Source organism: Calliphora vicina, chromosome 1 (assembly GCF_958450345.1).
Source record: "Calliphora vicina chromosome 1, idCalVici1.1, whole genome shotgun sequence".
Classification (NCBI taxonomy): Eukaryota; Metazoa; Arthropoda; class Insecta; order Diptera; family Calliphoridae; genus Calliphora; species Calliphora vicina.
This window is the reverse complement of record NC_088780.1, coordinates 8030628-8174806: the sequence shown is the minus strand read 5'-3', so window position 1 is coordinate 8174806 and position 144179 is coordinate 8030628. Positions and strand designations below refer to the sequence as shown.

At 31.0% G+C, this 144179-nt stretch overlaps 7 protein-coding genes across 12 annotated transcripts; 2 read left to right on the top strand and 5 right to left on the bottom strand.

Moving 5' to 3' along the window:
- The first annotated feature begins 2846 nt into the window (after positions 1-2846).
- E(spl)mbeta-HLH (Enhancer of split mbeta, helix-loop-helix) lies at positions 2847-3837 on the top strand. Its single transcript, XM_065515740.1, has one exon. The coding sequence runs from the start codon at positions 2943-2945 to the stop codon at positions 3558-3560; it is 618 nt and encodes a 205-aa protein (XP_065371812.1). The 5' UTR covers positions 2847-2942; the 3' UTR covers positions 3561-3837.
- A 26194-nt stretch (positions 3838-30031) lies between these two features.
- Positions 30032-30964, bottom strand: E(spl)mgamma-HLH (Enhancer of split mgamma, helix-loop-helix). Its single transcript, XM_065515738.1, has one exon. The coding sequence runs from the start codon at positions 30944-30946 to the stop codon at positions 30299-30301; it is 648 nt and encodes a 215-aa protein (XP_065371810.1). The 5' UTR covers positions 30947-30964; the 3' UTR covers positions 30032-30298.
- Positions 30965-37831: 6867 nt separating this feature from the next.
- On the bottom strand, positions 37832-38765 carry E(spl)mdelta-HLH (Enhancer of split mdelta, helix-loop-helix). The gene has a single exon (XM_065516035.1). The coding sequence runs from the start codon at positions 38763-38765 to the stop codon at positions 38232-38234; it is 534 nt and encodes a 177-aa protein (XP_065372107.1). The 3' UTR covers positions 37832-38231.
- Positions 38766-48547: 9782 nt separating this feature from the next.
- Positions 48548-80798, bottom strand: Nf1 (neurofibromin 1). Of its 5 annotated transcripts, XM_065498888.1 has the most exons (23): positions 80641-80798; positions 78454-78600; positions 77865-78391; positions 77690-77795; positions 76915-77381; positions 75975-76849; positions 75611-75758; positions 75053-75553; positions 74442-74993; positions 74242-74376; positions 72789-73457; positions 72501-72727; positions 72022-72436; positions 71721-71912; positions 71398-71659; positions 69519-71342; positions 69186-69452; positions 68863-69120; positions 68682-68780; positions 67857-67946; positions 63311-63513; positions 62886-63241; positions 62344-62527 (listed from the first exon to the last, which is right to left on the bottom strand). In XM_065498888.1, the coding sequence occupies exons 1-23, from the start codon at positions 80698-80700 to the stop codon at positions 62406-62408; spliced, it is 8502 nt and encodes a 2833-aa protein (XP_065354960.1). In that variant the 5' UTR covers positions 80701-80798; the 3' UTR covers positions 62344-62405. The 5 variants fall into 5 exon arrangements, with proteins under 5 accessions (XP_065354958.1, XP_065354960.1, XP_065354956.1 ...); XM_065498886.1 differs by lacking the exons at positions 62344-62527; positions 67857-67946 and adding an exon at positions 48548-55743 and having other exon boundaries at positions 72501-72739; XM_065498884.1 differs by lacking the exon at positions 67857-67946 and having other exon boundaries at positions 72501-72739.
- Positions 80799-85573: 4775 nt separating this feature from the next.
- Spn88Ea (Serpin 88Ea) lies at positions 85574-99062 on the top strand. The gene is made up of 3 exons (XM_065498883.1): positions 85574-85884; positions 95978-96954; positions 98420-99062. The coding sequence occupies exons 2-3, from the start codon at positions 95980-95982 to the stop codon at positions 98711-98713; spliced, it is 1269 nt and encodes a 422-aa protein (XP_065354955.1). The 5' UTR covers positions 85574-85884; positions 95978-95979; the 3' UTR covers positions 98714-99062.
- Positions 99063-105195: 6133 nt separating this feature from the next.
- On the bottom strand, positions 105196-114503 carry LOC135949352 (putative divalent cation/proton antiporter TMEM165). Of its 2 annotated transcripts, XM_065498881.1 has the most exons (5): positions 114148-114503; positions 112794-113231; positions 110001-110696; positions 105759-105941; positions 105196-105680 (listed from the first exon to the last, which is right to left on the bottom strand). In XM_065498881.1, exons 1-5 carry the CDS (start codon positions 114325-114327, stop codon positions 105501-105503), a joined length of 1677 nt encoding a protein of 558 aa, XP_065354953.1. In that variant the 5' UTR covers positions 114328-114503; the 3' UTR covers positions 105196-105500. The 2 variants fall into 2 exon arrangements, with proteins under 2 accessions (XP_065354953.1, XP_065354954.1); XM_065498882.1 differs by lacking the exon at positions 110001-110696.
- Positions 114504-126479: 11976 nt separating this feature from the next.
- Sdr (Secreted decoy of InR) lies at positions 126480-132234 on the bottom strand. The gene is made up of 9 exons (XM_065515732.1): positions 131385-132234; positions 128756-129022; positions 128467-128701; positions 128171-128318; positions 127906-128108; positions 127442-127845; positions 127305-127377; positions 127061-127214; positions 126480-127004 (listed from the first exon to the last, which is right to left on the bottom strand). Exons 1-9 carry the CDS (start codon positions 131907-131909, stop codon positions 126572-126574), a joined length of 2442 nt encoding a protein of 813 aa, XP_065371804.1. The 5' UTR covers positions 131910-132234; the 3' UTR covers positions 126480-126571.
- Positions 132235-144179: the final 11945 nt, after the last annotated feature.

Sequence of the window (144179 nt, the reverse complement as noted above, 5' to 3'; positions counted from 1 at the left end):
TACGAAAACAGGCCTTGGATCGAATTAGTTTCTGATGAACTTGGCATCTTGGTTTCTCTTAGATTGAACTGTACTGTTTTCCAGGCAGAAATTTACGCCACCTATAAGTCATTAGAAGAATCCGATAATTAATAATTGAGACATTCAACTCCAACGTAATAAGGTCGAATAGTCTTCTAAATAAGATATATCTTATGTCCCAGCTTAGAGTTAGTATGATTACCAGAACATGAGGGCATCCGAGCAAATTAAATTGCTGACGAATGTGCAACAAACGGGTTGTCCTTGAAAGAAGTTGTCATTCCCCTTGATTAGGGAACTCAGATGGTATTCGATTAACATTTGTTTAAAGCATGGCATGGAATAGGACCAGGACTATCTTGGCTATTGGTAAGAATTCGATTGTATGATTTGATGTATGTGTATGATTGAACGTATGGATTACCATTACCATAAAGATGACAGACATATCACTTAACATGTGCAATTGAGACAAAATGTAGACAATTTATAAACATTAAACAAATATCCAATCTATCAAAGAGTGTTTAAATTACGTCATCGTCTTGTTAAAGGGGACATCGATCCCTTTCCTCTAGGACAGGCTCGGGGGGTTAAAAAATTACCTACTCCCCAAAATGAATACATATGTTTAATACAAGGTGGCGCAAAAGTAAATGTTTTTTGGCTGTAATTAAAAAAAAAATGAAAAACTTTGATTCTTCTTGTGGATTATTTTTATTTGGTCTTTTAATTTTTTTTACATCAAGTCGAGAATATGATGTCATGTAAATGGCCGCCGCCACAGTTGATTGTCATTTGAGCCCTTTTTATGTCATTTTCCATCACTTTGGCCAAAACTTCCGGCGATAGGCCTCACATTCTTGACGGATATTGTCTTTAAGAGCTGCAAGAGTCTGAGGCTTGTTAACATAAACCCGCGACTTCAAAAAGCCCCACAAAAAGAAGTCTGGAGCAGTCATATCAGGCGATCTTGCTGGCCAGTGCAAATCGCCAAAACGGGAGATTAGGTGCCCGGGAAATGCATCCTTCAGCATATCGGTTGTGGCACGTGCAGTGTGTGCCGTTGCACCGTCCTGTTGGAACCACATGTTTTCCAATCCCAATTCATCAAGTTGCGGCAAAAAGAACTCGTTGATCATTGCTCTGTAGCGCTAAGCATTCACAGTTACCGTTTGGCCCGCGACGTCTTCGAAGAAAAAAGGTCCGATGACTCCTTCAGCAAAAACAGCACACCATACAGTGACTTTGAGCGGGTGTAATGGCTCTTCGTGGGTTACACGCGGATTTTCAGTGCCCCAGAAGCGTAAATTTTGCTTATTTACGTACCCGCTAAGATGGAAATGGGCCTCATCACTCATGATTATTTTTGATGAAATATCATCTTCGATTATTGGTCAAATAAATAGTCAGCAATATTCCGCGTTCTGGAGCAGTGTAGCGTAACATTGTTTATTAACGTGTATTTCGCATGTGTTTACTACACAAATGTCAAAACAGAACTGACATTAGGGGCCAATCGCAAAATTTATAGCATTTTTTGATAGGAGGATAACTTTTGCGCCACCTTGTATAAAAAGGGGCAAAAGGTAAAAGGAAATTTTATTTCCCGCCCCAATTGTTGAGCTGGATCCGTGTAGCGCCAGGACATTCACGACAGGTACTTTATTCTAACTTTTTTAAAGACTTGTTGGAAATAAGATTTTAAAAATGGAAGAGATTATTCCCCATATCAATGTTTTCAATATAATTCGGAATTAAAGGTCATGCAAACAGGACAGGGGTACCTTAGGATTTGTACCCTTTTAAATGTACCACAACGAAATCAAAATTGTTCCAACTTAATCATGACAAAAATTAAAATTAAAAAAAAAAAAAAATCTACAAATACACAACAAACATCTTGTTATAGATGGAAGGCATGTGCGCTGTCGATAGCTCGACTGCTGCTGCTGCTGTGTTGTTGCTGCCGCTTCTGAGTTTACACTCTGCCCCGTTTCATGAGTACTTAAAAGACCCCAATCGTACAGTCATGCTGGCGGCATTAAGGCACTCAACCACACAACACAACAAATAAAACGAATCAAAAAAAAAATGAAAAAACACATAAAAAACAAACTGAAATAATCAAGTACGGCAGTTAGGCAGCCAGCCAGTCATACAGCCAACAACAACAACATCATGCATGTTTGTATACACAGCAACAACAACAATAGCAGCAATAACACAACAATCCGGCAATCTAACCATTCAACCATCCAACAAGCCAGTCGTGAGAAATCGACTACAGAATAGTTTCCCACGGTATAACAATCACAACTTAAGTCGACTCGTTCGTTTAACGTTGTTGTTGTTGTAGTTGTGGCAGTTATTGTTGATTTTCTTTATGTTGTTGTATTCACTGTGTACTTTGTTATGCGGAGTGTTGTGTGCTGAACTAAAAATTAACAAAAAAAAAAAAAAACACAAAAACACAACAAATGTACAACAACAACATTGAGAAATATTCTCTGCGTGCGGGCATAAGGGGGATGACGTAAAATGTTCACACAGTCCATGTTGAGACCATAGGTACGAATGCAGCGGATATAAGCAAACGCTATCTCGTTTGCTCTTGAGGCATTTTCAAGCATTCACATCGTTGTTGTTGTCGATCGCACACTCCATACTCTGGCTGGGTTGAGGAGGCATTTATAAAAGGCAAGAGCTCAGAGCACCGTTGAATCATTTTAAACTTAAACGTCAAACAGTAAACAACGCAACTTTACGTTGGTCTCTACTGATTCTTAAAAAATAAAAAAAACATTCTACCACAAAACAAGAGGATTTACTTACATACTACACAACAACATCATTCCCCCCGCCACCATATCTAGTGGATAACAACAAAAACTCAACATTTTGGATTAAGTCACCGAGAAATGGTATTAGAGATGGAAATGTCAAAAACATATCAATACCGTAAGGTCATGAAACCCATGTTGGAGCGCAAACGTCGTGCTCGCATCAACAAGTGTCTGGATGAGTTGAAAGACATCATGGTCGAGTGTTTGACCCAGGAGGGTGAACATATTACTCGCTTGGAAAAGGCTGATATTTTGGAGTTGACCGTGGAGCATATGAAGAAATTGAGAGCCCAAAAGCAGTTAAGATTAAATGGCAATCCCGAGTCCAAGCTGACCATAGCAGAAAGCTTCCGTGCTGGTTACATTCATGCCGCCAATGAAGTCTCCAAAACTCTGGCTACAGTTCCCGGAGTAAGTGTCGATTTGGGCACACAACTAATGAGCCATTTGGGTCATCGTCTCAACTATTTGCAAGTCATTGTACCCACCGCCGTAACACCTATGGGTGTCTCGCAAGCCACTTCAACACATTTTGCAGCCATGCCTCAACAAACTCATTTGGGCTCCTCGTCCATGTGCAGTTCTCCAGAACCTTCGATCATTACACCACCACCCTCAGAATGTGGCAGCAGTGATAGCGGCAGTTGCAGTCCCACACCCAGTGAATCAGCTTCCATGTGGCGTCCTTGGTGATAGACTACTCTGGCTAACTAAATCATAAGGTGTCTTAAGAAAACACCTGTGGTGTGTATTTGAATATGAACGGAAGATTTTATTCAATCATTTGACAATGATTTGGATTTTTTGAACGGCTGAAACCGGAACTAAAGGCTGCAATGTAAAAAGATCGGACAATCAGTCTAGCTTTGCTGTAGCAACTGCATAAGTTGCTGCAATTTGAAAGTGTGCAACAGATAACACTATTATTTATAAAAAAAAATCAATAAATTGAAAAAAGAACAAATAAATAAAAAAATTAAACAACAAAAATTTCTAAATTTTTTCATTATTTTTAAAAGTTTTAAGTAGGTTTTGATTTCAGGATTACTAAAAAATATTAAGCCAAATTTAAGGTCTTAAATCATGATGCAGATTCCTTTTGATTTGTAGTCAAATCATTGTTAGATTTTATAGTTCAGTTTGCTAAAGTTGTGTCAACCAATTAAGTGGTCAATTATGGATGGCCACCGAACTACAGTTGCGTTTGCCAGAGGACAACCACAAATTTCTGGTTGCCAATTTGGCAACAGAAATGATAGCTGCCAGTTGCCATCTGTAATACCATTTAGGCAATGAAAGTTCGGTTGCCATCCATAATCGACCCATAATTGATACTCTTAGAAGTTTTGTAATTTTTTGAGGTCAGGAACCGAATTATCCTGTTCGTGATCATGTAAAATAATTTTCTTATTTGAGACTATTGCATTCGATATGGAGCAAACAATCTAGTACTTTTATAAGTTGGCTATTTTCCGATAGGAAATTTCAATTCGAACACGAATTATTTTGACACTTGGTCTAACTCTGAAAATTTCATTCAAATATCTCTGAAGTTTGGAAGGGGATTGCACTTGTATCAGTTTCTGCAGTAAAATTGTCTTTAAAAATTAATTTTCGCAATTAGTTAAAACGAAATCGTAATCTATACAGAATTATCTTTCGAAATCGATATGGATGCGAAAAACGTTCGAGTTATTAAGAATTCTCTCCAACATTATGTGTCCCACAGCACTTTTAAAGGATAATTTCACTCTTTTTTTTTTGGAAATTCTCTAATTCAGGACTAACTTTTATGGATCTTACAAATATAGGAATATTTGTAAGATCCATAAAAGTTTTGACATGGAATTTTGGTACATCTAGAACAACATTAACCCATTTATATCCGCTGCCAAAAAAAGTTATTTTTTTATATACCATTTGCCAACCTCCATTTACAACATTTTCAAATCTCATTTTTAACCCTCTAACCGGCCAATTTTATTTCGAGGTAAAATAATATACCAGGTTATTGTTTGAAAAAAAAGGAATACGTTGGAATAAAAACAAACAAAAGACAAGTGCACGTTCTTGTTTATCACAATAAGTAAATTGTTTGTCCTTTACTCATATTTACCGTTATAACGGGAAAAATAACCAAATAAAGCAGCATAACATACATTTAACATACCCGCCTAAAAGCAGCCTTGCCGGTTAGAGGGTTAAAATTATCATAAAAGAATTCGAAAATTTTAAGAATTACTTTTAAGGATATACAGGGTTTTCCAACAAGAGGTGTAATTTTGGTATTCAAAGAAAAATTACATTTTTTGAGATAAATGATCGGATGTCTATTTCATAATAAAGAGGAAGGTATGCCGTTAATAATGAAAAACAGCATCAGACATTATTGATGAGTTATTATAAGCACATAAAAACACAGCATTTTAGAAAAAAAAGGTTAAAAATTTTTTTTTTAACCCTTTAAGCGCATTATTGTTTTTTGGAAAAAAAACCGCACTTTAGAAAAAAAAAGTTTAAAAAAAAATTTTTTTTAACCCGTTAAATGCATTATTGTATATTGGAAAAAAAGACCTTAGCTCACAATTTATGCTATAACTTTGGAATGGAAAGCGATAAATTAATGAATAAAATTGGAAATTAAAGCATACTTCATGTGCTACTAAACAAATAAAATTATAAATTTATTATATGTATTTATATTAGTATAAATTTAATTTAAAATCCAATTTTTGTTTTACACAAAATTTTATAAATGTACAATTTTTTTTAAAAAAGTCACAAAAGAGAATATTATAATTTTTTCGTAATGAATAATCATAAATACTTAAAAACACAGCATTTAAAATAAAAAAAATTTTAACCCGTTAAACGCATTATTGTTTTTTTGGAAAAAAAGACCTTAGTTCACAATTTATGCTGTAACTTTGGAATGGAAAGCGATAAATTAATGAATTAAATTGGAAATAAAAGCATACTTAATATGCTATTAAAAAATTCAAAACATAAATTTATTATATGTATTTACATTAGCATAAATTTAATTTAAAATCTAATTTTTGTTTTTCACAAAATTTTATAAATGTACAAATTTTTTTTAAAAAAAGCCACAAAAGACAATATTATAAATTTTTGTAATGAACAATCATAAATACATAAAAACACAACTTTAAAAAAAATGTAAGAAAAAAATGTTTTAACCTATTTTGTATCAGAATATGTTGTTTAGCAAGAGGAGTTCTTTCACTATAACGATTTTTTTTCTGTATATAGAAGCTGAAAGTTCATATTTTAAGAGCATTTAATGGAATTTACCCGATCTCGCCCTGATTTTTTTTAAACTCAATCTATATATCGAAAAAACCCCAGTAATGGAGAACTTTAAAAAAATCTTAAAAAATATTTTCAAAACATTTATCTAAACAAAAATTATTTTTTTATGTTCTCAAATACCTGCAGTTGATGGTTCCATTTTAATATTTCTACTTTTAACAGATTTAACAAAAAATATAAGCTCTCGAAATATCACAATTTTCAATTTTAACCACAGCACGCAAAATTTGTAAAAATTATTTGACTTTGACCGCTCACTGCCAATAAAGTAAGTTACTCACAACTGTAATTTTAGCAGTTTGTGATGTATTATTTAATGCACTTTAACCCAATACCAAACATGACTGAAACAGATAAAGTTCAGCTTTTGAATTAATCGCCACTTTTGGTACATTTCAACCCTCTGTGCGACTTTCCAAAAATGCTTTAGTTTTGCGAACTGTGACTGCAAGATTTTCACCATTTTTGTAGTGAATTTTAATAATTTCAATGCGTTGTTGAAGCGTGTATCGTTCCATTTTTAGTAATGGCGTAGTTTCTACTTGTCAAATGTCAAAGAATAAAAGCTTCAAAAGTGACAGCTAACGAAATACCGGGTGATTCAAAATAACACCTCTTGTTGGAAAACCCTTTATAAGAGAATAAAAGCTCCACAAAGTATATATTCTGGATCGTTATAGATAACGGAGTTGATATAGCCATGTCCGTCTGTATGTTGAATTCAACTTTCAGTAGCCCCCAAAATAACTTACATATATCAATATATCCGCTATAGACCCGGTTCGGTTATCACTAAAAATCCAGAAAATCGGCCTACTGAGAAATTCCATGAATATTAAGAAGATCTTGATAATGTTTTCAGGCATAAATCAGGTGTAGGTTGGATTCCATGGATTCGCGAAAAAATGTGTAGTACATGAAGGGCTTAGGTTGGGTTTTAAACTATGGTAAATAATGAACCTTCCGGGGAATGTCACTAAGATCTCATGAACTCATTTTGGTATCCAGCTTTTGCTTTAAATGTATTCTGGAATCAGTATCACTGGTTGTATGCTAGGTATATCCATGTAGTTACTGATAGCAAAACGATCATTACATTGAAAATTGTCCAAGAATGCCGAGTGTATCTAGAGGAGATAGCAAGACCCTTGAATATGGGTCCAGAACATGGAAACATTGACGGAAACAGCAGAATTGATAAACTTGCGAATGCCGGCTTCAACCAAGATTTTAATGAGTTTAATTATAGCTATTGACATTCTTCTCATTTCACATAAATGGATCTAATTTCCAAGGAAAGATAGCTGAGATATAAGCAAAAAACCGGGACAACCTAGATTTTTAGCCTATTTTTGATCTATATCTGGATTACTAAGTCATTAATATAGATAATATGGATATATAATGATAGATATTTCAAATTTCATTGCAACGATGTATAAAGGCCATATAATGGGTCGAAATCGGGAAAAATATTTTTGACCCGAATTTTTTTTCACCAAAAAAATGTTTGTCATATTTTTTTTCACTAATAAATTTAAAATTTTTTTTTTTAAAAATTAAAAAAAATTGGTAGTAAAAATTAAAAAAAAAAAATTTTGAAATTTTTTTTTTTAAGATTTTGTTTGCCTAAAAATATTGAAAATTTTAAAATATAATATAGCTTTTTTACATGTTTATATTTTTCATTAATAATTTAAAAAAAAATTTGGACAAAAAATTTTAAAAAAAAATTTGTAATAAAAATTTTGAATTTTTATTTTGAAATTTTTTTTTTTTTAAATTTTGTTTGCCTAAAAATATTTAAAATTTTTAAATATAATTTGGTGAAGGGCACAGCCGAATATAGCTTTCTTACATGTTTATATTAAAACTTTTAGGTTTTGGTGGGGGTAATATTTCCATTCTTCACCCCCCTGGATCCGCGCCTCACTTAAACTGTATAATTAAATTAATTAAAAGGATTTTGATTATGTTCAGAGAACAACTTACAAATTCTATAAAACCAACATCAACAATTTCAAGCTGGTTTTAAAATAAAATTCCAGCCACGTTTTTTTCAACCTCATAATTTATTCAAAGTTACTCTAATTTATAAACGAAAACAAAATGTAGGCCAAACAACTCAATTAGGGTCAACACTTGTAAATGACAGCGTTTAATTAGACACCATACATTAAATTTAAGTACACTAAACTACAGCACACATAACGACAACATTTATGCAAATCCCACTAAAAATACACAAATCTGTGATACAGGTTTCATTATTGCCCACAAATCCCACCCCAACGATTTATTTACTCGTAATTAAGAGATCACTGACACTTGTCACTCATTCTACTAAGTTTTTAGAAAAGATGACAGTTTTGATTGTATTTTTTTTTATTATTTAAATACGGGTCATTTGATTAGTTAAATCCATCATAATTTTTTTTTTAAATCTAACTATGACACTTCCTGTTGAACTAAGAAGCATTAAGTATTTAAATAGTGATTCATTCATAGTCGTTTTTGTAGTAACAGAGATTAGATTTGCTTGAGTTGTTGGGAGAAATTGTAAATAAAATGTCTGGTTAATCAAGCAGTTTATTTAATATTTAAACAAATTATTTGTTATAATTCGTAGGAAAGTCTAAAATGTTTCTTTGTAAAATTGTATGACTGTTGTGACTCAGCAAAAAGTGATAATCTTAGATGAGGCACCGGGAATATTTGCTTTTTGCTTTTACAATTCAGTTTCATTCATCTATTGGATGCTTGGTTTGGTAAATTAATATTTTCTTATCATCTGGCTGCCTTATTGATAATAAAAAATAAACTTTGAACAATAAATTCTCGTAAATAAAATTTGCACACTCTTTGTTTAGGGTTAATTGTTGTTATGAATACATTGCATTCTAGATCAGAGTATCTTTTTCATCACAACATATTCAATTGATTGATCAATAAAATCCAACCCAAATTGAACCCACGATACTCCAAAGAATCAATAGATTTAGACACCCTACTGTGACCGAAAAGGACCTTTGCTTTCTTCAGCACCCGGACTGCGAACTTAATGAATTTAAATACAAACTCCATATTTTCCTTTAGTGTGAAGTTTTAAATGTTTATTATAATAAAAACAAGTAAGAGAGCTATATTCGGCTGTACCGAATTTATATACCCTTCACCAAATATACTTCAAAATAAAAATTTTAAATATTTTTAGGTAAACAAAATTAAATTTTTTGCAGTTTTTTTTCAGTTTTTTAGAATTTTTTTTTTAAATTAAATTTTTTTTTGTTTAAATTTTAAAATTTTTTTTTAATATTTAGCGAAAAAAATTTTTGGTGAAAAAAAATCGGGTTAAAAAATATTTTTCCGATTTTGACCCATTGTAGGTCCTACTTACTATGGTTTTATATACGTAATTGCAAAGGTCTTTCAAATATCTATCATTAGAAATCCATATTGTCTATATTAATGACTTAGTAATCCAGATATGTATAGGTCAAAAATAGGTTAAAAATGGAGGTTGTCCTGGTTTTTTGCTCATATCTCAGCCATTTGTGGACCGATTTTGCTGATTTTAAATAGCAAACTTCTCAAAAGCATGTCTGACAGAATTATTGAAGATTTGGATCCCAAAGATATCTGGGGTCTGCAGAAAATTGATTTCAACAGACAGATAGACGGACATGGCTTAATCGACTCCGATATCTATAAGGATCCAGAATATATATACTTTATAGTGTCGGAATTGTAAAATGTAGAAATTACAAACGGAATGACAAACTTATATATACCCTTCTCACGAAGGTGAAGGGTTTCATATAAGAAGTCCATGGATATTAAGAACTGTTAACTAAGCTGATCCTGATAATGTTTTCAGGCATAAATTAGGTATAGGTTGGATAGCTATTGTTGTACATAATGGGCTTAGGTTGGGTTGTAATCTGTGGTAAATATCGAACAACGGACACGGTCATATCATCAATGAAGACACACATTTTTTGGTGTGACATAACATCCATGAGACTAAATGCCACAATAGACCTCTGAAGATATTTGCGATCCAGGTTTTATGGCGAAGAAACTGGAAAGGTCAGACTATAACAACTGCCTCCACCTTCCGGGGAATATCATTCAAATATTCGCCGACAGATTTAGATCACATGAAAGTATTGGATGTGTGGTACCTATTTGGAATAGTTGAATGGGATACTGTCCCTCAGGCTATCAAATATAAATGTAGCCGTGGAATCAGTATCACTGGTTGTCAGCTAGGTATATCCATGTAGTTACTGATAGCAAAGCGATCATTAGATCCCTACATTGAAAATTTTCCAAGAATGCCGAGTTTTCTAGAGGAGATAGCGAGATATTCGTTGGTTCCAGGACATGGGAACATTGACGGAAACAGCAGAATTTATGCACTTGCGAAAGCCGGCTTCCGAGCCAAAAGAAATTCTCATCTTTCGATTCCATGAACGAATCAAGCCAATATTGGATACTCTGTTCCAAAGTGAAGCGCAACCCAGAGAATGCATTCCGCATCTATCAAAATAAATAGTTGTCGGACGGGCCATGGTCTGCACTATAAAATGATCGCTTCAAACGAAGCACAGGTTCCCTGTGATGGTATGGTCAGATTTCAGCAGCTCATAATAGGTAGTATCCTCTTGCTTCCACCAAATACAGAGAATTACCTTATCGTCATGGATTCAAACAGTATTTCGGACATACAAAATCGTCTTTCAAGGTCTCTCGGTTTCAATACGTTGGTACCCAATCTCCATGCTTTTGGATGAATCCTGCTGCTCGCAAATGTTTTGAAATTGCTGCTTGAGTAGCTCCCAATGATTTTGCTAGTTCTTGTTGAGGTTTACAACAATCTTCATGGAGTAATGCCTCCAATTCTTGGCCTTCAAACTGTTTTGGCTGGCCTGGGCGATCTTTGTCTTCCGTGTCAAAATCACAATCAAGATGGGAGAAAGACCCAAAGACAATACAAATATGGCCTAATATGGATCTGCATTAGACGGCCTAGATTACATATAAAGAACTTCATAGCAGTCATTACAGTCACACTGGCTTCCAGTTGCATACCATCAAATAATGTGATTCCTTTACAGCGATGAAGAATAAGTCATTTGAAGCCAAATGCTAATAATGTTTGAATGGCTGAAAATTGACGGTAACAAAGAAACATAGGGCGATTGATGCGATAACTACAAAGTATCTCATCAGGATCTATGTTTGGATCCAAGTATACTTTGAGATTATGATATTGAACGCCTCTTGATATATTATGAACAAACTCCCCATTATTTGGCCAAAATAAGGACCATTGCACTTTCATAGCAGCGGAACCTTTCTTTGGAATCGTACGATTCAGGATTACTTCTTGAGAAGAATTGGAATTCTCTCGTCAATATTGTGTTTTGGGCTCTGTTGGGCTGCTATCGTTCAAATTAAGGTGCTTACGGACAATGTTGAGTCGAAACAATCCCGCTCTTACATTGGGATTTCTCTGTATTAAGTTCGTGCAGATCGAAGTGGCTAGGAAAGTCTTAAATGTCTCTAGAGGATGATTTTGATCTCTCACCAGACAGGTGAAGTTGAGGACTCCAAAAAATATCCTATTGATCGCAGAGCATAGATCCTCTCTAATAAATATCTTCACATTCTAATGAAATTAAAATAAAAATGTAAATAGTGCCAGGATATATAGATAATAATTGGTGCTAGATATAAGGTTAAAAAATCATCTGAGGGTGATTCAAAGATCTACAAGGTTGAGATGCATGACATTATGCATAATCAATTTATTAACATTAGGATGGGTCTATTGGTAAGAAGCAAAAAATATATGTAAAATTAAGATTAAATTGTAGGATGTCATTTCTTGATATATTAGTTCTATTGTGACCACAACATATTGATTTGGTTTCCATTTCTCTATTATTTATAATAAGGGTACTCATTTAAACGCTTAAGTTTCCCATTTGTGCAAATGTGCAAAATTTGCGCGACGTGTTTCATGAACTCACCTTTTCAATTTTGTGCAAGTTTATACAGAAAATTTATATTTGATAAAAATGTCAAATAAAAATAAATTCAACAAAAGCTTTTAAAAAAATTTGTTCAAATTGCATGCATTTTAATTTGCAAAATGTTGAATGAAAGTTAAATCTTTGGAACAAATGGTGGTATACATAGTTTGGAAGATTTTGTTTATATTCTATCTGTTGGTTAATGTTTTCAGACACAATGCCATTTAATCCAATCATTCTGTTCCAAAGTTACACAATTTTCACATGCACAAAATTTTTATATTTTTTGATTTTTATTTCTTATAAATAACAAGTAAGAGTGCTATATTCGGCTGTGCCGAATCTTATATACCCTTCACCAAATTATACTTCAAACTTTTAAATATTTTTAGGTAAACAAAATTTAAATTTTTTTTCCATTTTTTTAATTTTTTGGAAAAAAATTTTTTTCGATTGTTATTTTAATTTTTTTTTTTTTAAATTTAAAATTTTTTTTTTTTAAATTTAAAAAAAAAATTTTTGTTCAAATTTTTTTTTAAATTTAAAAAAATTGTTTTTTTAAAATTTTTTTTTAAATTTTAAAAAAAATATTTTTTGTTTTTTAAATTTTTTTTTTTTTTTAAATTCGGGTTAAAATTTTTTTCCCGATTTTGACCCATTGTAGGTCCAACTTAATATGGTCTTATATACGTAGTTGCAAATGTCTTTGAAATATCTATCATTAGATATCCATATTGTCTATATTAATGTCTTAGTAATCCAGATATAGGTAAAAAATAGGTCAAAAATCGAGGTTGTCTTGGTTTTTTCCTCATATCTCAGCCATTTGTGGACCGATTTTGCTGATTTTAAATAGCAAAATTCTCGAAAGCATGTCTGACAGAATTATTGAAGATTTGGATCCCGAAGATATCTGGGGTCTTCAGAAAACTGATTTCAACAGACAGACAGACAGACGGACAGACAGACAGACAGACAGACAGACAGACAGACAGACAGACAGACAGACGGACATGGCTTAATCGACTCCGCTATCTATAAGGATCCAGAATATATATACTTTATAGGGTCGGAAATGAAAAATGTAGAAATTACAAACGGAATGACAAACTTATATATACCCTTCTCACGAAGCTGAAGGGTATAAAAATAAACAAAAGCAGCTGATTCATCAAATGCACAATAAATTCAAGTTTGCGAGTCTAAATTGACGCACAAACTTATCGGAGCTGTGCAAACGAATTTCCATACATTTTTTGACAGTTCATTTGCGAGAGTGTAAAAATGCACAGATTGCACAGTTTGCGAGACATATAAGAGTTTACATGAGGACCCTTAATAATTTTAAACAATTTAAATTCATTTTTCTTCCGCAAGCATTAAATCTTATTAATATTAAACAAAATGCATGTTTAACAATCAATACATGCGATATGGCAACGAGTAGACATCGATCATCTTAATTACGTTAACAAGAAAAGTGTTAAAGTCTCAAATTATATTATTAATATGTAGCACGAATTAGGCAAAAAATCAAACTCCCCAACCAAACAACGAGGCACCAAAGAAAAAACCAAAAAACAAAAAAATAAAACTCATTTGCCGACAATGTATTTTATGGAAATTCTGATTATAAATAAGAAGAGAAAAAAACACACACACACACTCCATGCCTCGACGACAACAACACCAGCAACATCTATGAAAGTGTATGTATGAGCGAGTATTTATGTGGCAAAAGAAAAATGATCCAACAATCCCAGTGGCATAGTGAGCGTGTGCCATTCATTGTCATGTAACAGCATCCCATATTTACAAAAGTATCCACCACCAACTGCAGCAGCAGCAATAACAACAACAACTAATGTCTTTAATTTAAGATAAACCGGATTTAACAAAAAGCTTTAAAGGCAACATTGCCTGGTATGTTGGCTGCTGGTATGACCGTCAGTTGGTCTGTGCCACGTTTAGACAGACACATGATGATGCATTTGTGGCTTTAAGAGCGGAACAGTGTAGTGCACAAAAGCAAATGCAGCAACAACTATAACATTCATTTGGTTTAAATTTGAATCACAACACAAGATCGTGTGTCCATAATCATTATAATGTTAACCCCATCTCTATATAAGCAACCTCTACCTTTTTCTCTTCCTCTTCCTCCTTCTCCTCCTACTTCTTTCTAATCGTCCATCACCCCACTGTGTTTAAGGCAATCTCATACCTTCTTATTGTTCTGCATCTTCTTCTCTTTGTATCCATCCAAACATATTTGTAATCAAAGCTCTTCTTCTTCTAAAAATGGTAGTGAGAATATGTGCTAGTGTGTGTCAGGGTTGGATATTTAAGGTACAATTTAAATTGGAAAAGTACTATGAATTTTTTAAGATTTTTTTTATCATACTTTACTTTTTAGTCTTTTACTTAAATCATTAGAAAACAAAATGGGAATAAATTGTTTAATGGATACTTCGATTTGAAACACAGCTATGCACAATTTTAGCACAATTATTGTTTTGAATTTTAGAATAACATATAAAAAGGATTTGAGCTAGTTAGATTCCATATATAGTTCAATATTTTGAAACCAGTAATAGAAAATTTATACGTATTTGAATTCGGCAATACCTTCAATATAATTATGTAATGTACATTTATTAAAACCGTTCTATTCTAAATCATGGTGTATTTAAAACTTCTAAACTACCGATTTATATATACAAAACTCATAATATCAATAAAGAAGTTAAGCTTTTGGAATATTTCATATATATATGAAATATTCCAAAAGCTATAAATGTTTTAACACAAAAATTTTATGTCTTGAGTTACAAAATATTTATTTTGATAGATAGACCACTCGCATCTCACTAAGAGACCAAAAATCTCTTAAAGGAATGGACCTAAGCTTTCATTTGAGCAAAAAACAAAAAAAAATAAAAAGAGGGCCCATTTTGGAAAAAAGTTCGATTTTGCCCAAAAAAAAAAAAATCAAAAATTGTATATCTTGAGTTACAAAACATTTATTTTGCTATATATCCCACTCGCATCCCACTAAGCAACCAAATAGGTCTTAAAGGAATAGACCCAAGCTTTCTTATGAGCAAAAATAAATTAAAAAAAAGTTAGATTTTGCAAAAAAGAAATAAAAAAATTGCATATTTTGAGTTACAAAACATTTATTTTGATAGATATCCCACTCGCATCCCACTAAGCGACTAAATAGGTCTGAAAGGAAAATATCTGAGTTTTCTGTTGAGCAAAAAAAAAATTAAAAAGAGGGCCCATTTCGAAAAAAAAAGTCAAAAAATGTTTTGATTTTGCAAAAAAATCAAATATTGTATGTTTTGAGTTACAAAACATTTTTTTTGATAGATATTGAACTCGCATCCCACTAAGAAGAAAAAGGTCCCATTTTGAAAAAAAAGTCAAAAAAGTTTGTGATTTCGGAAAAAAATATTAAATTTATTTTTTTTTTTAATATTTTTTTTCGAAAGATTGAAGAAATAGCTAACTAAACTATTTGGGACTCATTTTGCTAAGAACAATAGGTAATAAGTTACATGAATGAGAAAAATCATATGTTTGACCAAAATTTTGACCCCCTCTAAGAATTCTTGACCGATCTTGTTGAAAAATTGTGTCTGAATTACTATTGGAAGACATCGACTTCAAAAGTTGGTTCACTTGACGTGAAATCCCCCATATATTTATATCTTAATTTAAACACTGTTAATACTACATCAATCAAATCTGATCACTTCGGGACCAAAACCAAATCATTTGGAGCTAAAGTTGGGGTTTTCAAATTCTTATTATTTTGTATGTAATAAAAAATATTATGCATTTGTGCAGATTGCAATTAATGATCACCTGCTCGAATTACTTCCCCTTTGGGACATGTTGTACATCTTAGTGAAGTTTCACAACATGATGTTATGCTTGAAAGGTAAATAAGGAGCGAAATCGGAGCTCCGAGGTGCACGGACCTCGTTCCTGGTAAGAGTTTAATAATTTAAATTTGCAGCTGACTATAGTCTCATCTAGTGGAGCGGGAATCCAGTGATGCCCAGGGCTTTGTCCTTTTTTACCAGTCCGAACGCTGCTGCTTTGATAATTGTCCTGGGTTTTGCTGATTGACTAGCTAGCTATGATGGTAGGGATTTAGATAGCCGGAGCTCTCGAGCAATTTGCTCGTGCATTGGTTGGTGAAGTTAATATGTATACAAAGACGCGTTGTTTTTATCCGGTGTTAAGAGTACCGTGCAGTTAGGAATTCGGGACAGGAATGACGGATTATAAATGGATTTTGAGACCCACGGTGCACAGTGGTTTAGAAACATTTTTTTTGGAAATAACTCGGTATCTTGGGAACTATTTTAGATATTGTTTCACATGGTTAGAGCTGACGTGTTTTCGAGTTGATTTACGTTTGTTCAACTTCCTAGCGCTAATGGGGGCCAGTACGTAGCCCCTTAAAGTTGGTCACCTCGGGTCTCAATTTTTTTAAAAAATCCATTTATGGTTCGAATGAGCTGAAATTTTGAATACAAATAGTCCTTGATCTACAAGTGTAGGTTATCTCTATTAGTTGAAGCGATATTCAGGTTTATTGATTTATTTTTTTAAATTTTGCTCGGTTTTTTAGATATGGCTGGCCTACGGAGGGCCGAAATTTCAGTTGTATTGGCGATAAAATTCTAAATAAATAAAAAAAATTGCTAACAGTTATCTCTTCCCTATAAAAAGTTATACACATCCAAAGTTGGAACTTGTAAAAAGGGCTGTATTTTTACGTTTTTTCCCAATATTTTTTCTTTTGTAGAAAAAAAAATTTCTTCGGGACTATATAGAATTTTTATATGGTCCCGAAAGGTAATTTAATGCAAAAGAGTGTAAAGAAAAATTTGGCTCACTTAAGCGGACATATCATCCCCCAGTCCTATCCAAACTTGGCCAATTTTTAAAAAAAATTTCTGTTTGAGTAAAAAATTCTAAAAACACGAAAAAGTTCCATATTTGTATAACCCCATACGTTTTTTCATATAATGCGTGCAAAATCTATTACACCAAAATGTCTGTTAAGTCAGTATGTGTTTGAATTCAAAATGTACATTTGATATGTTAATAACATTTTGCATGGAATATTTGTGGATCGGTGCTTTGCCTTTTTAGAATTTTTTACTCAAACCGGTTTTTTTTTAATTTGGACAAGTTTGGATAGAACTGGGGGGTGGTATGTTCGCTTAAGTGAGCCAAATTTTTCTTTACACGCTTTTATAGTCCCGAAGAATATTTTTTTCTACAAATGTAAAAATATATGGGATTTTTTGGGGAAAAACGTAAAAAATACGGCCCTTTTACAAGTACCAATATTGGATGTGTATAACTTTTTACTGTTAGCAAGTTTTTTTTATTTTATTTCGAATTTTATCGCCACTATAGCTGATATTTTAAATATAAATTTAGGCCCTCCGTAGGCCCGCCATATCTAAAAAACTATAAAAAGATCGAGCAAAATCAAAAAAATAATTCAATAAACCTGAATATCTCTTCAACTAATAGAGATAATCAATTTTTTGTAGATCTTCTCAAGGACTATTTATGTACAAAATTTCAGTTCATTCGGATCATAAATGGATTTTTGGCAATTTTTTTAAAAAAATTCAGTCCCGAGGTGACCAACTTTGAGGGGCTACGTACTTGCCCCCATTAGCGCTAGAAAGCTGAACAAACGTAAAACACCTCAGCTCAAACCATGTGAAATTTCGTAACAATATCTCCAATAGTTCCCAAGATTCCGAATTATTTCCAAAAAAAAAAGTTTTTAAACCACTGTGCGGTGGCGAGTAATTTTGCTAATTAAGCGTAAAGAGCATTATCTACAACTTTGTTATCTTTGGTGACCCACACTGAAATTTTCCGGCAAACATTTTCGTGGAATTTTTAATCCTTAAATGTCTTTTTTGAAATGACTTTTTTTGATTTTCTCGAAAAATGTGCCAAATTTGACCCATAAAGAGAGGAGCTAATGAATGTTCTTGTTATTTCTGTTACTATAAAATCCCAGAAATATAACTTTGGTACATTTTTACAAAATCCTCATTACTCAGCCCTGGTGTACTCATCATAGTGCACCATTGGGGTCCTCTTGCATTTAGACGTTCTTCAATCGTTGGGTCTTATAGTCTCATACTAAATGCTGTTTTTTTTTGATATTGTTCAATACGTATATTATTATGAACTGCTGCTGTTGTTGTTTTTATTTTAAATGTAGGTTTGTTTGTTGTTGTTGTTGCTTTAGCCTGCGTCTGCACGTCTTTTTCTGTGCTTTTTTTTGTTGTTTTTGTTTCTTTGTTTGTGTAACTTTCATGCCGCAACCCAGCAATAATAATAATAATAATAACAACAACAGCCAACATCAGCATATAAAAGCAACAAGCCAAACTAAAACCAAACCAAAAGCAACCAACGGTCGTGATCTTGCCGTAAGTAGTCTTGAATCTTGAAATTAAAATTAAAAAAGGGCAGGTGTGTCGATCGTGTGAGAACCACGTTCCAAACCATTTTCTCACGATCGTCGCTTTGATATCATACTAGTGTTGTTGTTGTTTTCTTATTATTATAACTTATACTTACAACTATTCATACATACATACATACATACTTAACAACAACAATAACAACTACAACAATAACATTTTAAATGCATTCATTGCTTTTGTTTGTTTGTATGTTGAATGGATACAACACGTACTTTCTTAGTATTGTATTGGTGTGTATCTGTGTGTGCTTGTGTACATAAGTAGGTAGAGGGTATTTGACTGACTCTTTTTTTTATTGACTGACTTGTCTTGAATTGTATTTCTTTACTTCTTCATAAATGTATGAACGACAAACACAAGCTATAAAATATACAGGGGTGAATTGTTAAGTAGCTGGGAAGAAGGTTTTCTTTACGTTGTTTAATATAGAATGTTATTTGTAAAGTGTGATTATGTTTAAAATGTTAACAACATACTTGGGTTGAAAGCCATAATCTTTTTAACATATTATTCAGATAATAAACCGATTCATCATCAAGAGTTTCTTATAAAATATTTGCTAATCAACATGTTCCACCTTGAATGCACATGGGGATCTGTTGAAGTCTAAAATTTAATTCAAGATCCGTTGTTAAAAATGACGGGTAATCCCAATTCAAGTATTAATTAGTTCTTGTTTTTAAAACGTTTGCAATTGAAAAGTATGCTATACATATTTCTATATATTATTTGCAAATCGTGTAACGTATTATTAATATTAATTAGAACTAATGATACTCATACGTTCACATGATTATTTTGCAAAATTAATAATTTGCAGAAAACTTTATAGCTCACTTCTAGAATGTTCGCCAAATAAAAGGCAGACATTTTTATACCCTTCACCTTCGTGAGAAGGGTATATATAAGTTTGTCATTCCGTTTGTAATTTCTACATTTTTCATTTCCGACCCTATAAAGTATATATATTCTGGATCCTTATAGATAGCGGAGTCGATTAAGCCATGTCCGTCTCTCTGTCTGTCTGTTGAAATCAATTTTCTGAAGACCCCAGATACCTTCGGGATCCAAATCATCAATAATTCTGTCAGACATGCTTTCGAGAAGTTTGCTATTTAAAATCAGCAAAATCGGTCCATAAATAACGGAGATATGAGCAAAAAACCGGGACAACCTCGATTTTTGACCTATTTTTTATCTATATCTGGTGATAGATATTTCAAAGTCCATTGCAACGATGTAGATAAGGCTATAGTAAGTTGGACCTACAATGGGTCAAAATCGGTAAAAATATTTTATAACCCGAATTTTTTTTTCATCAAAAAATTGTTTGTCATACATTTTTTTTACAAAAACAAAATTTAAAAAAAAAAAATTTTTTTAAAAATTTGAAAAAAAAAATTTAAAAAAATTTTTTTTTTGAAAAACAATTAAATTTTTTTTATTAAAATTTTTTTTACCTAAAAAAATTTATTTTATTTTGAAGTATAATTTGGTGAAGGGTATATAAGATTCGGCACAGCCAAATATAGCTCTCTTACTTGTTTTATCTGTATTTTCTTTTTGACAATTTTGTAAAGCTACTAGTCATGTATATAGTGCAAAGGTGATAACTCCCTATTTATAAATTTTACATGTGACAAAAAAAGCATTTTTGTCATAATAAATTTTCAACAACTGAAACACTTGATTTCATTTTGCTTAAAAATTCATGATTTAAAAGTTAAATTTCTTTTAAACTGTTATTCTGTAAAAACATATTAGTGTATATCTGGATTCAATTTTTAAAATCAAATTAAATACATCCTTTTAACAATTTCATTAAACTACAAGCGGATACCCGGCGTGTGCTATTACGCTAAGAAGTATGAGCCTTATTATTGTACATAAATAATATTTTTATATTGTAGTATTTCATTTCTTTTCTAAAATAGTAGTATTTTTACTACTTTTTAAATAAGTAATATTTCTATTACTATTTTAAAATATTGGAAATTATACTACTTTTTATAATACATAGTTGTATTTCTACTACTTTTACTTTTTTTAAAAATAAAGTAGTATTTCTACTAATTTTTTTTTTAAAAAAAGTATTATTTCTACTTCTTTCTTAAAAAAGTAGTATTTCTACTCCTTTTTTAAAAAAGTAGTTTTTTTAGTTCTTTTTGAAGGGTACATATGTATCTGTCATTTATTCTCACTTAGTTATTGAACATTATAGTGTAAACAACAAAGTCGAATTTTGTGCCAACAAAGCGTCATTTGCGGGAAGTTTTGCTTTATTTCCTTAATTTAAAAAAAACTGCCGTTAAAGCACACCGATTGCTCACCGAAGCTTAGAATGTATTCCATCGGTTTCAAATACGAGAGTTAGACAACATGAAGATTGTTATCAAATTAAAAAAGAGCTTGAAAAATCATTGGGAGCTACTCAATCAGCAATTTCAAAACGTTTGTAAGCAGCAAGATTTATCCAAAAGCAGGGAAATTGGTTACCGAGAGACCTTGAAAGACGATTTTGCATTTCGGACATGCAACGCTATACAAGAAAATCATTTCTGCACCGAATCATTACTTGCGATGAATAATGGGTCCATTACGATAACCCGAAGCCTAAAAGATCGTATGTGAAGCCCGGCCAACAAACCGAATCGACAACAAAGTCAAATATCCATGGCGCTAAGTTAATGCTCTCTATTTGGTGGCACCAAAAGGGTTCTGTCTATTATGAACTGGTGAAATCTGGCCCGACCATCACAGGGAACCTGCACCGAACGCAACTGATTCTTTTGAAGCGAGAATTTTCATTAATTTGAAGAATATTAAAAAAAATATTTACTATCAAATTGGGATCAAAGGTAAGATTTTCATTTTCAAATATTTCAAAGCTAATTTGTGAACATTATTTTAAGATTTAACAAACATGAGTTGCATTTTCCCCAACTGCGAAAATACCAAATATTTTTGCAAAAATTCAAATGTAAATTTTTATAAAGTCCCTACATTACCTAACAAACGACAACAGTGGCTGGATGTATGTAAAACTTGTCAGAGGGTGGATTATACAAACCGAACACCAGTTTTTTAAGCCTTTTGGAACGTTTAAATTAAATTTTTTTAAAATTTAATGAAAATTCTTTGTCAGGTAGCCCAAATTATATAGCGAATGTTAGGAATTGAATCATTAACTTCCAACACAACATACTTAATACATTTTTATTTACATACTAAATTATAAATTACACATTTTTTGTAAAAAATTTCTCTAAAATAAAAATCATTTTTAGGAATATGGCAACGCTTTTTATAATGCTCACAAAAAAACCTTATTTGAAAAAAAAAATTTTTGATTGAAACTAAGTACCTTCTATATTTTTATCATGTGCAATACATTCTCATGACAGACTTAACAGACTTAGGTTTTTGGCTCTCAGTTACCTATCTAGTTGTTGTCTATGAGCTGGACTATTTTCAAAAAAATATATTTTTTTTTAAAATATTTTTATTTTTTCTCAAAACAACTTACAGTTTGTCAAAAAATTCTTTGCACATAGAGAAAAAATAACAAAATTTCAAAGAAAACATTGATTACTAATATAAATAATCAACTTCTTTATTATTTTCAACACATTTTTTATAAACATATGTTTATTAATATAACAGATAACAAAAAAAATCAATTTCAATAAAATCATTCATATTTATAATAAAAAAGGACAAACAAACCAATTTTTATACTGTCAAATAAATGTTTGCAGTTTTTGATACATTTACAGGGTTTTAGCTGCTAATATATTGTGTGTCCAACTTGAGCATCAATTACGGCTGCCCATTGAGTTAATTAGCTTAGGGATATCATATTCCAAGAGTATTTTGTCCCACTCTTCTTTAATTTATTCGTTTTGATTCTTTGGCGATATTTTTCCCACTTTTTTCTTTAAATGTACCCACAAATTTTCGATATGGTTAATATCAGGACTTCGGGCAGGGGTATCAATAAGTTTTGTACAGTTATATAGTAACCACGACCAAATAAATAAGAGTTATGTTTGGGATCATTGTCTAGTAATATTTGTATTAAAACTTGTTTGAATTTACCGGGTCAACAAAACCGAATTTCAGAATGATAGCGGTTAAATCGGTTTTTAAAACATCAAGATAAACTTATTTCGTCAATACTGGATATACAACCCCATACCATAACTGAAAGCTTTCCAAACTAAACTGTAGGAATTAAATTTTTGTTTTCTAGAGCTGTCTGAAGTTTTCGCCAAACTTTTTTGATTCCATCGTGACAGTACAACATTATTTTTGTCTCAGAAAAAATTTAGTCGTCCCAGCACTCTGGAGGGAGTGAAATGTGCTCTATAGAAAATCTTAATCGTTTCTCAATATTTTTGATTTAGAGCAGGGGTTTTTTCCTAGCCATTCCTGAAGAATATTTGTGTTTTAGTAGCACATTTCGGAGTGTTTCATGTGATACTCTTAGCCCATAATCATTTTCCACTTGCAGATTTTCCTTTATAATAATTAAAATACAAAAAGTATAATCTTTTTCGAAATGCGATTTGCTGCCATTATTTTTATTTAAATATAAAGTCACTTGTAGAACTTAAAAAAAATATTTTTTAACTAAACGCTATGCAACCTCTTTCAAATGCGATAACATTCATAAAAAGGCATATTTGCACAAAATTCGAGTATATTTAACCAATTTTTGTTTTCTTCACTCAGTATGCAAAGATTTTTTTGACACCATTATTGAAAAAACTTATATTTTTGTTGTTGGTGTTGTAACGCGTTTGTCAATTTTAAATATGTTGGTGGAGTCAGATAGTCGTAAGAGGTCCAATAACGGAATATGTGAAAAAAAAACAAAAATGTAATGAATTTATTCTTGGAATTCTTAAATGAAAATAAAATTTTAAAAATTTGTTTACTGTGCAAAGATATTTTTGACAAACTGTATCTAATCGATTATCTATTCTATATTTATCATGTCTAAGTTTAACCTTAATATTGTGACATTCCATTTTTCTATTTTTCCAGGATTTTTTATGAAAATTTTTATTTTTTTATAAGTAAATATTTTTAAAATTTACTTGTTTTAAAAAATATTGTTTTAATTTTATTTTCAATATTAGTGATAGTTAGCATGTTATCAGACATGCAATCCGATAATCACCAGTTTTTTAACATGGTCGATATGGGTATCAACCTGCACAATTTCATATAGCATTTAAGGATTTTCCACAAAATTTATCATGTAATGAAGTCATTTCATTGCTCCGATTACTTATCAATCCCACCACTTTCAAATATTAAATGTGAATATAAACGAACGAACGGATTGGATTTGTACGATCATACATAATAAGTTCTTTTTTACATTTAGTTTACATTGTTTTCTTATTATTGTCGTAAGTGTATGAGAGTGTGTATGCAGGGGTATGTATCCGTGCCGTGCCGTGTATTGTAAATACGCCTTAAGATTAACTGCCTTTGTTGTTTGCATTGTATGGCAAAGATTATTTGTTGTTGTTGCTGTTGTGCCTGTGAATTTCACCAAGTCAAAATGATATTGTCGAATCGAAGTTACAATTCGAACTATCGCTGGCAGCCAAGAGCAGAGCTCTACCCAATTGTTTTATGGGCAACAATATAAATACATTTATTGTATTCAGTCGTAAGCGCAGACAAACTACATATATTGAGTTTTGTAACCCTTAATGTTGATTTCAATATGATTTTAATAATGGGGTAACAACAACACAGCACAACACAACAACATTGATTATTATATAGTTACTAGGTGATTTTTTTATTATAGATCTTGTTATTAAACCTGATGCCTGAAATGTGAGCAAGCGCATGATCATAGATAGGTTTCCATGTATGAACGAGTATCAGTGTTTGTTTGGGCATATTTATGCATGAGATTGTCTGTCGGTTTATGATTTAAGACTTGAGTTGTTGATCGATGTTCTAGGCTATCGTTTCATTTGCTTGTATTTTTACATTCTCTTGATTTATTTCCTTAAGGGGGGAGAAACATGCCGTCATTTTGATCTTAAATTTTAGTATTTACTGAAATGTTCTTGATTATCCTGGTGGTAATAGTCTAGTTTTTATCCTTCTCCTATTCCTTACACTGTTTATTTTGTCTCAGTTTACTTGCTGTTGTTTTTGTACTGGGTTAGTTGTTTGATGTACGTTGTCGCAAGTGTTTTTGAGACAAGTGTAATTTAAGATTTGAAAGGGTACATACGAGAGTAGTATGTGGTGATGGTGGTGGTAATTGCAGTTGTTGTAAAGGATGTTTAAGCACAACACAACACAATCATATTATACACACCATTAGGGTTAGGATGCGACTAACAATGTGAAGTAAAGTATAAAATTACTAAATGTTTGGATTGTTTCCATATGTAGTTTGTTGGTCACGAGCGTAGTTGCTAGGAAAAGGGAGTGGATTTAAAGATTTTTGTAAAAGAGGCAGATTATTTTTTTTATTATAACTATTTTCCAAGTCCTCAGTTATATATTTTTTAAAGATCCCAAGCCAGATTTTCCGATGAAACTAGATGTTCTTTTCGCAAAGTAGTACCAACACATTGAGTACTCCTTTTCCGGGTTGTAGGGACGATAAAAATTATGGATCCAGATCGGAATAACTCATGGCGTCTGTAATCTTTAAGAGTGAATTGGTAAAAGAGGAAAAATTAACGCGTTTCCCAGCGTAACTTAACATTCGATATCAGTCACCATGTCATCAAAAATCAGAATTTTAAGAGGTAGCCTCGAATCTGGGTATACACCTAGGGTATGTAGAGTTGTTACAATGATATTTATTCCCAAATCGGGAAAATAAACCACTACACAGCAAAGGGTTTTAGACCAATCAGTATGACATCGAATTCAATGAAAACGCTCCATGTCTGGACTATCCTCTTTCAGCAAGGGAGAGTCAATGGAAACAGCCTGACATGTCATTGTTGTAACTTTTCGAGGATACATTCAACATGAAATAATACGTGATGACATAATTTTTGGATAATGAAACAGCCTTCAACAATATGAATATATTCTCAATACTAGAAGTCCTAAACGATCAACGAATAACAAACTGAACAGATAACATGCTCCAAGGCAGAGCCTTAAAGTTGGGTTAATATGAGACAAAATTCAATCCGCAAAGAGGTGGAATCCTTTCCTGAATAGAATTCTGTTCAATTTCAGGGATAGAAGTACCAAGGTAGTTACCTCAGCTGATGATATCGTGCTCCTTATAAGAGCAGACCAGCTGAATTGAATGCTATTATTATGGAATTTTCAATCTTTCAATTTCATATCATAGTGTAGCTGAAAGATATATGCGAACAGTCTTCTGTGCCCTTAACACTTGTTACAAGATCTTTGGGAATGAATGGAATTTTAAACCTATACACAGCGTTCATTAGCCTGCTTACAGACACTAGTCTATCTTGTGATCACTAAGGCGATGAGCTCTACTTATTAATCCAGTCTAAATACGATATTTTCATCACAAATACTTTTGCTAAGTCGGCCTTAAGACTCAAACACATAGCACCATCCTAAGAACCATGGGAGAGGAAATGCTATTAAATGCTAACCATAACGAATTTTGAAAGATCTAGAATAGGTGATCAGAGGAGGCTAGACTGCAATCTCTGTCTTTGGAATTATGCGATCTCAATCTACATTCATTATTCATAGTGGTAAACGAGCGCTGATTAATGAATATATTTCTGATGATCTTGACATTCAGGTATCTCTCAGAAAATAGCTATTTTCCTTGTGGAAATTTACGCTTTAGCCAAATTACCGCATTCGATATCTTATTTGAGATTATTGCAATCGATATCGAGCAAACAATTTAGTACATTTTATTATAATTTCGGCATCGATATAATTTTTTGATACGATAGCTCATTCGATCACGGATGCGGTATTTCGGCCCTGGATTTTAATCTAGAATATGATATATTCCAGGACTTTCTTGCAGCTATCAAGGCTCTCTTTTTTTGAACATGGTGAGGTCTAAATGTCAACTGAATTGTAAACATTCCTTAACCCAGCTAGTACATTAACATGGCGAGCTATGATTGGTTAAGCGAAATGAAGGCATCCATGGTAATTACAATGTTAATTAAAGCTAAGCTAAAACCGAAACGATCAAAGCTAATGTATGGCTATATAAAGATCAAAAATTTATCCTAATGTAAGACTAATGTCGTTTTCTTTTCTGACACAAAATGTTGCCAACATATTTTGTACCATTTATTAAAGATTACACATAGCCTTATAATGTTTTACATTTTTAACGATCACAATAGAACAAAAACAATTACCATTTATGCAATTTTCTTTTATTTACCTTCTAAATGTTGTAAAACTATACATTTTGCTGTTTAAAAAGTGCTGCATTTCTAACCCTTTGATAAAATTGAGGGTGAAACGTTTGCATATCTTCGGGGTTTAGGGCAACATTATTTGAAAAAACACGTTATACCTTTACCAAACTATATTTTTCTTAGAAAAGAACACAGAAAAGGGTAAAAGGCAGAATAAAGGCATCATTTATGCCAGAAAAGAAAACGCCATAAGACTCTATAAAGATCTATGATTTAAGCCGAATTAAGACTATATAAAGATCAAGGACAGATCCTAATGTAAGACTATATAAAGATCAAAGATTGATCCTAATGTAAGACTAAGACTCTATAAAAATCTAAGATTTAAGCCAAACAGAGGCACTATAAACATATACGATTAAATCGTATGTAAGACTATATAAAGACTATATAAAGATCTACGATTAAAGCTGATGTAAGATTATATAAATATCAATTATTGATCTTAATGTAAGACTATATAAAAATCTACGATTTAAGCCGAACTAAGACTATATAAAGATCAAATATAGATCCTAGTGTAAGACAATATATTGTTACGAAATTGTACTTGAATTCAAATACAACGATTTTAACGGCTGATTTAAAGTTTCATAATGCTTTCAAATAGCAGTGCCCAAACTTTAACATATCTGTGGGCAGTATTAACATTGAATAAAAGCTTTCAGTTGACCATTGATCGTAAGTTGGCAACCCTGTTTGCTGCGACCGTATATTCGAATTCGAATATTCAGTTAAAGAATATTGTAGAAAGTACACCACAGATGGCGTATGTATTAGAAAGATCTAGACAGTTAAAGAACAATCTAGAGTGCAGATGGCAGTGTTATAAATAGTGGCAGACGTTGCAGTCGTTAGTGAGTTTATCAGAGACGCTTTTCGAATAAACATCAACTGAGTGCTGTGTTTTTCAAGTGAATTCGTGTACATTATAAAGTGTGTCTGTATTTCTGCGAATTTATAAACGTGTATAAAAAAACATTGAGTGACTATTTAATTCTGTTGTTGTACATTTTAAATAAATAAAGAGTTGTTACAATTTTTAAACTAATAAACTGTTTTTTTATTTGCAATCAAAAGTATCCGGTTTATTTAAAGGAAATAAACCAACGTTTTGAAAAGGTTAAAACGTAACAATATTATGATCTGCGGTTTAAGCCGAATTAAGACTATATGAAGATTAAGGATTGATCCTAATGTAAGACTAAGGCTCTATAAAGATCTACGATTTAACCCGTATTAAGACTATATAAAGATCACGGATATATCCTAATGTAAGACTGTATAAAGGTCAAAGATTGATCCCAATGAAAGGCTATAATAAGATCTACGATTTAAGCCGAATTAAGACTATATAAAGATCAATGATTATTCCTAGTGTAAGACTAAGACTCTATAAAAATCTAATATTTAAGCCGAACAAAGGCACTATAAACATCTACGATTAAATCGTATGTAAGACTATATAAAGATCAAGGATTGATCCCAGCCGAACAAAGGCACTATAAATATCTACGATTAAATTTTATGTAAGACTATATACATAAATATCAAGGATTGATACTATTGTAATACTATAAAAAGATCTACAATTTAAGCTTATGTAAGACTATATAAAGATCAAGAATTCATGCTAATATATTGTTGTTATTCAGTCTATTTTCAAAATCCATTTAAATTTAGTTGCCAATATTCTTTAAGCGATCTCTCCCTCTAACTGTATTTATTAGTTGACAAGTCTAACATTTTTTTTATAACATGTCATCACTTTGCTACAAGTGTGTCTATAAAGGAAATTTAAATTACCAAATATTTTTGCGTCCAATTACTTTTAATCACATTCTATAACAATCCTTAAAAATGCACACAATTCTTCTTGCTAGCGACATCAAATCATGAAAATCTTATCACTCCTCACCATCTCCCTATATAAAAACGTCTAGGTGATTAATTTTAAATTGTAATGAAAATTTAGACACACACAAAAAACCCATTAAATATCTCTTTAAGATGAAATGAGGAAAATTAAATTAAAATAAAACAAATCTTAAATTTATTTCAAACATTTTTGTCACGAAAGGGACACATAAACGAACGATCATCATTCGATCGATGAATAGTTAAACAAAGAAAATCAAGGCAGACAGACATAATTTATCTAAAAAAAAAAAATAAAGAAAAAGGGTCTTAGTTTTAGAGGTTTTGGTGGTGGTTGTTTTTTTTTCAAACTAACACTTGCAGTTAAAGGTTTGTGGGACAGACATAAACACCACAATACTTTGATTAGATACGCTGCTGGCCGATCTTATCTTTCTATACATTATTTTATGGCATTTTACTGTTCCTTTTTTATTTCAGTTTAGTTTGTATTGTATTTAAAATTGCTGTACGTTACATTTATTTCTTATATTGTAGTTGTGTTTTTGTTTTAATATTCTTATAGTGTTTTGTTTTCTTTTTCTTTTATTCTTTTTTAGGTAAGTTGGTAACATGGTTCCCAGGCAGTAATTATAGAATGACATTGTGGAAAATAAATGTATGGTAGGTATCCCTTATTGCTTCTTTTGTCTGAACACGTGTTCAAATAGAGGATATTTTTCTTATGATTTTTAACAATGTAATGTTTGCTTTTTAAAGATTTAAAAGAATTTTGAAATCAGAGGCAGTTTTTCATTAATCAACCTGAAAATTGGTTTATTTTTTAAGGTGATTAAAAAAACTCTATAAAAATCATGATCATAGTGATGACTTGGTATTTTTTTTTTAATTCTAACAGGAAGTCTGTTGGTTTTTGGAAAAAAATAAAAACATTTGTTTGGTTTTTGTTTAAATTTCATAAATTATTTTAATTTTTGTTTAGTTTTTTTTTCGGAACTTATAAATAATTTAACAATTTGTTTACTTAGACTATCACATCATTATTAGTATTATTATATTGATTATATTAATTTGTTAAAGCTTTGTTTGTGATTAAAAATAATTATAAATATAAATTAAGGCTTTTGGATAAAGCCCGGTTTGGAAGACATTTTGAACTAAAGGGTGCATTGACTCTTTGTTAACAGCTGGAGTTAAGATTACCAAGGGCGCCAGACATTTTCCTCATCCTCAATTTCCACATCGATACTGGTAACATCAATGGGTGTGGTGGGACAGGTGGTTAAAAGTTGAGAGGAGGCATACTTTTCACTGCCAATGCTGGAATTTGGACTGGTGGAATAACTGGAAACAGGTGAAATTGGCACAGAGTATTGACCTCTGAAATTGGGGGCTCCAATTTGCACGGACAAGGGGCTGGTAAGAGGTAGAGCTGGTTTAACGGCAGGCTGCAATTGATTGAGACGTTGACCCAAGTGGGTCATTAGTTGAGTGCCCAAGGAAACATTGACACCTGGCAGTTCCGACAATGATTTGGAGACTTCATTGACAGCATGTATGTAACCGGAACGGAAACCTTCGGCCTGATTCATGGTGGTATTGCCATTCGAACTGCTCGATTTGCGTTGTTGTTTCATTTTTTGCAAATGCGAAACGGTCAGCTCTAAGATGTCGGCTTTCTCCAAACGTGTGACATGTTCACCTTCCGATTCCAATGTGGCCACCATTAAGTCTTTCAATTCATCCAGGCATTTATTAATGCGGGCACGACGTTTGCGCTCCAACATGGGTTTCATAACTTTGCGGTATTGATAGGTTTTAGACATTTCCGACATTTGTACAGACATTTTGTTTATATTTGTGTTTTTTTTAAAGTTTTAAAGCAACAAGTTAATTTATATTTTTTTGAAAATCTTTTACTGATGTGTCTACTTCAAAGGCGTAAGACGTAATGTACTTAGTCAACACACTCTCCCCGGCTTTTATACCCATCACAGCGACTCTCAATAATGCAGCTCTCTACTCCCAACAACCCTCATAAAATGTTAAGGAATGTGTTTTAAAACTCTCTTTCTCATTCCTATACTCTGCTCTGCAGGCATTCTTATACTTACACACACTCTTGCCATGTCATGTTATCTTGCAACAACATGCCTTTGCAACAAACCAACCCCTATTTCTGGTTATGTGTGCAGCTAGCAAGCAAGTCTTAAGCTATTTCTTATTGTAAATTCTTATACATACGTTTGCTTGCACCCTTATCCAGTATAATGTTATTGTTGTTTTTTTCGTTTACCTTTAAGGAAGTAAATTAATGCTAAGGCATGCAAAAGGACCTTTTTTGTTGGCTGCTTGCACATTCATTCCCAACCGTGGGAAACACTTTCGTTCGTAGATTCTCACGCGAGTTTCGTACTGCAGACCGACAGACACACACACACAATTTACAGCTCACCTGGCCACGAGACTGTTTATTTTTGTCAAAAAACGATTGTTTTCTTCCCTGGGAACTTATTTTCCCACAGCTCGATGAATTGTTTGTTAGCAGCAATCTCGGCTCTTAGTTCTTAGACAGCTGTTGTTTTTATACTTATTCGTATCATTGCTCGTATGGTCTTCTTGCTTGTTTCTTCTTATAGAAATCTAATTGTTTCCTGCCGTTTTTCGTTTCGTTTTTTGTTAAAATTACAACGGCAATTTTGTGATCCTTGTTGGCCATCACAATGTCACTTACATGAAGTAGAAATATTGTGCTTTAACTTTAAGATTTGTGTTGTACACTTGTTTCTCTGCTGCTGCCTTTAGTTTTTGGGTTTTGCTGGGAGTGTGTGGAAACTCGTGTTTTGCGTACGTCGGTCTTTCTACCCAACGTTGGGCTAGAAGTGGGTATTGCCGCGCGTCTTGGTTTGTGAATGTAAAGATTTTGTGTGTAACTGCCTTGCAATTTCGCTGCAGTGGGTCACATCATTGTTGTAAAGATCGCACGCATTGGGTGCTTAAGATCAACTCGTGCTTTAAGTGTGTTTCATGTTTTGCTTTTATGGGATGGGTCATATTCATATACAACATATTTCTGTTGTGTCTTAACGTAATACAGTTTTTATTTTAGCTGCATCATGTTTGGCTTGTTGTAATAATCGTGCTTTAAGTGTGTTGTACAGCTTGATCAGTTTTGGCACCCAATGCAAGAATATTTATGTATATTATTTTATATTTATTGGAGGATAGATACACTAGATTATTGATATAATTTAAAGAGATTTTAATGTTTTACATTTTTGACCAGCACATAATAATAGTAACAAACTATTTGCGACAATGTGATAAAACATAAATAAATTTTATATTAAAGATGCGGGATTTTTTCAAATTTTTAGCTTTTGTTTTGAAACATTTGTACAATATAACTTTATTCAAAGTATTGGACATTGTCAGCAATGACGTTTTCCCATCTCTCTGGCAACACATGGATTTTTTTGCTTGGACCAGCACTCAGGGCATGACTCCTACTCATGCAATGCATTGTATTTAAACTTGGAACATAGTTTATGAGAAGGAGGATAGAGGGAGTAATGTTTGTGGACATTTGATTTGAATTTTGCTATGTTGAAAACGGACAGGAAATACTTATACAGGAAGCTTATTCCACATACGAGCTGTACGTTTAAAGAACGAATTTTCTTTGTAGTTTGTTGGACTTCGAGCCAAAAAAACCGCTCATCGGATACTCTGTTTCAAAGTGAGGGGTATCCCAGAGATAGAGTTCTGCATCGATCCAAACAAATAGTAGTAGGACGAGGCACAATATGGACTATAAAGAGGGTGAGGTAAAACTTCCTAACCACTTCTTTCTAAATAGTTTTCAACAGGTATTGCAACATGTGGCCTAGAGTTCTCATGATGGAATATTACGATCTCATGTATGGCCGTTTTTCGGCCAAGGTTCGCTTCAAACGAATCAGTTGTGATCGATACAGGTTCCCTGTGAAAGTCTGTTCAGATTTCAGCAACTCATAATAGACAGGACCCTTTTGGAACCACCAAATACAGATCATTACCTGAGTTCCATGGATATTTGGCTTTGGTGTCGATTCGTCTGGTTGGCCAGGCTTCACATACGTCTCTTAAGCTTCGGGTTATTCTAATGGATCTATTTTTCATCGCAAGTAATGGATCGGTACAAAAATGATTTTCTTTCTCTCGGCTTCAATTCGCATGGTAGCCAATTTCCCTGCTTTTGGATGAATGTTTTGAAATTGCTGCTTGAGTAGCTCTCAATGATTTTGGAATCTCTTGTTGAATTTGACAATAATCTTCATGGAGTAAGACCTCCAATTCTTAGTTTTCAAACTTTTTTGGCTGGCCTGGGCGATATTTGGTGTAAACCGATAAAACACATTCACCATAAGCTTTGGTGAGCAATCGGTACGCTTCAGCTGCACTTTTTTTTCAAATTAAAGAAGGAAAGCAAAACTTCATGCATATGAATCTTTGTTGGCACAAAATTCGACATTTTCGAAGCAAAAAAATCTTTGTTGTTTACACTTTAATTTATAATAACTAAGTGAGAATAAATGACAGATATGTACCCTTCAAAATGACATATAAGTTATTAAAAACAAAAACCGCGTTCAAAATATAAGCCGTCTATTGTAAATCCCGCATTTTTATGTTTACTGATTCCTAAGCTTTAATATGTAAGACTTGAACAAAAATCTTATAAAATTTCAGTATATCTTCTTAGATTTGAGATGCATAAAAAATGGAGATTCGATACTGATGGTTTGAATTATTTCAAATATTTTGTTCGAGATTCCTCTCCCAGAAGCTCTGTCTAGTTGCTCTCAGAAAGCTGTGACTACTTAACCCACAAATTCAAACACATGTCAGCCATTTAACGCAACTATCCATCTATTTCCTACTTTTTTAAAGCAAACAGTAGCAATAGAAAACAAAATAATCCCTTAAATAGCTGTTAGCATACTTCTCTAACTTAGCAAATATTCGCTAACATAATATGCAATCGAGTTGTCATGGATGATGAAATATGTATGTATGTAGTCGGGAATATGTTTCTTATAAGGAATTTTGTTCTAAATATCTAGTTCTAGAACGAGTGTAGTCAGAACCACTTCAAATCCTTTAATGACAATTACTTCTGAAACGCTTTTCTGATACTAAATATCTTTTCTATAGCCTTTTAAGGCTCCAGTTCTTTGGTACTAGTTATACATTGGTTCTAGACTAGTTCTGTAGATCGCTTATTCTATAAATGGTTCAATGAAAATCCCTCACACAGTTCCAAGTGTGTCAATTTCAACAGAAAATCATAGATGAAAAACTATTGTAGAACTGTTGCTAAGAATGTTTGTGTTTGCTCCATTAAGCTGACTATTTCATTTCTTGTTGTGACAATTTCAAACAAAAATCATTGATCACAACTCAACACGCAGAACGTGTACTGGCTTTATGTATTCGTTGTGGAACTAATAGCATTCTTCCCTGGTACTTGTAACAACTTTATATAGATTTATTTAAACTAATATTTTCATACAAATTAAGTGTCGCGATTTAGTTCATTGCTAATTTTATTAATGCTATATAATATACTATATTCATTTCATTAAAAAGGAATATTAGATGATCCGCATTTCGTATTTTTAGGTTAATTCACGTACATTAATTATAAATTAATTAAACTAAAGGTAGGGTCACACATGATAAATATTTGACGAAAATGTATTTATAAAATGTATTTATATTCCACTAAATAAAATACATTTGAATTCATTTATTTATTTCAAAAACTTATTTTACTTCCCAGCTAAAAAATATTTCGGATTTGGAAGCAATAAATATGATTACTGCATCTTCTACTGCTACATTAATTGCATCCTAAAATTATTGCCTTACAAAAATGATTTTGGAAGGCATACATTAAGCTATTCGTATAGGTGGTGAATAACTTAGAAAAAATCAGCGCTTCTTGTTAGACAATCACTGGGTCTCTAAGATTTTATTGCTTCTCAGCAGCTCTAAAATCTATGTGCATAATTGTTTGCACATATTTAATTCGATGAAATCAGGTTAATTTTAAAGCTGTGAAATATGCTTATTTTGGATTCCTTATGCAGAGCCTCTACGCGAGGAATCCCATATAAAAACCATGTAATCTTTCATGCGAAGTGGTAGCAGTATACAAGTGCTCTCTGCCTTACAAACCTGCTTCCGAGGAAGCACCATCATACTAATCATACTAATTAGTATGATTCAAAACCAAAAATTTAGTTTTGTTTTATTTGATGCTGTTTGATCTTACAAAACACTTGTAAGAGTAAACACGTCAAACAAATTTGTGCTAAAAAAGTGGTTACGATTTTTTGAGCAAATATCTGCCATGTTTGACCCTACCTTAAGGAACATAAACCTTCAGGATTTTAGCAAAAATACTCTCCCTAGATTGAACTATGTAGCTAAGATTTACGTTGTTAGGTTTATTAATTTAGAAAAATCAAAAAATGTGTACACAAGGCAAATATTTACTCAAAAAAGCGTAACCACTTTTTAGCACAAATTTGTTTGACGCTGTTTACTCTTACAAGTGTTTTGTAGGATCAAACGTCATCAAATAAATCTAATTATTTGTTTTGAATCATCCTAAGTAAAATAAGTTTTTGAAATGAATAAAAGAATTCGTCTCTTTTGTCAAATATTTGCCATGTGTGATCCTACCTTAAACCCCGATTAATGGGTACGGAGAAATGCGACGCAAATCGAATAACCTTTTTCCATATATTTTCGCTGTTTTCATATTATTTGGTTCTAGAATAAAAATATTTTAACAAAAAATTAAAAGGAAAATAAAAGTAATTTTTAAATGCTAAATATAAACATAACTAACATAATGTAATGGGAAGTTTCCTTTTTATAAACAAACAATTTATATTTGACTTTCAGAAAAAAAAATTATGACGCAAATCGAATCGAACAAGTTTTGAAAAGATTCAAATCGTGGTCTTAGTGTAATATTCAAAGCACTTATGTGTAAGATTACAACTGTACGAACCTATTTTTATTTCCTTAGCTAAAATAACATTAAAAAATCCAAACTGTTTACTAGGAATTTATTACTTACTAGCTGACCCGACAGATGTTGTCCTGTCCAAATTAGAAAAATATGCTTGTGTTCGATTTGTGAATTTGTGAGAAGCGGTTTGAAATGGAAATATGAGTGATCACAGATCGAGATCCATTTCTTATTGGCCAAGTTATTAGCGAATTTATTTATTGTGAGTTTTTATATACAAAAAATTGATTTTTGGTCAGAAATATGAGTGATCACAGATTGAGCTCTTTTTCTTGATTAAAAGCTTATTGGCCAAGTTTTTAGCGAATTTAGATATTTTGAGTTTTTATATAAAAAATCGATTTTTGTTCAGAAATATGAGTGATCACAGATCAAGCTCCTGTTCTTGATTGAACGCTTATTGGCCAAGTTATTATCGATTGTGAGTTTTTATATATGTAATCGAATTTTGGTCTGAAGTATGATTGATCACAGACCGATGTATTTTGAAGATGTATTAGTTGACGTGGACAATTTTTATTTATGTAAAAACTTTTGCGGACTATGTATTGCGAACATTAAAAAAAAAATAGTTAAATCGGTTCGGGCATCCTGCGATTTTAGATATATGGAAAAAAAATTGGCGTGGTCAAATTTTTTTTTTCATTAAAAACTTAAATTGGATTACTATGATCATTTAAACAAAAAATTAGCCAAATCGGTGTAGCCGGTTTCCGATTTAAGATATATCGAAAAAAGTGGGCGTGGTCAATTTTTCATTCTGTAAAAACCAAAGTTGGGCTATGACCAACATTTAAAAAAATTGTCTAAATCGGTCCCGCCGTTCTCTACTGATGCAATTACCAATTACCAATGAACGAGGTTATCCTGGTTTTTTCCTTATATCTCAGTCATTTGTGGGCCGATTTTCTCCATTTTAAAGGGTCTACAGCGGATATATTGAGATATGAATCATGTATATAAGTTATTTGGGGACAACGGAAAATTGATTTCAACATACAGACGGTCAGAGGGACATGGATATATAGACTCCGCTATCTATAACGATCCAGAATATAGTATATATATGTGGGGTCGCAAATGAAAAATATAGAAATTACAAACGGAATGACATCTTATATATATCTTTGCCACTCATAGTGAAGGCGTTTTCAATGACATATCTAAAATTATTATTAAAGTCCAAAAATATTCGAACTTTTTAAATTTGTTGCACAAACTATATAGTTTTAATAAATACGATTTATTTTAGAAAATTAAGTTTATCGATACATTTCCTATAGTACATTATATATATCGATCAATTTTGTATAGAACATAACAAAGTTATCGATAAATTGTCTATAGAAACTCAATGTTATCGATACATTTTATATAGAAAATCAAATTTATAGAAAAATAAAGAAACGTTTCTATAAAGATTAATAGTTATCGATAACTTTTCTATAGAAAATCAAATATTCGATAACCTTTTCGTAGAAAGCACTGACATGTTTCCCGCTTGAAATTGATGAGAATGTTCATATGTATTTATATTAAAGCAGCTCCCTGCTGTGTTTAAATAAAAGCTCTTTCAATGATATTTTCAATCATCACCATTAAAGCTTTCTATTGTATTATTTAGCAATAACAAAAAATAAGAATATTTAATATGTTTTCTTGTCAATATATATTTTTATTTAATTCAATCAAATATAAATGGAAGATCATTGTGAAACTTAATTGCTAAGAACTTAAACCTTAAATGGAATACTTTTTGTTTGTAAAGAGATCCTTAAAGCTTGTGAGGATAAACTCGTTATGTATGTAGGTATTAACTTAAAACTATCACAAAATATCACAAACATAATTATACATAATAAATTATAAATAAAAGCTAAAAAAAATAATTATAATTAAGTTGTACATCAATATTTGAAACTGGAAGTTGGGATTTTCTTAACTACTAATAAAGCTGGTTTAATGTATTAAAATAATTTGTATGTTGGAATTCCTAATCAAAGGATTAAAGCTCATAAATAAGATGGTGTATCCAGCTTTAAGCACTACCAAGGACGCCAGACATCATCGTCTTTCAAATCCATTTGATTATCATGTTGTTTATCCTTTATGATTAAGGGTTGCTGCTGTTGTTCGCCGTTGTTTGCCGTAAACAATTGTTGTTTTAAATCCTTGAGCTGATAACCCAAATGTTTCATAAGTCTGGTGCCAAAGTCTACATTTAAGCCGGGTACAGTTGAGAATACTTTGGAAACTTCATAGGCTGCCTGAGTGTAACCCTCACGGAATTTCTCCACATTTAAGGGACTTTTTGTTAAGTCATTTGTGGTGGGTTGTTGCGGCTGTTCTGCTCCCTTTTGAGTTCTCAAATAACTAACAGTCATTTCAAGTATGTCGGCCTTCTCCAGTTTGTTGACATGTTCACCTTGTTGTTCCATGGTATCCACTATTAATTCCTTAAGTTCCTCCAAATAGAGATTCATGCGGGCTCTTCGTTTTCGTTCTAGCAAAGGTTTCGTTACTTTGCGATAATGTTGGGTTTTTGTCATGAATTTTTGTCCATCAACCGCCATTTTCATATGTATATTGGTGTTTTTATTGTGATTTCGTTAATTTATGTTTTAAAAACTTTAATGTTTGTTAAATATTTAGCAAGTGTTTGCAGTAAATGCTGGTGCTGACTTGTTTACTGTACGGTAGCTGGTTTATAAATGATGTTGCCCGTAAGCTAAACGATCCTTTTTGTAGAGCAAGTTGATGGTTGTTTTTTTTTTCTTGTTGGCAGAAAAATCACTCACTCACAATTTATATCACTGAAGAGTGTAGTCATTGCACATGATTTGTTGGCTTTGCTTTGGTTTGTGTGGACGGATGGATGGATGGATGCGTGCAGAACTGTGTGTTGTTTTTGTTGTTGTAGTTGGCAACAGCAGGTACTTTCCACCCTTAAAATTTCGTAACCTCTATAACCTGTCTTTTTATACGTGTGTACTTGTACTCTCACTCTCTGTGATTTGATGGTTTTTTACCAGCTCTTATAGTCAAGGAAGTAATCAATGATCGTCGTTATGGCTTTGATTATTAAGCATATATTAAGTACACTGAGAAAAAATTGAGAATTGTTTCTCAGTATTAAATGGAATCCATAACTGAGATTATTTAAAACAAACTTCATATATCCATATAGTTTAGAAAGGGGGTTTTGTGCCACTGGGGCACATTTGTCAACCCTGTATATATCTTAAATTTGGAAAGCTTATAAATCGTAGTAAACATTAATAAAAGCATTTATGTATTGGTAACACCGTACGACATTCAATATTAGACACGAACCGGATGATATACGTCTGAAACAATAAATTAAATGGAGAAAAATTACGTTTTCAGTTTTTCATTTCGTGATCCTGTTTCCTTTTAAAAGGTCTTAAAATTTTCAGAGGAGTAAATTTTTAAAAAAATGTTTTAAAATACTTCTGATCATCCTACTATGTCAAATTTGGTGTCAAATGATCAAGAAGAGTTGTAAAATATTTCGAATTATTTTTATTTTATCCTGTAAATAACAAAAGATGTAAAAAATCTCCTTTCAAATTTTTATCCTTGAATATCCTTTTAGATTTAAAAGGAATTTATTGGCAATCTTAACGGATATTAAAGGATAAACATTTTAAAGGAAATTTTTGACATCTTTTGATCCTTACAGGATAAAATAAAAATAATACGAAATATTTTACAACTCTTCTTGTTCTTTTGACATACAATTTGTCATTGTTGGAATAGCAGGAGTATTTTTAAATATTTTTTTTGAAAAATGTACTTCTTTGAAACTTTGAAGTCCTTAAAAGAGAACACAGGATCACGAAATGAAAAACTGAAAACACAGCTTTTCTCCATTAAATTTATAGTTTCAGACGTATATCATCCGGTTCGTGTCTAACGAATTTTTTCTCTATTTGTCGGAAGGTGTAATCCTTCATTACTAGAACTTTGTCAGTTTTTCATTACTGTAGGAGGATCGGTTTATTTTGGAATAAGTTTTGAAAATTTGGTTGTTAAAAATAGACATTTTATTGAAAGTAAACAAAAATGTTGCTTGCCCCCCCAAATTTTTTAAAACTTCGATTTGGTTTTTTATCAAAGTTCAAAATTTAAAATTTTTATAAGAATGGTGTAAAATCAGTAAATTTTAATTGTATATTTTTCACCATGAGTGGCAAGTTTGTCATTCCGTTTGTAATTTCTACATTTTTTATTTGCGACTCCACAAAGTATATATATTCTGGATCGTTATAGATTGCGAAGTCGATATAGCGATGTCCGTCTGTATGTTGACTTCAACCGTAGCCCACAAATAACTTACATACATAATTTATACATCAATATATCGGGAATTCTTCCGGCTCGGTTGCTATTTAAAATCGACAAAATAGGCACACAAATGGCCTATGGGGATTTCACGTCAACGTCACGTCAAGTGAACCAACTTTTAAAATCGATGTCTTCTGATTGGGATGAAATTTGCGCCGAGGTTAGATAGTAATTCGGACACAATTTTTCAACAAGATCGGTCAAGAACGATCGGAGTTAGAGGGGGTCAAATTTTGACATTTTATTTTCTTCAATCTTTTGAAAAAAAGTATTTAAAAAAAATTAAATTTTTTTTATAATTTTTTTCTGAAATCAAAAACTTTTTTAACTTTTTTTCAAAATGGGCCCTTTTTTTCTTAAAATAAAGCTCAGTTATTTTCCTTGAAGACGTATTTAGTCCAGTGATGTTCAAAAATAAAAATGAAGATGTATTGGTGAGAGAGCTACCCAGCAAACATAATGTCAAACACTTAAAATAATAACAAAATGAAGAAAGTTTAGATTTAGAATTTTTGTCAAATAAAACCAATTTATCAAATGAATGTAATTTAAATTTTAAGGAAATGAAAAAATATACATTGTAAGTCCGAAATTCTCTTAAATTTTGTATTTATTTTTGACTTTGTTTTATTGTGTTCAATTGTAATTGAAACGCGTGTTTGCTATGCTTCAAACAAAAACAACCAACAACAATGCTTATTAAATTTCTGAAAAAAATTGCGATAGTCCGTCACATGTGGTTTCTTCGCATTCTCAGCGATGAATGAACAAAAGTTTTTAAAAGAGCATAACAAATGTGTGTAAATTTTTCAAACAATTGTTGTATGGCGTGAACATTACTGATTTAGTCGCTTAGTGGGATGCGAGTGGGATATCTATCAAAATAAATGTGTTGTAACTCAAGATATACAATTTTTGATTTTTTTTTGCAAAATCAAACTTTTTTCCAAAATGGGCCCCTTTTTAAATTTTTTTTTACTCAAATGAAAGCTTTGGTCCATTCCTTTAGGAGCTTTTTGGTCTCTTAGTGGGATGCGAGTGGTGTATCTATCAAAATAAATATTTTGTAACTCAAGATATACAATTTTTGTGTTAAAACATTTATTTTGATACTATCCCACTGGAATCCCACTAAGAGACCAAAAAGCTCTTAAAGGAATTGACCTAAGCTTTCATTTGAGTAAAAAAAAAATAAAGACATCGATTTTAAAAGTTTGTTCACTTGACGTGAAATCCCCCATATATAGTATATAAGTAAAAAACCGAGACAACCTCGATTTTTGGTCTATTTTTGATATATATCTGGCTTACTAACTCATTAATATAAACAATATGGATATCTAATGATAGATATTTCAAAGTCCATTGCAACAATGTATATAAGGCTATATAGTAAGGTGGACCTACAATGGGTCAAAATCGGGAATAATATTTTTAACCCCAATTTTTTTTCATCAAAAAAATTTTTTTGTCATAAATTCTTTTCCAAATTTTTTTTTGAAATTAAAAAAAAATTAAATAATTAAAAAAAAAAATAATAAAAAAAACTTTTTTAAAAATAATTTCGAAAAATTAAATTTTGTTTACCTAAAAATATAAAAAGAAAAAAATGATTTTAAAGTATAATTTGGTGAAGTGTATATAAGATTCGGCACAGTCGAATATAGCTCTCTTACTTGTTTACAATCGTCTCATAGTACTGCTTATGTACCCTAGTTTCAATATATTTTCCTAAAAAATGTTTTCTTTTGAACACAGAATATTGAACCAAAAATTTATTCTTCAGCAAAGATTATCTTAAAAATTATATCTTTCATTTTCTTAAGATTTTGCTCTTGCTTTTGAACAAAATGGAAATATCGTTCAGCTTAATTGTCATTTCACTCAAGCGAATTTGTAAATTAAAATTAACGGCAATTTTTCTATGTTTCACTCCTTATGGAGACAGAATTATTCACCTTTAACTTTAAAGACAGACATATGTACAAAATTTTTAAAATTATTATTTTCAATTTTTTTTCCTTTTTCCAACATCAAAAAAGATCGGGTGTATATAGATTTTGTCATTCCGTTTGTAACATATGGCAATATTGGTTGTAGAGCCAAAAAGTATCTATATTCTGGATCCTCATATGATTCTAAGACGATCTAGCTATGTCCGTGCGTTCGTCTGTCTGTTGAAAACACGATAGGGCCCAAACGAAACGAGCTAGATGGCTGAAATTGTTTGCTAATTGTGTCCCCGAATATTCGGTAGTGGTCCAATATATTGCTTCATTTAGTCCAGTTCAAAGGACTAACACTACCTAGCTCATTTGACTATAAATCCTTTAACCATTATCTTTATAATTTCCCCATAAATTTCTTTCACTGTAATTATAGCTCTCATGCATTAACATCGTATAAAGTATGGCTTAATTCTCGTGCTCACTTGAATCAAAAGAAGTCTCGTGTTTAGCTGCATGTCTGCTGTGTTCCCAAACGAGTAATTCTTACGATACTCGCATTCTATGCATGCAAACTCGAAACACACATGAATCGTGTGCTCTTTGTGTGACTGCCTCGATCATCCATCCATCCGTCCGTCCGTCTGTCTGTTTGTCTGCATGTCTACTACCACCACTCTTTTTAATGTTTTGTATGTGAGACCGTCGTCGGTCTTACTTCCTCCCCAGCAGCAGCATTAACTTAAATTGCAAATACGAATACGAAAGAGTATGATTATTTCTTATGAAACACGCATGTTGTACGTACGTTAAACACAAACTATGAAATTTTGAAAAGGAACAAAAACACATGAATGAATAAATGAATGAAGCCAAGCCAAGCCAACAAGCAAATTTGTATGAATGGATTGAACGAGTATGAAAGAGAGGTTTTTGTGATCTGAGAACGATCAGTATAGAGTATATATTTTGAAAAAGGAAATCACTTGTCGCACATCGTGAGAAAGTATTCACCCTAAATTCCCACACTCGTTTTACGAAACAGATTTTTTTTCATCTTGTATTTAGTTAATGCTAGAAAATCACCTGCTTCTCTTATTGTTATGCTGGGCTTCGTCTTACTTAAACACAATGATAATGTAGAGAGTTTTGAGTACGAAATTTTATCGAAGATGTTCCGATAGTTTCAATAACAATAATAAATATTTGCATGGGAGTTTGGTTTGTTTACTGCAGTTTTCGTTGAAAAAAGGTTGAGAGTTTCAGCTTAGGGGTGCGAAATGATTTAAAAAGGTTTGGGACAGATCTAACTGTAAGGTGTCATGTGCACAATGTTTAACTTGTTTTAAATGTAAGTTTATAGATCTATAAATTAAGTTTTAAGAAATATGTGTTATGTTTATTATGCCACATGTGCCTGAGACCCTGTAATCTAGGACAGTTACACAGTTCCACTGTCTCTACAGAAGTCCTATGCTCTCCTATCCCATTTTCCCAAAAAATACTCCAATTGAGCAGTGACCGGTTATCATCGCTACTAAAGACCTGAGACTTTTCCTATCCAACTCATTTAGTATTCTGGTTACCCTTGCTTCCAACTTTGGCCAAATAGCCAAGGACAGCCTGTTATCCGTCTTACTACACCAGGATTAGTTCATAGAGTCCCGGAATCTTATGAAAATCAACCTTAGTAGTGGCATATAGGTTTAACCTCCCAGTCCCTATTAATATAGTTCAGATCCGAACCCTCTCTGCTGGTACCTGTATGTTATAGTGCCCAGGTACCCAACACAATCTGATTATGTATAGATTCAATAACGCTTCATCACTCTGCTCGAATGCACCATATGAAATTTCAAAGCCCTCAGTGCTGCCTGACTATCTGCATAAAATGTCACTACAGACCCCTCGTGACGTATGCCCATATCAAATCCATGGCTTTTCAGATCGCTAGGATCTCTGCAGGGAAGACGCTGTATTCGTCTGGGAGTCTGTATGACACTTTTATGTCTTCATCTATTATATAAACTCCAGCTCCAGTGCCAGATAACATCTTGGATCCATCAGTTAAAACTGCACCCCCTTCAAACAGCTGTCCAGATCCAACCCACTCGTCCCTACTTGGAAACACAATTGGAGGTGAAATACCGAAGTCTAAATCCCAATAGGGATATTATCCTGACCAATTAGACCTACCTCGTACAAAATTAGTCTTACCAGGGAAGACTCAAAGAGTCTAAGCCAGTTCCTAGCCGCCACACTTGCCACATAGTTCTCAATTGGCAGTAAGTTAAGAATTATATCCAATGCTGCCTAAGGTGTGCTACCGACTACTTTTTCCCATTGCCTTCCACCAAACCCAGCAACCATAAGTAATAATGGGCCTTAAAACCGATGTGTAATCTAGTTTAACATGCCTGATTGTAGTCCCCAATTCTTACCAATAGAATTCGTGCATATACTTGGCTCCCTCTGATAGTCAGCCTACCCTAGATTTCCTGGTAAAGAGTATTAACTCCGTTTTCGTTGGGTTTACACCCAGCCCAGGTTGAGAGGTCACCTAGCCTCGTCTGCATGATTTCACTGAACGTCGAAAGAAACTTTTTCATGATCAGAATTACAACTTCGTTCGCATAGGCAACTATCTTAACATAGATTCAAAGATCTTGAGAATAGAGTAACTATAACAGAGGAAACAATACTCCACCTTGTTGTGTAGCCCTGGTAATCCGTCTTCTAATTCTGTCATCCCCTAGGTTTCAGTTGATAATCCTGCTACCAATCATCGAAATTATCCAACTCACCAGGAAGTCCTTAACTCCAAGTTCAACTAACGAATCTCTTATTGCCTCTTTCCTAATGTTATTAACGGCTCCCTGTATGTCCAAAATCGCAGCTAAAGTATATTCCCTGTGCTCTAAGCCGTGCTCAATGCAACCCACAACGTCATGCAGTGCAATCTCCACAGACTTATCCTTGAGGTAGGCTTGCTGAGCGTTGCTAATGAGGTGTGTATCTAAAAGATAGGCTGAAAGGTTTAACACATTGACTGCCAATGCACTTTCAGCAAATAAGATGCTGGGGCCACAGCATTTTCTTTGCGTAATCTCTTCGAAAACGTCAATATTGAAATTTAGGCTACTATCAGTAATATTTACTGCTTAGGCCTGGTAACTTATCAAAATTTTAAACATAGTTTAGGCATAATCAATGTTTAAATATATTTTTTTCATATAAAAATAATATTTAAACATTGATTAAGTTTAGCTATGTTTAAAATATTGATAAGTTACCCGCCCTTAGAAACTGATTTTTTTTATAAATAAGAAGGTCTTACGAAATGGCGAAAAGGAATTTTTTTATGGGATACTGAGTTAGAAAAAATACTCAGTACAAGTTCAGAAAGTGATTAAGAATGTGAAGATTACAGTTGTGATGAGGAACTTCCAGACAACATCGAAAAAATTCTTAAAATTAAAGCACTATTGTCTGACATGGCTAGAAAGAATAATAGTCGTGTCGGAAATATGTGTCCGACATGGCGTAAACCGCATAGTGCAGTGTCACATATATATGTCCGACGTGGCAGTCAATGTGTTAAAATCCTTTGGCTTCGAGTGGCAAGCCTTACCCACCCTCTCAGCAGATACCCCCCAATGAGACATCTCCTGAAAATATCAGCGAATAAGAGTAATGCGTTCTGTAGAATATTACATAGCACAGCAAATGCAAATTTTGTCCAGGGACTATTTCCTCAATACAACTAGAAATGAGACTTAGACCCGTAGTGACCCCCTGGTCGTCGTCCCTAATTTCAGTTTCTATACAACCAGGAAAATGTGTCTCCATAAGAAGGGAGGTTGTCTTTGAGCTATACACCGTCCATGTGTTCTCCACCCTTTGAATGTATTCTACGACTTTTGTACCTACCTAGCCAACACATTGACGTTGTCAACTGACTCGCAGTATGATACACATGAATTCCGTTTTGCCCTCTTCAGATTTCCTTTATTCTTATTGAAATATACTTTATTGTTGTTCCAGTCGCTAGAAATTCCTGTTATCTTGACCTTATTGAACAACCTTCTAGTAGTCTATCTTTGAATGTAAAGGTCTTTGGTCTACCATTTAGGTTACTTCTGCAAATGAATCAAAAGTTTAACATATCGAGCCCTTAGCGCCAAATTATCGTAAGCGACATTTTCAAAAATTTTTTTTTATTGCTAAAATTAAAATTTTATGGACCGACTGATGGATGTTTTAGCGTTCTCAGAATATCAAAATTGTTAATAACTTGAAAATTATAGGGGGTAAGATTTTATCGTAAGTCAATGTTTATATTTTACAGAAAACGAATTTTATCGTAAGCGACACACAGTTGTATCGAACAAAAAGATGGGAAATAAATCTGTAACTTCTAAATGGTTAGATTGGTTTGAATGAAATTTCACATGCGCAAAGAAAAAGTATTGTCGAGTTTTGAACCTTGACCTCATGCGCCCACCGGGGGCGCGACCATGGGTCTTAAAGTAGGACACCTCGGGCATGTTATATTTTTAAAACGATTTAATTTATTCGTTTGTGTTCCGATTTCAAAAAAATTACACACACCTTGTCCTAGCTGTCAAATATCTCTTATAGCTTAGGAGATATTCGCATTTGAAAATTAAATTTTCAAAATGTTTACCCACCACACTAAAGTTTTTTGATAACAGCGGGTCCAAATATGTTCCGATATTCTCCAATTTTCATTTGTTGGAGTAACAACACATTTATGTGTCAAATAGAAAAAGAATTGTTTAAAAATAATGATTAAGTTCAAAGTTATATGCATTCGAATTTAAAAAATTTTAAAAAGATGATTTTTCGCTAATTTTCTGGGAAAAAAGTACTTTTCTCTTTTTAAGTTATCGCAAACAATTTCTAGGAGGATGTATAAGGAATATATACTTTCTGAAAGTTAAGTTTTCATAAAATATTTTAAATGAAAAAAAATTAAAAAATTGTTATCGAGTGGACCAGGTCCATTCAAAAAACACCTATTTTTTATGTAAAATTTAATTTTAGGGCAAAAATTCTAAAATCGCATATCAAAATATATTAACCAATTTTAGGTGGCCTAATATGTTTCTAATTATTTTGTAAAGGCTTCCGATATGGATATTATAGCCAAAAATTCCCATTTTTGGATTTTTTCAACACTTTTTTGGGAATTGCGGGATTGCTGATAATAAATTTCAAAACTCGTTTTTATTTTTCCATTTTAAATAGAAAAATCTACATACCTGTGAAATTTCATTAAAAACTATTCATAAATAAAAATTTAATTTCAATTCGAAAAATTTGTATAAAAAATGAATTTTTCAATGAATTTTTAATTGTCAAAAGTTATAAATATTTTTGAAAAATAAGCAAATAGCTTGAACGAAATTATATTATATCGCATTTTTAATTCTACGTATAAATTTCAAAATAATCAAAAAAAACCTTCTCCTGTAAAATTTGTGTTTTGTCGCTTACCATAATTTGGCGCTAAGGGCTCGATATGGATGTGTCAAAATCGAAAATTTCTCAATTTTGTTATATTACTATCTAATTGGTGGTGAACTCTTTGAAAATTGTTTTGTTCTTCTATTATTTAATTTATTAGCAGTGACTAATCGTTTTATCATTTTCATAAATTTAGGAAATACATTTTTCAAAACACCACTAATTTACTCTAATTTTTATTTTGTGGAGTTAGGCTTTTTACCTTCTGACACAACCATATTATGGTTGCCGCAATCATATAAATAATTACAGTGACCATAATATTGTTTGAAAACTTGTAAACATTTTTCAATGATTGCAATGATCATATACAGTTATATTTTTTATCATGGTGTATTGTGCTGGATATCTTTGAGGGTTGCAGGTTCGATTCCCACCAAAGACTTTGGCTGTTTATGCAGACAAGCTTAAAGACTTCTCTTTGATACATAAAACTCACTATAAGTCCAAGTTTAAACTATTATCCAGCTTCTTCAATGAAAAACACCTTTAAAATCTTAGTTTTATTCACGTTTTATTTAAATTTTTACTAAAATGTTTGTGTAATTGTTTTATTTTCGTTTTGTTTTTTAGTTTGTTTTAACAAATAAATTATACATAGTTTTTTTTTCATAAAATTAACATAAATCAGCTGTAAAACATTTAGTTATCGTTACATACAGACACATACACTCAGATACAATAGTTTGTTTTTTTTTTAAATTTTATTAATTTCTCGTTAAATTTTATGTTTTTGATTAATTTTATTTGGGGGTTGTTTTCGTTTTAAATATGTTTGTTTGTTTTTGTTTTATTAATAAATAGTAAATATAGTACATCATTTAATAATGAATTCGTTTCTTTGTTGGTTTTTTGTTTAATTTAATAATCAAAAAATATATTAGTTTTTTTTAGTTTTATTTGTTTGCTTTAAATATATTTTTACTATTTTTTTTTAAAGATTTATTCACACATTTGACTAAAAAAATATACAAACATACAATACCATTGATTTATATGTAGAATTAGTAACTATTTCTGTTTTCTTAAATATTTTTGTTTTCTTTTTAATGCTGCTATTAAAATATTTAAATAATGAATATTTTTGTATATGTAAAAATATTAAAATTAATAAAAATAATAACGGCAGGTGAGATGTAGTTTTACATACTTTTCGTAGGTATGATATTTAGAATTTGTGTATTGCATATATTAGGGTATTTATTTGTAACACACTCAGACTAAGGAATGGTAATCAGAGAGGAAATTGTCCTAGAATAAAGTATAGAAAGAAAAATGTGTAACTACAAAAGCATATATAAATATACATAGATCGGAAACTCTCTTGTCAAAGACCTAACTCAGTTGTAAAAAAAACCTAAGTGGTGAGAATGTATGTATTAGTAAACAAAACCAACACTCGTATGCGTTTTTTCTAGTTTCCGCTCTATGTATAAATGACAATCGCCTAAATTTATTTAAACTGTCTGTTAACTCCCTAAAAACTTGACTTTATTTATTTCATAAATTTTATATTCATAATGTAAATATGGTGAAAATATCTCATCTATATCTGTCTGAGCTACACGCCAAAAAAAAGCCAAGGTTGTGGTGACCATAATCTAATAGCGTCATATTATGAATGGATTTTATGGTTGCTGTCAAATTATATTGTTGTTCATAAGTATATGATCATAATATTACTAATGTGTAGCATTATAAAATATCATATGGTCCGACTTAAGCTGGGTTTCCGCATACACCGTAATAGCCGCCGATAACGAAAACTGAAAAACGTTGGTGTTCATCACCGTCTAGTTTCTGAATTGTTTTCGTTTCAGTTGGGTGCGCTGCGGCATAAAACAGAAACGAAATTATTTTTTAATTTTGGATGTCGCACATCAAATAAAATTTCAATATTTTTGACAAAATCTATTATTTTTTCCTCTTCCAATAAAGAAAATTTATTTTTTTATTCATTTTGATTTTCTTTAAATTTGAAATAAAAAAATAATTAAAATAATTTCGTTCCTACAGCACCGAAAACAACCTACTTGAAGTTGTTTTCGTTCCGGCCCCAAATGACAGGTTTTTCGTTACTAATCGGTGCCGTTTCGTTCCCAATTTTCGTTGCCGATTTCTGAAACTAACCTTTCTTCAGTGCCGATTACAATGTATGCGGAAACGTAGCTTTAACAATAATTTAATCCATTATTAATCATATTATGGTTCAACCATCATATTATAATAGAACACAAGCATAATTTTATTATGTCCCACCTCAACCAAAAATGTTCATGTAAAAACATGATGTTTGTACACAATCATATTAGGTTGTACACAATCATATTATGGTTGTACACAATCATATTATGTTTGAGATCAACCATGCTATGGTTGATCCCAACCATAATATGATTCCAGCTCAATCTTATTAGTATTTTTATACCTATTAGGTGATGATTTATGTTTGTAGCTACAGGAACATATTATACAGTATTTCTTATCATTGCATTGCTATAGAGAACATGTTATTATTATAGACATAAAATGTATTTAACCATAAATTCATTAGCTATAAACATTAATGACTACATAGTTGTCGCAACCATGTCTTTGCTCTACATGGCGGAGAAATCTATAAAAGTTCTTATTCTTTTTTTATAGTTTTAAACGCTTTAATTTTTCTTTTTATCACAAAAAATTTAAAAAACAAATTTTCAAATTTTGAAATTAATATTTTAAATTTTTTTTTCAAAAATTTTTTTTTTAATTTTTGTTTACATAAAAATTTTAAAAAATTTATTTTATAGTATAATTTGGTGAAGGGTATATAAGATTCGTCACTGCCGAATCCGCAGGTATACCAAATTATTGCCAAAAATCGTGGCTTTTTCGAAATCTGCAGAATTCAAATCGCAGCTTTCATGAAATTGTTTATTACTATCCTAAATGTAGAATTGAAATTATCGATAATTCATTTATTAAAACCATTACAAAAAACTAATTCACCTTCGTGAGAAGGCTATAACATATAAGTTTGTCATTCCGTTTGTAATTTCCACAATATAATTCTCCGACCCTATAAAGTATATATATTCTGGATCCTTATAGATAGCGGAGTCGATTAAGCCATGTCCGCCTGTCTGTCTGTTGAAATCAACTTTCCAAAGCCCCCAAATAACTTACATACACGAGTTTGTTCCCTGGGAATTTTTTCCCATTAAATTTAAAAAGGAAAACGGAGAAAAGGAAAAAAATTCCCGGAGAGTTTTTATTCATAATTGGGCTGAATATGTCCGGAATTCTTCCGGATCGGCTGCTATTTAAAATCGAGAAAATCGGTCCACAAATGGCTGAGATATAAAGAAAAAACAAAGACAACCTCGATTTTTGACCTATATCTGGGTTACTAAGTCATTAATATAGACAATATGGATATCTAATGATAGATATTTCAAAGACCTTTGCAACGACGTATATAAGACCATAGTAAGTTGGACCTACAATGGGTCAAAAAATATTTTTTAACCCGAATTTTTTATTTCCGCCAAGTTTTTTTTTCGCTAAATATTAAAAAAAAAAAACAATTCGAAACATTTTTTTTCCAAAAAATTAAAGAAACAACTTTGGAAAAAAAATAAATTTTGTTTACCTAAAAATATTTAAAATTTTTATTTTGAAGTATAATTTGGTGAAGGGTATATACGATTCGGCACAGCCGAATATAGCTCTCTTACTTGTTTTATTTAAAGGCTTTTGTTTAAATAGAATTTATTCATTGTTAAATTAATTCATGAAAATATTCATTCAACCTATGAATACATTTTTCTTAATTCAAATCTAATCCAAATTTAATGAAAATATATTTTCTTCATTCAATTGATTTTTGTTTGGTTTTTAGTCAGTTACAAAATAAAGTTCGAACTTTTTCAAAAGCCTATTTTTAATTGATTGTAATTGAAAACAAATTGAATGTTTCAATAAATATTTGTAAGCTATTTTATAATGATTTGAATTAAGACACTTTGAATAATTCAATACGGAATTCATTCTTTAAAGAATGCAATCTAAAAGGAATGAATTAAAAACATTTGAAGTACTAATACTTATGAATCGAATTAATTCTTTCGAACCTTTGTTAGAGACAAATGATTGAATTACAAATTTATTCGTTTCAAAAAATGTTCATTATTTTGGCAGCGATTTGTTAGTGCAAATTTGTCCATACTTTACAATTAACTGTATATATTTGCTCTCTTTTAATTCGTTTGCGAACAAATTTAATGTAATCGCATAAATTTAAAAACATTATAGTTCTTCTGTATCGCTTTTTTCCAATTTTCTTTCCATGACAATCCTTCATGTCTGAGTGCATTTTAATAATAAAAATGTGGATTTCTACAATTTCAGTTTTTGTTCTATAAAATTTCTATCAAATCAGTTTTTTTTTTTGAATTTTAATTCATATTAAGGTTGTGCTTTTTATTTAAGTATTAATAATTTTCTTTATTATTTTGTACGTTGCGACAATTATTACGTTGTCGGTTTGTTTAATTTGTGCCTCATTATTAATAAAAAATAAATGTATGTTTATCTACAATTAGTTAATTAATTTTTGTTAGTAGATATAATATATGTATAATAAAACAAAATTATCACTTTAAGTATATTTTGGAGTATCGGCCTGCTATCATTAAAAATAGAGAGTGATTTTTAGCCTAAGCTGTTCAAAAGCCTCTTCAGATAAATTTGTCCAGTATGCCTGTGTAACATTGTAATGCTGTGAAGTATTTAGGGGATTTTTTTTTAAAATAAGCTGAGAACAGAATTATGTGGTAATTAAATTATTTAAAATTTCTTGAATTTCTTTTATTTTGGTCCATTACTTTTTATAACCTTCACCATAAGTAAATTTTTCATTTGCGACCCCATAATGTATTTTTATTCCGGATCGTTATAGATAGCGAATGTCCGTCTATCTCTTGAAAGGAACTTTCCGAAAACCCCAACTGTCCCTGTCAACAAGCATATGTTAGTTGACATTTGTCAAAATTTGAACAAGCTGCGTCATTTAGTTTGTGTTTGACGGCCATTGATAGCAGACTACCTCTTGGTTTGAGGAGAAATTGGAAAATTTCTCGGTGGAAAGAGATTTGACTGCCACAAAGGAGTATTCGAGTTTAAGTTATTAAAATGTATCCTACAAATGCTCCAGCGGCGACGCTATGGGGGCTAGAAGTAGAGTACCTTCGACGTGTAAAATATTTAAACACGTGCAATTTTTGTTTTCCAACCGATTTCAAAGATTTTTATATTTTTGGAAAGCGCTCGGCTGCGCAATTTATCTTTTATAATTTCCGAGTTATAGGCATTTCAAAATTTAAATTTTAAAAATTTTCCAAACCTTTGTCCGCTTTTGAACCGAATGGACTTAAATTTCTTTGTTAGTTGGACAACTAAATTACCAATTATATTGGGTCCATTTTAATAACTTAAACTCGAATAATCCTTGGCTAGGCCCACGTCGAATTTTATCCCAATCGGACAGGCCGTTTAGAAACGCCAGATTTATTTCCAAAAAATTTGGATTCTGCCCCACTGTGCAGAGTAAACAACAAAGTATTTTTTTCTTCGAAAATGTCGAATTTTGTCCCAACAAGGCATCATAAACAGGAAGTTTTGCTTTACTTCTTTAACAGCTAAATGCTGAATCAAATCGATTGCTCACTAAAGCTTATGGTGAATGTGTTCCATCGGTTTGAACGTGCGAGAGATGGCTTTCTCGGAAGTGGTGATTTTGACACGGAAGACAAAGATCGTCCAGGCCATGAAGTTTGTTATCAAACTCAACAAGAGCTTGCAAAATCTAGCTACTCAAACAGCAATTTCAAAACTTTGGGAGCAGCAGGATTCATCAAAAAGCTGGGAAATTGGGCACCATATGAATTGAAGCCGAGAGTCCCTGAAAGACGATTTTGCAATCAGTTTTGCACCGAATCATTACTTGCGATGAAAAATTGTTTCATTACAATAACCCGAAGCGTAAGAGATCGTATGTGAAGCCGAACCGAATCGATACCAAAGTCAAATATCCATGACGCTAATTTAATGTTCTGTATTTGATGGAACCTAAAGGGTCCTATCTATTATGAGCTGCTGAAATCTGTACCGAACTGATGAAACCGTGATAGTCCATCATGACAACGCTCGGCCACATTATGCAATACCTGTTAACAAGTATTTATAATGAAGTGTTTGGGAAGTTTTGCCTCACCCGCCTTATAGTCCAGACTTTACTCCGTCCGACTACTATTTGTTTCGATCGATGTAGAACGTTCTTTCTGTGATACGCCTCACCTCAGAACAGAGTATCCTAAATTGGATTGATTCGTTCTTGTCCTCAAAACTATTGGGAAGTTACATCCCAATAGTTTTTGTCTTAAAGTATAATATGGTGAAATGTATATAAGATTCGGCACAGTCGAATATAGCACTCTTGGATGATTTTCAATACCAAATGTTTAGGGTTATGATTAACAATTGGGATAAATCTTATTAATTTATATTGTGTAGTTTGGACGCTGTTTTACACAGATATGTATGAGGTTCGTAGGTCTCTAAAAGTATCTCAAAAATGGTTTCTGCATACTGGACTTTAAATATATTTAAAAATCTTCTAAAACTTTTTATTGTACTCATATAAACATACAGTGCATGACATAAATTAAAGACTAACCATTTTCTTTTAACACTTTAACTACAGTTTTTAGACGAGCAATAAACGTCACTAAGTAAATCTAGTTAATTTATTTTTTTAAATTAACACGGTACAAATTTTACTAATTTTAACACATTTAGATTTAAACACAATAAATAAGTAAGTCATTGAATATAAAAATGAAATTGGAAGATTTTTCTTTAACTACTTATAAATGATTTAACAATAATTTAACTATTTAGCATATCTTAAATAAAACGTTATATGTTTGTATGTTTTTTTTTTGTTATAAAACTTTTTTTTTAATTTGGTCCAAGTTAGTGTTGCTTTATTTATGACACACACTGATGCTTTCATAAATTCACTCTCTATTTTAACACTAAGTTCCCCGGAGAGTAAAATCTTTGAACTGGTTCACACTAGTCAAGTTTACTTGAGCAAGTCTTGAGTTTATAGAAGAGAGAGAGAGAGAGTGACGATTTTGAAAGATTTATCTCTTTTTCTTCCTCTCTCTATTGTAGAAACACAAATCTGGCTCAATTAAATTTGACATGTGTGAACCAGCACTTATGTTAAAAGAGGCCATAATCTGTTCAGATTTAGGAACTTGTTGACACTCTAACAAGGTATTCTTAATTATATACATACATACTTATAATTAGGAATAAACTAAATTCTTTATATTTATAATTAAAAAATTCCTTGTAGAATTTCCAAAATCTCAAGAGGAAGTTAGTAAGTAGAGCCTTCTAGCGCAATTCCATTTGGTTGTTTGATTTCGTTTTAATTTTACATTTCAATTCCCATCCAACGCATTTTGACGTATGTATTTAAATTACAATAATTGTTCGTTGTTTTATGCAAATTTTTTCTCTTAAATTTTCAAAAATTCAATTATTTAAAAACACTTTTTGAATAAATTAAAAAATCTCAAAAAATTGGAAAACATAGTAGTAGTACGTCTAGTGCGTGGATTGATTGTTATTCATGCGGCTGTAAAAGTAGAGAGAAAAAAAAACAAGAAAAACGAAAAGAAAGAAAGAAAAAAAAATACCAGAAAAATTGGAGGAACAGGAAAGACATAGATAGTTTTTGTTTTTCATTTAAACATATTCAAAATTTAAATAGACAATTTGTAAAAGTTCAATACAAAATTTAATAAAATTATTAGGAACTATTATTAATTTATGTATGTTTAAATAAAATTTATTTGTTTATATTATATTTGTTTTATTTAAATCTTATATAATTAATAATTGTGTTTAAAAAGCATTTTATTTATCTAAGTATTATTTAAAATAACTACTTTATATTTTATGTTTTATTTTTTGAAATTGTTTATACACAAAAGCCATTTATAATTTGTTTTTAAAAACCGACATGCATTTTATTATGTATTTTAAATATTTAAATTGTTAGTTTGTTTTTTTTTTTTTGCTAAATCTACCAAATTTTTTAAAGCATTTCTTAAGAATGTTTTACTACTGGGTTTTGTTGTGTGTTTTTTAAATATGTGTGACACATAGAATTTATTATTTGTTAATTTGTTCGTAACTTGTGTTTAATAATTTAGCTTAAATTCTAATGAAATATTTCGAAATAAATAAATAATAAATGCATTAAGTGCGTTAATTTGTTGGCAGAGATTGAAAATAATTAATTTAAATTTAATTTAAAAGTGTTTAAAAAATGTTGTTTCCCCAAAAGATTAATGAATCGATTACACAGAGGAACAAATTTGACATTTTGGTTTGGTGCCGTGGAAAATGTTTTTGATAAAATGTATATGGTACATTTCATAGTCAAAACTATCTTTAGTTTTTTTTTAGGAGCTCTTGTTTTTAAGATATCGCGGTTTTAATTTTTTTGGTTATTCTGTATTTTTTTCTCTTTTTGTTCGATTATTTCATAAATGGAGACTAAAATTTAAAAACGCATTTTTGTAATGGTATTCTACACAAAATTATCTATTCTTTGACATTAATTTTGTTTATCTAAGTTTCAGGATATATTGGTGATATCGCAAGTATGTTGAAAATTAACTTTTTTCAGTTTCATCCTTATAAGTTTGACCTATGGTAAAAGTGTTCAATATTTTTTCACTATGTACAATAAAAACATCAATAAACTAATTTATATAAAAATATTGAAAATTCGCTGAAAATATACTAGACTATTTGGCAAATAACTCCAAGTTTTAAAACATTTTTCATACGGTCAAGCCCGACGATATAATACCCTACACTAAGTAAATTTTTTCTTTAAAAATTTCAATAATTTATATTTTTGAGTGATTTTCGGAAGTGGGCCTTATATGGGCCGATCACCAATTATGGACCGATCACTATGAAATTAGGTCGTGTGATTTATGTCTACATTAAAGTTAACTATGTTGAATTTAGTGTGTATACCAACATTTTTAAGCGATTTATGCACGTTAAAGTGATTTTCGGAAGCGGGTCTATATGGGAGCTATGACTAATTATGGACCGATCGTAACAAAATTTGGTGACATGAATTTTGTATATATAAAACTTGTGGAGATACATATATAAATTAAAATTTATGACCGATAAAGTCCAATTTCGGAAGGACATTTGTATGGGGGCTAGGTGAAATAATGGACCGATTTCAGCCAGTTTCACTAGGCCGAAAAAATAATATGTACCAAATTTGATCGAAATACCTTCAAAATTGCTACCTGTACTCTGCGCACAAGGTTACATGGACAGCCAGCCGACCAGCCAGCCAGACGGACGGACGGACGGACATCGTTTAATCGACTCAGAAAGTGATTCTAAGTCGATCGGTAATCTTTAAGCTGGGTGTTAGACTAATATTTTTGGGCGTTACAAACATCTGTACAAACGTGTTGGTGTATAAAAACCGCGATATTTCGAAAACGCGAGATGTCTGGAAAAAAACAAGGTAATGAGGGTTCATCAACTTGTACAAAACGTAGTTCAAATCTCGGCCACCAAAATCTCTGTTCTGCAGTGTTATGGATGGCTAGCACAACTTTCTGGTTGGCAATCTGGCAACAGAAAATGATAGCTGCCATCTGTAATAACATTTTGCAAACTGATAAAGCAACTTTAGTTCGGTTGCCATCCATAATCGTCCCATTAATATTTTGGCAAACATCTAAGATTCAGACAATTTATAGCTCAAAACGCTTGAAAAAATGTAAAATGTTTAACTTTCTGTGAAATTTTGACCAAGTTTATTTGCTGGATCTGGATTCTTCTAAATGAGGATCACAGGAAAAACGTTACTAAATCTACAACTCGTTCTAAAATGCATATTATGTATATTAGGGTGGGTCGATTTTGTTCACGAAAAATCATATAGCAGAAACGCAATCTAGGGAAAATTCTAAGAAAGTTTCATCAAGAAACCATAGGTCTAAAATCAAATCCTATCTTGCGCATTTCGTCTTTTATCCAATGATATTACAGTATTAATTTTTTTTTAATAGTTTCTTTTATTGGATAAAAGACGAAATGCGCAAGATAGGACTTTTACTTTATTTCATTTACAAATTTTGTTTACATATTTCACTTACGTCTAATCCCGCGAAGCCTTTCTTAGAATTTTCCGTAGATTGCGTTTCTGATAAACGATTTTTTACTTTTTGATCGCCCATACAATTCGACCCGGCCTAATGTATATAGTTAGTCAGTACTAAAGACGTGCACAGTTATAACTGTTTGTACAAGTTTCTGTGTGTTTACTAAAGTGAGTGAGTATTGATGAGTATTTTGGTGTTACTGACTCAGTACTCGTTCAGAATCATGATCGAATCAGCTAAAGTATCGAAAAATAATTTCGATATCGATCTGTAAATTTTGATTTACTCGTTTTATTATCGAGTAAATAAACTAACTTCAATGTATTGTACATAACTTCTATTAAATTTGGAAATCAATAGAAAATCTTCAAAATTGTTGCTCGATATCGAATGCCATAATCTCAAATAATAAAATGCGGTAATTTGGCCCTAGGATTTCTACTTGAAATTGTGGATCTGAAAACTGTTATTGTTTGTTTAATTTTATTACAGAATTACATACTTATCCCAGCAGTTATTCAAATAGTCTGTCTGATCACTCGGCTAACTCCAATTTGATATATTTTGAGCCATTTGACACGTATGTGCACTTTGTAGTGCAGAGAGAAGTCAATTGGTTACTTTATACATCCCAGGTAATCTAGCGTGAAGTCAATTAATACTTAAGTGTCTCTAAGTAGTCTAGAGTGTAGTCACATTAAATGGTTTAATACAAATTCTGTTGATATAATTCTTATACAGTTTATTTTCATTTTGCTTAAGTATACTAATATCTCATGTAACCTAGCGTGAAATCAATTGTCACTTTAGTGTATCTAAGTAACCTAAAGTGTAGCCACTTTTAACGTTTATTTTGTACTGCACTTTAGAATGTAGTTATTTTACCTACCAGAAGTAAACTCTTGGAGAGTTAGAGGAGGATGGTTCGTTGACAAGCCATGGATTGTCTATGGTATGTCTTTTTAACTGATTATTAATTTAACCAGTTAAGTAGCTAGTAAGGTAAATGACTATGTAACCGGTATGTGAAACCAAAACGTTGACTACGTTGGCTATGAGACAGTCTCATTGTAATAAAAATGGATGAAATGTCCCCGTGCTTAGGACATGCATGTGTTAAAATATCTAGTCACGTAGCTAGTTTTGTCACCCTAAATGATAGGTAAAATTACTAGTTCTGGACAGCCTCTTAGAACTGCTGAGATATTTACCGAAAACAATCACACTTATCAATTCCAGAATCTGTTTGAAACTTTTGATTTTAGAAGAAATTCTAAAAAATAAAAGTTTTGATTATTTTACAAACTACATTTTGTTTTTAACTACATACTATTTTAACGACAAAAAAAATATAACTTTTTACGTGATGTTAAATATTAATTTCTCAAGATTCATTCGGTTACCACGAGACATTTCCAAACTTTTATTTCCACCTAAATTGCTATAACCAATCAAATGCATCTTCATTGACGTAGGTTTTTAAACAAACGTTTAAATTAATTATTTTTCAATCTCATTTCTATGATGTTATATGTTTTAAATGCGAAGAGATTTCTTTCAGTGTCAGAAAATAGTGAGCTTTTTATACAGATTGTAAAAGATATGCAACAAATATCAATTTTTAAAAAAGTAATATCGAACCGTATGGTTATCTTGCAATATATCCAAATGTTCGTGCTTTAATAAATGTGTTCGATTAGAACTAATATGTCACACGATTCTGCAACATAAATTTTTTCACAAACAACTTGTAATTCCCACTACAAGCGGTTCTATGCACCGGAATGACCCGAGTTCACTGGGCCAGAAGTTCAACTCAGAAATCACTGCTGCTATAAAAACAACAGCAACTTAAAAGCTTTCACGATTCAGCCTTTTTTTATAGAGTTGGGCATAAACTGATCATATTTGTCCACAACAAATATGTTCAGTTGAATAAATGAACAAGTTTGTTCATTCGATGGTATTGTTCAATCGAACTTGGGTTTTTCGTTCAGGAACAACGCAACTCTACTTTTCTGTAGCTCTTGGAAATACTGGTTAGAATCATAGAGAATACACATAGAGCAAAAACTCTCTTGTCAAAAACCTAAGTGGTGAGAATGTATTAGTAAAAAATATTATGTGAAAACAAAAACAACGCTCGTATGTGTAATTTTTGAATAATTTTTTTGTTTGAGTTTTTTTCTATGGTTAGAATATTCAAATATACGTGTTTGAAATTCAATAAAAAATAAATTAAAAGTTTGCGAAATCAAGGCAAACCATTAAAAATACGAATATGATAATTAGTCATTAGCAGTTCATTGAACTAGTTCCACCACTTCGAATTAGTTAGCCACTGAGAAGTACTACTATTGACAAGTAAATTTAACACTGGGATGTCATTGCTGGTATATTTCAAAGTCCTTTGCAATGCCGTATATAAGGCCAAAGTAAATCGGAACTACAATGGGTCAAAATCGGGAAAAATATATTTTACTCTGATTTTTTTTTTAAATTTTAATTTTTTCGCTAATAATCTAAAAAATCTAAAAAAAAAATTTGAAAAATTTAAAATTTTTTTTTTTTACTTTTAAAATATGGTTATAAAATTTAAAAAAGAAATTGTTTCCATAAAATTCTTTTCGCTTAATTCAAAACAAGTTAAAAAATTCTCAATTTTTTTTTAAACTTTTGTTTTCCTAAAAATATTTAAAATTTTTATTTTGAAGTATAATTTGGTGAAGGCTATCGGCACTGTTACTTGTTTTATAGTCAAATTGAGATAATCACTAAGCTACTATCGAACCCGCAACCCTAAGATTAATAGTTCAGCACACTATCGACTGGTCTATCGGGGCACGACTGGTCTAATGAATACGCTGGCGAAGTGTAGTGAAAATGATAACCAGCGAACTAGTTTGTTGTACAAGTAGTAATATAGCTAGAGTAAGGTTTCCAATTGGCACTTTTCAAACTGCTGGGAAGTTATAAAAATGTATAAAATTCCCACAACAAATGCTGTTTCCCGTACTCAACTCAAATGTTTTAAAATACATACCATATTTATAGCATAGTAGAATGAAATTGAAAGTATCAGTGACCGTTTCAGTAAAAATATCGATGGTTTTAATAAGCGAACAAGTCTAAATTTTCATAGATCAGAATTTAAAACCGAAGAACTTATAGTAACTGTTGACCCAGCTATGTTAGGTGGCTTAGGTTTTCAACTAGAAGTTGCATTTCAAAAATTCTTATTCATTAGTTTTCTAAAAAGATTTTCTGAGCTCTGAGTTAGGTACAAAACGGAATTACGAGTTAGGTACAAAACGGAATTATCAGGCCTGTCACATAATTCCATTCCGATCGAAAGTGGAATTAATTTCGTCATTTGCTTCTTCAGAAAAAGTAAAACAAAAATTTCTTTCGGAATGAAACCACTCAGTTTTCAAAGTGGAATTAATATTTGTTTGTATTTATTTGATTTTCTTAAAATTTTTATCAATTTCTGTACCAAAAACTTCACTTTTGTTTTAATATAAAAATCGCTGTCTAATTAAGATTTGAAATACAGAATTATTAAATATTTTTTGAAACCTAAAACGAAATCGATCGTAATTCCATTCGATTCCGAACGAAATGTGTGACAGGCCTGTATAGCTTTAAAGGATAATGCAAAAAAGGTTATGAGAAAATTACAAAAATTACAATTGTAAAGAAAGTTTTTGGGAAAATTTACAGGCCGTTAAAAATGTCAAAACATATTGTTAAGACTTTAATATTTTATGCGCTCATATTACCCCATTTACTCCTTATTTTTCGACACTGAAATCTCTCTTATATGCCAAAAAAAAATATAATAATAATAATAATAATGTTTTTAAAAGCTTTTTGAATGAACATTAATTTGAACTACATTTAAGCATAGTGTTGGATGATGGGATTAAGTATTTTTTGTTTTTTTTTTTGGTTAATCAACTAATATGCCATAATGCTAATTAATTAATAATGATGTTAATGATGATAATGATGTTTCCATATTATTTTTTTTGGTTTTTGGTTAATAAATAATTATGTCTAAGTCAAATTGCTGGACTCATTGTTAATTGTTATGTGATGGACTTTCGGTGAGACGGTGCTTGGCGCGTGCTTTACTGTGTGATGCACGACGGAGAGAGCTTACACTGCCGCCGAATTCATGATCTAATGATTCCGATGAGAAAGCTACAGATACCAAAAAAAATAAACAAACAAATAAAAAAAGGTATACGAAAAAAAAAAGAAAAAATATACAAAAATTCACAATCAGAGATAATATATGAACTAATTTGCAATTAGTTTAATAAAATTTCTTGATATGTTAGTAAATAAGTATGCTAATATGTCAATGAGTTGAGCAGGAAGGTGGTTAGTGAGTTAGTGGATGATGACTAGGAATGAATAAATTTAGATAAAGTTTTTAATGTGGCTGGTTTTGTGTGTGTGAACACTACTAATTTCAAAAAGAATCCAAAACAAGAGAAAAAAATAAGCATAAACCAAAATAAACGTATTTAGTTAAATAGATTTGTTTGGTATTAACCTTTATCCGTGGGAGAACCCAGCGTCAAACTACTCAAGCTGGAACTTAAATTGTAGGGTCGCACCAAGGGTACAATGGGCGCCTGTTGTTCGTCGCCGGGCAGACAAGTCTCTACCATGGCCTCCAGACAGTTGACAAATAGTTCGGATGACTCGCCCATGACATTGTATTTGGTAAAGGGCCCGGCAAAACGCCACAAACCACCAAAACCACAACTTTGTAGGAAATGCAATTGCTGCTGTGAGGGATCTTCACTGGCCAACATATTTTGGATAATATTTTGTACTGAATTCAAAACAACTTGATCGTGAGACACGGAGAGTATATTGTTAATCTTTTGATCCAATAAAGAGTGGCTAAAAATGAAATAAATTTAAAAAAATATAATTTGCATTCTTATATTTGAAGTTTATTTTTTTACTTACATTACTGGAAAAACCTTGGGAAACACCACTGATCCTTCGGCCAAATATTGATACAACACTCGTGTTTCATTTTCATCGGAGGTATATTTTACTAATGTTGCCAATACGGTTAAAACCAAAGCCTGTATTGACAAATCAGGTAAAACTTCAGGATCCAATAGAACATTCGATTCATTGGATACAGAGGTACGTGAGCCGCGTTCCTATGAGAAAAATTAAATATTATTTTTTTAATATTCTTATTACTGCTTAGTAATTGTCCTTAAGGGTTCTCTACTTATAGTTTTTTTTTGGGGTTTTCAAATAAATTTCATTAAAAATTGTGCGTTTTTAAACTAAATGCATATAGTAATTGTAAAAAATGTGTGTAAATTACACTGTGCTACACTTAATATATGGTATGTACTAGTTTTAGTATTTGATATTGTGCTATTGTGTGAGATTATGTGTAGGTTGGAGTGCAAGTATTAAATGGTGATAATTATGTACGTGTGAGTTAAAATATTTCCTTAAGTGTTGAGTTATAATATATGTAGTACCTAATATTGAAGTAATCGTTTCAGCAATAATAATCGAAAATCCATGTTTTCAAATAATTAAAATTATATGATATTTTTTTCTTTAAATTACTGAATTATTTCCTTAATATGTTTTACAGTAAGTTTAAATAAAACATGCTTCTGGTTTAACAGATTTGGTATACGTTTTGATATGTTAGCTAAACTTGGATGAACTTGCAGTTATCTTAAACTCAATAACTTAAAAATGCGGGATTTACAATAGATGGCCTATCTTTTGAACGCAATTCTTGTCTTTAATAACTTATATGTAATTTTTAAGGGATATATCTGTCATTATTCTCACTTAGTGCTGGTTCACACACTTCAAGTTTACTTGAGCAAGTTTTGAGTTTATAGAAGAGAGAGGAAGAAAAAGAGGAAAATCTTTCCAATCACCTCTCTCATCTACAAACTCAAGACTTGCGCAAGTATAATTGACGTGTGTGAACCAGCACTTAATAATTGAAAATGTCGAATTTTGTGCCAACAAAGTGTCATGTGCGGAAAGTTTTTCTTTACCTCTTTAATTTGAAAAAAGCGCCGAAATCACCAAAGCTTATGGTGACTGTGTGCGGTTTCAACGTGCGAAAAATGGTTTGTGTGGTTCAGAAGTGGTGATTTTGACACAGAAGACAAAGATCGCCAAGGCCAGCCAAAAATGTATGGTTGCTACTCAAGCAGCAATTTCAGCAGCAGGATTCATCGAAAAGAAGGAAAATTGGGTACCATACGAATTGATACCGAGGGACCTTGAAAGACTATTTTGCATGTCCCAAATTCTGTTTGAAAGCTATAAAAGAAAATCCTTTTTGCAAGTCCGGCCAAAAAGCCGAATCGACACCAAAGCCAAATATCCATGGGGCTATGATAATGCTCTGTATTAGGTGGGACCTATTTGTTTCGATCGATGCAAAACGCTCTCTATGAGATACAGTTATTTTTGGAACAGAGTATACGAAATTGGGTTGATTCGTCCTTGGCCTCAGATGATGAGTACTTCTCTCAGTAACACAGTTAGGTTTTTTATGGCTGATATAGATTTTGATCACGAACATTTTTTAATGTTAAATCTCGAACCTTCTTTAGTGTTAAATCTCTGTAATGAGGGCAAATGATGTCGATGTAAGATATTGAGTCAGAAATATAAGGATAAGCTTAGAAGATAAGGTTAGAAATGATATCGGCATCCACAAGTTATTTCCATTCGCAATAGCTTTTGGTTTAAGGATGGGATGCACTTAACCACTTTATTTTCTGGTATTATGAGGCTCGATTGAGGCGGCATGGTGTAGTGGTTACAGTGCTTGCATACAAAACCAAGCACCCCAGGTTCGATCCCTGGCAGAGGACGAACAATTTAAATCATGGTTTTCTAGTTTTTAAAATTAACCTCCCTCTAAACAATACATCCAAAAAGCCCCCTGACCACTCCTCCAGCTGGAAAAGAGGATAACATCATGGAAAAGGTCAGGTAGCCCGCCACCCCCTGGGAGAAAAAGGTAGGATCAAAGATCAGCAAGGTTCCCCACCACTACACCAAATACACAGAGGACGTAGTTTCTAGGTAACGACAGATGACAGCACCATTATCCTAGATCAGCTACAGCAGACCAATCATCTACTTAGCTGGATCAACAACCGATTAACGAAACTGACACAAGGCAATAATAACAATCGATTGAATCCAACATCATACATGTATCCGAAGACCCGAATTTATGGTGTTACAGCAGACCAATCATCTACTTAGCTTGAACAACAACCGTTTAAACTGATACAAACAATAACAATGGATTTAATGGCAACATCGTACATGGAAGACGCACGATACTCCAATAATTAGGAAGGACATGGGAAATACGTGAAAAAACAACTACTTCAACAATTCGTATAAGATGGAGATGCTTTGTGGAAGCCAAAAGCCCACAAGTGGGGTAATGGAGAAAAAAATGAGGCTCGATTGACTGATCAAGATTCAATGGAGTAGCTTTTAATTGTTTTATTTTCTTGAGCTCTGAAACAATGATAGTGGTAATGAATGGTATGTCATAGACTCATGTTATTTATTACGCCACATCTCTCTCAGTTTGCCAGTCATATTTAAGCAACATCTTGATATCATGACTAAGATAAATGAACATGATTGATTTAATATCCTCGATTTTATCATGAAGTCCAGCAACTTTGGCTAGCAAGAGTGCAACAAGTATCTGCTGTATTGACGGTATTACGGAATCGTTTTGCTGTTTCAAACAAGTTAACTGAAATCGTTATTAGATCAAGGAAGAGGCGCTTGGTGATTCTCAGAAGACATTTCTGTTCGCTTATCGACTAAAGCCAGCCAAATTCAGAAACATGTTACAGTTCATCCGATGATCTCAACATCTTTGCCGCCAATCTAAATTGGCCAATTGATCACTTGGACTCTCTTTAACTTCGTCTCCTTTATCATAAAGTCCGGTAACTTTTACTTTCAAATGCTCTGAAAATCTTTCAGCCAGCTTCTTGATGAATAATCGATGTTCTGGGAAGATAATTTTCTTGTTGCCCAGTTAACTTACATATTGATTGCACAGTCGAAGTGAATGGTCATGATTAATTCTCTAAATATATTATTGGTTTGCATTCGTCGTTTTGGGTGGATAATGAAACTTCGAATTACAGCTAACCTCAACAGATTTTCCTTCTGTGCTCGTGAATGAAGGAACCTGGGATCCTAGTATTTGGGTTGGTTCGACAGATTTCCATACAAGTACAATTAAGAAACAAATAACGGCCACACGTTTACAATTACTTGTCATTGACGGAATTTTCTCTAGACATGTAATTGGTATAATTTAGCGAATTTTTTGCAGACTTTTTAGTTTGATTCCCCACCAGTACGGATGAATGGATTGGATCCAAGATGGAGTCTGGTACAGCGGCCGGGGTTTATATGGTCGACACCAATATTAAATGGTCATACAGACTCTCTGCAGGAGAGCTCTTGATGAGTTATTGGTACACTACTCAATCAGATTGTGTTGGGTGCCAGGGCACTGTAACATACAGGGAAATGAGGTAGCAGATGAACTGGCCAGACATGACTCAGATCTAGACCTCCAATTTGTCACTACTACAGGCTAATATTTGAAAGATTCCGTGACTTCACAACCAATCCTGGAATAATAGGACGGAATGTCAAGTGTCTACCAACCAAAACACTAATTGGGTTGGATAGGTGTAGTCTCAGAGTTCTAGTAGGAGTGATAACCGGTCACTGCTCAGTTGAGGCCTTCATAGGTAAATGGGATAATAACACATAGGATTTTTGTAGGGTGTGTGGCGATGTAGACGAGTTGGAGACAGTAGAGCTTATTATGTACAACTGCCCCAGACTACGAAGTCATTTAAATGGCTAGGTAATAGATTTCTAGATGCTGGCTGTAAATTGAGTAACATACTAGGTTTTATCAGGGTAATAGGTTGGCTATTTAAAGGATATTCTACAATGACTTCAAATCTGTAACTTCTTTTTCTCTCTATGCAGATTTGGATTTTTCTTTTTGTTTCGCCTTTTTCAATCTGTTTCCCCCTTTTTCAGGAAAGTCATACTTTTTTTCGGACTCTTGAAGGGAATTACAATGGTGCTTCTGGTCTCCAAGTGGAAGTGCAAACTAAACTTTTAGTTTGATGGTTTCATAGACGGGATTACGGGATTGTTTACAATTTTTTACTTTTTGCAAAAAGAAATCAGACTTAAAAGTTTTTATTCTAACAAAATTGCTCTCTATTTACATTCATTTTTATATCTATGTGTGTTTAAATTAAAGTGTGCGTACTTTAAGCTGGTTTAAGTTACAAAGGATCCAAAAAAATTATGGTTTTATCATTTTTATCAAAAAAGAATATAGTGCAAATAAAGATAAAAATTTGTTGCTAAGTATGAAATCAAAAAGTAAAAGGAGGAAAATAATTTAAGATTAATAAACAAAAATAAGCAATACCTGACGTTCTTCGATTCCACTAGCGTTATTCGGATCTTTGGTGGTGGGTACCGAAAAGGAGCGCTGAGTTTTAAATAAAACTCGGGCATTCTTCATTGTTTTTTTTTTTGTTATTTTTTTAATATACATAATGTTTTTGGTTGTTTTGTGGTGTTTTTATATTTTTTTACGAAATATTTTAACAATTTTGTAGTTTGAAACGAACATAAAACAATGAGAGATATTTGGGTAGTTTTTGGTTTTTTGGCATGCAATTAAAAAAAACACAGGCGTTGACGGTTATTAAGGAGTATAATTAATAACATATTGAGAAACAAAATATTAAGGGAATGTAAAACAAAATAAGGTTAATGAGTAATAGGGAAAATAATGAATTAATGTTGTTTTACGTTAATGAAAATTGAATTTATTACAAGCACCAATCACAGCAGGCATAATACGAGTATGTAATGTAATAATAGTAGTAGTAGTTTATAAATATTATTATTATAAGTACATAAAAAAGAAAGAAATGGAAAATTTTTATTTAAATTTAGTTAAAGTAATACTATTAATTATAAAGAGTAAATCAAATAGAGACATATATATATATATGTATATGTATAGAAGTTGTTATAATTGGCACAGGGTTCGCTGGAAAAGTTAATTGAATGCAAAATGTAACAGTATGTAACGAACCCTGTTAAATATACATATGTAAAAACAATTTAATACATTTATCTCAAATATTAAATAGTAAATACCAACTTCAAAGAAGCTAAGAAGATACATGTTTAATATACATTGGTATGGCTAGTTTTTATTGAATGTTTGAATTAGACTTACCGGTTGTACAGGTACTTTATGATGACGCGCGAAATTCAAAGCGGATTGATCTAAAATATCCCAAGATTTTTGACGGCGTGATAAAGCCATGCCAAATTGCTAATAAAAAATAAAGGAATACAAAATGTTTTTAATTAAACAAATATGCATATGGAAACTCTAAATGCCCTTATTAACTTACATTATGTGTGCCATTAGCTGCTGCCTCACCATTCTCTAAGGTGGTATTCAATTCCACTGGCCATCTGGGCAAGGCATGTTTGACATGGCAACGTGATCTTACTTCTTCTGAAACCGCCACCAGAGCGGTTAAATAGGCCACACTATCGGGTGTCACCTCAAATTTATCTCGTCTCAAAGGTTTGGCTATAATGCCCAATAACATGGTCAGGATGCGGGAAGTGCGTGATACGGTGGTCGGTGTAGAATGTCTAAATCCCTAAAAATATTAAGAAAATTTTATTAATTTTATAATTCTTAAACAATTTCATTATATTTTCTTACCTTTATTAAATGCCCCACTAGAGCAAAATGGAAATTACTGCGAAATGAGAGACCCACCGCATGATCTAATTGTTTAAAATGCCATTCCAGTTTCTCGCGTGTACACATCATGACCTCAGCAATGTTGGCACTGTCAAAGCAACCCTGGGATTTTAGGGTATGTAGATTTTGTTCCAACAAAGCCAAACCGGCACCATATAAGTTGCCCTCATCTAATTGCAACACGGAAATGGCCACCCAAAAGAGATTACGATGTATGGGAGATTCCTAAATCATGAGAAATGCGTTTAAAACATAAAAAACGTAATTATCTTAAAATTCAAAATACTTTACCGGTCTCAACAGCGGTTGAATGCGTGTCAAACACATGACAATTGCCTCAATAAGAGTGATATCATTGAAAGACTCTACCGCCTTCACCAAAATCCTTAACAGCTGCTTAACCTCCTGATCCGTAACACTCTTGCTAATGCAGCCAAACACTATTAAAGCCCTCGGCTGTAGAGCAGGATTATAGCAGAAAGCAAAACTACGGGCCAAAGAATTCCAGGTCTGCAGCCACTGGCAATCGGGTACATCACGCATGCAGGACTCCATTATTTCCAAAAGAGCATCAGTTATAACTTCCAAAGAAGGCAGCGATAAACGCTCTCTATCGGCGGGCAATGGCTGAGATACTCTTTCATTTCCCAGCCACTTGTCGGGGGGATGGCGGCAACTGGACCGGAAAGCGGTTACAGCCGCTGACTTCACCTTACTGATGCCAAACAGTAAATAAAATTTGGGCAGGGAGAATTCATCCAAAGACAGACGTAACACTCTTTGAGCTTCTTCGGAGAATATGGGTTTCGTACAGGTACATAAGGAGTGTATGATATTAATGACTAGACCATGAGTTGAGGCGCGCATGGACAAAGAACCAGAGCACACTAAGAACGTAATGGTATGGAAGAGATACGGCAAATGGGTGGCCACATCTAGGCAATTGTTAAAGGACAACATAAGCAAATAGCGTCCCAAGATGGCTATATCATCCCACATGACATGTTGCTCCAGAAAGGGTGTAGGATTGGTGCATGTCTTGTCCATAACACGGCACATGCGTGTTATAACCTTTTTGGAGACCAATTGCACATTGGCCGAAGCCAAGGCCACCGCTGTGTCAGCCATTATTTCTACTTGCGGCGAGCCCAGGCCGTATATTATCGATTTATGCAGGAAATTGTCCAATACCATATCAATAAGTTCCGGTATTTGGCCCACGGAACCCCAAATCTTAGCCTGAACGGAGGGATACATTTCTTTTTGTTCGATGGTTAGACATATAAGTTTATCGAGTATCTGAGATACTTTCAGTTTTTTGGCATCATCATTGGATTTACAGAATTTCACTAAATTCTTTAGCCAAGGAGTCATGTACTCCAAGCACAAATGTTTCAATTCGATGGTACTACGTTGGAAGCCCTGTATACATTCCTCTAAGAATTCCAAGGTCAAGTGGGGCTCATTGGTGGCCAGTTTTTCGCTCACCGATTTAATGAAGATGGTATTGTTGGAGGGTATACACAAACCCTGGGTCTCCAACAACTGGCCCTCAATTTTCAAATCAAACGTGGCGGTCAAAGCACACAGCAGATTATAGGCTGCCGTGCGCAAATTGGGATCAGCAGAGCCCAAATTTAATAAAGCCTGATTCAATAAGGTGCCCGGCACATCCTTGGGCCGGATTTTCTGATGCACAGTCACCGAGTCTGGCTGACTTAACTCCCAGCGATTCCGGATATGTATAATAGCTTGCACAATATTATCGCAATCGTTGTGTATGAAACTTAATTGACCACTTTCATTAGCTATCGATAGCGTAAATTGGTTGTCATCTACCAAACACACTTCCTCTATTTCCGAGGCATAATAGACATCGTTTAGCAACACCGAATGGGCCAAGACTTTGGTTTTTTCCGCAGAGGTAATTTGCAAAGCAGTAGGTCCTACTTTAATGGCTACTTTGGTGTCCTTATGGCTTAGTTTCAAAGCATTGCTAAACACCTTTAGATCCTCGTCCAAAGATAGAGTAGCTCCCGGCAATTTTTGTTGATCCGATTCGATGTAGTCGTTTAATTTATTGGGTGAATCCAAAAACATTAATTTGCGATTACCCTAAGAAATTTCAATAAATTTAAAGTCTTTAATAACATTTAAAAAGAATACTTACCTTCAAAGGAGCCAATATGCGATCATGGAACTTGGTATATTCTCTAACCCAAGAATTACAATTGTATATGTAAACAGCATGCACATTTTCATAGGCCACGGCGGGTAAAACATAAAACCATTTCTGTAGGAACTCTGTGCGGAATCTATTGTCCGAGTTGACATGAGTAAAATCAATAACAACCTCAAAGGTGGAGTGACAAAATGGTTTTAGGGTTAAGATAACATGATAGATCAGCAAATCGCCATTAGTTTCACCAATTCTGCAAAAGGAGATAATAATTTCATTAAGAAAAGTAAAAATAGAAAGAGATTGAAAGTTACTTGTATCGTCTAGCAATATAATAAAACACCGGATGTCCGGATTTGCTGGTGCCTGCTTGATAGAATATATTCATGGCCTTCAAAGCCTTGAACTCTTCCTTTTCGTGCATTTGATGTTTGACCATGATTTCTTCAAAATTTGTCGAAGACATGTCTATGGAACTCCAGCGTGGATAAGAGGAAAACATCATGCTGTCAGGGAGAAAATACAATTTATAATAAATTTGCACCCGTCTTAAAAGTACCATTAATTGTTTAATGTTTAATTGTTTTAAAATTTTAATTTTATTCAAAAACTTACTGAGAATCCACGGGTTTGTGTTCTGGTGGTCCCAAATAAGCCAACAAGGTGGCCATTTTGTCAAAAGGTCTTCTGCCCACCGCCTTGTGATCCCGGCTGCTCGACAAATAGTCTCCAATCTTTTCCTGGTGTGTCCACAACAAACGATGCAAAGCCAAGACATTGGCATCCGATATAAAACTCATGCTATGCGAGGTTTGATCTACAGTCTCACAATCCGAAGCGATTTGTATAAAGAAACGGCGCCCAGCTTCGAAATGTTCCCTTAAAAAGTCATTGAAACACAACATATGCTGTTCCTTGGAGAACTCTACATGATTGGCGATATTTTGTAAAATCTTGGACATTAACATCAAGCCACGCTTAACCGAACTTGGGACTTGTTTGCCAACAATGCCCAGTTCTTGGGGGGAAACTAAAAGCAAACAAATATATTGTTATAAATTTAACAGCAAATAATAACTTTATTTCACACTTACCTATGGCGGGATTTATAAATCTTAAAAATATTACCGTGCCCACAGCTCCTATATTATTTTGCAATAAATTTGGAAAACGTTTACTCAACACCTGATACAAACAGTGGCACATGGAACGCAATTGCGGTGGAAAACGATCTGCTGAATTGATTATAGCATCGAAAACCTTTTTGGTCAAAGCTATCAGATTACGGCGATTAACATCTAGTTCGTCGCCTGGATCGAGTCTGAAATGAGAACTTTCAAAAGTGTTTAGGTAAAACTGATATTTCTTGTCTTCTTACTAACCTGGCAGGATCTACTTCGAAACAAGTGTTGGGATTATCCAACAGAGGTCTTATCAGCGGCTCCAACAACAATTGCAAATAGGCCGAACCATAGATTTTAAAACAGAAAGCCATGATTTTACTGCCCAAAGAATTGCCACGAAATAGTGTTTGCATACAATCGGACACCTCCACCTCGCGATAAAACATATTCCACAACAAAGGAGACAACAAGTGTTTGGCATCAAACAGTGTCACCAACACCCGGGCCAATTCATCCATTTGCGAAGTAGTCACTACATTGGCCAAAGCCATAGCTATGGGCAATTCTCCCTTGTCACTGATCATGGTGACAAGTTGTACCAACTGCTCAAAACGATCCGCCAAAACAGTTTCAGCCAAAGTATCAAATTCGGTTCCCTGTTGCAGAATTTGAGTTAAGACTTCCATGAAAGCGGCACGAGTCTGTAGATCGGGATTGTAGCCCAAGTCAATGGAATGCATAAGACCTGAATCAATATTGGCACCCAATAGATTTGACATGGCCTGTATGGTGGCATTACGCAGAGCGGTTAATTTGCCAGCAGCTAAACGTGGCCGGGGAGGCAATAAGGGAGGGTTGTTCAGTTCCTTTTCGGCTTCCGAACTATCTATGCAATCGTTCAAAAGATTCATGAACAAGGTGAAATATCTAGAAGAGAAAAACAAATCAAAATGTTAATAAGGCAAGCAACATTTTAATGCAAAATTCTTGATGAAATTATGTGCAGCAACAGATTTAGGAAAATTTTCAGTAAAATTTGTCGATGAAATTTTCATGGATCAATTTTCGATGAAATATTATATTTAATTCAAATTTTTAGTGAACATTTTTGGGGTATTCATTTTCTGTGAAATTTATTGTCCGTGAAAATTTTCTTTGAAATTTATTGTCAGTGAAAATCGGTGAAATTAAAATTTGTATACATTGAAATTTTTTGGTGAAATAAATTTTCAATGAAAATTTTTGGAGAAATATATTTTTAGTTAAAATTGATTGGTGAAATTTTTTTTTGGTAAAATTTATTTTCAGTAAAAATTTTCTCTGAAATTATTAAATCTTAACTGAATTTTGAAAGTATTAAATTTTCAGTAAAAAACATTTAAGCAATGAAAATTTATTGAAATTAAATTTTTAGTGAAAATTTTTCATAATTTTTTTTTTTTATTAAAAATTTATATTGAAATTCATTTTCAGTGAAAATAGATTTTTGGTAAAAATGTCTGGTGATAAAACATTTTCAGGTACATTTTTTTGTGAAACCAATATTTTAACTGAATTTTTTTTGGTGATTCCGATTTTTAGTGACATTTTCTTGGCGAAGCAAATTATTAATGAAAAAACATTTTGTCGAAACAATTTTTTTGGTGAAACAAAAGAAAATGGGAAATAATACAAACAAAATTACGATTATAATTAAGATTATCATATTTACTTGAGAAATAGAGCGCTTTTGGCGTCCATTAAATCGCCACGATCTGATTCTTCCGGCTGTAAAGGCAGGCCTCTTAGTAAAGCAGCCACAGCTTCCATACAAGCCTGATCTAAGTCTCTAAATATAACCGAAGTGCTACAAAACAAATAAACAAACCGTTAATATTAAAAAAAACACATCATTAAACTCAAATTCTATACTTGGTTATCATCGTTGGATCGGTTGAACTGGGCGGCGCTATTTGATGCGAAGTACCCATTACCCAATCCGATAAATACTCCACCAATTTATTGCGAAATTTCATTTCTTGTCTAAAGGCCAAATCATCTCTACGCTTCATCATCACCTCCACCAATTGGCACAATTTTGTTTTAATTCTAATGGCATAGAAAGTCATATCCAAATGCCTGACATAACGCACTATGCCCAGCATCATACCTTCAATGCTAGTCACACCCAAATTCTCTGCTGTTGAGGGTTGTTCATTGTTGGGATCTTTATTGGGTTTGGGATCCAAAATCGATTTCATTATATAGATAATGTGTTCAATAAATTGCGTATTAATGTCAGTGACATTAACCTGGCCATGTTGATCAAAGAATTTCTCGACTATGGCACGTATTTGATCAAAGAGTATGGGATACAAATAGGTGGACATTTCCTCACCCACAAGTTCTTTGACATTTTTCTGGATATTCAAGCCGATTTTCTCATTGCTGCAGACAAGTAATCTTAAAAGTTGGCCAATAAATCTGCAAGCAAAAATATTTAACATTCAAGAATTTTATGTTGGTTTTCTGTTACTACTTACTGTGTCACTGGACAATATTGCACCTCCTGTTGTGGTCCCTGTGGTATAGCTGTCAATGATACCGAATTCGAATTTAACGAACCCCTGCCCGAACTAGAAGAACTCGATAACGAGTGCAGAGAGTTTTGTGCCAACGAACTGATAGAACCCTGATTTAAGGCATGTACATGGGCGGCCGGTAAGGGCTGTTGAAACGAGCCAAAACTTTGGGAATATTGATGAAATGGTCCATGATTGGATAAACTGTGTGCGGTGTGGGTAGTAGTAGCCTGGGCGGCTACTACTATCTGCTGGCGCCTTTTAATAAGACAAACACCACCCAAAGCCAATAGGAACCAAGTCATATTGGCCCATTCGGTAATTTGCTCCTCAATATCATGTTCAGAACTTTGATGACTGGCTCGACGTTTGCCTACGCCCCGGTGAAACAGTTCTGCTTGGCCATCTTCGGTTTTGCATTTGGGATATGTTTGCAGCATTTTACTCATAATTTCCCAATTTCTGAAAGGAAGTTATAGTTTTTAATGTGTTTTTTTACTTGTATTAATAAAATCTAACCTAAATGTTTCTTCCCAGGCTGGCTGTACACCATGTATACAGTGCTCGATCTTGCGTAACAGTTGCATGATGCGTTTTTGTAAATGCAAACGATTCAGCACATTGCCATGACTGGTGTCATAGAAACATATCCGAGAATCGGTAGCAGCTGCATATAATTTTTTAGAAGGAGAGAAAAATATTTTTGTGAAACAAATCTTTTTTTATAGTGAAATTTTTGGTGAACATTTTTGGGCGAAACATTTTAGTGAAAATTTGTTGATGAAATATTTTGAGTGAAAGTTTGTCGGTGAAATATTTTTCAGTAAAATATAATTTTTTTAGAGAAAATAAACAAAAATTATTTTTCTAAGCTTTTACTTACCCGACGAAAGTTGTGCTAGTTCCTGATAGATCATATAATTCGGCACCAACATGGATACCGTCAATTCATCCGATCCACAGCATATCTCAGCCTCCTCACACAACAAACCGAAACACGACAAAGAGGTCAGAACGGCATCCAAGTCCACAGACCACAGATACATAAAGAATACCACTTCCAGCTTAATGTGAGCCTGTTTACAAATAGCTATTTGACTGCCCACATGAGCATAGTCCTTATGACGCTGCAGAAAAGTATTGCGACATATCAAAATCTCCCTTAGCCACTTCAGAACATCAGTATAGTTGGCTATCTGATGTTGTATCAATTTCTGCGATATCGAAAACAAAACCTGAGAGCTAACATCCCAAAACGTGTTAATGGGAGCCTCGGGATTCCAAACTTCTATCTTTTCAGGGGCATGTAAAGCCAATAAAGCCTCCATAGCCTCTTGAGCCACATCCGGCATGGACGGTTGATGCACCAAACTAACAAGACCATTGATTAACTCCAATGTGGAACTCTGCACCTCATGGGCAACTTTGCCCTGGGTATTTAGCAATAAAGTAGGATCTGCATGTATTAAACGCACCAACAGCAATAGTAACATTTTGTGGGCGGGGCCTTCCTCAGATCTGGCTAAACCTTTTTGGGTATCCTTGGTTTTAAGTGTCAGCGAGGTAATCATTCTTAAGGGGGTATGAGCTATATAACCCTGTGTAGCTTTATTTAAAGTGTCAGTAAATAAGGCCCTCAAATCGGCCGAACGATAGTGTACCACATCTGTTTGGGGCCACCAGGCCAAGCGTGGCTGGTTAACAATACGAAAGGGATTTTTACTTTGCAAACGAAAATCTACATAAATGTGAGCCAGCCTGAAAAAATAAAGCATTAATTAAAAAAAAATTATTTAAAACAAAGAATTTTCTGTTAATCTCACCTTAACAAGGAACACACTATAACAAAATGGTATGCTTGTGGTGAATTTAGATTCAAACACACCTTTAAAGCCTCTATATTATGGGGATTAATGCGAAAACATGACACCCAACAATCTATCATTAGTTCTATGTCGGCAAAATTATAACCCTGACCCCGAGAGAAGGGTTTAATCGGATTAAAGAGTAAAGCTTTGATATCGTTGATTATGTATTGGACCAGTTTAAAAATCACATTATTAGAATCGTTGATATTCACATAGGTAGCTGCCTTGCATAATTTCACACAGGCTATGGCCGCCGATTCTGTTACAATTTTTGACGGTGAATGAGGCCCCAAGCCTCTCTTAACGCTCTCTATAAATTGTTTGGCAGAGAAATCTTTGTCACGTGTTTGAGCTTTGGAGGTGGCCTTGTCTTTTTCCTTTTCGCCCTGATGTATTTCGTTTACGGTAGCTTCCAAACAGTCCTAAGAGAAAATTGGAGATGAAAATCTAATAAATATTTGTCTACCGAACTTTTTTAAACAGACAGTAAAAAAAAATTGTGAAAAAAGTACTTTTTTTAAAAATTAAATTTTGAAAAAGTACCTTCTTTTTTAAAAATTAAATTTTTCTTCTAAAAAAGTTATAATTTTGCAATAATATTTCGATAAAAGTACCTTTTTAAAAATAAAATATTGAAAAAATTACCTTTTTAAGAATAACATTTTTCAAAAGTCCCTTTTTAAAAATAACATTTTAAAAAAGTACCTTTTTAATTTTTCTTAATAATTACCGGATTTAATATCAGCAGCAACATTTGCAAAGGCCAAACAGTAGTTTTGCTCTTTTTATTCTCGGCTTTATAAGCCTCCACAAAGTCCAGTAAAGGCTCCCAGCAGCTACAACATAAACAAAACAAAGATATTTAATTTTTCTTCGAAATCCAACACTATTCAAATTCAACTTACGTTGATATGTCACGATTCATGCCTCTTTGCAAATCCTGAAACTCTTGCGGATGATACTCTATCCAATTCCATATCGCCTTCTCTATCGAGTTTAATAAAATCAAAGGTGGAGCCTTCTTCGAACGAAATTTCGTTATCGTTTCCTGCAACAATTTCGTCAGCTTTATCATATCCATATCAATGTGTTGTATCAATTCGATATCCGAATAATCGGGATTTTCATCCGAACAAGCGGCCAACTCTTGTATCCTAGCCGATATACGATTAAAGACAGCGGAAAAATGATTTTGTGAGAGAGCGAATAAAACTTTTGAGGCTAAAATTTTCAATTGGGCGGCATGGGGATTATTATCACTTTGGACATCAATAAATTGGGTGATTTCACGTAGTAAAAGTTTAACATTCATGGCTTCTTCGAAACGAGCCGTATCCTTGGTTTGATTTGTGAGACAGCGTTCCAGGGTGGTTAAAATAATGACCAACGACTCAAAGTAACAACGATCGCTTTCGTGGCGTGTTTGAATGGCCTAATGTTTTAGAGGAAATTATTTCTAAGAATAAGAATTAATGAAATTTATGGAAAACTTACCGCTTCATTGACTCGTTGTAGCATTTTGGTTAGACCGGATATAACTAGAGAAAAACGATAACGTGAAATGTGTATAAGACATCCCACCAATTGGTCTTGGCTCATTCTGGCCTGCGTGCCATGGGGTCCGGTTGTTTTATTAGGAAGCTGAAAAATAATTAAAGAATAATATAAGAATGGATCGGAAAAATAATTTTTAACCCTAATTTTTCTTCACCATAAATTTTTTTCATTAGAAATTTAAAAAAAAAATTAAAAATTAAAAAGTAATAAAATTTTTTTTTGTTGGACAAAAAAATTTATTTATAGTGAAACTAACAAATTTAAAAAAAAAACAAATTTTTTAAAAATTGAAAAATAAATTAAAATTTTTTGTCAAACAATTTTTGTCACAATTAATTTTAAAAAAATTATTTTTTTTAAAAAAAAATTTTACCATTTTTTTTTTAATTTTAAAATTTTTAATTTAATGTATAATTGAAGGAGCCAAAAGAATTGATCATCTTTTGAGGACAAGAACGAATCAAGCCAATTTCGGATACTAAGTTGTAAATAGTAGTCGGACGGGGCACCATCTGTACTATAAAGCGGGTGAAGCTAAACTAACCACTTTTTAAAAGATATTGCCGATGCTCGCTTCAAACGAATCAGTAGCGTTCGGTACAGGTTCCCTGTGATGGTCTGTCCAGTTTTGAGCAGCTCATAATAGACAGGACCCTTTTGGTTCCACTAAATACTGACCATTACTTTAGCGCCATACATTTTTGGGTTTCTCTTAGGCTGTAATAGATCCATTTTTCATCGCATATAACGATTCGGTGATAAAATAGTTTTCTTTTATAGCGTTCCAGCATCATTTCGTACAAGCAATATTGTCTTTCAAGGTCTCTCTGCTTCAATTCATATGGAAGACAATTTCCCAGCTTTTGGATGAATTCTGCTGCTCGCAAAGGTTTAGAAATTGCTACTTAAGTATCTCCCAATGATTTTGCAAACTCTTGTTGGTTTTGAAATTGCTAATTAAGTAGCTCCCAATGATTTTGCAAACTCTTGTTGAGGTTTACAACAATCTTCATGGAATAATGCCTCCAATTCTTGGTCTTCATCGCTGGCCTGGGCGATATTTGTCTTCCATGTCTAAATCACCACTTCTGAACCTCACAAACCATCTCTCACAAGTTTAAATCGCTTTGGCGAGCAAACGGTGTGCTTCAGCGTCACTTTTTTCAAATTAAAGATGTAAAGCAAAACTTCCCGCATATGATGCTTTGTCGGTACAATGTTCAATACTAAGTGTGAATAAATGGCAGATATGTACCCTTCAAAATGACATAGATATAAGTTATTAAAAACAAAAACTGAGTTCAAAAGATGCGCCATCTATTGTAAATCTCCAATTTTTAAGTCATACACCCAATAATATTATTTTGTGAGCATATCGTTACGATAAAAATAGCCAGATATTGAAAATATGGGGCAAATATTATTCAAAATAGATGATATCAAGGTATCTAAAGTGTGATATTTTCATCAATTAAATAAAGTATGATTTTTAATAAAATTAAAAAAAAAACAAATTTCTTTACAAACATTTATTATTACATCTTTGTTTATAACAAAACTAAATCACCATATCAAAATTATTTATTACACAAACAAACATCCTCTAATATGTATGTAACAATTCCAATAAGAAATCTGTGTCAAAGTGTCAAACTTCTTACAATAACAACAATACATATTCCCCGTTTACACGAAATCCACGAACAACAAGAAAACAACCTTCAATTTACCTACATTTATTTTTTTTTGTTCAAAACAAATACTACTCATACACTCACAAACAATACAAATCTCTTTCACGCACACACAAACTCTCTTACACAAAATTCATCAAAATACACGTGCAAATTCATTCATTCTTGCTCACTTCTTTCGGCATTTTCATTCATAAATTTCGCTCTACACAAAACGTAAACAAAATTGTTGAAAACAAAAAGAACAGCAACAACTTCTCAAAACAATAACAAATCATCCATCTCTGTCGCACACTCTTTCTCACTCGCTTACACAATTTTTTCAATCGATACATCTGTATTGCCCAAAAAAAAATCTTTTTCTTTTTGCGTTTTTCACTTTACGATTTTGGGAGGAACCATGGCAGAAATTTGGATTTTTTCCATTTACCTGATCTTCGAAACGGGCCAATAATGAATTGGCCCATTCGCCTGGTTTCTGTGTAGCCATTTCGTTAGGTTTTAATAAATATTTTACACTTTTTATAGCATTTTTTAACAAAATATTAACAGAGCAACAAACAATTCTCCAAATTAACTATATCTACAGAAAATTTTCAATGTTGTGAAGTTGGTTGCAGTTGATTGTACTATAAGTGTGGTTAATGTAATGCGTTTGGTAAAACAGCTGTTGTGCAAAAATCGCTAAAATGTAGAAATAATAAACAAATAGAGGAAGTTGCTACCGGAAGTTAATTAAAATTGTTAAATTTAATTAAATATAAAGAAATTTAAGTTTCATATAGTAATTTTAGTAATTTTGAAATAAATTATTTGAATATTAATTAGTTTTTAGTTGAATATACATTTTATTTGCTGATATTTAGTGTGTCTAAATTCATATTGCAAATATGTAAAGTTATTTGCTACAATTTTACAAATTTCGATTTCTTTATAATACGTTTTTATACCCACCCTCAAAAATAAATAATAATATTTGATGCAGATCCAAGTTACTATATATATTCTGGGTCCTCATATGATTCTAAGACGATCAGCTATTTCCGTCAATCTGTCTTTTGAAAACACGATAGGGCCCAAACAAAAGTGGTTGAAATTTTCCACAAATTTGTTTGTTTGATATTGATTTGTAGGTCTGACTTATTGAAATATCTATCATTATACATAGATATTTCGGCTGTGCCGAATCTTATATATCCTTCACCAAATTATACTTCAAAATAAAAATTTTAAATATTTTTAGGTAAACAAAATTTATTATTTTTTCCAAAGTTGTTTTTACATTTTTGGGAAAAAAAATTTCGAATTGTTTTTAAATTTTTTTTAATATTTAGCGAAAAAAAAACTTTTGGTGAAAAAAAATTCGGGTTAAATTTTTTTTCCGATTTTGACCCATTGTAGGTCCACTTACTATGGTCTTATATACATCGTTGAAAGGTCTATTTATCATTAGATATCCATATTGTCTATATTAATGACATAGTAATCCAAGTCATAAATCGATGTTGTCCTGCTTTTTTTCTTATATCTCAGCCTTATATTTAAACTTATATTTAACCTTGCCTCTCATAAAATCTATATATGTAAATAAAAATCAAATGTCGTTCGTTGGTAATTGCATCAGTAGAGAACGGCCGGACCGATTTAGACAATTTTTTTTTAAATGTTGGTCATAGCCCAACTTAGGTTTTTACGGAATGAATTGAATTGACCATGCCCACTTTTACGACTACTTTTTTCGATATATCTTAAATCGGAAAACGGCTACATCGATTTGGCTAATTTTCTGTTTAAATGATCATAGTAATCCAATTTAAGTTTTTACTGAAAGAAAAATTGACCACGCCAATTTTTTTACCGATTTAACAAATTTTTAATGTTCGCAATACATAGTACGCAAAAGTTTTTACATAAATAAAAATTGTCCACGTCCACTAATACATTTGCAAAATACATCGGTCTGTGATCAATCATACTTCAGACCAAAATTCGATTACTTCTATAAAAACTCAAAAACTCGTTTAATCAAGAAAAGGAGCTCGATCTGTGATCACTCATATTTCTGACCAAAAATCGATTTTTTATATAAAAACTCAAAATATCTAAATTCGATAATAACTTGGCCAATAAGCGTTTAATCATGAAAAGGAGCTCGATCTGTGATCACTCATATTTCTGACCAAAAACCGATTTTGTTTTATATAAAAACTCACAATAAATAAATTCGCTAATAACTTGGACAATAAGCGTTTAATCAAGAAATGGACCTCGATCTGTGATCACTCATAATTCTGATCAAAAATCGATTTTTTATATAAAAACTCAAAATATCTAAATTCGCTAATAACTTGGCCAATAAGCGTTGAATCAAGAAAAGGAGCTCAATCTGTGATCACTCATATTTCTTAACTAAAATCGATTTTTTATATAAAAACTCAAAATAAATTCGCTAATAACTTGGCCAATAAGCGTTTTATCAAGAAAAGGAGCTCGATCTGTGATCACTCCTAAAATTCCATTTTTTATATAAAAACTGAAAATATCTAAATTCGATAATAACTTGGCCAATAAGCATTGAATCAAGAAAAGGAGATCGATCTGTGATCACTCATATTTCTGATCAAAAATCGATTTTTTATATAAAAACTGAAAATATCTAAATTCGCTAATAACTTGGCCAATAAGCGTTGAATCAAGAAAAGGAGCTCAATCTGTGATCACTCATATTTCTGACCAAAAACCGATTTTGTTTTATATAAAAACTCACAATAAATAAATTCGCTAATAACTTGGACAATAAGCGTTTAATCAAGAAATGGACCTCGATCTGTGATCACTCATATTTCCATTCCAAATCGCTTCTCACAAATCGAACACAAACATTTTTTTTAATGTGGACAGGACTACGTCTGTCGGGTCAGCTAGTGATTAATAAAATACAATTTAAAGAACAAAATTTATGAAAATTATGTAACGATTTATAATCAGCAGTAAGTTTTGAATGAATCATTTGTAAGATTTATAATGAATTTCAATAAATCCAAGCCCTTGTAATTTTTAATAGTTTCTTTCTGAAAAAGTTTGTAAATAAATTCATCGTCCTCTACTATTTATAATGTTTGATAATTTGCAGCAAAAGAGCTTTTTATATCAGCAGTTTAGATTTAAGTGCCGAATCGGTAAACCAAAAATCAATATTTAAAATTAACCGATTCACAAAAAACCGATATTGTGATGAAAAATCGGGTTTTCGATTATACTGTTTATAAACACTAATTTATAAGATTTATTTTATTACATGCATTCGAATTTGGCTCTCAAAACCCTGACAATAATCACCTTTCTCAGCTTTAAATATTGAATTGTACTAAAACAAATATGAGCTACTAACTAATTTCAAACTATTAAACCCTACACCACTATAATGGGGAGGGTATATTGCGTTTGTTCTGATGTCTGTAATTCCCAAAAATATTAGTTTAACGCCCATCTTAAAGTATACCAATCTCCTTAGAATCACTTTGTGAGTCATAGCACCTATATAAGAACAACATCCGAAAATCACTCATTAAAAAAAATTAAAATTTTTATAGAATAATTATTTGCTCATATGCTCAGTGTCGAGTATTATATGGTTGTGTTGGGACCGACTAAACTTTCTTACTTTTTTCTAGTTCCGCTCTATGTGTATTTCTCTATTGTTATAATTTCGCAAGTTTCTACCAAGTCGAATCTAAATTTTACGTTTTCGTGTCAATGAACAACTTGTACTTTATATAATTAGCATGAAGATGTAAAATTAGATACGCCTTGGTTTGTACTAAATAAATGTCAAAGGATGACAGCTACATACATGTATTCTTGACATTTCAGCATTTGACAGCCAATTTAAAAATTTGCCTACACTGTATATGTCTGAATGAAAAAACGGTTTTTAATGAATAACATTATATTTCAGAAATTTCCATTTGTATTGCTATTAGAATTTTCTGAAATACAAATGGAAGGTCTGAAATACAATTAGAAAATTCTTAAATACATGTGGAATATTCTGAAATATAATTGGAAATGGTTATTTAAAGTTTCAGTCAAAGCTTCGAATTAATTAATTCAATTAAATTTAAGCTGCATTCATAAAGTACTATTTCACAATTATGACAAATTCTTTAGCTTTATTCAAATGCATTTATTCGAATAGAATTTATTCATTGTTTAATTATATTGTTACGTTTTAACCTTTTCAAAACGCTGGTTTATTTCCTTTAAATAAACCGGATACTTTTGATTGCAAATAAAAGCCGTTTAGTAGTTTGAAAATTGTAACAACTCTTTATTTAAAATGTACAACAACAACAGAATTAAATAGTCACTCAATGTTTTTTTATACACGTTTGTAAATTCTCAGAAATACAGACACTTTATAATGTATACGAATTCACTTGAAAAATACAGCACACTTTAAGGCACTCAGTTGATGTTTATTCAAATAGCGTCTCTGATCAACTGACTAACGACTGCAACCTCTGCCACTATTTATAACACTGCCATCTGCACTCTAGATTGCTCTTTAACTGTCAAAGCTCGAATATTCTAGATCATACGCCATCTGTGGTGTACTTTCTACAATGTTCTTTAACTGAATATTCGAATTCAAATAGCGTTGCCAACTTACGATCAATGGTCAACTGAAAGCTTTTATTTAATAATGCCTAAAAATGCCTTATTTGAAAGCATTATGCTACTTTTAAATCAGCCCTTAAAATCGTTATATTTGAATTCAAGTACAATTTCGTAACAATATCATAGTAAAATTCATTCAATCTTTGAATGGATTTTCTTAATTTAAATCTCATCCAAATTTAATAAAAATAATTTTGTCAAAAACTAATTCTTAAAGAAATGAATTCAATGCATTTGAATTACTAATTAGTAATGATTTAACAATATAATTTGATTATAAAAATTGAATTAAGATTTATACTTTCGAAACTTGGGTTTTAGAAGTTCCTCTAAATTAAGTTAGAAATCATTAAAAAATTATTTAAAACTGAGTTGGTTTTCAAACAAATTTGTTCGACTAGCTATTATTGCTATATAGAGGACCCTATTGCTTATTCTCTAGTGTTAAATCAAACAAATATTTTACCAAACAAAGAGAAGAGTTCAATATTTACACACTGTAATTATTTAAACTCAAAGCTAAAATCAAATACACACAGCTTTTGCTTCTCCACGCAAGGGAATGGCGAAAACAAAGCTTTTTTTTATTTTTTGTTCAAAGCAAAGCCCACTTCAAACCAGCTTTTAATGTTTCAAGTCGAAATTGTATTAAAACAGTTTAACGCGAGTAGTCAAAACGAAAAGTAATTTTAAATTTGAAGCGGTGATCATTGGGCATTAAATCAAAAGTGTTTTGTTGGTGTACAAAAATAAAATACAAAAATTAAAAATCTAAAAAAAATATATATAAAAAACCAAAAGATAACATTTAACAAATAATTAAGTACTTTTTTGCAATTGTACAAAGTTTATATACATATATATTTTATTTTTGGAGAGGACCGGTTTAACGGAGCTCAAACAAGTGCTTATATCATCGTCAACTGCTGTTGAAGGCGATTTCAGCTACAAACTGCAACTACAACAAAACGCACTTTAACTCTTAAGAAAAAAAGTAAAGAAAATTACAAAAATTAAATATATAAAAAACAATTTAATATTTTGCAATAGTTTTGCAATGTACAGGGGGGACTGACTGGCTATTGGCAAATAATAAAGGCTGGATTTGAATTGTTTTCGGGTTTCTGGCGATTTTAAATTTCCATTATTTTTGTCGTCTGTCTCTGTATGTAATTATTGTTGTCGTTGTTTGTATATTATTACGAAAATTGTTTTTGTAATATTGTTAGTAATTGGTCTGTGCATTACAAAAACAACAACAACCACAAAAAGCTCCTCCATTGTTTATCGATCGATTGTCTTTGGTTTTATTACTGATGGCCTTTTACGACCAACATACCAACCGATCAGTCAATCAATATTTATATTTATGTACCTACCTAGGTATTTCTAAATAATTCAATGCATTTTATTTTATGTAAATACATATATAATGTTCATATTTTTATATAAAATAATATTTATTTGTATATAATTATGGAAAAACCCCGTAATTAAATTTCAGTGACGCAAGTTTTTATGATCATCAATATGATCAAGGGGTAATTAGTGATACATTTCAAAGTGTTTGTGTTTGTTCTAAGATTATAATTTAGAGGAATTTACTTTTCTGAATCCCTGTGATGGTCTAGCCAGATTTCAGCAGCTCATAATAGATAGGATCCGTTTGGTCCCTCCAAATACAGAGAATTATCTTAGTTTCATAGATATTTGGTTTAATGTCGATTCAGCCGGGCTTCACAAACGATCTCTTACGCTTCGGGTTATCGTAATGGATCAATTTTTCATCGCAAGTAATGATTCGATGCAAAAATGATTTTCTTTAATAGCATTCAAACATCATTTCAGACCAGAAAAATCGTCTTTCAATGGCTCTCGGTTTCAATTCGTATGGTAGCCAATTTTCCTGCTTATGGTTTAAGCCTGCTGCTCGCAAACGTTTTTGCAGCTTGAGTAGCCCCCAATGAGTTTGTAAGTTCTTGTTGAGGTTTACAACAATCTTAATTTTGTGTAATGCCTCCAGTTCTTGGTCTTTAAACTTTTTAGGCTGGCCTGGGCTATATTTTTCTTCCGTGTCAAAATCACCACTTCAGAACCGAACAAACCATCTCTCGTATGTTGAAATCGATGGAACACATTCACCATAAGCTTCGGCGAGCAATCGGTGTGCTTCAGCGGCACTTTTTTTCAAAATTAAAGAAGTAAAGCAAAACTTCCCGCATATGACGCTATTTTGGTAAAAATTCTACATTTTCGAAGCAAAACAAAACTTTGTTGTTTAAAATATACAGCCCAATTATGAAAAAAAATTCACCGGGAGTTTTTTCCCGGGGAATTTTTTTTTTCATAATTGGGCTGATAACGTTTAATAACTAATTGAGAATAAATTGCAGATATGTACACTTCAAAATGACATATAAGTTATTAAAAACAAAATCCCTCTTTTTTTTAGTCATACACCCAATAATTGAAGCACATTTTCTAAAGTTTATTTAAAATAGATTTGGATTATATGATATATATACATAGACAAAACAATTAAAAACATCAGAAATTGGATTAATCAGGATGTTAGATTAATCGCACATCCCTAGAAAATAAAAATTTCATTCGACTGAGAAAAAAATTTAAAATATATAAACTTGACTTACCTTTCTAGTTAACGTTTGCATAGAATTGAAGTTAATGAAATCAAAATCATATTTCTCAGGCTTTGAAAGTGATCAAAAGCATTCATTCGATATCGAGCAACAGGCCTTTAACGTTTAAAAAGACCCATTTCCACGGTGTCTGCTTATTACTTAATATAAAGTCTGTTAAAATAATTTTTGTATGAAAATTGTCAGTATATTGCTATATTTTGACTAGAAATAATAAATAAGTCATTATTCCACTACTTCCTAGTAATGCAGACGGCATGTAGTAGTCATTGAAAAGTATGCTATTGACTAATTGCAAGTTATTACCAATTTTTTGCTGTGTTATCAATTATTATTAACAAATTATCATTTCCTTTTCGATTCTTGCTAAAAATATCACGGGATTCCCGGTAAAAAAAAACAATTAGGAATTTCAAAACTACAAAACATTTAAGTTCTTTTTTCCATTTCTTCAGAAACCACACATTAATTAATTATAAGAGATTACTTGTATACAATATTTCGTCCCCTTAATAAAACAACAGTGTATAATTTTTTTGTCATTTCGAAATAATTGAGTTGAAAAATTTTCTATTAGTAGACATCTAGAACAAAAGTAATATTTCAATTGATCTTTGTGGAAGTAGAATTTCACCAAATTTTGACAACATATAGAATCAGTTATGTAGATTATTATTATGCAATAACAAAATAATTGTGTATATGATTTATAAACAATTAAGAAAGAAATGACAAATTGAAATATCTAAAACATTGTTATTCTTCAACGGACTAAATCTCAATTAACATGGTAAATTGCATTTATTATCTCCGAATTAATCAATTCTACTTGTAGCCTATTAAAATAGCAATCTATATTCCATTTTTAAGTACTTTGTTCAATATTCTTACTTATCATCTCTATTTCATACCTCCTGTCTTTACTTTTTAAAGTCAAGCTGCCCCCTTTTTAGTTGGCGCTTTATTTTTTTTTTTCTAAAATTAATAATAATGAATTCTCACTATCAATTGACCTTCATTATTTATGGTTTATCAGTGTTTTATTTGTTATTTACGACAGCTTTGTATTTTTTAATATTTTTTTTTTGCTCATTACTGTCATTTCAGACATTTCATTGAATATGATTTAAATTTGTCGCAGTTATTATTGGGTTGAGATTTTTTTGCTTGCAAACATTTTGGAATTTCCAAAACACTTAAGATAAAGCTCGACTCTAATGTCTTTTGTAATTAATACATAGTTTAAAGTGTACAGCTGAGACTCGTTTAACGGGGGTTTTAATATATAAAAAATTTAGAACCGTGTTTTTAAGTAATTGAACCTATGCAAAAAGGATTTGGATTTACAGCTTAGAATCAGAATTTATACTAAAAGGTTTATACGTATTGGTTTTATAATTTCTAAATTGTGTTTTAAACATAGTAGGTTTGAGAGCTTGCATACTTTTACCCCTTATTCATAAGGAATTATTCAATTTTATTAATGATTTATAAAATATATGTTGTATAAAAGCTTTTTTTATAAACCAGCAATAAAATTAATAAATTCAATTCATAATTAAATTTTTAACAATCAAATTAGATCTTATCTCTTAATCGTTACATAAAATAATTCATTACGAATTAATTCAGAGGCTTAATTCCTTAGTACTTTAAAAGTATTGAGTTCATTCTTTATGGTATTCATTCTTTGTTGAATCATTTAAGTTTTCTTTAATTCAAATCAATTACAAATAGCTTAATAAAATTTATTAAAAGATTAAATATTCCTTTAATTCAAATACAAAAAGGCTTTGGAAAATGTTTTGCAAAATATTCTGTAAATGATTAAAAACAAAACAAAAATAAATTAAATAATTGTAATTATTCAATTTGGATTAGATATGAAGTTACAAACATCTTAAATTTAATTTATGAATTTTGTTATGAATTAATTCCATTAGGAATTGATAATGTTATAGTATAACAGTTATCATATAAAAAAATTTTAATTTAATATTTTTTTGAGAAAATTGTTTGTTGCAATGATATTTTTATAGAAAATGTTTTTGTACAACGAGTTTTCTGTAGAAAAAGTTCTAGTATAACAGTTTTTATATAGACATGATTTTGGTATAATAGTTTTTCTATTGAAATGTTCTCCTTCGAGTTCGAGTTTTTCTATAGAAAAATTTTTCCTACAAAAATTTGTTCGTAAAGCAGCTTCCCTATAGAACAATTGTTTGTATAACTGTTTTTCTATAAAACAATTCTTTGTATAACAGTTTAATATATAACACTTTTTCTTATAGCAGTTTTTATGTAAAGCAATTGTTCGTATTACAGTTTTTCTATAGAAAAATTGTTCGTATAACAGCTTTTCTATAGAAAAATTGTTCGTATAACAGTTTTTCTATAGAAAAATTGTTCGTATAACAGTTTTTCTATAGAAAAATTGTTCGTATAACAGTTTTTCTATAGAAAAATTGTTCGTATAACAGTTTTTCTATAGAAAACTTGTTCGTATAACAGTTTTTCTATAGAAAAATTGTTCGTATAACAGTTTTTCTATAGAAAACTTGTTCGTATAACAGTTTTTCTATAGAAAAATTGTTCGTATAACAGTTTTTCTATAGAAAACTTGTTCGTATAACAGTTTTTCTATAGAAAAATTGTTCGTATAACAGTTTTTCTATAGAAAAATTGTTCGTATAACAGTTTTTCTATAGAAAACTTGTTCGTATAACAGTTTTTCTATAGAAAAATTGTTCGTATAACAGTTTTTCTATAGAAAAATTGTTCGTATAACAGTTTTTCTATAGAAAAATTGTTCGTATAACAGTTTTTCTATAGAAAAATTGTTCGTATAACAGTTTTTCTATAGAAAAATTGTTCGTATAACAGTTTTTCTATAGAAAAATTGTTCGTATAACAGTTTTTCTATAGAAAAATTGTTCGTATAACAGTTTTTCTATAGAAAAATTGTTCGTATAACAGTTTTTCTATAGAAAAATTGTTCGTATAACAGTTTTTCTATAGAAAAATTGTTCGTATAACAGTTTTTCTATAGAAAAATTGTTCGTATAACAGTTTTTCTATAGAAAAATTGTTCGTATAACAGTTTTTCTATAGAAAAATTGTTCGTATAACAGTTTTTCTATAGAAAAATTGTTCGTATAACAGTTTTTCAGTTCTAGTATATAACAAATTTTAGTATAACAGGTTTTCTATAGAAAAATTCTTTTTGTGTAATAGTTATTTTTATAGCGTTCTAGTATAACAGTTTTCTGTTGTAGTATAACAGTTTTTATAGAAAAAGTTCGATTATAACAGTTTTTTTTAATTTTTTTACAACAGGTTTCATATAGAAATTTCGTAGATAGTTTTTTTACACAAAAAGTTTTCGAATAACAAAATCTCTATAGAAAAGATTTTGTTTAAACAGTTTTAAACGGAAATTTTATGAATCCCAAACAAATTATATTAAATATTTTTCAAACTTATTTTCAAAATTTTCTGATGCGCAATAGTTTTTTTTCATCCTTTCATAAACATGATTTTTTTAATGACTCTCAGTTATGCCGGTGTGATTTTCTTTTCTCACTTTCCAGTTGACCTCTTTTTACACTTTTGTTCAATTTCAACTTTCGTATTTTAATTGTTCGTAAAAAATCCCCATTGTTTTTAATACTTCCGCTTGAAATTTCCTGCAAAAAAAAATACAAACAAAATAATCACAACAGGTATTTACGCTTCCCCCAAAAACAAAGCGATGCTGATGCTATTTAGCTGGCTGGTAGTCAAGCGTTATAGTTTTGTTTATTTGGATTTAGTGCGCGCATGCGCTGACTCATTTTAGAGGAGTCAGTGCTTTAAGCTCGTTAAACATGTTGTCCAAGTTATAATTAAACAAAATAAAAAATACGAAATAGTGTTGGCAAAATTGTGTTTTTAAAATAAATAAAGTCAAATACAAATAAAGATTTCATCAATTAGACCTTAAACGCAAACAAACACTCTCGTACAGCGCCTCAATAAATACATAGTACGTTGAAATATTTACGCAACAAACTGAAACCAACAATTTAAATACCAACCCACTGTTACAGATGACGATAACGCTTGCACTGAGTCGTTGGGTACTTTTTGTAAAGAGATGTTATAGGGTGAAGAGGAAAACACAAACATAAATAAATATGTTAAAATAAATATTTATTTCTAGGCTGTGATTCATTAAAATAAAAAAAGTTTAAATTACTTCACATTAAGACGAGTGACAATGGGAATTTCACATAGGTGATTTGTTTAACGATTTGTTCGGAACATTGTTTTTTCAATTAAAGCATTTAAACAAGTAAGATTGTTATATTCAGCTGTGCCGATTCTTGAATACCTATCATCAATATGTGAGAATAAAATATTTCTAATATAAGGGAGTAGGGTCAATTACGGACTGATCCTCACAAAAGTTGGTAGAAAGATTTAGGTTTAGGACATAAAATTGTATCACTATATTAATTATATTATATTATATAAGAGAATTATGAATGTTTAAGTCATTTTCTGAGTGGGACCTTGTATGAGGACTAGGGTCAAATGTTGCCCTATTTTCGCCATACTTTACAGTATAATTTCAGAGTATTTAGAACTAATTTGTGCAAAAGTTTAGCTGGATTGCCACATAATCAACATATTTATGACTGCTCAAATAGTATTCCGGGGGGATATTTGTATGGGCGCTAAGTGAAATCATGGACCGATATTGCCCTTATCAACAGAGAGTATTTGTGTAAAATTTCAGTCTGCTAGCTTCTTTCGTTTGAGTCCTATCGTGTTCCCAACAGACAGACAGACTGACGGATGCACATATACGGAATGATAAAATAACTATACCGCCCATATTTTTTGATGGTGGGTATAATAAGTATTAAATTTGAATTTAGAGGAGTTTTTATAAGTATTTTTAACAAACTCCATTTTTTAATACGAAAAATCCGATATTTTTGAAAACTTTTTATAAAAATTATCTGGAAAATAGAATCAATATTATTTGATGTAATTTAAGAATGTTTCCATTTGTCGATTCACAAGGTATCCTATCATGTCATATTGTCATAATGTTTTAATATTTCACAATGAATTGAAAATGTTGTTATTGACTTTCAAGCAAAAAATCTCCTAAAATAATACTACTATTTATGTTATGTTTATTATCGTAACCAAACAGCAGAGACCTGCGCTGATCGCCGGTTAAGCCGAGCCGCCGGTTAAGCCGAGCCGCCGAGTCGTGAAATTGTGTGAATCGACCATTTATATAATGCTGAGAGCAACTCTCTTGACAATGTACGATTGATATCAAAAGATTGAGTCAAGATAATTAAATAAATTAGTAAATTTATTATACAATGCACAGAGGGTTGAAATGTACCAAAAGTGGCGATTAATTCAAAAGTGGCGAAAAATTCAGTCATGTTTGGTATTGGGTTAAAGTGCATTAAATAATACATCACAAACTGCTAAAATTACAGTTGTGAGTAACTTACTTTATTGGCAGTGAGCGGTCAAAGTCAAATAATTTTTACAAATTTTGCGTGCTGTGGTTAAAATTGAAAATTGTGATATTTCGAGAGCTTATATTTTTGTTAAATCTGTTAAAAGTAGAAATATTAAAATGGAACCATCAACTTCAGGTATTTGAGAACATAAATAAATAATTTTTGTTTAGATAAATGTTTTGAAAATATTTTTTTAGATTTTTTTTTAAAGTTCTCCATTATTGGGGTTTTTTCGATTGAGTTTAAAAAAATCAGGGCGAGATCGGGTAAATTCCATTAAATGCTCTTAAAATATGAACTTTCAGCTTCTATATACAGAAAAAAAATCGTGCGGGTTTATTGAGGTTTTTTACTTATTTAAGTTATAGAGAAAGAACTCGTCTTGCTAAAAACATATTCTGATACATAGGTTAAAACCTTTTTTTCTTACATTTTTTTTAAAGTTTTGTTTTTATGTATTTATGATTGTTCATTACAAAAATTTATAATATTGTCTTTTGTGTTTTTTTTTTAAAAAATTTGTACATTAATAAAATTTTGTGAAAAACAAAAATTAGATTTTAAATTAAATTTATGCTAATGTAAATACATATAATAAATTTATGTTTTGAATTTTTTAATAGCATATTAAGTATGCTTTTATTTCCAATTTAATTCATTAATTTATCGCTTTCCATTCTAAAGTTACAGCATAAATTGTGAACTAAGGTTTTTTTTTCCAAAAAAACAATAATGCGCTTAACGGGTTAAAATTTTTTTTTTAATTTTTTTTATTTTAAATGCTGTGTTTTTATGTATTTATGATTACTCATTACGAAAAAATTATAATATTCTCTTTTGTGACTTTTTAAAAAAATTTGTACATTTATAAAATTTTGTGTAAAACAAAAATTGGATTTTAAATTAAATTTATACTAATAAAATACATATAATAAATTTATAATTTTATTTTTTTAGTAGCACATGAAGTAATTTCCAATTTTATTCAATAATTTATCGCTTTCCATTCCAAAGTTACAGCATAAATTGTGAAAAAAGGTATTTTTTTTCCAAAAAACAATAATGCGCTTAAAGGGTTAATTTTTTTTTTAACCTTTTTTTTCTAAAATGCTGTGTTTTTATGTGCTTATAATAACTCATCAATAAAAAAATATAATATTTTAAAACTACGGCTTCTATGAATTAATCGCCACTTTGGGTACCATTCAACCCACTGTGCAATGTCAAAGACCACTAAAATAATAGAAACAGAGTTACTATGGATTTGCGAGAGGTTTTGTTTGCCATTATAAACCTTACTAAATAAGGAAAAACTGCTTTATGATAATGAAATAATATTTGAATCAAAACATTTTCGTTTCTCTTATAAAATTTACAAAACATGGACTTGGCACATTTGCAAACTAAGAGCTAGTTTCTTACTTGTGACTTAAATTCAGCTTAACACGCAGTTATATTAAACCTGAAGCATATTTTGCCGGGATTTAACCAATGATTGTTTCTCACTAACCCCCATTTTCTCAATATCTGGTTACCGTTTTTCGTAACGATAAACCTCCAATTAACATTTTTTTAGTATGAGAACTGTCAGTATATCGTCACGATAAAAAAATAACCGGAGATGGAGAAATTGGGGGTAATGGATTAATTTTGTAAGCATTGCCATACTTTTAAGTCAAATAACATGTGCATTCCTCAAAATTGTTCATATAAATAAGTGAGAAACACAATTTTTAGTTTAATTTAGGTTTAAACGAAGAATGTAGATTATCTTTATTCCAGGAACTAGCTTTAAGCTAACAAATAATAGGCATAACTCTTTTATAATGTCTCATTTTATAGTTAAATTAAGATTATCTCTTGTTTACTCTAAGTTTTAGTAAATAAAACTTTGTTTACAATCAAAGCTTAAACTATAACATTTAAGGTTTTTAATTTATGTTATTAAAATTAAAACTTTCTAACTATATTTACAATGTATTACAAAGTTCAGGCAGGCAATCTTGTGATGATTCATTTTATTTTCTTTATGCCAAAACCCAAATAAGAAACTCAGTCACTTGGAAAATAAAAAGCTTTGTAATTTCTTAATACTTTGGCCAGTTAAGCTTAGTTTAACATGTTAATTGAATGCAACTAAGTAAATAAAACCACTTTCACTTTCCGTCAACAATATTGAGGGTTTTTTTAATTAATTTTTACATCTTCATTTGCGTCATTGCAGTTTTTGCAAAATTGCATTCATTGTATTTTAAAATGTCTTAAATATAATTATAAAAAAACAACTCTCAGTAAAAACATTTATTCGATCAAATTTAAAGTTCAATAAAATTTAATAAAGGGAATTCCAATAATTTCAAACACAAGGCTTTATATTGAGGTTTTGGCTTCCCCAATCAAAAACCCCCACCTCCCCCCTAAAATATATTAGAAATTAAATCACGTTATGGTTTAAAATGTTGTATAGTTTATTAAAATATTTGTAAATATTTCATTTGTTTATTTGTTATTGTTAACATTAGCGGCGTTCAATAAACCACAGAGCTTTACCAACACGTCCCCAATTTATAAGCAACTTATAGTCAAGGTCATGTTTTGTCTGTTTTTATTTGATCGTGGATCTTGCACACTCAACATTATTGGGATTTTTAATTCGTAAGTTGTGCGAACATGACTAACGAACGTATGCATTTGAAATTAGTAAAGAAATATTTATGTTTGTTTATTACTAGTACGAGTAGTATGAACAATTTCTGGGAATTTATATCTAACAGCCAGCCAGTCATTGCCGTTTGCAGTTCAAAAGCCTGAGTTAGCCAAAAGTCAATGATCATTGAAATGATTAAATTTATGATTATAAACAAACATTTCTTTATATTACTTTGAATTTTAGCCATGAAGTTATTTCTAGCTGGTTTCCTGTGCACAGTTCTGGTGGCTTTTGGAAAAGCCCAAGATAACGGTTGTTTCTCGGCCAATGATGTTGGTGCCATGCCCAAGACCATACGTTCCGATTTATATCGTGGCCAACAGGAATTCACTTTGGCCATGTTAGAGGCCATACAGAAAGCCACACCCAATGAAAATGTTTTCTTCTCTCCCTACTCCACCTTCCATGCCTTGCTCTTGGCCTATTTCGGAGCCAATGGCAATACAGAAAAGGAATTGGTGCAGGCTTTGCGTTTGCAATGGGCCAAAAACAAGAAACACATCAGCAATGCCTATCGCCTGGAAAAACAGACACGTTTCAGTCGCAGCAAGAACTCCTCAGTAGAATTTGCCTCCGCCGATAAAATATACTTTGACAAGAGTATTAATGTTTCGCCCTGTCTCAGTGAAAACTTTAAGGATGAATTGGAAACTTTGGACTTTAGAAACAATGCCGAGGCCAGCCGCATGAATATCAATCATTGGATTGCCGAAATCACACGCAATGAAATTCCCGAAATGTTGAATCCTGGCGATGTCACCACTGAAAGTGAAATGGTTTTGGCTAATGCTGCCTACTTTAAGGGTCAGTGGTCGGACAAGTTCGATGCCAAGGAAACCAAACAGGAAATTTTCTATACCTCACCCAGCCAACACTCATTTGTGCCCATGATGCACAAGAGAGGCACCTTCAATTTGGCCATTGATGAACAAATCGGTGCTCATGTCTTGCAAATGCCCTATATGACCTCGAACGATGAGAACAAGGATTCAGATATATCCATGGTCATTGTATTGCCTCCCTTCCAGTCGGGTTTGGATGAGGTTTTGTCCAAATTGAAACCAGACACTTTGGAGAACGCCTTAAAGGACAGTATGCCCAGAGAGATTGACATATCGTTGCCTAAGTTTAAGTTTGAACAAAATTTGGAATTAGTACCGGTAAGTAGTGGAGCGGAAAATTCTGAATATTTCCAACAAAATTATTTAATTTTTATAGATTTCAATGAAAAATTCCTTAATTTTAAAACATTGTTTCTTAAATACTTTCAAGGCACCGTAATTTTAATGATTTATCTATTTTAATAGAAAATGTTCAGTTCCAACTGGAGATTTCTCACTTTTAATAGAAAATGTTCACCGCCAGCTGGAGATTTCTCTGTTTTAATCGAAAATCTTAAGCTCGAGCTTCAGTTTTCTCTAATTTAATACAAAATCTTCAGCTCCAACTTGAAATTTCTCTATTTTAATATAAAATTTTCGGCTCCAGCTGGAGATTTCTCTATTTGAATATAAAATCTTAAGCTTCAGCTTGAGATTTCTCTATTTTAATATAAAATCTTCAGTTCGAGCTAGAGATTTGTCTATTTTATTAGAAAATGTTCGGCTCCAGCTGGAGATTTATCTATTTTAATAGAACATCTTAAGCTCCAGCTTCAGCTCGAGCTTAAGATTTTTCTCTTCAGCTCCAGCTGCAGATTTCTCTATGTTAATAGAAAATCTTCAGCTCCAGCTTGAGATTTCTCTATTTTAATATAAAATTTTAAGTTACAGCTTCAGATTCCTATATTTTAATAAGAAAGCTTAAGCTCCAGCTCTATTTAAATATAAATTCTTCAGCTCCAGCTGGAGATCTCTTTTTTAATAGAAAATGTTTAGCTACAGCTTCAGATTTCTCTAATTTAATACAAAATATTTAGCTCCAGCTTCAGATTTCTCTATTTTAATAGAAAATTTTCTGCTCCAACAGCAAATTTCTCTATTTTAATAGATAATCTTAAGCTCCAACAGCAAATTTCTCTATTTTAATACAAAATCTTCAGCTCCAGCTTCAGATTTCACAATTTTAGTAGAAAATGTTCAGCTGCAGCTGGAGATCTCTATATTTTAATAGAAATCTTAAGTTCCCACTAAAGATTTCTCTATTTGAATAGAAAATCTGATGCTTCAGCTTCACATTTCTCTAATTTATTACAAAATCTTCGGCTCCAGCTGGAGATTTCTCTATTTTAATAAAAAATCTTAAACTGCAGCTGGATATTTCTCCATTTTAATAGAAAATGTTATGTTCAGGTTGGAGATTTCTATATTTTAATACAAAATTTCCAGCTTCAGATTTGTATTTTAATACAAAATCTTCAAAATCTCTCTATTTTAATAGAAATTCTAGACCTACAGCTTCATATCTATCTATTTTTATAGAAAATTTTCGCTCATGCTGGAAAATTCTCTATTTTTATAGAAAATCTTGACCTCGAGGTGAATTTTCCATTTCTATAGAAATTTTCTTTAAAAACAATTTTAATATTTTTATTGTTTAAAAACCAAAAGTTTTTCATTGATAATTATGTTTTTTATTTAATAATAACGAACATTTACTAATATTTAAACTTGAACACTCTTATAGATCCTCCGAAAATTAGGCATCAACTCTCTGTTCGATCAATCGGCCGATTTATCTGGCTTCTCCGCCGAATCCCAATTAAAATTGGGTGACGCCAAACATGTAGCCAAAATCAAGGTGGATGAGGAGGGTAGTGTAGCTGCAGCCGCCACCGTTTTGTTCAGTTTCCGTTCTGCCCGCCCAGTAGAGCCCACCAAGTTCGAGTGCAATCATCCATTTTTGTTCCTAATCTACGATCATACCTCCAAGGCTGTACTATTCACCGGCATCTATCGGGATCCCAAGACTCAAAAGTAAATTTCTGATTGTGTGTCTGCGTCTGTGTAAAGTAGGAAGTAAATTATTATTGTTATTTAATCACAACCCTTCTCTTTTGTAATTCTCTATTACTCTCTATATTTTTTTTTTACAATGAAAACAAAAATAAAAAAAACTACAACTAAATACTATTTACTCTTTATTAATTTAAAAAACGTGATTCATTTATTTGAATTCATTCTTATTTTTTATTATTTTAATAATTTAATTCTGTTTTTGTTTAATGTATATTTTTTTATTTAATTAATTATTAATTTGTATGTGTATTTTATAAGTTCTTTTTTTTGGAAAATAAATTATAAACAATACCTATATGATGACCATTAAAGGCCTTGCGGTGATTTTTTTCTTCAGTTTGGAACGTGTTACACAAATATTAAACAAATCAATAAGTAAGGAAGTAAATAGAGTTGAAATTAAGTTTGTTATTGAAAAAATTAAATAAAATAATGAAACAAAAAACGCGGAATTATTGTTGCATGTTAAGGTTTAATTTTTGTAAAATCTTTACAAAATGTATGAATTTATTTTGCACTTTTTAATTTAGGTTGTACACGCTTGATAATACTTTTATGTATTAATGTAAAATACTATTAGTTATAATTTAGTAATTATGAAAATTATAACTATTTATGCCATATTGGCTAAGGCATGCAGCGGCATGTAAAAAAAAGAATTATTACAGTGGTTTTTAAGATTTAATTAATTAAATTGAAAAGTTTAAAATTATATAGATTTTAATGATGTGATTACACTAAATCCTTTAATAGAATACTAATATTTATTTATTTAACTCAAAATATCTAAATTCGCTAATAACTTGGCCAATAAGCGTTTAATCAAGGAAAGAAGCTCGATCTGTGATCACTCATTATTCTGACCAAAAATCGATTTTTTATATAAAAACTCAAAATATCTAAATTCGTTAATAACTTGGCCAATAAGTGTTTAATCAAGAAAAGGAACTCGATCTCATATTTCCGACCAAAAATCGTTTTTTTATATAAAAACTCCAAATATCTAAATTCGCTAATAACTTTTCCAATAAGCGTTTAATCAAGAAAAGAGCTCGATCTGTGATCACTCATATTTCCGACCAAAAATCGTTTTTTTATATAAAAACTCAAAATATCTAAATTCGCTAATAACTAGGCCAATAAGCGTTTAATAAAGAAAAGGAGATCGATCTGTGATCACTCATATGTCTGACAAAAATCGATTTTTTATATAAAAACTCCAAATATCTAAATTCGCTAATAACTTGGCCAATAAGCGTTTAATAAAGAAAAGGAGATCGATCTGTGATCACTCATAGTCTGACAAAAATCGATTTTTTATATAAAAACTCAAAATATCTAAATTCGCTAATAACTTGGCCAATAAGCGTTTAATCAAGAAAAGCAGCTCGATCTGTGATCATATTTCTGACCAAAATTCGATTTTTTATATAAAAACTCAAAATATCTAAATTCGCTAATAACTTGGCCAATAAGCGTTTAATCAAGAAAAAGAGCTCGATCTGTGATCACTCATATTTCTGACCAAAATTCGATTTTTTATATAAAAACTTAAAATATCTAAATTCGCTAATAACTTGGCCAATAAGCGTTTAATCAAGAAAAGGAGATCGATCTGTGATCACTCATATTTCTGACCAAAAATCGATTTTTTATATAAAAACTCAAAATATGTAAATTTGCTAATAACTTGGCCAATAAGCGTTTAATCAAGAAAAAGAGATCGTTCTGTGATCGCTTATATTTCTGACCAAAATTCGATGTTTTATATAAAAACTCAAAATATCTAAATTCGCTAATAACTTGGCCAATAAGCGTTTAATCAAGAAAAGGAGGTCGATCTGTGATCACTCATATTTCTGACCAAAATTCGATTTTTTATATAAAAACTCAAAATATCTAAATTTGCTAATTACTTGGCCAATAAGCGTTTAATCAAGAAAAAGAGCTCGATCTGTGATCACTCATATTTTTGACCAAAAATCGTTTTTTTATATAAAAACTCCAAATATCTAAATTCGCTAATAACTTGGCCAATAAGCGTTTAATCAAGAAAAAGAGCTCGATCTGTGATCACTCATATTTTTGACCAAAAATCGATTTTTTATATAAAAACTCAAAATATCTAAATTCGCTAATAATTTGGCCAATAAGCGTTTAATCAAGAAAACGAGTTCGATCTGTGATCACTCATATTTCTGACCAAAATTCGATTTTTTTATATAAAAACTCAAAATGTATAAATTCGCTAATAACTTGGCCAATAAGTGTTTAATCAAGAAAAGGAACTCGATCTCATATTTCTGACCAAAAATCGATTTTTTATATAAAAACTCAAAATATCTAAATTCGCTAATAACTTGGCCAATAAGCGTTTAATCAAGAAAAAGAGCTCGCTCTGTGATCACTCACTTTTCAGACCAAAATTAGATTTTTTTTTATAAAAACTCACAATAAATAAATTCGCTAATAACTTGGCCAATAAGCGTTTAATCAAGAAAAGCAGCTCGATCTGTGATCACTCATATTTCTGACCAAAAATCGATTTTTTTATATAAAAACTCAAAATATCTAAATTCGCTAATAACTTGGCCAATAAGCATTCAATCAAGAAAACGAGTTCGATCTGTGATCACTCATATTTCTGACCAAAAATCGATTTTTTATATAAAAACTCAAAACATCTAAATTAGCTAATAACTTGGCCAATAAGCTTTTAATCAAGAAAAAGAGCTCGATCTGTGATCACTCATATTTCTGACCAAAAATCGATTTTTTATATAAAAACTCAAAATACCTAAATTCGCTAATAACTTGGCCAATAAGCGTGTAATAAAGAAAACGAGTTCGATCTGTGATCACTCATATTTCTGACCAAAAATCGATTTTTTATATAAAAACTCAAAATATCTAAATTCGCTAATAATTTGGCCAATAAGCGTTTAATCAAGAAAACGAGTTCGATCTGTGATCACTCATATTTCTGACCAAAAATCAATTTTTTATATAAAAACTCAAAATATCTAAATTCGCTAATAATTTGGCCAATAAGCGTTTAATCAAGAAAACGAGTTCGATCTGTGATCACTCATATTTCTGACCAAAAATCGATTTTTTATATAAAAACTCAAAACATCTAAATTAGCTAATAACTTGGCCAATAAGCTTTTAATCAAGAAAAAGAGCTCGATCTGTGATCACTCATATTTCTGACCAAAAATCGATTTTTTATATAAAAACTCAAAATACCTAAATTCGCTAATAACTTGGCCAATAAGCGTGTAATAAAGAAAACGAGTTCGATCTGTGATCACTCATATTTCTGACCAAAAATCGATTTTTTATATAAAAACTCAAAATATCTAAATTCGCTAATAATTTGGCCAATAAGCGTTTAATCAAGAAAACGAGTTCGATCTGTGATCACTCATATTTCTGACCAAAAATCGATTTTTTATATAAAAACTCAAAATATCTAAATTCGCTAATAATTTGGCCAATAAGCGTTTAATCAAGAAAACGAGTTCGATCTGTGATCACTCATATTTCTGACCAAAAATCGATTTTTTATATAAAAACTCAAAATATATAAATTCGATAATAACTTGGCCAATAAGCGTTTAATCAAGAAAAAGAGCTCGATTTGTGATCACCAGGGAAACCGGAAATATGCTCTAAAAAAAGCGTTTTAGGCGCTTTAAATATGCAGTAAAAACTTTAAAATATGCTCTTAAAATTTAAAAAATATGCTCTTAAAAAAACAAACTTTTACATAATTTTTAACCATAAAAAATTTACTTAAATTTTCAAATAAAAATCGTTGTCTATTGGATCTGAAAACATTTTTATACATAGAAAATGTTCTTTCAACATCAACTGATGTTACAGGAGCAAATTTAAAAGACAATATTTCTTTAACACTTAGAACGGTTAAGTTTGAATTAGAACTAAAATTTGATATTTAGATGGAGCTATTATTAAAATAGTGCTTATTTTATATTAAAACAAGTAAGAGAGCTATATTCCGCTGTGCCGAATCTTATATACCCTTCACCTAATTATACTTCAAAATAAAAAAATTTAAATATTTTTAGGTGAACAAATTTTTTTTTCAGTTTTTTAATTTTTTTTAAAAAATTTTTTTTTTTTTAGATGAACATTTTTTTTTCTGTTTTTTCATTTTTTGGATAAAAAAAATTTTCAAATTGTTATTTTAAATTTAAAAAAAAAAAATTCTGTTTTTTAAATTGTTTTTTGGTGAAAAGCCATCTAGTTTTCAACAGGGAAAAATAAGTAAGAAAAAATTTGTTTTTGATAAATTCAAAATATGCTATTAAACAGTAAAATATGCTCTAAAAACGCAAAATATGACATTAATATGCTCTTAAAACAAATATATGCAAAAATATGTATTTAAGGGTAAAATATGCAAAAATATGCACTAACAAATCGATGCCAAAATTCTTAAATAGTTCTGAAACGTGTAAATATCTTATCCATGTGCTCATTAGACTCACCAGAAAAAACATGCATTTGCATATTTTGGTTTCCCTGGTGATCACTCATATTTCTGACCAAAAATCGTTTTTTTATATAAAAACTCCAAATATCTAAATTCGCTAATAACTTGCCCAATAAGCGTTTAATCAAGAAAAGCAGCTCGATCTGTGATCACTCATATTTCTGACCAAAATTCGATTTTTTATATAAAAACTCAAAATATTTAAATTCGCTAATAACTTAGCCAATAAGCGTGTAATAAAGAAAACGAGTTCGATCTGTGATCACTCATATTTCTGACCAAAATTCGATTTTTTATATAAAAACTCAAAATTCGCTAATAACTTGGCCAATAAGCGTTTAATCAAGAAAACGAGTTCGATCACTCATATTTCTAACCAAAAATCAATTTTTTATATAAAAACTCAAAATATATAAATTCGCTAATAATTTGGCCAATAAGCGTTTAATCAAGAAAAGCAGCTCGATCTGTGATCACTCATATTTCTGACCAAAATTCGATTTTTTATAAAAACTCAAAATATCTAAATTCGCTAATAACTTGGCCAATAAGCGTTTAATCAAGAAAAAGAGCTCGATCTGTGATCACTCATATTTCTGACCAAAAATCGATTTTTTATATAAAAACTCAAAACATCTAAATTAGCTAATAACTTGGCCAATAAGCTTTTAATCAAGAAAAAGAGCTCGATCTGTGATCACTCATATATCTGAACAAAATCAATTTTTTGTATATAAAAACTCACAATAAATAAATTCGCTAATAACTTGGCCAATAAGCATTCAATCAAGAAAACGAGTTCGATCTGTGATCACTCATATTTCTGACCAAAAATCGATTTTTTATATAAAAACTCAAAATACCTAAATTCGCTAATAACTTGGCCAATAAGCGTGTAATAAAGAAAACGAGTTCGATCTGTGATCACTCATATTTCTGACTAAAAATCGATTTTTTATATAAAAACTCAAAATACCTAAATTCGCTAATAACTTGGCCAATAAGCGTTTAATCAAGAAAACGAGTTCGATTTGTGATCACTCATATTTCTGACCAAAATTCGATTTTTTATATAAAAACTCAAAATATTTAAATTCGCTAATAACTTGGCCAATAAGCGTTTAATCAAGAAAAAGAGCTCGATCTGTGATCACTCATATTTCTGACCAAAATTCGATTTTTTATATAAAAACTCAAAATATATAAATTCGCTAATAACTTGGCCAATAAGCTTTTAATCAAGAAAAAGAGCTCGATCTGTGATCACTCATATATCTGACCAAAAATCGTTTTTTTATATAAAAACTCCAAATATCTAAATTCGGTAATAACTTGGCCAATAAGCGTTTAATCAAGAAAAAGTGCTCGATCTGTGATCACTCATATTTTTGACCAAAAATCTATTTTTTATATAAAAACTCAAAATATCTAAATTCGCTAATAACTTGGCCAATAAGCGTTTAATCAAGAAAAGCAGCTCGATCTGTGATCACTCATATTTCTGACCAAAAATCGATTTTTTATATAAAAACTCAAAATATCTAAATTCCCTAATAACTTGGCCAATAAGCGTTTAATCAAGAAATTGATCTCGATCTGTGATCGCTCATATTTCCATTTCAAACCGCTTCTCAGAAATTCACAAATCGAACACAAGTATTTTTTTTTAATTTGGACAGGACAACGTCTGTCGGGTCAGCTAGTTTATTATAAATATGGGGATTTAAATTTATTTGATTTTGAAATGCTTTAAAAAAGAGAAGAATTATGATGATATTGCGTTTCAAGTAGCTGCACGCTACAAAGTCAAAGATAAATCCAACCATAACAAGCCGAGATATAGTACAATTTTTCACAAACAAATATTTGTATGGAACCGATTTTAACCAATTTCAGTAGAAATGAAAGACACAGACAACAAATTCTTTTTGTTAAATAAAAACATTCATTTGTTTATGTACTTCTTAGAGACTACATTTTTTGTTATTTCTTCAATTTAAATAATTTAACTTTTTTTAGATTTACTTTTTTTCTTTCTTATTTTACACACAAAAAATACTATTATGAAATAATAATAAAAAAAAAAACAAAAAAATATATAATATATAAATTGTATCAGTGTTTTAGCTTAATTTTAACGATTACAATGCTGCAGGTAAATAAACACTTTGGGTTTTAATGGTCGTCAAATACAGGGAGAACGGACAATATATAGTTCGTTATACGTTTAAATATCATCGGGTCGTACTATTAAGGCATATAGAGCAAAACCTAGGAACACTATGCCACCCACTATAGTAACAGTACGTACAGAAATTTTGGCAGCCACCATGCGGCCACCAACCACAGCCAAACCGGTACAAATGGAATGACCAATAACACCGCCAGCAGTAACGCCATAGGCATTCTAGTAAATCGAAACAAAATACAATACAAATTAATAACAAATTATTGAAAGAAATTTATGAATTATTAACAGCAATACCTTGCTGGCAGCCAAAATAATGGTGGTCAATTGGGAACGATCACCCCATTCGGCTAAAAAGGTCATGGTAAAGGCCTGCATTAAAACCCGTGTAGTTAAATAAGCTGCACCCTTTTTGGTATTTTTACGTACAACACCGCTTTCAGGATCTTGGATCAAGGTGGAGGTAACATCACGTTCCAGCTGTAATGAAAATGGAAGAAAGTGCCAAAAAAAACAAAATAGATAATGTAAGAATTATTAATATTTTTCAAAGATCTTAAATGAGCAGACGGGTGTGTGTTTTTTGTATTCAAATTTCTAGATGATTTCAAGACAGGAATTAGTAAAATTAAACAGAAATAATTAAAATAATATTAATAAAAAGCTTAACAAAATGTTTAACCGTTAGGAAATGTCTGTAGTTTGTATTAAATAATTCGATGCGAAAGAGAATATTCCAATTTCAAAATGGAAGATTTTTAATTTCGTATTGAATTAAGTGTATTATAAAACCCTTTGTTTAAATAAGTGTACGAGGTGTATTGGGTTATTTTAAAATCAGAGCTGTAAAATAGTTTCAGTTGTTTTGGGGGGTTTTGAAAGTTATAGATTTTTTAAGGGAAGGAAGTGTCATGATTTAGTGGGAGTTATTTTATTAAGTCATCTTTTCGTTTTAATAAAATTTGTTTAATTAAGCTTTAATTTAAAAATGTTGCAAGAAAATCATGTAGCCCGTAACACAATAAAAACAAAAGATATGTCAGAAATAGTATCCCTCTATAGACGACCGAGTTGTTGGTAAATTTTCACAAAAAATATATTTGTATGGGAGATAGGTGAAATAATGGACCAATTTTAAACAGTTTCAACTTCTTGTTCCAATAGAAGTTTACCTGTCAATTACAAAGTTTACATGGACGGACAAACGGAAATATGGACATCAATGAAACGACTCAGAAAGTGATTCGGAATCTATTGATATATTTTAAAGAGTGTGTTGGACCAGTCGACTATGGTGATAACATTTGAAAATTCCAACTCAAGATTAAACCTTCAACTCTACACTTATTTGAAACATCTTTAAAACGAAAAATTTTGTTAATTCTCTGTAAGATCTGTAATTTAAATTGACCACAACTCACTAAAACTTGGTTCCAGCTGTGTTACTTTTCGAACTGTAATCAGTTTTTTTTATCGAGTCAGCTTTCATTTAAAAGGATATAAATCTAGTAAATCAATGTGGTTGACCTCGTTTGGCAAAACTTTATGAAAGAGGCAAACAATTTAGCTTTTTTAAGTAAGAATGTTAGGTTAATTAGAATAAATTAATTAAAATAAACAAAACTAATGCATTTGTAGGTCAAAATTAATACACTGACGACTTATGGGAGTTAGATTCATCCACCAAAGACGATAGTAACAAGTTTAAAACATGATTGAAAATAGTGAACATATTGCGAGGGCAAAAAATTAAAAATTATACCCTGTTGCAGGCAACATTTTTGAATAGAAATAAACTCTGTTCTGTTGGAAAAAAACGTTATACTTTGGAACAAACCATGTTAGAAAGTAAAAAGTAAAAACTTACCCCCATATGCATAAACAGTTTATAAATTTATCAAAGGTTTATAAAACAAATTTTGTATGGAAATTTTGTTTGATAAACCTTTGATAAATTTATAAACTGTTTATGCATATGGGGGTTACAAAACTAGTATTACATTACAAGGGAAATTTGCTAAAGAAATCAAATTTTGGGGGAAAATTAAAGGTTTTAAACAAGTTTTATTTTTTTCGAAATTTTTGAATTTATTAGTGAAAAAAAATTTTAAAAAAATTGGGTTTTAAAATATTTTTCCCGATTTCGACCCATTGTAGGTCCGACTTACTATCGCGTTATATAGTCATTGCAAAGGTCTTTGAAAAATCTATCATTAGATATCCATAGTCTATGGATCAAAATTAGGTAAAAAATCGAGGTTGTCCTGGTTTTTTCCTTACCAATTTGTGGGCCGATTTTCTCGATTTTAAATAGCAACTGAAACGGGTCAAAAATTCTAAAAAAAATTGCTCACCGAAGCTTATGGTGAATGTGTTTAATCGGTTCCGAGAAATGGTTTGTGATGTTCACAAGTTGTGATTTTGAAACGGAAGACAAATATCTCCCAGAAAAAAAGTTTGAAGACCAAGAATTGGTGACATGACTCCATGAAGATTGTTGTTAAACCCAACAAGAGATGGCAAAATCATTGGGAGTTACTCAAACAGCAATTTCAAAACTTTTGCAAGCAGCTGGATTCATCCAAAAGCAGGGAAATTCGGTACCATATGAATTGTATGTCTGAAACGCTATAAAAGAAAATTATTTTTGCGCCGAATCATACAAGGAAATTCTATGTATTTGGTGGAAGCAAAATGGTGCTATCTGTTATGAGCTGTTGAAATCTGTCCACACCATCACAGGGAACCTGTAACGAATGCATCTGATTCATTTGAAGCGATCATTGGCCGAAAAACGACCAGGATATGGGGCCAGACATGAAACCGTAATATTCCATCATGAAAACGCTAGGCCACATGTTGCAATACCTGTTAAAAAGTATTTAGAATGAAGTAGTTGGGAAGTTTTTCCTCGTCGTCTTTATTGTCCAGACCGTGCCCCAGACAGATTCGCTTGATCGTTCTTGGTCTTAAAAGATGAGCAGTTCTTTTAGCTCGAAATCCATATTTTGCCAAAAATATGGGAAAAGGTTATAGCTAACAATGCTCAATACTTTGAAAAAAATTTATATTGTACAAATGTTTCAGAATAAAAACTAAAAATTTAAAGAAAAAAATACCGCAGTTTAAAGTTGTTGTTGTTGTAGCAGCAGCAATTGCTGAGTTGAAAGCCCTTGGCCGAGTGAACTCGGGTCATTCCGGTGCGTAGAACCGACTGTCGTGGGAGTGTAGTTTTAAGTCGTCAGTTTTAAGTCTTACCCCCTAGTTATACCTGATAAATTTTTATCATAATAAACTTCAAAATGGTTGTCTGGATAAAAAATTATCAGGTATAGTCTCCATTTATTAGTATTATTGCTTCATTATGATAAAATTGTTAGTGCTTAGACAACTTTGTCTTGACAACATATGTCATTTATTGTAATGATGAATATTTGTCAAGTATAGACAGGGGGTTACACCCAATAATAAAAAATTGAGAGAAATTCGGAAACCTGAAACGCACATGACCAGGACAGATTAATTATCACTCAGAGACTTGTCATGCGTTCTTTTCTTTGAGTCTGACCTCTTGCTTTTTTTATGTGTAACCCCTGGTTGAATAAGGGATCTGATCCTTTTGACTTTTTCAATTTCTCCTATATAAAAAAAACTTCCAGAAACTATTGGCAAAAACTCAGCAGAATAAAATCAGTAACTAATCAATTGTACGGAAATATATTAGGATTTTTAGTACTATTGAAAATCGGCAGCTTCTGCTCGGATGATGTTTGACCAAATCTATGAGGAAAACATCAGGTCATCAGGTTCTGCCTACACTAAGGAATGGAAAATTTCGAAGTTTTGTATGGAAACGAATAATTTTGTTATTTGAAAGGTTTAGCAAGAGATTTGGAAATATAATTAATTTGTTTAAAATACTAAATTGTTTTAAAAGCCAGCAAGAAAGTGTTAATAAACTTATTAGCTACATTAAAAACAATTTGTAGAGATTTTGAAATTAAACAACTCTGAATTCAAAACACACACACATACAAAAACACTTCAAAACATACAATAATATAAAACCAACCAACCATACAACCAGTATTGAAAAAACAAAATTAGTACAAAATAACAGCGAAATAAAATTACAAAATGATTGAATGAAAATAAAAATTATTAGAAATTAATAGATTATTAACAAACATATAACAAGAGTAAGAAACGGATTAGTTAATAAATAAATAAATGAATTGTGATAATGATTAATGAATAACTGACTGACTGTTAGAATGGATAATAAATGAAAACTGTAACGTAACAAAACGTATTTAAATGAATGTGCAGCAACCAAATAAAAATTTTGTTTGTTTGTTGAATGTGTATCATATTTGGTACAAAAAAAAACTCATGAGATATGATTATGTGTTTAAAAATAAAGGAAATATAATAATATGTATAACACACACAAAAAAAAAAAAGAAGTTGGAGAGATTAAATTAAGAGAAAAACAATAATAAATTAATAAACGTCTTAAGAACTAGAAAAGACGCTAACCCGTTTTTTGCTGCCGCCAACTTGTTTCAACTCGCCATTGGACTGACCAGCAGCTGCATTAGTTGCCGAGTTGAGGCCCAAGCTAGTTATACTATCGATGCTATGGACACTGCCGCCGGTGGTCAAGACATTGCCATTCGTTTGTTTATTCAAGGAGCGCTGCTTGTTAAAGTTAGCAGTAGCCGAAGCTGAATGCACCAAGACTCCTCCGTTGGAGTCGTTGTGATTACGATTTCTCGAAGGCGTGCCACCATTGCTGGCATTATTATTATTACTTGTATTATATCTAAGCTTATGATTACTAGAAGTATCATCATCACAATTTGTTTGATTCGTTTGATTCGATAAGGCGGACGCCGATAGAGCCGGGCTACTGTGGAAGGTTGACATTTTAAGTGCCTCCTCACCAGTGAGGAAGTCATCCGTGTCGCTATTGGTGGTAGAGTCACCCAAGACAGCAACTACCTCCTCATCTTTGTCCTTGTTCAGTTCACAGCCATGATTGTTATTGTTGTTATGAGCAGATGAGAGTTGTTTACGTTGGCGATGCTGCATTTCGGGATTCTTGGCAGTGGCCAGTGCTGGTGGAGTAGCAGTTGAGGCGCCAGCGCCGCATTCTAAATCTGCATCCTCCTTATCCGAGTTACTGTTCTTGCGTTTGGTCTCACTATCACCACCACGTTTCGAGCGGAAGAGCTACACATATACATAGGCATGACAATTAAGGCCAATTCAATTTCAAATTTTGGTTTTTGTTTTCATTATGGAGTTAGGAATTTTATACAAGGTTTTTTTTTGGAGTTTATTTGATTGTTATGTGGTGGCGTTTGTTGGTAGCAATAGTTGCAGTAGAAGTAGGTGAATTGGTTTTTTTTATTTTGGTTTTATGCAACCACACATTCAATAGAAGAAAAAAAAATATACAAAAAAAATAAATAAAAAAAAATCGCATTAAAACGATTGGACAAACAAAATTCATTTAATCAACTTCATCATCATCATAATCATCATTAGTTTACATTCTTTTTTGTAAGTTTTTGTTTGTTGTATTATTTTTGTTTGGAAATTATTGATATGATTTGCGTTTACAATATATTCTTTGAGTTGACAACAGAAAAATTATGTTAAATTATGCAATTTGTTGTTTTAGGTGCCGGAAGCTGGAGTTAGGTTTTGTTGGGAAAAGGAAATGAGAGAGGGGGATAGGAGGATAAAAAAGGGAGCAGGATTTTTAGGCAAATTTTGCAAAAGGTGTTAGACAGGCTCAAAAAATCATTGCAACATAATAATAATACAGAGAAAGAGAGAGAGTGGGAGCAAAAATTAAAAAGTACATAAACACAAAATTAATCATTGTTAGTTACAATTTGTCCTGGGGGTCAATAGTACAAGGAAGACTGCTGTAATAATGTGAATTTGACCGCAACTCATTTTTGTTTGATTTGAGACACTTCTTCTGCTCTTACGTTTCAAAATGATTTCACAAGAGAAAAAATTCAGTTTTTACAAAAAATGGATTTTCATATTATTCATTCCATGAAAGATTTATTAAAAAAATTACATTTTTTGACCGAGAATCCTCAGAATTTTTGTTCAAGTTTAGCCATTTGATATTTCCATTTTTCTAATTTTGAAAAACTCGCGATTTAATTCAGGATTTTTAATTTTTGAAAAGTGATAGAATTCGACAAAGTATGTAAGTTTAGTATTCATATCTTGAAAATCTGCGGTCCATTTTGGTTATAGTTTCCAAATAACCGAAGATTTTCATAACCGGGGGTTTGGTTTTAACTTTCCGAACATTTTATTTTTAAGTCTGAACAATTCTGTAGAGAGTTACAGTCAAAATTCATACAGTTCATTTAATTCATAAATGTAAAAAGAAATATGTGCTTGAAATTGTATAACTTCGAAATGTAAAAAGTGTTTTTTCATTAAAACGTGACTTAAGAGTGTCGTTTTTAATTACTGTGTGGTTTTGACTTTTTTTGTATAAGGACTTTTTAAATTAACTCAAATTAACAACTTTATTAAAGAACTAATTCCAAAATCCTCTATATATGTTTGTAATATTAATTGTTTTTAAGTCTTTTATAAAGTTTGGCTACTCTTTTCAGGGTCTTGCCATAAACTGTCGCTTTTTTAAATAAATACTATTCGACGATAATTCTTAAGTCTGGCGGCTTTTATTTTTCCTTCGAGCAACCACATTAATTTTTAATTAATTCAAATTTTGTAAAACCAGTCCAGTTCATGCACAAATGAAATTTTATTAAAAATTAATGATAACTGAATATTAATTGTAAAAGCTTGAATAATGTTTGTATTCAGAAATTTATACGTATAAAACAATTAGTAAATTTTGAAATGTTAAACGGATTGGGATTAAAAGGATGAGAAATAGAAGGTACATAGAATTACGAAATTACCCCATTTTTGTTTAGTAAAAATTATAATATTCTTAACCAAAATTTACAGCAAAGATTTTTATCTCAAAAAAGTATTTAAATTTAAAGAAATTTTGAAAACGATTTTTTTTTTTTGAAGTGAAAAAGAAAAACTTAAACTTAAAATATAATTAAAAATCAAACTACTACTACAATGTGTTTAAAAATATAATAATTAGAGCTAAAGAGCGAGAAAGAGAGAGCGTGTTTTTTTGTACATGCAAAATATAAAATAATAATACCAACAACAAAAAAATATAGTCAAAATAATAATAATAAAGAGGTGCTTTAGCAAAAAGGAAAACAATAGTGACACTCTTAAACACTGGAACACACAAACACTTACCTCATCTTCACGTTTACGCAAATCCGATTGTACTTCTTCCAGTTCCTCTTGAGCATCGGTGGCCTTCATGAAATAACCTTCGTAGATCATTTTCAAACCGAAAATGGCAAACAACGCCGTTGAAATGTAATATGTATAGATCTTAGGAATAATGGTAGCAGCCATGCCAAACACCACCGAGAGAACGGTCATCAGAGCCAAGGCTGTTATGGCACCCGTAAAGACCACTAAGCGTGGATGGCGCATGGCCATTATGGCTGCTATGAAAAATGTCTTATCACCTAACTCTGTAAATAAAATTACAGAGATGGACGCAGTAAATGCGTCCAAAAAGCCGTTATTTGCTGTGGTCTCTTTTGTGGTATCAGCTTTCGGTAAATCATTGGCCACATCGAATTGTTCATCTTTAACCAGGATGCCATCGTCGACGGCGGATTTCTAAGGGAAAGGTGAGAGAAAGAAATTAGTAATTTTGTAAACAAATTTGTATTAACAATTTAGATATAACTATTATTTTTAAAAAGAGAATAAATAAAAGAAGAATTCGCCAATTTTTTCCAATAACTTGCACCAACATTGGACAACCAAAGCTGTTATATACTACTAGAACCTGAACTAGAACTGAACTAGAACTGAACTAGAACTGAACTAGAACTAGAACTGAACTAGAACTGAACTAGAACTGAACTAGAACTGAACTAGAACTGAACTAGAACTGAACTAGAACTGAACTAGAACTGAACTAGAACTGAACTAGAACTGAACTAGAACTGAACTAGAACTGAACTAGAACTGAACTAGAACTGAACTAGAACTGAACTAGAACTGAACTAGAACTGAACTAGAACTGAACTAGAACTGAACTAGAACTGAACTAAATTATTTTTCTTAAAAACCTAAAATATCATCGGATTTTACAAATAAACAAAATTAGAGATTTTCATAAAATTAAAATTATTGTTACTAAAAAAGATTTACCAAAATTTTGATTTTCGCTAAAAAAATGTCTCTAACAATTGTTTTATTTTATCATTTTTCTATTAAAAACTTGATTTCGCCTAATTTTTTGTATTTTTCAAAAAACATTTTGTCACGTTTTTGTTTCATATTATTCAACGGAGCGGTTGCGTTTCGCCTGTTACGTAAACACTTTTGTATACAATTTTCCACACACTTTATTTTTTGTTTACCTAATAGGGGTTTTATCAATACTGTAGTATAGATGCAATATTTCAACATATCTCCATTTTTTTCAATCACAAATACCTCATTGATAACTCTTTTGATAAAAATTTCTTATCGTGCACAACACAAAAAGCAAAGAAATTAAAAGAAAAAGAGAATATGTACTTACTGTTTGCATTCCCATTGACTGGGCCGTTTCATCGCTATATTTTGGTTCTATCTCTGCCAAACATATTGTAGAGAACGTCAAAACAGCCATCAATGCCACCAGCATGTGCCATTTAGCCGATCGTTTCAAATAGACATTGTGTCTAGTGGTTTGCCAAAAATATGATTGATTCTGTGACATCTTTTGGCCGTGTGATGATGAGGATTAACTTGTTTTCTTCACGATTTTATTTTTCTACTTTAAAGGGGAATTATCACAGTAGAGTAATAAGCAATAGTTTTTTTTTTTTGTTTTATTCGGTATTCTTATTTAATGGGAGTCACAACGTATTACGTTCGTTCCCTACACTTTGAGTACTGAAATAAGAAAGAATTTAAAAATATGACTGCATTAATTTCATTTTAACATTAGCTACATATAGTCTTTAGACAACGACATTTATCAGAAATCCCTTGTTGATTTAAATGCCAAGATAACTGAGTGAAACATCAAAACATCACAGTACTCTGTGTACAACGCGCGTTTAAACGAATACGCGTAGAGTAATAACAATGAATAAACGAGAGATATAAGGTAGTAAAAATTGTTGTTTTAAATGTTCAAGTAGCGTTGTAGTCTTGTTATGTACGTAGTACTTGTATCAAAAAAATTAAAACCGATAAACACTAGACGGTAGACGTTGCAAATGTTTGCAACGAATTTGTTGCGACCCTACCAATAAGGTTTTGGGAATGCCTAAAATAATATCGGTTTTATCTCAAATATTGTTTAGCTTAATTTTTGATAACAAATATTTAAATGTATTTAATTTTAAAGAATTAAATTGTCTTAAATAAATTCAGTTACCAAATGATCGGTTAAATGATTGCCAACGTTTATCTAAATTAATGTGCGCACAATAATCCAACAGTTATATGTATAACTTAATATTACTCGTGTGAATTATGACGAGATGAGATATTTCATCATCTTATCCTAAATTTAATGTCAAAAGCATTTATCTGTACAATAAAAGTACAACATGAACAAAAATTTATACATATTTGCATTAGTATTTAGTTGATATGGTGATTCACTTATATCAAAATAAAACACTGAGTATATGAGCAAAAACATTTCTCTTTTAACAATTATTTTCGGAATTAGGCCTTACATGGGAGCCACGAGTGTGTCATTAAGTCCAAGACTTTTTGAATTTCCAGCCTCTTAACTGAAAGGGCAACACTGCTCCATCAGGAATCTGTCAGTTGACTCCTGGCAAAATTTAGACAGCCGCGAAACTTGAGGAGAAATTGAAAAAAAAAAAAAAAAAATTTCGTGTGCTCATTAAGCATTATGTTTTGCGGAAAAATGCTAAGCTTGATTTATATGTATTATGGGAACTCTGCACAATGATAAAAACGTGGTTTATTGAATTTCGTTGTGGTCGTACGAAAGCTGCCGAATGTTCTGGACGGTCTGTTGAGGTATCTACACCCAAAACTATTGAAAACAAATCATGATATGGCGTTGGCCGATCGGAGATTGAAAGTGCTAGAGATTGTGGAAGCCATAGGCAACTCAGATTGTTATAAATTTTTGGTGTTAAATATAAAAAAAATATTAAAAATAGTAGGATTCTTTTGATTGATTTGTCAATTTAACACTTTTTAAGATTATTTGAAGAAATTTCAAAACTGCATCTGATTTTAAAGATGATATAAGAATCTATCAAAAGAATCTTAAATCAATAAAATCAAACATCAGCACAATACCTACATTTTTTTTAAAATTGATATCGTGAATTGAAATTTGATATAAGGAAAAAATGTCAAAATGATTCTAAAGAGAATGTGTTTACCGAATATGATTAAAATCGCATGACCCATGATTTGGCCCCTGGATCGTATAGCTATGTCCGTCTGTCTGTTGAAATCAATTTTCCGAAGGCACCACTATATACAAAAAATATATAAAAAAATCGAGAAAATCGGCACACAAATGACTAAGATATGTATAAGTAAACATTTTTTTTTATGATTTTTTTTTTAAATTTTGGTGATCAAATTTGGTGAAAAAAATCGAGGTTTAAATAGCAACAAAACCAGGAGGACCAATAATCATTTTTACTGGAACTTAAGTTAAAGGCAAGTGCAATTCAAGATTTGAATTATAGCCAAGCAATTGAATTACACTTTATTTTAATAGCATTCTCCAGTAAAAAGGAAACATAAGTGCCACAAATTCAAGCCATATAAATTTTGTATATATTTTTCAAGCTTAAAACATAATTATATTTACATTCAAGTCAAATTCCAACAAAATGTTCAAGTGCTTGAATTTTTAGGGTTTTAGCGCTTATTGAGTCATGTTTGTATGTTATTGGCGGGCTTCGGAAAGTTGATTTCAACAGACTTTTATATACCCTTACCACTCATAGTGAAGAATATAATGATAGCAGGTGTTAGTGTTTATTGCTTTCATACTACACCATTTCCAATTGTATTTCAGAAGTTTCTAATTGTATTTCAGAAATTTCCAATTGAATTTCAGAAATTTCTAATTATATTTCAGAAAATTCCAATTCAATTTCAGAAATTTCCATTTATATTTCAGAAATTTCCATTTATATTTCAGAAATTTCCAATTATATTTCAGAAATTTCTAATTATATTTCAGAATTTTCTAATTATATTTCAGAATATTCCAATTATATTTCAGAACTTTCTAATTGTATTTCAGAATTTTCTAATTGTATTTCAGAATTTTCCAATTGTATTTCAGAAATTTCCATTTGTATTTCAGAATTTTTAATTTATATTTAAAATGTTTCTAATTGTATTTCAGAATTTTCTATTTGTATTTCAGAAATATCCATTGGTATTGCTATTAGAATTTTCTGAAATACAAATGGATATTTCTGAAATACAATTGTAAAATTCTGAAATACAATTGGAAACTTTTTAAGTATAAAATAAAAATTCTGAAATACAAATGGAAATTTCTGAAATACAATTGGAAAATTCTGAAATACAATTGGAAATTTCTGAAATACAATTAGAAATTTCTGAAATATAAATGGAAAATTCTGAAATATAATTAGAAATTTCTGAAATATAATTGGAAATTTCTGAAATATAAATGGAAATTTCTGAAATATAATTAGAAATTTCTGAAATTGAATTGGAATTTTCTGAAATATAATTAGAAATTTCTGAAATTCAATTGGAAATTTCTGAAATACAATTAGAAACTTCTGAAATACAATTGAAAATGGTGTAGTGTCCAAATACCGGCAAATTTAAAAAACCGGTTTCCGGTTTAACCGAAAAAGTGTGTATTTTAAAAAAACGGTTAAGAGGTTTCGGTTTTTGTCTTCAAAAAAACCGGTTAACAGGTTTATATTAAATTTTAATTTAATGGAAATTAAGCATTTTTGAATTCTTTATGAATTATTTTATATCTTTTACGAAATGTTGTCAAATGCTACAATTTTCTATAAAATAAAACAATATTTTTAAAAATGGTATCAAAGTTTTTCAGAAATATGTTTGAATGAGCTTAGAAAATATATTTCATTAAAACCGGTTAATCGTCTTACAAAAACCGGTTTGTCAAAAAACCGGTGGAGTTTACAAAGATGAAAAAACCGGTTGACCGGTTTTCGGTTTTGGATACTCTATTTCATACAAATTCATGTATTACTTTTATTATTAAACTACTTACAAGTAATTCAAACGATATGTAGTATATACTATAAAGTCTGCTAACCAGTAATGACATATCATTACCAAGTTTTTAATGGAATATTATTGATTTTCAAACAAAATAAGCTAAAATATGAATAAATTTTAAACAGTCGCAAAAATATGTTATTAAAATTCTGTCTAGTTAGTATAACATACATAATTACATTTGTTTAGATAAGAAATGATATTAATATATAGGCAAATATGAAGTTTTATTATTGTTATTATTATAATTATTATTTTGTTTCGTAAAATCTGTGTTTAGTTAACTGGTGCCATGCATAAACTACTACGACAAATATGTTATCAACAGTTTTAATTTTTTTTTGTTGTTTTACTATTTATAAACAAAAGTACATCTTATCAGGAACAATTAAAATAAAAGTGGACGTGACTAGAAGGGAGTAAAAAGTTAATAGCCAAGCATAAAAATGTACAAACAAAATTCAGAGTGGAAAATGTAAACACTGAATCAGCTATTAATATATAATGGGGTGAAATTGCGATAAATTTAGAATAAATGTAGAATTTTTAAATTGGGTAAGAAATACAAGTGTTTTTCTATTATATAAACAGCAGCAAAAGAATAGGATATATAATTAGAAAGTTATTACGTCCAGCATTTGATTATTTTTCTAAATTCTTGTTGTTTTATTTCATAAAGTTATAAGAGTTTTGTTTTTCTTTTTTAATTAATTGTATTTTTTTTTTGGGGTCACCTAGCAATTCTTATCAGTCCATCTAGTTTGCTTTTGAGACTACCAAAAATACATTTTAATTGATTTTTGTATTTTATTTATTTATATTCAAAGTGTGTCGTGAAGAAATAAATAAAATTATTGAAATTGCAATTCGTTTTCTTTTTATTTATGTATGCCTGCCATTGTAATATGTACGTTGAGTCATTGCTTTCGTTTTGCTAATAAAAAAAGCCAGGATAATTTATTATTGTTGGCATTTTATGTAATTATGGCAATTTTATTTAAGTTTTATTTGGTAACAAAAGTTTATTAAACTTGCAAATTCATGTTTATAACAAAAAAAAAAAAAAAAAACGATTCAATTCCCACGAAAAACGTCAATAGTTGAGACAAGTTGGAGAACTTTATTAGTTGGTGACGAATAGTTAGGCTTAGACTGCAAAATGTGATAAGTCCATTTTAAGATATTTAAAAAAATTTGTTTATCTTTATATATCAAAAAAATAAAAAGAAAGACTCACGATTTACTAAAAAAAAGAAAAATCCTCACATTTTCCCTAAATTGCTTTTACGTCAAATCTAATTATAAACTGCCAGCACCATAAAGTTGTAAAGAGTTAAAGTTTATTGCCCCGTTAATAAGTAAATTTAATTGTATTCCAGTTATAAGAGAATTATTTTGCTTTTAATCGTTTTAAAAAGACTTGAAAATAAAAGCGTTTCTTAAAGAAGATAAGAAACATATGAACATATTTAAATAGCTATAAATTTATTTATAAACTTATAATTTTAAAACAAATATTGTAATCACAAGCGAGATAATTTGAGTTATTCAATGGGTAAGAGCACTTTAAGCTAAAAATATTTCCAGTCATCTACAAAAAATATTCTTTATAACTGTTAAGCTAAAAGTAATAATGACTTGTTAGAACTTGTTCTCTTTAATTAGAAACAGAAATAAAAATTTCAAATAACTTTTGCTTTGATTTTGTTTTTGGATTTAAACAGCAATTGTTTTTGTTAATGCTTTATTTAAAAAGTCAGGGTTAAATATTAGAAATCGTAGTTAGAAATAATTAAAAAACATTAATTCGTTATTATCTTAAAACAATAACATGTAATTCCCTAACCAACACCATCACCACCAATACGTTCACTCACCGCCACTTTGTTAATGAAACAGTAAACAAGTTGCGGTAATTTTTATTTTATGTTATAATTAAGTCTTACTATATTAAGGGGGAACAACATTCTTGAATCAACTGCATATACACATTCAGTTATAGGTATACGTTTTAAGATAAATTATTAAATACAATGTGATTTTATAGGGTAAAAGACGAATGTTTAAGGTACTGTGTCGTTGTTAAATTTCACAAAAGTTCTTACATTTTTTTTTTTTAATATGACACTTTAAATTGAAATGCCTAAACAGCTAAAATCGTTAATATCTCCAAAAATAAATGGTATTGAACTGGCAATTATTTTGTGTAGAGCTTAACTATTTTCCAATATTTTGCTTAATTTTCAAATCCAGTTAAAACTAGCAACTTAACGAACCGACAAATATTTTTTTCAGAAAACTCTATTCATTCCAAAATTTTGTTTCTATTATCAAAAATATAATGTGGTTACATTATATCCATAGGCAAAACATTGGAAGCTTTTAAAATTCAGCAAGGAAGACTAAAACAAAACATGAAAGCTACAGTGTGCGAAATTAAAATAGTCGCATTTAATATTTCGATGTATTATTAAATACGAAAGAACTTTATTTAATTATTTTGCCAAATTAATAACATTATTCAATCTTAAATTAGTATATATGTTTAAATTTTAAATATAACGATAAATTAAAATGTAATAGAAAAACAAAGTAAAATGTATGCGAAATTTTAAATAGACGCAATTAAAAAAATATAAAAAATATTAATTTCATTTAGAGTAAAAAATAAATTAATAACTGATTAATATTTAGTAATTCCTCCTCTATTTTGTATAACACCAAATATACGACTGGGCATTGATTCCACTAGATTTTTTAATATTCTGAGCTCAATATTTAGCCAGGATTGGAGAATTGCCGTTTTAAGCTCACTCACTGTGTTGTATTGCTTCCCGTTGCAGTAAACTTCTCTCGACATGATTCCCCAAAGATTTTCTATCGGATTCAAGTCCGGGCTTCTAGCTGGCCAGTCTAGAATTGGGATTGAAGCCGATGAAAAGAATGCTTTTGAGACTTTTGAGACGTGGATGCTAGCGTTATCTTGCTGAAATGTCATGTTTTTATCCAAATTATCTTCTAGATAATTTACTAAAACATCTTCCAACATTTCCACATAGGTTTCGGAATTCATTTTAGTAGAAATGAAACACAGCTGAAGCTTCCCTTCGTAACTGAAACCGCCCCATACCATTACGGTACCTCCGCCAAAGTTTCTGCTTATTCTGGGTGCGTTCGGTTTTTGCAAATCATGCCAATAATGACTGTGTCCATCCGGGCCATCCAAATTGAATTTCTTTTCGTCGGAAAAAATAATATTTTTCCATTCCTCTGTCCATGACATGGTATATTTGGCAAATTCCAATCTTCGAGATTTATGAGAACATAATAACGGTGGGATTTTGGCTGATTTTTTCCATTTAATGTTAGAATCGGTTGATAAAATTTGTTGAACTTGACGTTTTCCTACAGGTAAGCCCAATTTCACTACAATTTGGGAGGCATAAAGCTTATTTTTAGTGGCCTCCTGTTTAAGTTGACCTATTTGGCGTTTGGTTAGCTTTGTGTTTCTCTTATTTCTTTTAGCTAAAGTTTTATTTTGTGTATTTTTTTGCAAACACGTACGAACTAGATGCTCCGATCTTCCAATTCTTCTACCTATTTCTCTTTTCGAATAGCCTTCTTCATTTAAAACTCTTATTAAAGTTCGCTCCTCTTGTGTAACGTGTTTTCCTCTACCCATTGCGTCTAAGAATTCTCAATATGGACTGATACTGATACTCAATGATGCAAACACGAAAAAGCACATGGGTTTTTACTAAAAATCTGAATTTTGTAACGGTAAATATTAAGTAAAAGTAATTGTGCCTATTTAAATTTCACTCTTTATTTTTTATTTTTTTGAGTAAAAGTCCCATTATTATTTTATCGAGGGGAAATTACAGCAACAATGTATATAAAAAAATTTCCTGGTTACCAACTACTAAGTATTGGGAAATATTAGTAAATTGGAAACAAGGGAAACCAACTACTTAAAAATATTCTTAAATCTGTTATTGCGACTATTAAAATTTCGTCCACTGTATATTCGTCTGTACTGAATCTTATGTATGTATATAATTTTTGTTGAAAATATTTGGTGAAAAAAAAGGAAAAATAAAAATAGTTTATTGTTTAAATTGTTTTCCTTGGAAAGAAAAAAAAACCCTCCTTCAAATATATTGCACTTTTTCATTCTCAAACATTTTTATAAATTTTCTTTATAATATTATTCAACAAGTCTGGCTTTTCAAAACGTCAAATGGAATTCCGTAATTCCTAAAAATTGGAGAAAAAATCCCAAAAAAGGTATTTTTTACAATTTTGCCTATAGCGCCAAATTTACTTCTGGATGGGAAAATACTTTGGGGATAAATAGTAGGGTATTCAATTAATCGGGTTTCTGGATTAATCGGTTAATCGAGCAAATAATTAATCGGGGTTTAGATTTAATCGGTTAATAATCGGTTAATATTAAATTCTTCGATTAACCGAATAATTTCTATTTTAATTTTAAATTGAAAAGAAAAACGCGAATTTTGTATACTTATATAAGCATTTTGTTACTAAAAAGAACAAAACCATAAAAACAAACAAAATATAATTCAACAAAACAATAAATAAAAATATACACATGTGAGTTCTTTTTTTAGATTTTAAGGAGATCTTCTGAAATAATCTTTTTAAAAAAGAATGTAATTTAAATGCTTCAATCTTAAACGATTTTTTTTTAGTTTTAATTAAACTTGACTTGAAAAAACTCTCACTGATTGTAGATTTGGAAAAATCGAAAATAAGACACGATCTTTTTTAGTTTTTTTTTAAGTATATTTTTTTAGATTTTGATTTACTTTAATAGTATCGTTAAGTACTGATTAAAGACTCGTTTCAGTAATGTCTTTAGTTTCGTCTATTACCATGTCGTCCTTCAACTCATTATCACATCATCATAGAATATTCTAGAAAAAATTCTATTCTAAATTCCTTAGTTTCAGTTTCAAATAACTAGAAGGGAATATTCACGAGTTAAGAAATTAAATTTTAAAAAATAATTCTGTATAAAGTGCAAAAAGGAGACATTTCGGTTAATCGACACAAATTAATCGGTTTATTCGTTAACGGTTAAAATTTTAAAAATTTAAATTTTGAAAAACATACCTATAACTCTTAAATTGTAAGAGATAAATAACACACGCTAGCATTTCCTAGACAAGGGATTTCCAAAAATATAAAAAACTTTGAAATCGGATGGAAAACAAAAACGTGTTTAAAATTTTTACATGCCGAAGGTACCTTAATTTGAGCCCCCATAGCGCCTTAAACTCGAATACTCCTAAATTCCTCTATTAAAGGTAAGATTTCCAAAGTAGCATTACCATTCTTCAACATTCAAGTACCAAAACACTTTTTGGTCAAATAATTAAAAGAAATAATATTGTATGATAACCTTCTTTAGAAGAATGTCTCCTGAATCCAATTTCCAACAAAATGTACAACAATATGAATAAAACACACAGAATTTAAAATTATAGTTTGATCGTGGATATCCTACTATAACAATCGAAGAATATATTGAATATGTGGAATAAATAATTCAATCTTATATGATCAATTGGTTGATAAAATCATACTCAGATATAAATAAAAGAAATTATGATCTTGGCAATAATCTCTGGAATGATAAATTGATTTTCATGTGTAAATTTGGGGTTCAAGCTAAAAAGTCAATGTCGCGGCACAGGAAGATAAAAGGAAACAAAAATAGTAAAAGGAAACCAAAAACATTTTTGTTGGATTTTACTAAATTTTAGAATCATTTTTTTGAAAAAATATATGAAAACAAACGACAGCAATACATATTTCACTTTTAATAACTTGTTAAGAACGTTACAAACGGTATACCTACTTTGTTACAAACCATAATAATTGTTAGATCCCTTTCATACTAGGCAATTTAGTTGCGCAAGTCTGTTTTTCATTTTCAAAAACATGAATAAAAAAAAACAAGTCCAATTTTAGGAATCTAAAGGGAACGATTATTGGACCCAAGAGAGCTATACGAGACTAAGGTTTTTAACGGCTACCTGAATACCATACCAAGCCAAATTGCAGTGTACAAGCAGATCTGTACTCAAATTTAAAAAAAAGATTCTCCATAAGTCGGGAAGTGTGGACCGCCGCACTCAAGCTTGCATGCACTAGATTTAAGCCCAAATTTTTACACCATTTACAATTTGAAGCAAAAGAAATCTGATTAATTGAACATTCTCTTTAAATATTCTAAAGTAACCTGCTTTTATTATGTAGGGCATTTTAGTAACACGAAACAAAAAAAAAAAGAAAAACCTGACTCCATTTTAATCACCAAAAATATAAAATGAAAAGAACATTGAACTAAAATCCCCTTCCAAAAATGAATTAACAACAACGCAACAGACCCAAAATAAATAAAACAAAATAAAAATAACATATCACTTTCGTCCAATGCTTTTTTTATAACAATTTAATTTAATAATTCTCCTTTTTTTAACAAACACACATTTTCCATTCATTATTCTTGATGTTTTATTAAATTTGACGTTTAAATCACTGACGCAAGCAGCGACGCTAACTGCATTAACCAATGGTCAGCTAGCAAAATAACAATAACAACAGCAGTAGATATGTATTGCAAAAACAAAATTTAAATAAGACATTTTCAATATATACATAAGTATTCAATTTGGCTGGTTAAATTGTTTGAGATATTGTTGTTATTTTAACTGCAGAGGTTTTCATTTATATTTATTTGTTAATTGTATTGTGGTTTAAAGAACCAATTAATTAATACCTACTACATAGATTTTTCTTTGCCTATACATATAGTATTGAAATATTTATAGGATAGATACATTTAAAGACGATTTTCTTTTAATATTTTTTTGTTTATTTAAAGACCGCCACTTTGTAATCACACAACCCGTTAAATCTAAACATTCTTTTTTAATTTTATTTCTTTTTTTTTGTCCGATATTGCTGACGTAAAATAGTTTTTTTTGTTGGGTCCGTCCGTTTTGTAGCATTTAACCAGCCAAAAAAAGCATTTGAATCACACACAAACATTAATTTTAACAACATTTATTTATATATTTCTTTACATTTTTAGTTTTATTTATCAGTTTTGATTAATTGCTTAATATTTTCTGTTAATTTTCATTAAATTACGCCACAGTTTTATATATTTTTCAGTGGCAAAAAATTATTTTTTTCAATCAATCAGTAACTTACTTTTCTCAAAGTGCGAATGCGAGTGAATATGAAAAAATCAAGAAGAACGAATGAAAGAAGAAAAGGGACAACAAAATGTCAAATAAATATAGTGTGGCCATATTTTTGTTATTCCTATATTATTATCGATAAATAAACTTAGTAGTGCAAACTAAATTTGGCAGCACTTTTTTTAATAATGACAAAACGAACGAAATTTGTTCAAAAAATTCCCATATTTTAAAAAAATTACTTTGTTATGTAAGATGGAATGGCTGTAGAAGTTTTGAACTTAATTTTCCAATGAAGGGTATAAAACAATCATAAATATTGTACTGTATAGGGAATCTAATAGTTAAGGTCTTTAATCTTAGATCTTTATATAGTCCTACTTTAGCTTTAATCGTAGGTCTTTATTTAGCTTTAATCGTAGATATTTATTTAGCTTTAATCGTAGATCTTTATATAGTCCTAGTTTAGCTCTAATAGTAGATCTTTATATAGTCTAGTTTAGCTTTAATCGTAGGTCTTTATTTAGTCTTAATTTAGCTTTAATCGTAGATCTTTATTTAGTCTTAATTTAGCTTTAATCGTAGATCTTTATATAGTCTTAGTTTAGCTTTAATCGTAGATCTTTATATAGTTTTAGTTTAGCTTTGATCGAAGATCTATAGTCTTTTATATATAGTTTAGCTTTAGTCGTATATCATTATATAATCTTTTATTTATTTAGCTTTAATCGTAGATCTTTATATAGTCTTAGTTTAGCTTTAATCGTAGATCTTTATATAGTCTTAGTTTAGCTTTAATCGTAGATCATTATTTAGTCTTAATTTAACTTTAATCGTAGATCTTTATTTAGTCTTAATTTAGTTTTAATCGTAGATCTTTATATAGTCTTAGTTTAGCTTTAGTCGTAGATCTTTATATAGTATTTTATATATAGTTTAGCTTTAATCGTACATATTTATATATACTTAGTTTAGATTTAATCGTAGATCTTTATATAGTTTCGATTTAATTGTAGATCTTTATATAGTTTAGATTTAATAGTAGATCTTTATTTAGTCTTAATTTAGCTTTAATCGTAAATCTTTATATAGTTTAGATTTAATCGTAGATCTTTATATAGTTTAGATTTAATCTTAGATCTTTATATAGTTTCGATTTAATCGTAGATCTTTATATAGTTTAGATTTAATCTTAGATCTTTATTTAGTCTTAATTTAGCTTTAATCGTAGATCTTTATTTAGTCTTAATTTAGCTTTAGTCGTAGATCTTTATATAGTTTTAGTTTTTTAAGATGTATAAGTTGAATCTATAAACGAGGACTTTTGAAAATAATTGAAACTGATTAATAATTTAGCTTATAGCAGAAAGGTGTTCAACGGATCCATTTATTTTGCATATTTTCTTTTAAACAAAATTTATAACTATTTTTAGTTTTACTTAATAATACTTATAAAGTTATTTACAATTAAACTCTCTACAACTTGTGTAATGATAAATTTTCCAATATCGTTTCCAAACGTTTGCTCACTGTCTCCGCCAATATAACATTCTCAGCACCACAGCCATTGGCTAAATCCTTAACACAGGCCCTCAAACTAATGCGATACGTTATTTCGGGTGACAAATTGTTCAATATGTAGGAATGTCGATGACTGGGTATTTCAATCGCCCCGTCATACCTATCCAGCGGTATACACTTGTTTTCCGCCTGATCTTGTATGTTGGGATTGGACTGATTGCATACGGGATAGGGATGTGGTAAAATGTACATTTCTTTGGCTTCCTCTTGTTTTTTAGTATTTTGCTCTTCCAATTGGCTGATAGCCATGCTAACGCGAGCTTCACCAGTATCATTGCTGTCCGACTTTGCACTCGGCTTCTGCTCGGTTGTTTGGCTTTTCTGGAAGCTGTTGTAAAGAAGATATTAGATCAATAATGACAGAAATATTTTAGTAAAACTTACAGAAAATTACTTAAGGCATCTTTGTAGAGCCATTGTTCTTTATTGTGATAATTATCCACATGGGGTGTGGGTATTATCGATTCGGCATCTAGTTTAGGACATTGACACAAATCTTCTTTACTTTGCGTAGTTGTTTCAGAGGGCATGGTTTCGTCTGGGGGAGAGAGATAGATACGGAGAATAATAAATTAAAATAAAAGTACAATTTAAATTCAATACAAATTCATTAATTTTCAATATTTACTTGTTGCTTCATATTGCAAAATGTATTTCTCTATAATGCCATTAGCCATGCGTGGTGGCCACCAATGAACTTCCTAATATTTGAAAAGAATGATGTAGAATAAAACATTAAATTGAATGCTTCTTAATTTAACTCACAATCTCTTTTGTGGACAAGGAATGTGTATACATTTTTGCAACCAATCCCGGCTTGGCCGGCTCCGTTTGAAAATATTTTATTTCCGATACATGTTCCGCTAAATACGGATAATCCATTGTGGTCATACTTTTAACAAAATACGCATATTGAGTGGCCGGTTTCATATTCCTTAAAATATGACGCCTACGATGGGTAACAACGACATCTGTCAGCCAGCCATCTCTTCCACAGCCATGACGACCATCGAATTTCGTTACATTCCTATCATGAGCTTCTTTATAGTAATAGACGTAACCAATTAACAGGCTAAATTCTTCAGATGACATTAAATCCACTTGGACGACGGCGGAATTGGAATTGTAATCGGTAATATTGGCGGTAAGATCGCGTTTGTCGGGACCACCTGCAAAATAATAGAATTTTAATATAAAATACAAACACTTTTCGAAAATAAACAACTTACACACTACTCTTTCGCCATTTGAGTTCCTGGATGCATCCTTGATCGTTATACGTTGGCATTCTTTAAAATTCTCCTTTAAATCGGTTATTTTTTCATAACACAGGCTGGGATTTAAATGGAAATAAACACAGCCATGCAAAATGGCCACTCTACCAATCCATAATTCTTCCAAATATTGGTTGTCCACCACATAAAGAGAATACCTTAACAACATTTTGATTCATAAATAATTTTGAATTGAAAACTTTTATGTTTCTGAACTCACCTATTTTCTATTAGTTCCAAACCTCTGATAGTGTGCAAATTTTTAAAGAAATGTAGTGAAACTATTTGCGGAGAATTTAGTATCTTTAGATAACCGGTAATTTCGTTTAAGTGGCGGAAAGCCTGTTCCAAATTTTGTATTATGGGTTCTGTAAATATTGGAAATGAAGAGATTATTTTATTTCATAATTATGTTCGAAAATGCAGTAACATAATGCCAGGGCCAAGTGCCTTAAGCAAATCTGCTGCATTTACTGCCATCATCCGCATTTACTGCCATCATCCCCCCCGACTTACTATTTATCTCATAAAACTCTATAGTTAAGGAACCCTCTATTGTCGTACAATCAGCCAAACCTTCCAAATCTTCTATGCTATGAACCACAAAATTGCCGGTACAATTTAAAGCACACGAGATCTTGTCATTTTTCTTTACTTCCTGATAATGTTTGGGACATTCTTCCACACATTCCATACCCAATTGTTTAAGCTTCCACTGGCTGCAATCACTAACACATTGACGTTTAAAGGCCTACATAAAAATTTAATTAGAATTTTGTACAGAGAATCATTAAATCGAATTTACCAATCTATATTTGGGAGGCAAACAATTTTCCACGCAACCTCTATCCGAGACATAATTTGTGCAGTGCCTGCAATTGTTATCGAAGCAAGAGGTCAAACAACTGCTTCTTCCTCCTTGTTTGTAGCACTTTTTGCCTCCTATATAGTCCAAGGTGGTTTTCTGGAATTTACCCAAAGACCAGCATTTCTTGTGACGATTCACCTCTATGGTTTTCAATTCATCCTGATAGGTGTAGCAGAGGGGACACTGATTGGGGGATTTATTGTTCTGTGAATAAAAGATGGACATTTACTAAATGAAGAACAATGTAATTGTTCTAATATTAAAAACCAGGAATATATTGTTACGAAATTGTACTTGAATTCAAACATAACGATTTTAACGGCTGATTTAAAAGTAGCATAATGCTTTCAAATAACAGTGCTGTAATGGCAGACTGTAACATATCTGTGGGCATTGTTAAATAAAAGCTTCAGTTGATTTGATCGTAAGTTGGCAACGCTGTATTCGAATATTCAGTTAAAGAACATTGTAGAAAGTACACCACAGATGGCGTATGATCTAGAATATTCGAACTTTGATAGTTAAAGAGCTTTCTAGAAGGTAATGCAGTGTTATAAATAGTGGCAGAGGTTGCAGTCGTGAGTGAGTTTATCAGAGACGCTTTTCGAATAAACATCATCTAAGTGCCTTAAAGTGTGTTGCGTTTTCAAAGTAAATTCGTCTACATTATAAATTGTGTCTGTAATTCTGAGAATTTATAAACGTGTATAAAAAACATTGAGTGGCTATTTAATTCTGTTGTTGTTGTACATTTTAAAGAAATAAAGAGTTGTTACAATTTTCAAACTACTAAACGGCTTTTATTTGCAATCAAACGTATCCGGTTTATTTAAAGGAAATAAACCAGCGTTTTGAAAAGGTTAAAACGTAACAATATTTTAGTTTTAAGGGCTCGAAGTTAATTTGTATATTTGCTCCTTCCAAGATTCTGGGACAACCATTAATCGCAGATATTTACACAGTCTTAGTCTAGCTTTGATATTAGATTTTTATACGTTCTTTGTCATAGATCTGTATATGGTCTTTGTTAAGTTTTAATCGTAGATATTTAAACAGTTTTAGTTTAGCTTCAATCGCAGTTCATTATAAAGTCCTAGTTTAACTTTAATCGTTGATATTTTTATAGTGCTAGGTTAGCTTTAATCGTAGATCTTTTTATAGTCCTAGTTTAGCTTTAATCGTAATTCATTATACAATCTTAGTTTAACTTTAATCGTAGTTCTTAGCTTAACTTTAATCGTTGATCTTTATACATTCTAGTTTAGCTTTAATTGATGTTCTTTTTATAAAGCTAGTTCAACTTTAATCGTAATTCTTTATATAGTCTTAGTTAACTTTAATCATATGTCTTTATATAGTCCTAGCTTAGTTTTAATCGTTGGTCTTTTTATAGTCCTAGTTCAGTTTTAATCGGAGATCTTTAAATAGTCCTAGTTAACTTTAATCGCAGATCTTTTTATAGTCCTAGTTTAGTTTTAATTGTACTTCTTTATATAGTCCTAGTTTAGCTCTAATCATGGTTTTTTATACAGTCTTAGTTTGGCTTTAATCGTTGATATTTTTATGAAGCTGGTCGTTATATAGTCCTAGTTTAGCATTAATCGTAGATCTTTTTATAGTCTTAGTTTAACTTTAATCCTTGACCTTTTTAAAATGATCTTTATATAGCCCTAGTTTAGCTATAATTGTAGTTATTTGTATAGTATTAGTTTAGCTTTAATCCTTGATCTTTTTATAATGCTACTTTAGCATTAATCGTAGATCTTTATATAGTCTTGGTTTAACTTTAATCGTTGATCTTTTTATAGTCCTAGTTTAGCTTCAATCGGAGATCTTTAAATAGTCCTAGTTAACTTTAATCGTAGATCTTTTTACAGTCCTAGTTTAGCTTTAATTGTACTTCTTTATATAGTCCTAGTTTAGCTCTAATCATGGTTCTTTATATAGTCTTAGTTTGGCTTTAATCCTTGATCTTTTTATGAAGCTGGTTTAGATTTAATGGTAGATCCTAGTTTAGTCTTAATCGTAGAAATTTATATAGTCTTAGTTTAGCTTAATCCTTGATCTTTATATAGTCCTAGTTTAGCATTAATCGAAGATCTTTATATAGTCTTAGTTTAACATTAATCGTAGATCTTTTTAATCCTAGTTTAGCTTTAATCGAAGATCTTTATATAGTCTTAGTTTAACTTTAGATCTTTTTATAGTCCTAGTTTAGCTTTAATTGTACTTCTTTATATTGTCCTAGTTTTGTTTGAATCGTAGATCTTTATATAGTCTTAGTTTATTTTTAATCGTAGATCTTAATATAGTCCTAGTTTAGCTTTTATCGTAGATCTATATATCTACGTTTAGCTTTATTCCTTGATCTTTTTATAATGTTACTTTAGCATTAATCGTATATCTTTATATAGTCTTAGTTTAATTTCAATCGTAGATCTTTTTATAGTCCTAGTTTAGCTTTAATCGTAATTCTTAATACAGTCTTATTTTAGCTTAAATTGTATGTCTATATTTTAGCCTTAATGATAGTTCTTTATATAGTCCTAGTTTAGCTTTAACTCACCTTCATCACATAGTAAAATTGCTTGGTATTATTACCCAAAATCGACACCCAATTAATGGTGTGGGTAAAACACAGCGAAGGATTCGATTCCACGCGTATAGAACCCTTCAATACACGCAGTAAATTCACCAAACCTATATTCAGCAAATCTCGATTCTCCAAAACAGTCAAAGCATATTGATCATACAACAATTCAACACCACGTATAACCACCAGTTTGGGAAAAAGTCTTTCCAAACTATCAAGACCCTCAACACGATAGACCAATAAATATTCACTGATTTCCTCTATATTCGAGGAGTTCACACGAGCCAACAACTCAGCAGTAAAATGCATATGCACTATACGCACATGGCCAGTTACCACAGTGCAATTTTGCAGCTTATCAAAGTCTTTAAGGGATCTAATTGTGGCGGAATTACATCTGACCTCCTTAAAGGGGGCATCTTTTTGCTTGGCATTAGCCTGATAATGACACGCACAGCAAATGTAAAGTATGAATAATAGTGAAAGATATTTCTGCATTTTATTTGGAATTTAATTTTATCATTTAATAACTGACGTAAGTTACCAACAATAATAACAAACACAACACTTGTACACTGTATTTCATTCACTTTAGTTTAGTTTACTTTACGTCATTCATTCATTCACTGTTTTACTTGACATTTGACCTCAAGGCAAGTTGTTTTTATTGGTTATATGTATGGATGTGTGTATATCGTTGTATTTTGAAAACGAAAACAATTGTGTTGTTTTGCTGTCGTCTTTCAATTATTTAATTGAAAACTTGACCTCCAAATAGAAGACAGAACACTAGAGTCATATATCTTCTTCATGGGACAGACAGACATACGGTTTTGTAGCAAACGATTTTTCGTTACAATTGTAATTACGTTTTCAATTAAACTGCAATTTTTAATTGGCTTTTCTTTAAAGATTTATAAATATTTGATTTTAATTTTAGTTTTTAAACTGTAAGATATTTAGAAATTAAATTTCTCTTGGTTGCGCTTATGTTCAACCTTCCGCTGTTCAATTTTAACTGATTCTTTTGAGCTGTTCTTTGGATAGGAGGAGACACTTATTGTATGAGTGTATCTTTTGTTGTTTTTTTTTGGGTTGTTGTTATTGAATGGTCTTTAAATTTTATGAGAAAATGTTCGTTTCATTTAATTAATTTTTGAGAAGAGCGACCAGCATAAGATCAATCGATTGTATTAACCCTTTCAGGGTGATACCATGATTTTATTTCTTGAAATTGATCGATAGAAAGACTGTAACAAAGTGGTTTAGATAAAATTTATTTTATGAACCGTTGGAGTTGTAATGGAGGTTGGTGGACGGCCCTCAATGTTCGTCACATCGATAGAAAATTTCACCAAAAATTAATTTATTATCCGAATGTTAAAGAATTGTATATTCAGACTTAACGAAAATAAAAATTTACCAATTGAAGAGAACAGAGCTCACTTGTTTTTGAACATGTGTAAAACTGCAGCCACTTTGTGAACAATTTCCATTGATCACCACGATCTTAAAAATCAATTTGACCCCTCAGTGGATAAAAACCGTAATAAAGAGAATATATTTTCGAATTTCTCTCACACAAATATGCGTGTTGCAAAGTCTTTAAGGAGACATGGAAACAATAAGGAAGATTAATTTTAATTGTAATAAAACAGACTTGCCATAACACTAAATAAAATGAAAAACTTGGATCGAAATAAAATCTCTAATATCTTAACAAAAATAAAATTTTTTATTTACATGTTGTTAGGTATATTTTTTTAGCTTTTTACTTACTGGCTTAGTATTTACTACTCGTTAAAATTCCCCCCTCTGTCCCGCTTTTCATCTTTTGCTTTAGAAATTTGGCAACCTTTGTTGTGGCCACATGTAGAGGATCTTTTGCCTAAAGTAACTGTGACACAAGAAACCGGTTGTTTCGAATGTTGCATGCTGTTAATGTCTTTTAGATTTTGGAACGATAATAATGAGACAAGTTTAAACATTACATCTACTACTCTTTCTTTTTTTTTTATTGTATTCTGTTGACAGACAGACGTTGGCTTTTGCATGTTTTTAGGACAGCTATCAGTTATTCAGGGCAGTAATGCTACAGTTAGCGTTTAAAATTCTTGTTAAGAATGAAATTTTTATTTAATCAAAAGTTAAGGAAACAAAATTTTCATACAAAGCTTTAATTGCAATAGCGTTATTGATAGAAATTTATATAGTCTTACATTAGCTTTAATTGTAGATCGTAGACTGTTAATAGTCTTAGTTTAGCCTTAGTCGTAGATCTTTATATAGTCCTAGTTTAGCATTAATCGTAGATCTTTATATAGTCCTAGTTTAGCCTTAATCATATATATTTATATACTCTTAGTTTAGCTTTAATCGTAGATCATTATATAGTCATAGTTTAACTATAATCGTAGATCTTTATATAGTCCTAGTTTAGCTTAATTCGTAGATCTTTATAGTCTTAGTTTAGCTTTAATCGTAGATCTTTATATATTCTTAGTTTAGCTTTAATCGTAGATCATTATATAGTCTTAGTTTAGCTTTAATCGTAGATCTTTATATATTCTTAGTTTAGCTTTAATCGTAGATCTTTATATATTCTTAGTTTAGCTTTAATCGTAGACCTTTATATAGTCTTAGTTTAGCTTTAATCGTAGATCTTTATATATTCTTAGTTTAGCTTTAATCGTAGATCTTTATATATTCTTAATTTAGCTTTAATCGTAGATCTTTATATAGTCTTAGTTTAGCTTTAATCGTAGATCTTTATATATTCTTAGTTTAGCTTTAATCGTAGATCTTTATATATTCTTAGTTTAGCTTTAATCGTAGATCTTTATATAGTCTTAGCTTAGCTCTAATCGTAGATCTTTATATAGCCTCAGTTTAGCTTTAATCGTAGATCTTTACATAGCCTTAAATTTATACTGTCAGTTTGTATACAAAAAATTATTTTAATTTGGGTTAATTTAGCTTTAATCGTATATGCTTTCACTATTGGAATCTTTTATTTCAAAAACCAGTCAAGCAACAAATTATTGATTTTGAGTAAATCAAAGAAAATATTCTACCAACTTAAATTACCTTTACAAAATTTATATTTTTCTATGAAAGTTATCCATTTATTTAACTGTTTGTTAAACATAAAACTTTATTTTTTATCTATCTTAACATATATTTAAAAAATAATATAAAGTGTGCATTTGGCTGGTTTCTGAAATAAACAACCACCACTATTGTAAATCTAAATATTCTAATTTTATAAAGAACTTCAAAAGTAAAATGACAAATGAACATTTTAAAGAGTTTAACATCATATTCATATATGGGGCATTTTATGTCAAGTGAACCAACTTTTAAAACGATGTCTTCCGATTTTTTCAACAAGATAGCTCGATAACTCTCTGAGTTAGAGGGGGTCAAAATTTGACATTTTGGACAAGCAGTGTTTTTTCTTATCCATGTATCTTATTACCTATTGTTCTTAGCAAAATGTGTCCTAAATAGCATAGATAGCTCTTTCTTCAATCTTTCGAAAAAAAAAAAAATAAAAAAAATTTAATATTTTTTTTCCGATATCAAAAACTTTTTTGACTATTTTTTTTAAAATGGGCCCTTTTTTTCTTAAAATAAAGCTTAGATATTTTCCTTGAAGACATATTTGGTCGCTTAGTGCGATTCGAGTGGGATATCTATGAAAATAAATATTTTGTAACTCAAGACACACAATTTTTGACTTTTTTTTGCAAAATCAAAAATTTTTTTCCAATTTTTTCCAAAAAATTTTTTTTTGCTCAAAAGAGAGCTTAGGTCCTCCTTGAAGACATATTTGGTCGCTTAGTGGGATACGAGTGGGATATCTATGAAAATAAATATTTTGTAATGCAAAACATACAATTTTGGAATTTTTTTTGCAAAACCGAAATTTTTTTCCTATATGGGTCCTTTTTTTAATTTTTTTTTTGCTCAAAAGAAAGCTTAGGTCTTTTCCTTATATTTATTTTGATAGATATCCCATTCGCATCCCACTAAGCTACCAAATAGGTCTTCAAGGAAAATATCTAAGCTTTATTTAAAAAAAGGGCCCATTTAAAAAAAAAGTCAAAAAATTTTTGATTTCGGAAAAAAATATTAAAATTTTTTTATTTTTTTTAAATATGTATTTGTTTTCGAAAGATTGAAGAAAGAGCTATATAAGCTATTTGGGACACATTTTGCTAAGAATAATAGGTAATAAGATACAAGGATAAGAAAAAACATCTGCTTGGACCGATCGGAAGACATCGATTTTAAAAGTTGGTGCCCCATATACATATTTGTTCTGAAATAACTATTCTACAGTGCAGTCTGCTTCCGTTGAAGGCCATTAAGATTATATTTTTTTTTATTTTTTTTCACATTTATTGAGAGCTACAACATTTATGAAAATAAAATAGATTAGGGCCTAGTACTACATATGTTAAGCGCTGTCACTTGACTTCTTTCTGCACTAAACACGGATTTCTCGGCTATGCTTCACCATAATAGGGAGGTATTATTTAATTTTGTTTACATTAAACGATGCATTTACCATTACAAAACAGTAATCGCTTAATAACTCAATTTTTGATTTTTTGTTGCTTGACTGGTTTTTGAAATAAACGATTCATTTAGTCTTTGCTGTAATCGAGCTAACACCCCGACTTTTGGACTCACAAAATTAAAATTAAATACTACATTTTATATTAAACTAGCTGACCCGACAGACGTTGTCCTGTCCAAGTTAAAAAAATGCTTGTGTTCGAGTTGTGAATTTGTGAGAATTGTTTCAATATAAGTTCTAATGGTTGTGTTAATCATTTTCTGAGCATGTTCCTAACAATCTGACAACTGTGTGTACGTAGCTTAAGTCTTGCAATAACAGAATACATGTAAATTAATGTACATATTTTGAGTTTTTATATAAGTAATCGAATTTTGGTCTGAAAAATGAGTGATCACAGATCGAGATCCTTTTCTTGATTAAACGCTTATTGGCCAAGTTATTAGCGATTTTAGATATTGTGAGTTTTTATATAAAAAATCGATTTTTGGTCAGAAATATGAGTGATCACAGATCGAGCTCTTTTTCTTGATTAAACGCTTATTGTCCAATTTATTAGCGAATTTAGATATTTTGGTTTTTATATAAAAATTAAATTTTTGGTCAGAAATATGAGTGATCACAGATCGAGCTCCTTTTCTTGATTAAACGCTTATTGGCCAAGTTATTAGTGAATTTATATATTTTGAGTTTTTATATAAAAAATCGAATTTTGGTGAGAAATATGAGTGATCACAGATCGAGCTCCTTTTCTCGATTAAACGCTTATTGGCCAAGTTATTAGCGAATTTATATATTTTGAGTTTTTATATAAAAAATCGATTTTTGGTCAGAAATATGAGTGATCGAGCTTCTTTTCTTGATTAAACGCTTATTGGACAAGTTATTAGCGAATTTAGATATTTTGAGTTTTTATATAAAAAATCGATTTTTGGTCAGAAATATGAGTGATCACAGATCGAGCTTCTTTTCTTGATTCAACGCTTTTTGGCCAAGTTATTAGCGAATTCAGATATTTTGAGTTTTTACATAAAAAATCGATTTTTGGTCGGAAATATGAGTGAGCACAGATCGAGCTCCTTTTCTTGATTAAACGCTTATTGGCCAAGTTATTAGCGAATTCAGATATTTTGAGTTTTTACATAAAAAATCGATTTTTGGTAGGAAATATGAGTGATCACGGATCGAGCTCCTTTTCTTGATTAAACGCTTATAGACCAAGTTATTAGCGAATTTAGATATTTTGAGTTTTTACATAAAAAATCGATTTTTGGTCAGAAATATGAGTGATCATAGATCGAGCTCTTTTTCTTGATTAAACGCTTATTGGCCAAGTTATTAGCGATTTTAGATATTGTGAGTTTTTATATAAAAAAATCGATTTTATGTCAGAAATATGAGTGATCACTGATAGAGCTCCTTTTCTTGATTCAACGCTTATTGGCCGAGTTATTATCGATTTAAACTATTGTGAGTTTTCGAATTTAAGCTATTGTGAGTAATCGAATTTTGGTCTGATATATGATTGATCACAGACCGATGTATATTACAGATGTTTTTAATAAGTAGGAGTATTAGTGGACGTGGACAATTTTTATTTATGTAAAAACTTTTGCGGACTCTTACGGACTTTTGCGGAAATTTAGTTAAATCGGTCCATAAAAAAATTGGCGTTGTCAATTTTTCTTATAGTAAAAATTTAAATTGGATGATCATAAATGATCATAGACATTTAAACAAAAAATTAGCAAAATCGGTGTAGCCGTTTTCAGATTTTAGATACATCGAAAAAAGTGGGCATGGTAAATTTTTCTTTCCGAAAAAACCTAAGTTGGACTATGATGAACAAAAAAAAAAATCCAAATCGGTCCAGCCGTTCTCAACTGATGTAATTACCAACGAACGACATTTGATTTTTATTTATATAGAAAAAGATTTAAATCCTGCATTTTTGTTTAATATTTATTTTTTTAATTTTGGAGAATTTTATAAATTTTGTTTTATTTTCATTAATTTTTCTTTTTTTTTTAGATTCACACTTGTTGCTCTTAATGGTAAGTGAAAAATGTATTAATTACTGTTGAATTCTAAATACCTACTATTTCATTTACCTCTTTTTTTGTTTAAGCATCTTAAATTTAAGGTATCTTTTTGTTAAATTTGGTACTAAAAACCTATTTTTGCCATTTTTGCTACCCTTTTTTTTTTATTAAATAAGTCCTTTTTTAACTTCTGTTTTCTTTCTTTCTAATGCTGTCGTTGTTGTTTTTATTTTATTTTTAGGGCCTTCAAAACCATTCACATTAAATCCTTTTTAATAAATTTTTTAGTATTTAATGTGGTTCTTTTATTTTTATTCTGGTTCATTCTTATAGTGTTGTTGCGGTTTGAGTTTAATGTGATTTGATTGTCGTGGCGCCATTTTTACTTTTTTTTATGGTTGTATTAAAATTAATGGCTGTGCTAAACTACTTTCTAATATCATATGACGGTATATATGTATAAATATGTGTACTTATGTCTGTTGAACAGACTGTCTGTCCACATGTCTAAACCGCTTAATGGTCGATGAGAGTCCATTTGCTTGTACGTTTTATTGTTTTGCAGGAGTGATAGAAGAGTGTTGGTGAATTGTCAGAGGGTGAGATTGGGGGATGAAGGATGTTAAACTTTTACAACTGCAAAGTCAATAAATTATAAAAAGTAAAAAAAAAAAATAATGTAAACGTAACTAAACTATGTACAACTAACTAATCCTTGTGTTTTTCTTGTTGTTGGCAAGCACAATCATGATGCTGCTGATGGACTTAGATGATGATGATTTTTGTTATTAGTTTTGCAAAGGATTTGATTTACACTCAGTGTTTGGAAAGTCAGGAAGTCTCTGTGGCAGTGTTAGTTACTTTAAATAATTTATGTGAAAATACAATAATGTTACTAATTAAACTTAATATGAAAACAAAAAAAATTCCAACTACTTTTATTGTCCTTGGTTGTAACAAATTATTTAGACCGAAGGCCATAAAATGGTTAATCTATAATTTTTATTGTATAAAATCCATAAGGAAGATTTGATTTTAAAAATATTCTAGGCTGACAGTAGTTTTTAAAGTTTTAAAATTTGGGCTAATTATACCCTTCACCATGAGTGGCAAGGGTATATATAAGTTTGTCATTCCGTTTGTAATTTCTACATTTTTCATTTGCGACCCCACAAAGTATATCTATTCTGAATCGTTATAGATAGCGGAGTCGATATAGCCATGTCCGTCTGTGTGTTGAAATCAACTTTCTGAAGCCCCCAAATAACTTACATACACGAATGATTCATCAATATCTCCGAAATTCTTCCGGCTCGGTTGCTATTTAAAATCGGTCCACAAATGGCTGAGATATAAGGAAAAACCAAGACAACCTCGATTTTTGACCTATTTTTTTTGACGAATTTTTTTTTTAATATTTTTCACAAAATATTAAAAAAAAAAAATTATTAAATTTTAAATTTAAAAAAAAAATTCAAAAACAATTTTGAAAAAACAACTGGAAAAAAAATTAAATTTTGTTTACCTAAACATATTTAAAATTTTTATTTTAAAGTATATTTTGGTGAAGGGTATATAAAATAAATAAAATAAAATATAAAATTCGGCACAGCCGAATATAGCTCTCGTACTTGTTTTTACCTCAAATTGCAACAAAGGGTTATCACAAATGTGTTAAAAATTCAACATTTAAAAACGTGACCTTTAAGCTCAATAAATTCGGTTATCACAACCAAAACTATTTTGTGTGTGTGACAAAAACAAAAAAATATTTATTTAAAACAGGATAAAAGGTTTACTTCAGACTAATTAAATTTTTAAGTTCTTGAATGAAGTATTGAACTGCTTAACATTTAGGGAAAATAATGAAAATTTAAATTTAGTTATATATATTCCGATTTGAAAAAAATCTCTTTCAAAACGAATTAACCCTATTTTTGATGCTATTTTTTGATAAAAATATAGTTTTTACTGAAATTTTATTTTGGTTACTCTATTAAATACTTTCAATTTAATATTGTATTTATGTTTACGAAATAAAAAGTGAAGAGATTATTTTCAAACGCGGCTTATTCTTTAGTGATATCAATTTGATACATTGCGACTAATCTCAATTGAAAATGATTGCGACTAACGGAGGGTTAAGACAGATTTTCTTAAATCTTTTAATAAAGGTATACATTATTGAATTTGGAACGATTATTTCATATATATTTACTGGATTTTGGATTTTCCAATTTTCTGGCAACATATAAATTCCAAGCCAAAAGAACTGCTTATCTTTTGAGGCCAAGAACGAATCAAGACAATTTCGGATACTATGTTGTGAAGCGTATCACAGAGAAAGCATTCTGCATCGATCGAAACAAATAGTAGTCGGACGGGGCAAGATCTGGACTATAAGGCGGGAGAGGCAAAACTTCCCAACCACTTCATTCTTAATAGTTTTTAACCGGTACACAGTGGTTTAGAAAAAAAAGCTGGAAATAAATCTGTAACTTCTAGATGCTTAGTCCGATTTCAATAAAATTTCACATGCCCAAAGAAAAAGTATTGACGAGTTTAAGTTTTGAATTTGGACGTCATGGTCCTACCAGATGCGCGGCCAGGGGTCCCCAAAGTAAATCACCTCGGGTATGTTAAATTTTTTTCTTCGTTAGGATTCCGATTTCAAAAAAATTACCTATGTATAAAGAATCTCTTCAATAAGCACTAGGGTATTCATTCGACTAATGATCGTTCGATTAATCGAATAATTTCTTACGAATAATTATTCGAACAATTTAAAAATGGCCATTTTCGAATAACGAATAATTCGAACAATTTTATGTAGAATAATCGAATAAATGTTCATATATATTTAAATTTATTAAATTGCTTAAAATTTTTCATAATTTCAAATTTAAATAAGTAATAATGACTCACAAAAATTGTATTGTTTCTGAACTTAGACAAATAACTAAAGACAAAGGGACTTTCGATCGCTGTAGATGAGTGTTCCGATAGCACCTTCTATAGATATATAAATATTACTGCAAGAAGTTACAATTCTAAAAACAAATCTTAAAACATTTTTTACTTAGGATTTGAACCAATTAAAATAAAAGGTACGGAATAAAATATTTGTTATTAAGTTGGCGAAATATTAGAAGACTAGCAATTAATAATCAAAATTTTAGCTTGGATTAAAGTGGAGTTGAATGTGACGGAGAATGTGATTTTGAAACGGTCGTTGTAAATGCGTCAATTATGCACTGCCTGACTTCAAATTAGCCACGTTCACTGACAATGATATCAAACTGTGGACAGATTTCCTTTATTGTGTAATTCCCCAAGACCACTTTATTAAGCAAAGATTCGGCAACGTTGGTAGAGCTTGGTGTATAATACAATTTGTTATAATATAATAATTTAGAAATAATTAATTTACTAAAGAATAAGATACTCAATTTAAAACCCGAATTAATGAATGACATAAAAAAGTTCTTAATACGTTTAAATTATATTTGAATTCAGGATCATGTCCAACTAGTTCAAATTTTTTAAAGCATAGCTCCAAAACGGAAACTAAAGGGTTTGCTAGTCAATTGTTTTGTAGATTGTTCGGGAGTTAATCTGATCAGAATATTTCTGTTGAAAATTGAATGATGGACTTTGTTTTTGAATGTTTTTTTTAACATTATCAATACTTGAATTGTTAACTTTAACTTTTTTTTTTGTTTTTCTTTAACATTAAAATATTAAAAAACCGACATCAAAACTTCATTCTTTACTTTTTTAAAAAAATTAAAATTATTCTAATAATTCGATTAATTTTAAACGTGTGATCGAATTATTCGAACAAGAGAAAAATCGAATAATTCGAATACCCTAATAAATAAGCATTATAAAAAACCACCTTGTAGCTATTAATTATCTGTTATAGTTTAGGAGATATTCGTATTTTAAAATTAAATTTCAAAATTTTTTACCCATTCTACTCTAGTTTTTGGATAAAAGCGGGTCCAAATATTTACCATTTTTTTTTATTGGACTAATAATTAAATGTATAGATATGTCAAACAAAATAAGAATTGTTTAAAAACCGTGACTGACTTCAAAGTTATATGCATTTGAATTTAAAATTTTTAAAAAAGGTGATTTTTCGCTAGTTTTTGGGAGAAAAAGTACTTTTTTCTTTTTAAGTTATTTAAACAAATTTCAGAAGATGTATTAGGAATTTTTACCTTTTGAAAAGTTAACTTTACACTAAATATTTTAAATGAAAACAAATTTGAAAATTGTTGATACCGATGGGAACATGTCTATCCAAAAAACAATTATTTTTTATGTAAAATTCAAATTTAGGGCTAAAATTTTCAAATCGCATAGTCGCTATGAAAATATAGTAACCCACATTAGATGACCAAATATGTTCTTAATTATTATATAAAGAGTTACGATAATTCCGCCCCTTTTAGGGATATTATAGCCAAAAAACTAAAAATCCTATTTTTGGGACTTTTCAACTCTTTTTTGAGAATTGCGGGATTCCTGATTACACATTTCAAAATTTGTCTTAATTTTTCCATTTTCATTACAAAAATCTATATATGTATCTGTAAAATTTCATTAAAAATATTCATAAATAAAAATTTAATTGCAATTCGAAAATTTGTTATCTTTGCAAAATCTCAATAAAAAGCATTTTTTGTCATATTTTTCAAAAAAGTATTCCATGAATTTTTTAATAGTCAAAAGTTATATATATTTTTGAGCCAAAATCCCCCATCCACTGGTATATAACATGCCTACCTTTTGGTTTTTTGCGTGGCAAATTAACTAGGTAAAACTTAACAACTCGCAGACAATTTACTGGAGTAGGGTGGATAAAAATGTAGAAAATTTAATTTTAAAATAATTGATAGCTACGACAAGGCAGCTTTTCGGTCAAGCAAAATCATCTTTCAAGGTATCTCGTTTTCAATTCGTGTGGATGAATCAGGCTGTTTGCAAACGTTTTGAAATTGCTGCTAGACTAACACCCAATGATTTTGCAAGCTCTTGTTGAGTTGGAATCTTCATATAGTAATGGCTCCAATTCTTGGTCTTCAATCTTTTTTAGCTGGCCTGTCAAAATCACCACATCTGAACCGCACAAACTATTTCTCTCACGATGAAATACATTTCCCTTTTTAAAGAAGTAAAGCAAAACTTCCCGCATATGACGCATTGTTGGCACAAAATTCGACATGTTTGTTCTATGCAAAAAAACATTTTTGTTTACACTATAATCTTCAATGGCTAAGTGAGAATAAATGACAGATATGTAGCCTTCAAAATGACATATAAGTAACTAAAAACAGAATATGCTTTTAAAAGATAGACCATCTATTGAAAATCCCGCATTTTTAAGTCATACATGCAATACTTTTCTCGAGTTTCATACAAAATTCTTCTAAAAATACGATTTTTTTAATATATTTTCAAGCTTAATTCTAAATATGTATCTATATAATTTGACCTTTGACCTTAGCTGTGAAATGTTATGCAATAATTGGTAGCATTTTCCAAATATCTTTATTTTAATCCGGTTTAAAACAGCAATCATACTAATTCTTCATTCTATTCAACCTATTTTCTTAGTTAGAGGAATAATTTTGGGGGAAATTACATACATGGGAGCTTAAAGTACCTATCTTTGCTTAAATGTTAAAAACATGTTGCTGTACCATTGTTCATTTTCATTTTCATTTTAATTTTAACAACTTTTTCATTTCATGTCATAAAATATTTAAGTCTGTAACAGTCTGGCGCTTAATACTTGATGAGTTCGTTGTCCGTCAGTCAGGTTATATTTGTATGTAGGTGTCCTTTAACTTTTAAGTTGTGTGTCAATCAACAACTAGTTACAAAACAAACAAATTATAATGAATTCTTCTTTTTATAGGAATTTTTCTTATTACGGGTGAGAAATTGAAAATTATTTATGTCTTTATTTGTGAAATCTGGCTCAAGATAGATGTTTCATTATTCATTCGCCTTTTTCTTGACATTTCTGAAGTAGTAGTAGTAGTAGTAAATAGTGTATGTCTGTTTACCCCAGTTATTTTTGGGGATAATTGTGTAATAAATTTTGGCATTAAGCAAATGTGTGTCTTA

Bases quoted from the DNA above. Each gene is read 5' to 3' on its own strand.
- Nf1 (XM_065498888.1), bottom strand. From the start codon at position 80,700: ATGGCTACACAGAAACCAGGCGAATGGGCCAATTCATTATTGGCCCGT. The intron at 75,554-75,610 runs GTTAGATTTTAT...ACTTCCTTTCAG, and splicing joins GCCTGGGAAGAAACATTTAG to AAATTGGGAAATTATGAGTA. The intron at 74,994-75,052 runs GTAAGTAGTAAC...TTTTGCTTGCAG, and splicing joins CAATATTGTCCAGTGACACA to ATTTATTGGCCAACTTTTAA.
- Spn88Ea (XM_065498883.1), top strand. From the start codon at position 95,980: ATGAAGTTATTTCTAGCTGGTTTCCTGTGCACAGTTCTGGTGGCTTTT. The intron at 96,955-98,419 runs GTAAGTAGTGGA...ACACTCTTATAG, and splicing joins AAAATTTGGAATTAGTACCG to ATCCTCCGAAAATTAGGCAT.
- LOC135949352 (XM_065498881.1), bottom strand. From the start codon at position 114,327: ATGTCACAGAATCAATCATATTTTTGGCAAACCACTAGACACAATGTC. The intron at 113,232-114,147 runs GTAAGTACATAT...CCTTTCCCTTAG, and splicing joins AGTCAATGGGAATGCAAACA to AAATCCGCCGTCGACGATGG. The intron at 105,942-110,000 runs GTTAGCGTCTTT...TTTTCATTACAG, and splicing joins TTGGCGGCAGCAAAAAACGG to CTGGAACGTGATGTTACCTC.
- Sdr (XM_065515732.1), bottom strand. From the start codon at position 131,909: ATGCAGAAATATCTTTCACTATTATTCATACTTTACATTTGCTGTGCG. The intron at 128,319-128,466 runs GTAAGTCGGGGG...CAATATTTACAG, and splicing joins AGAGTTTTATGAGATAAATA to AACCCATAATACAAAATTTG. The intron at 127,215-127,304 runs GTAAATATTGAA...TCTCTCCCCCAG, and splicing joins TTTGCAATATGAAGCAACAA to ACGAAACCATGCCCTCTGAA.